The 144,179-nt window shown below is 42.0% G+C and overlaps 1 protein-coding gene across 1 annotated transcript; it reads left to right on the forward strand.

The window, feature by feature from the left end:
* Positions 1-9,362: 9,362 nt before the first annotated feature.
* Positions 9,363-111,766, forward strand: LOC124553286 (ankyrin-2-like). The gene is made up of 5 exons (XM_047127168.1): positions 9,363-9,442; positions 27,614-27,783; positions 80,567-81,143; positions 100,227-100,376; positions 111,280-111,766. The coding sequence occupies exons 2-5, from the start codon at positions 27,696-27,698 to the stop codon at positions 111,764-111,766; spliced, it is 1,302 nt and encodes a 433-aa protein (XP_046983124.1). The 5' UTR covers positions 9,363-9,442; positions 27,614-27,695.
* Positions 111,767-144,179: the final 32,413 nt, after the last annotated feature.

Below are 144,179 nucleotides of genomic sequence, written 5' to 3' on the forward strand. Positions count from 1 at the left end.
TGTGTCGGATGCCTCCCTGAAGTCAAGGAAAACGCCACCAACCTGGCCACCGGTGTATACACCGTCTTGGGCCTTACAGAAGAACACTGCAAGCTATCGCAAGATGTATATTTGCAGAATCCATGTTGATTTTTACACAGCAGGCTTATGTGAGTGTAACACATGTATAATTCTTGGTTGATGTCAACGATATAGGCGTTTTATTATGTGCATTTCTCCTATAATCAGTAAGTTTCCTTTGATTTACGCCTACGGTCACAAACATTTTGTTAACAGATTCCCGGTTTCGGTCTATAATGAGCATCATCAGGTCTGTTTACAAAAACAAAGTGTCCTATAATCCTTACTGGAAATAAAAATGACCTGCGCCTCTTTGCAGTCGCTAGCTACTCTCGGTTGCTCCAGGGACCGACGATAAACAGGTCGCTCTTGTTCAGGTGTCTGCGATGTTCTTCAGCTTCCTGATATTGGAATTTTCAACCGGACACCACTGACAGTATGAATACTCTTTTGCTCCGTGTTATCTTCAATAGATAACAAGAGGTAAGATAACGTTGAGATTACCGGTTCTGATTCAATGAACAAAATTCGAATGTAAGGGCGGAGAAGAGCAGATCTAAAACCAGAACATGAACACATGTAGAACATCATCCACAAACCCTATCAATGACGACGTCGTTTAAAATAATCAAGGCCTCATAAAACTCGTTAATTCACATGACTAAAATAATCAAGGCCTCATAAAACTCGTTAATTCACATGACTATGAACGACCTAACGCGAAAATTATCAACATATACTTCGCTCACCTGAGGACGGCGCGATGAGAAAAGCACAGGACTGGATTTAGGGGGGAGGGGGGGGGGGGAGGGCAGACGAGAGTTTCCGCCCAGAGCGGCAATTTCACGGGGTGGCACGTTCATATTCTTGAAGAATAAAACCCTGTTTCACATGTCGCATTAGCATCCATTGCATGTGTCTATCAATAATTCATATGATTTTGCTATCCTTATCAGTGGTTTTCTGACCATTTTTGAACACATTCTAAGTTGATTTTCGAAAGAATCACAAGTTGTTTTCGCATGTATACATAGTATAAGTGATATCTCTACCAGGGACTTCCCTCTCGTCTGGAAACAAAAACAGAGGAACGTGCTATACGAGCTGAGCTGAAAACCCGAACGGATGAATACTACCAAAGTGGAGTGCGAATTATCAGCGTTGTTATTTTATTAGTGAAATCCGTAAATTGAGACAGTCAGAGTGTAAATAACTGGTAAGACAGATTACATATTATCTTCTGTGCGTATCCAACAAAAGTAAATTTTGCCAGAAAATTTTTGCCAGATCGCTATGTTACCAGTTGTACTCCCTCCGGTTAGCAGTCTCATTAAGTTCTCTTCACGGTAGAGAGCAGAAAACGCGTCCTATGAACACGTAATGACGCCTGAACGGAGAATAAACGCAGGATAACTGAACCTGTGGTGCTGGCAGCGGTACTGAAATTAAACAGAGAATAAGTTTTCACAATGGCAGGAATAGTTACAGAATTCGTGATGAAAAGATTCTTTGTGAGAACGAGAAAGCAGAAGAAACGGGGACACCACACAAATTATATGGAAGAATATGACGATTCAAAATTAATATAAAAGCTTTGGTACAACTACTTTTCGATCTCATGCTTGAGAAAGTGTAGCGTATGAACGAAACGTGATACTTGTTCTTAATATAACACTTTCTGCTTCTAGTAGGCGTAATAGGCTCTCAACATTCTGCGTGGTGTTTGTTTATTCTATATCGTGTCTCCCTACCACTTTCACGCAACGACGCTCTGAGCGTGCTTTTTAGGTTGGTAGGTTAGTTTTGGGGAAACAGACCAAACAGCGAGGTCATCGGTCTCATCGGATTAGGGAAGGAAGTCGGCCGTGCCCCTTAAGAGGAACCATCCCGGCATTTGCCTCGAGCGATTTAGGGAAATCACGGAAAACCTAAATCAGGATGGCCGGACGCGGGATTGAACCGTCGTCCTCTCGAATGCGAGTCCAGTGTGCTAACCACTGGGCCACCGCGCTCGGTGTTTTTTTTAGGGAATTGACTAGTTTGAACCTGGGACCTGTTGCTGGTAAGGAGACGCCAGATCACACATGACATGTAGAGCTCAGAAGAGTTCAGTGAGACTAGCGATGATATAACCAAATACTTAATGATTTCAGCGTCAGCTCCACTGCGCTCCCTGTAAAAGAATCTTAATACTAACTAAATCTAGTCGAAGGGGTTCAAGGCTTTCCTATTTTTAGTTAGCTGGTAAAAGAACGTCGAAAAAGCAGTTAAGTTTACCATTGGAAATTTTATTCTACTCACAAAACATTGTTTATAAATTGCACTACTGATAAAAGGAAATGTTTTAATACAGGATGGTAAAAACCAACTGCGTTCAACAAAAATGTGAACGAATATTCCCTGAATGGGTTTCCAAGTTCTACAATGGATCGAAGGATGACCTATGCCATATCACATCTATAATCTAGGTTTAAATTAAGTTTCACAAAAGAGAAAACTATCAAAATGGTCTACAGTGACCCTCAATTATCTTTAATTACTTATCGAACTTGTCGTAAATTACAGTGGATTCTCAATAACTATATAACAGAAAAATTATCGCGTTTCAGATTTTAACTTCAAGTGGCAAATGTGAACACCATGAGCTTTAATTGACGATCGAAACAAGTATTACGTAAAAAGGGGATGTAACAGATGAGACTTCTGCAGTTCTGAGTGAAGCCTTATGCGCTCAAAAATGCGGCATCGCGTGCGTTCATTACCTTGTCGGTGTTTGTCAGGGGGCGGCGGCCAGCACAGTTCTGCTCACCTCGCCGTCTCCGAAGCAACTCTCGTCCTAACTTCTCCTTACTACAATTTACCGAAGTTGGTTTAAAAAAAACTGTCTGGCTGTATTTTCATCTGACCAATCAGGGTCTCAATGTTAAGCTTAAGCTCCGCCTACAAAAATTCTGTCCATCCAATGAGAAACGTTATACTTTTCGTGGTGGGGCAATGTTTTTAAAGTTTGCAACGTAACAGAGATGCAAAAAAGTCTCACGCTAAAACTTGCAGCTGGTGTGGTCCTTTTAGCGTTATCGTAAGATCTATACTGTTCATCTGGAGGGCTCTATCTTTTAACATGGGCTGGGGGGGGGGGGGGGGGGGGGGTGGTCCTAACGTAACAGAGACGCGAAAAAGTCTCACGCTAAAACTTGCGTGTGGTGTAGCCCTTTTTGTGTTATCGTAAGATGCATACTGTTCTTCTGGAGGGCTCTAGCTTTCAACATGGGCTGGGGGGTGGTCCTATCGTAACAGAGACGCGAAAAAGTCTCACGCTAAAAACTTGCGGGTGGTGTGGTCCTAACGGTTAGCTGGCGACGTGGTTGTCCGTCCGTCCCTTACCGTAGGGCCTTCCAGCTTAACACGGCTCTGCTCTCGGCTTCTGTTCTCGTTTCTCCCCTCGGAACTGCGTCTGTCCCACGGTGGGAAGGTATGACATGCATTTAGGCATTCTTGTGTTAGTCTGTGGTATTTCATTTGCTCACTCGTTACTCGTATTACTTTGGTTCATTTAATGTCACAATTTATTCGGAGCTATGTGAAATAGTACTGGATTTGCTTATCATTTCAGGGTTTTCATGGAAAGTGTTGAATTTTCCTGACACCTTACAAGGCATTTGATATTGATACTTCGTGAATTATGCTCTGCCATGTTACTTACGTAAATGAGGTAAATAAAAATGATCATTTGTGCCAACACAGTCTTCCTTATTTAGTGTGTGTTTTCAATTGCAGCAATATTGGGAAGGCCAGTTCAAATTATCTAGCAGACACTGGCAAAGTAGACATAATGAAATCGAAAAACCACACCAGTCTTGGATACTACGCGTTTTAACAGCTTTTACAGTATTAGAAGACGACCTCTTGATTTTAGATATAGGAGACCGTTTGGCGGACTTTGATGAGGTAATAGATTCTTTCACAGGAATGAAACCACAGCATGTAAATCTGTAGCATGACTAGAAACAAAAATGCTGGGACCTAAGGATTGAACAAATGTGTATTGTTTTGATGGTCTCTTGTTTTTACTGTTTTTTTTTCCTTCTTCTTTAGGAGGGGGCAGGATGTGGAACCGAATGACTAGAAGCAAGAAAGGCACTAGAGGACATTTTGTTTTCCACTGTCCTGAATATACGTTGATGGCTTCCACTGCAAAATATACACAATCGAATTCCACAGAGCAAAATACAGTGACGTGTGATAGATGAATGCTTTGTGAAGAAGCGTGGCACTCCAGTTTGGGATACTTAAGACCGAATAAGTTGTCTTACATATCCTCGAACATATATATTTTATACATCAAACCCTCGAGAAAGATGCGCAGTACAAAATGCACGCATGTTTGAATAATCTAACCTTCTTTACATTTTTTACTTCATATCACAAACACTCGAGGTGGTGGGGGGGAGGATGGGTTCCACTACGATCCTGCCTCGCTCGCCATGTTGCAACTCTGCGAACTGAAACAGCCTCTCGAGTGCACCGCGCTCTGTCAGTGTGACGTAGGGAGCCGCCGACTTAGCGAAGGCGAGGCGCCGCATATCGCTTGTGAACCAGTGACCTCGACCGCCAGCAGTCGCTATCAAGGTTTATTTTTTTCTTTTCTGAGAAGTAATTATCACCATTGTAGCTGAGCAACAGACAAACTGCGAAGAAGGGCGCTGCACATGAGGAAAAAGACGTAAAGGCACTCTCTCAAAAATGGCTCTGAGCACTATGGGACTTAACATCTTAGGTCATCAGTCCCCTAGAACTTAGAACTACTTAAACCTAACTAACCTAAGGACATCACACACTTCCATGCCCTAGGCAGGATTCGAACCAGCGACCGTTGCAGTCCCGCGGTGACGGACTGCAGCGCTAGAACTGCACGACCACCGCGGCCGGCAAAGGCACTCTCTGTCTGCACATTTTATGATATGTTTAATATACAGGTTCACGTCAGATTATATCGCCGTTTTCATTATACAGGGTGTATGAAAAAGAATCATCCGATTTGGCACGTCTACATTTTTGAAACTAACAAAGATATAGGAGGTTGGTCCATTAAGTAATACCCCGCATTTCTTCCTCAGAACGTATATATTGTTAAGACTCAGAATTTTGTGACAATATACATCAACATGTCTTGTTCATGTCCTATTTTTCTATGTAGTCTCCATCACGCTCTTTGGCTGTACCCCAATGTTGTGGAAGAGCATGTACTCCCCGCTGGTAGAAGCTCTTGTCCTGCGGGCGTAGCCATGTTTTCACTGCATAACTGGACCTTTCGTCATCACAAGTGTTCCCCGTAGAGAATCTTCAAGCGGCCCAAAGAGATGGAAGTGGGGGGGGGGGGGGGGATGAGGTCTGGACGGTAGGATGGATGCCGCAATGATGTACAACCCAGTTTGGCGATGTGTTCCCGGGTACTCATACTTACGTGCGGGCGTGCATTATCGTGTTGGATCAAGATTTCTGCTGGTTTCTTGTCCGATCGGACATGTCAAAAACGGTTCTTGAGTTTATTCGGAGTCTTCACGTATGCCAATGAATTTATGGTTGACTCGTTGAGTCCCATGGCACCACATCTACCAGAATGACGCCATCACAATCCCAGAATACTGTCGTCATGACTTTTCTGGCAGAGGGGGTTGTAATGAATTTCTTCTTTTGTGGTGAATGAGGATGATGCCACTCCATCGACGTCCTGTTTGTTTCCGGCACATAGTGGCGCACCCAGCGTTCGTCACCGGTAACGATCCGTGACAGAAAGGTCCCTCTGTGAGTCTCAAGACTCCAGATGAAATGGCTTTTCTTTGAAAGTTGCCGTCCGCTGTGAGCATTCGTGCAACCAGTCGTGAGCACCTCTTTGCATATCCGAGAGTCTCGATCATTGCAGACGCATTTCCACTGCTGACCGACAACTGTAGAAATAATTATCGATTTGTGTTGCTCCAGTCGGCACGAATAATTGCTTCCGCACGACTCAGAATGTCTGGAGCAGTGGCTGAGACAGGACGTACCGAGCGTGACTGATCACGGGGTTCTCTTTCTGGATTTCCTGAGGCGGTAACTTTCTTCTCGCATCGACCACCTGTACTCCTATCAACTGCAACATCGCCATACACGGTATACAAACGTTTATGGATATCCACCACGGCTCGTTTTTCTGCACACAAGAATTCAATAACAGCACGCTGCTTGTAACGTGAGTCGTATGTAGATGCCATTTTGACGCTGTACTACGGATTTGCCATCTGCCAGAACGGTTCGAAACTTCACCGGGCACAAAAAAAACATAAAATGTGAAGCATCAACAGGGACATTTGTCTTTGTACATTAACGGACTTTTCAAAATAATGTGGGGCATTACTTACTTAATGACCCTAGTACAATGAATTATCTTTTATCATTCAAGAAATCAAATGGCTCTGAGCACTATGGGACTTAAGTGCTGTGGTCATCAGTCCCCTAGAACTTAGAACTACTTAAACCCAACTAACCTAAGGACATCACACACATCCATGCCCTAGGCAGGATTCGAACCTGCGACCGTAGCGCTTTTATCATTAATGGGAAACTCAAAAAGGTTTTTTCATACCTTTTCGTAGGTGTTAAATATGCTTCCCTTGACATGAATGGCAAATGTCAATCCGATATTCAAACTGTTCCTCACTATAGCTAGCATGTCCTGAGTTACAGCCTCCACAGCTGCTGTTATGCGATGTCTCAGTTCACTCATTGTTGTTGGTAATGGAGGCAAATAAACAGAGTCTTTTATAAACCCCCATAAGAAATAATCACTTACAGTAAGGACCGTAGACCTGGAAGCCAGTAATGTAAGGGAGAATCATTTGGTCCATTGCGATCGATCCATCGTTCAGTAATCCTTTGATTTAAAAATTCCCGCACTTCCAATTGCAAGTGTGGCGGTGCCCCATCCTGTTGGTAAATGAAGTTGTTCGAATCAGTCTCCAACTGTGGGATAGGAACGTTCACAAGCATATGGAGAAATGTACTTCCTGGAACAGAGTTCTCGGAAAAGAAACACGGACTGTACACCTTTTTGTGTGAAACTGCACAAAACACATTCAATTTTGGAGAATCCCTTTCATGTTGTACAACTTCATATGGTTCTTCCGTACCCCATACTCTCGCAGCATTACGGTCCACCTCTGCATTAAGTGGAATGTTGCCTCGTCACTTAACACTAAGGGTGGGAGAAAACTGTCACCCTCCATCTGGCTGAGAAGAAATGACAGAACTCCACACGTTGCTGCCTGTCACCTTCACGAAGGGTTTGCATTAGCTGAATTTTGTATTGCATCGAGCACACACGTCGACGCAACACACACCAGACGGAAATCGGGGGCATGTTGAGTTGTCGAGCTGCATGGCGAACGGATTTCTGCGGACTCCTTGTGAAACTATGGCGGATGCTTTCGTCGTCTGTGTCACACACTCGGGCACGGCCCGGCGATTCGCCTTTACACAAACAACCTGTTTCTCGCAATAGTTCGTGCCATCGTCTAATGCCCTGTGCTGCTGGAGCATCCACACCATACCGAGTACGGTGAACAGCTATTACCGTCCCGCACTGCACAAAACGTACAACACAAAACGCTCTCTGTTGCCTTTACTAGTACTGAAGTGGGCGTACATGACTGCTACCTCGCGGAAACCATGTAAAACTTGAGTGTTTTCTCTTTCCATCGGTACATTATTCACGCACATATCTCAAGTAACGGAATAGGTGCATTTTTATCGGGTCATCGTATTTTACACTTAGTTGATTGGAATCGAAAGAAGGTCGGAAAACTAGGAAAGTAATGCTGCCAGCGCAAAACGAAGCGTATGAGGAAGGGGAAGGGTTATTATATGCTGCTGGAATTGCAGATTGATCGGAAAGAATTTTACATTATTGTTAACTTCCTGGAATTTCTAGTTTGCGAGAATTTATTTTTCAAACGCGTTTATCTCGAAATGACTTTTTCTGTATTTGCATGCAGTCTAACTCAAAAAGTACAAAACCGATCATTATGAAATTTGATAGTATGATTATTTATAAAATTACGAAATATTTGAACCATCGTGTCAGATGATATCATGGTTTTAAGGGTATTTTTATTTGCTTAATTAGAGAAAAACAATCCTGAAAATCAAGGTAAATTGTTCCAACGCCTGCAGACATTTTAATATTCATTATTTTCATCTGCACTGAGCTTCATATTCTTAGAAAATAAGCTATTAATGTAAAATCAAAAACTTTTTATTTCAGATGAAAATCGGAATGGCTGCACTGCACGCAATTGGAGAACTATACTCAAGACCTTCAGCGGACATCACAGCCTAACTTTGTTAATTTTGGCTGAAATTATTGAAAAAAATTCACAAAAAGTGTTCGAAATATGAATTGAGTGGTATAAAAATTGCTTAAAATTCTAATTAAATCTTCCTACCCCAAAAAGAATCTCGAAAATTCGGTGTCAAACAGCTTCCTCGTGTGGTTCCCCCATCAATCACACATTATCGACAGTTTTGTACACTTTCAGGTGCGAACCCCTTCTCGTCCAACAGGAAGGATATAGAAAAGGCCAAGGACCGTTAGGAAGAGCGAGTGAAAATAAGCAGTCAAGATCTTCTCAATTTTGTAGCTCTACAAATCTAGTCATCAATTGTAGGGCGCATCGCTGGAACGAGACCACTGTCATGGCTGGACGCAGTGTTGACAGCATGTGAGAGGCGCCTCCAGAGGGCGAATAATGGTCTGTCCGGGGTGCGTATCTCGGAGAAGGAGAGGGAAAGGCGACTGAAATGAACACCTCGTGGTGGGCAAGTACGTCGCTGTGAGAATGCAGTGGGCTGAGGCTGGGAATAAACAGCGTCTGATGTGGCCCACGTAGCTTTCTGCTAGTCAGAAGTTCCAGCCACTCTGTTCCACGATCGCTCATCTCAGTATCTGCAGTTTCGGTGTTCGTGCGATGATTGAAAGGAGGGACCGCATTTCGCGCTGAAACATTTTAGAAATACCGAATGCATCACTTTGCATTACGATGCCAGTATGGCCACTGGATGACACAATACGCGACTTGAATTCACTTACTGGGTTTGCGTAAGAGCAAGATTTCTTAGTGCTTCGACTAAGATGAGACGGGAAAAATACTTCGAATGTCAGACCTATGCAAGGGTTATCGTTGGTGGTGCGGAGGGGGGAGGGGGGAAGGAGTGGGAGGAGGGAGGGGGTCTCGAGGAAAACTGCGGACAGAGTGGGTGGGAGGCGGCAGACCAGTCCATGACAAGAGGCGAGTCTCGCTGCCGACCACCACTGCACTGGCTGCCGCGGCGCCCGACGTGTCTGGTGAGTCTCCACGTACTCCTTCCATCAACGTGAAGTATATACTGTGCGTGTATCTTCCGTCAATCTCCTGTTCTCAGTGTTGTCCACACTTAAAAGCGGCGGGTATGAAAACGGGGAAAAAGTAAAGTGAGACCGAGCTGTTTTTCTCTTTTCCCAACTATTTTCCTCTGCCTGTAGCGTGACAGCTCTTATTATGAACTCCTGCATTGTCTCCTGTCAGCTATGATCTTTGGTAAATACTGATTCTTACAGCACAATGGAAATAATGGTGCTACTAGCAGTAGTTATTATTGTCCCGAGTTGCATGGTTTTGAAAGTGGTTTCAGAACGAATGTTGCTTTTGATGTATACTTGTCGGATCTAAATGACAACTGAAGCAGGTGAGGCATCCGCAATGAAGTGGGACAAGCATGTAACGGCAGTTGTGGGGAAGGCGGATAGTCGTCTTCGGTTCATTGGTAGAATTTTGGGAAGATGTGGTTCATCTGTAAACGAGACCGCTTATAAAACACTAATACGACCTATTCTTGAGTACTGTTCGAGCGTTTGGGATCCCTGTCAGGTCGGACATAGAAGCAATTCAGAGACGGGTTGCTATATTTGTTACCGGTGGGTTTGATCATCACGCGAGTGTTACGGAAATGCTTCAGGAACACGAGTAGGAGTCTCTAGAGGGAAGGAAGCGTTCTTTTCGCGAATCGCTACTGAGGAAATTTAGAGAACCAGCATTTGAGGCTTACTGCAGTACAATTTTACTGCCGCCAACTTACATTTCGCGGAAAGACCACAAAGATAAGATAAGAGCGATTAGGGCTCGTACAGAGGCATATAGGCAGTCATTTTTCCCTCGTTCTGTTTGGGAGTGAATCAGGGAGAGAAGATGCTAGTTGTGGTACGAGGTACCCTCCACCACGCACCGTATGGGGGATTGCGGAGTATGTATGTAGATGTAGATGTAGAGGCTTTCACTCCGCACCAGAGTGTGCCTAAGATGAAACTTCCTGCCAGAACACTTTCCCGCGAAAGGCAAAGTTCCCGAGTTCGAGTCTTGGTCCGACACATAGTTTTGATCTGCCAGGACGTTTTAGGCGACAGTTGCTGGAACACTTCTACAGAGCGGTAATGTACGTAACATCTGTTTGCCAGCAGGAAGGAATTCAGATGCTCTGGGTTCATATATGTTTTCACTAAACTAAGTAACAACATGGAGGAAAGCTGGATGTTCAGTTTATGTGCAGGTTGATTCCAGAAGTTTACTCAACAACGTTGTGCACAACTGTAGCTGTTCGAAACGACGACTATTTGGGACGCCTGCAGCCTTACGTGTGCAAGTACGTGACGTACACGGTGCCACATATCCCAGTCACTAGATCGAATGGGGAGACCAATTTGCATGTCTCCTGCGCTCCCCTCATCGGACGCCTCTTAATGTTTTTTATCTCTTCTCATATCAACAACATCGTCTACATGACACGGTGTCTGTAGAAGTTCAGTTTCGTTAACACATGTTGCCGTAAATTTTACGGTCCGTCACTCAAGTTGGATGGCGTCACGTTATTTGATGTCACACTTTTGAGAACGTGTGTTTTGGTCCTGACATTAAATAATTTGTGCAATACTTAATCAGTTTATTACTTCCCATTCGCTCAGCCACCAAGTCGGTACACACTCAAGTTTTATATCAAAGTCTGCACCATTGCTGTAGTTCACTCTATTTCTCAGACGAAATAACTCTTTTATTTCGTACACATTCTCTCTTAGTGTAACGTATACCCGTGTTCTGTAATAACTATTGGTTCCTTCTCGTACTTCCCTTGTCTTCTTGATAACCTTATATCGTTTCCGTCGATACACACACAGGTGAAATTTGAGTTCTTGGACCTTTTTTCTTTCCTTCTGTCTTCTTACCTGTCTGTCAATAATTTCGAAACGAATAATGGTCTCTCCACACATTTTTGTATTTTAATGCGACAGTGCTGCTGTGTTACTTTGCTGGCTACTTTACCTTTTCCTTAGTCCCTGGGTGCTCAAACTACTTCCACTGCCTACGTGCTATAGTTCTTTTCCTCCGACTATTACTAAACTCTTCTGAGTAAAATCATTACTTTCCCTACTAATAAAACAAGACTCTCCTTCGGCCCACCTTTACATAACCACATCCCTGGTTCAGCTAACTCGCTTTCGTCTTTAAAAAATTTGCACATTTTAAAATTCTCATATAGGACTAAAGTATTCTCTTTGACGCACGAAGCAATAGGAATTTTATACACACTGCGTTTAATTTAGTTTAAGATGTGAAATGCATACTTCTGTTGGCAGCAGGTAATTATTGCTCGTCTGAGACCTCACTTTAAAGTCGCTGGAAGGCGACATAGTTTTATGAGGATTAACAACAAGAATGTGCCTTTTACCGATGTTTTTATGGGACCTCGCACGATATTTTCCCCCATTCCGAGGTCAGTTTCATTCCGGCGGCACCCTACGGTTTCTGTTATGTAGGTCAGACTCCACCAATGGAGAAAGGATGCCATTTAATACTACATCTAATTGATTTCTCTGTAGAACTTTGTGGCCCTCACAGTCAAAGACTTTGTCAACTTCACAATATATACAGCGAGATCTTTAATTCTGCTTACCTCGGCAATCGTTCAGTTTCTGAGATTCAGTAGTGTTTTCTCTATACAGAAATTTTTGCGAAAGGCAAACTGAGCGGCTGTTAAGAAGTTGTGGTCAGTCACACAAATCAGTATTGTATCCGAGCCACACTCTCATAGAGTTTTGAAAAGAATCGAAGGACCCTAATAGGTCTGTAACTAATTTCGATTATCTGCATTTTTCAAAATGGTTCAAATGGTTCTGAGGACTTAACATCTGAGGTCATCAGTCCCCTAGAACTTAGAACTACTTATACCTAACTAACCTAAGGACATCACACACATCCATTCCCGAGGCAGGATTCGAACCTGGGACCGTAGCGGTCACGGGGTTCCAGACTGAAGCGCCTAGAACCGCACGGCCACACCGGCCGGCATCTGCATTTTTGCAGATCTCTGTTTCCACACTTCATTGAAGTGTGTCAGGAAGTATGGCCCCAGCCATTAAATTATTAGATATGGACTTAATAACTCAGGACCAGATTAAAATAGAAATAAATCTATTGCGCCTGTACCGGGTTTGTTCCCACTTTGAAGAAGTAACCATAATCGCTATATCAGAGATTGACACGGCACTGTGGCACTGATAAACGGTTTTTCATAATTTTTTAGTTTCTTGTCTAATAAATTGTGCTTCGCTTTCTCCACACATTCCCCATCCACAAATTTAGTAGCAATTGCCTCTTAGCTCAGATACTGGGTATGATTTTGGTAACAGTAGTTATAGCTGTATGGCGTGCTACGTAGCGACTACGATAGGTCGACCATTATCTGTAGAAGGCAAGGAAGGACTGAAAAGTGTACCTCTGAATGTTGATAAACTGAGGAACGAATGAGGTAATAAGCCCAGACGAATATGTTACACTGTGTCCAGAACACTCGTGATCACTCTGCCATGCATGTATTGTCCAGGTATGTAAGAGTACTTTAGCATTTGTGTGTTATTGTTGTAGTAGTAATGCTAGTAGCAGTAGTAGTAGTTTTTTTTACTAGTAGATCACTTTTTACAGGCATATCGGACATGTCTTGGTATTACAATTTAAGAAGTACAGGTGAACGAAATTCACTGATAGAGACATTAGAGGCTTATAGACATAGAACGGAAAAAGTGTGACAAGTAGTTAGCCGTGGCCTCATAGTAGGAACAAACCTAGCATTTACCTAAAATGATTTACGGATACCACGAAAATCTAAATTAGGGTGGGAGAATGAAGAGCGGACCATCCACCCTCCCGAATATCAGGCCGGTCGGTTACAGACAGTGCTACCTCATTCGGTTTATCCCTTGCATACAATACTTCAGGCAGCAGGGAACTCGGTTGGATGGGTAAGGAGTGGGTGGCCAAATAAAACAATCTAGCACACAATACGAATTCATCAAACAAAGTCGACCTCTAGAAAAATTACAGAAGTCGGTCATTAAAGAATTATGCATATTACATGATCACAAAATTTAAAGATACTTATTACTCTGAGGTCATCTAGCAAGATTACTCATACTTCACAGAGCAACAGCAGAGGTTGCTTCAAACTTTACACCGAGACAGGCATTTAGTTAAATTCAAACAGAATGAAATTTTTAGTCAGAAAACGAAGGAATCGTTAAGTGAAATTAAATGTATATGAAAACAGGGGAACTACAACCATAATTCTTCCCAAGGGCATGCAGCATTATTGTACGGTTAAATGATGATGGCGTCCTCTTGGGTAAAATATTACGGAGGTAAAATAGTCCCCCATTTGGATCTCCAGATTGGCACAACTTATGAGGCCATCGTTATCAAGAGAATGAAAACTGCCGTTCTACGGATCGGAGCATGGAGTGTCACATCGCTTAATTGGGCAGGTAGGTTAGAAAATTTAAGACGGGAAATGGATAGGTTAAAGTTAGATGTAGTGGGAATGAGTGAAGTTCGGTAACAGGAGGAACAAGCCTTCTGGTCAAGTGACTACAGGGTTATCAAAACAAAATCAAATAGGCGTAATGCAGAATTAGATTTAATAATGACTAAAAAATTTTAAACACGGGTAAGTTACTTCAAACATTATAGTGAACGCATTATTGTGGCCAAGATAGACACGAAGCCCACGCCTACCACAGTAGTATAAGTTTTTATGCCAACTAGCTCCGCAGAGGTTGAAGAGATTGATGAAATGTATGATGAGATAAAAGAAATTATTTAGATAGTGAAGGAAGACGAAAATTTGATAGTCATGGGTGATTGGAATTCGATAGTACGAAAAGGAAGAGAAGGAAGAGTAGTAGGTGAATATGGAATGGTGGAAAGGAATGAAAGAGGAAGCCACCTGGTAGAATTTTACACAGAGCATAACTTAATCATAGCTAACACTTGGTTCAAGAATCATGAAAGAAGTTCGTATACAAGGAAGAGGCGTGGAGATACTGGAAGGTCTCAGATAGATTATATAATGGTAAGACAGAGATTTACGAACGAGGTTTTAAATTGTAAGACATTTCCAGGGGCAGATGTGGACTCTGACCACAATCTATTGGCTATGAACTGTAGATTTAAACTGCAGAGACTGCAAAAAGGTCGGAATTTAAGGAGATGGGACCTGGGTAAACTGACAGAACCAGAGGTTGTAGAGAGTTTCAGGTAGAGCATTAGGGAACGACTGACATGAATAGGGGAACGAAATACAGTATATGAAGAGTGGGTAGCTTTCAGAGATGAAATAGTAAAGGCAGCACAGGATCGAGTAGGTAAAAAGACGAGGGCTCGAAGAAATCCTTGGGTAACAGAAAAAATATTGAATTTAACTGATGAAAGGAGAAAATATAAAAATGCAGTAAGGAAGCAGGCAAAAAGGAATATAATGTCTCAAAAATGATATCGGCAAGAAGTGCAAAATGGCTAAGCAAGGGTACCTAGAGGAGAAATGTAAGGATGTAGAGACATATATCACTAGGCATAAGATAGATGCTGCCTACAGGATAATTAAAGAGACCTTTGGAGAAAAGAGAACCAGTTGTATGAATATCAAGACTTCAGATGGAAAGCCAGTTTGAAGCAAAGAACGGAAAGTAGAAAGGAGGAAGGACTATGTACAGGGTCTATACAAGGGCGATCACTTGAGGACAATATTCAGGAAATGGAAGAGCATGTAGATGAAGATAATATGGGAGATATGATACTACGTGAAGAGTCTGAAAGAGCACTGAAAGATCTACGTCGAAACAAGGCCCCATGTGTAGACAACCTTCAAATAGAACAACTGATAACCTTGGGAGAGACAACCCTGACAAGGCTCTACCATCTGCTGAGCAAGATGTATGAGACAGGCGAAGTACCCTCAGACTTCAAGAAGAATTCAATAATTCCAATCACCCAGAAATAAGTTGTTGACAGATGTGATAATTACCGACCTAACAGTTTAATAAGTCACGGCTGCAAAATATTAACAAGAATTCTTTACAAGCGAATGGAAACACAACTACTAGCCGACCTCGGGGAAAATAAGTATGGATTCCTTCGATATGTTGGAACACGTGAGGCAATACTAACCCTACAACTTATCTTAGAAGATAGATTAAGGAAAGGAAAGCTTACGACAATGTTGACTGGAATACTCTCTTTCAAATTCTGAAGGTGGAAGGGATAGAATAGCGAAAGGCTATTTACAATTTGTGCAGATACCCGGTGGCAGCTATATGAATTGACAGACATGAAAGGGAAGCAATGGTTCGGAAAGGAGTGGAACAGGGTTGTAGCCTATCCCCGATGTTATTCAATCTGTATATTGAGCAAGCAGTAAGGGAAACAAAAGAAAAATTCGGAGTAGGAATTAAAATCCATGGACTAGAAATACAAATTTTGAGGATCGTCGATGTCATTGTAATTCTGTCAGAGGCAGCAAAGGGCCTGCTACTGGAGTCGAACGGAATGCACAGTGTCTTGAAACGAGGATATAATATGAACAACAACAAAAGCAAAACGACGATAATGAAATGTAGTTGAATTAAATATGGTGATTCTGAGGGAATAAGATTAGGAAAAGAGCAAAATAACAGTTGATGGTCGAAGTAGAGAGCTCTCCATGTTACTCTATCCTGTGCAAGCTTCTTCATCTGCCAGTACCTACTGCAACCTACATCCTTCTGAATCTGCTTAGTGTATTCATCTCTTGGTCTCCCTCTGCAATTTTTACCCTCCACGCTGCCCTCCAATAATAAATTGGTGATCCCTTGATGTCTCAGAACATGTCCTGCCAACCGGTCCTTTCTAGTCAAACTGTGCCACAAATTTCTCGTCTCCCCAATTCTGTTCAATACCTTGTCATTAGTTATGTGGTCTACCCATCTAATCTTCAGCATTCTCCTGTAGCAACACATTAGAAAGCTTCTATTCCCTTCTTGTCTAAACTATTTTTCGTCCATGTTTCACTTCCAGGCATGGCTACACTCCACACAAATACTTTCAGAAACGACTTCCTCACATTTAAATCTATACTCAATGTTAACAAATTTCTCTTCTGCCGAAACGCTTTCCTTGCCATCACCAGTCTACTTTTTATATCCCCTCTACTTCGACCTGCATCAATTATTTTGTTCCCCAAATAGCAAAACTCCTTTACTACTATAAGTCTCTCATTTACTTATCTATTTCCCTCAGAATCACCCGATTTAATTCAATTACATTCCATTATCCTCGTTTTGCTTTCATTGATATCATTGATATCATACCCTCCTTTCACGACACTGCCCATTCAGTTCAACTCCTCTTCCAGGTCCTTTGCTGTCTCTGACTGAATTACAATGTCATTAGCAAGCATTTAGTATTTATATCTTCGCCATGGATTTTAATTCCTACTCCGAATTTTTCTTTTGTTTCCTTTACTGCTTGCTTAGTGTTCTTACAACTGTCATCTGAGTTCTGTAAAATTGCATATAGCCTTTCGCTATTCTAACCTTGCCACCATCAGAATTTGAAAGAGATTATCCCAGTCAACATTGGCAAAATCTTTCTTTAAGTCTACAGATGCTAGAAACGTATGTTAGCCTTTCCTTAATCTATCTTCTAAGATAAGTCGTAATGTCTGTATTGGCTCTTGTGTTCCAACATTTGTACAGAATCCAAACCTATTTTCCAAGAGGTCGCCTTCTACCTGTATTTCCATTCGTTTGTAATGAATTAGTGTTAGCATATTGCAGCTGCGATTTATTAAACTGATACTTCGGTAATTTTCACACCTGTCAACACCTACTTTTTTCGGGATTACATTCTTCTTGAAGTCTGAGGGCGTTTAGCCTGTCTCAAACATCTTGCTCATCAGATGGCAGAGTTTTTCCAGGGCTCGCTCACGCAAGGCTATCAGTAGTTCTAATGGTATGTTGTCTACTCATGGAGCCTTGTTTCCACTTAGGTCTTTATATGCTCTGCCAAAATCTTCACGCAGTGTCATATCCCCAATTTTTGAGAGGTTTGTATTCTTTTTTGCCAACTTCATTTACTATATTTTATATTTTCTCCTGTCATCAATCAAATTCAATATCTCTTGTTACCCAAGGATTTCTACTAGCCCTCGTCATTTTATCTACTTGATCCTCTCCTGCCTTTACTATTTCGTCTCTGAAAGTTACCCATTCTTCTCCTACTATATTTCTTTCCCCCATTGTAATCAGTTGTTCCCCAATGCGCTCTCGGAAACTCTCTGCAACCTCTCCCATCTCCTTGAATTCCTACCGTTTTGCCATTTCTTCAGTTTTAAGCTACAGTTCATAAGCAATAGATTGTGGTCAGAGTCCACATCAGCCCATGGAAATGGCTGGCAATTTAAAACCTGGTTCTTAAATCTCTGTCTTCTGAAACCTTTCAGTGTCTCCAGGCCTCTTCCAAGTATATAATCTCCTTTCATGATTCATAAAGCAAGTGTTAGCTACGATTAAGTTACGCTCTGTGCAAAATTCTACGTGGCGTTTCCTGTTTCTTTCCTTACCCTCATTCCATGTTCACCTATTACTTTTCCTAATCTTCCTTTTTCTAATGACGAATTCCAGTCTCCCATGACTATTGCATTTTCGTCTCCCTTCACTATCTGAATAAATTCTTTTATCTCATCATAGATTTCTTCAATCACTTCGTCGTCTGGGGAGCTAGTTGGCATATAAACTTGCACTACTGTGGTAGGCGTGGGCTTCGTGTATATCGTGGCTACAATAATGTGTTGACTAAGCTGTTAAAAGTAGCTTACCGCGCTCCTGTTTTTTGTTCATCAATAAACCTACTCCTGCACTACCCCCAATTGTTTTTTGTTTATAATCCAGTATTCACCTCACCAGAAGTGTAGTTCCTCCTGCCACCGAACTTCATTAATTCCCACTGTGTATAGCTTTAAGCTATCCATTTCCCTTTTTTAATTTTCTAACCCACCTGCCCGATTAAGGGATCTGACATTCCACGCTCCGATCCGTAGAACGTCAGTTTTCTTTCTCCCGATAACAACGTCCTCTTTAGTAGTCCCTGCCACGAAATCCGAATGGGGGACTATTTTGCCTCTGGAATATTTTACCCAAGAGGACGTCGTCATCATTTAACCATACAGTAAAGCTGCAAGCCCTCTGGAAAAAATTCCGCTGGAGTTTCCCATTTCCCCTTGCTTTCAGCCATTCGCAGTACCAGCACAGCAAGGCCGTTTTGGATAGTGCTACAAGGCCAGGTCAGTCAATCATCTAGACTCTTGCAACAACTCAAAAGGCTGCTGCCCCTCTTCAGGAACCTCACGTTTGGCTGGCCTTTCCACAGATACCCCTCCATTAAGGTTGCACCTATGGTACCACTATCTGTATCACTGAGGCATGCAAGCCTCCACACCAACGATAAGGTCCGTGGTTCATGGTGGGGGGCGGGTGAGGGGGTCTGTAATCATACTACTTCGAAATACAGCAATGATTCACTTAAATCTTGTATTTATTCATGTAACTCATTAATCTGTCTTTTGTAAGAGTTTATATTATTTTCGAGAATGGTTACAACAGAGAAATGGGCCACTAATTTTCTGCATACATATACATTCTGCTTACCTCTCTTTAGTAAGCGTACACCTCTTACCCGGTTTAAGCATTCTGGATATTTCCCTGATGTGAAGAAATTCGTCTGCCATGTTTATTAAGGGAGATTGTATATTCTCTGTGCAGTGTTTCAGTATACACATTGTTACTTCACCTAATCCTACTGACCTTTTATATTTTACTTATGCATAGTTTTACTAGCTTCTTGCTCTGATGATGTAGCAATAAAATTGCACTTATGACTTTTTGCAGCAGTTAGCAACGTTTTGTAAATCTTTTAGCAACTGCGTTAAAGATTTAATAATTCTGGTTCATTATGATTGTTTATAATGTAACCGAGGTACACAAGATTTGGAAGTACTTCTTAACAACTGCTGTTATCCATTGGTTTTTGTGAGACATTTTTTACTGATTTAGATGTTTTTCAAAAGGTCTTTTGAAACTCCAATTTAAGTGTTGAGAATTTAGACGATTTTACATTTACATTCGTTTCTCAATACACTTCATCCCAAGTTTGGTTTGTTGGTTCTTTTGGAAAATCTTGTATTATGATTTCCATGTTCCATAAACTTGCAATTTAGAGAATTCTCCATACCCGTTTTTACTGTTATTTGACAGAAACGCTCTGATAGACCAAGATCTTGTACAGCTATGTCACACTTTTCCCTGTCCATACTTTTAGCCACATGATCAATCACTGATGCTGTTATTGTAGTAACCATTGCTGTATTATTGACCAACAGGGATATCCCAAAATTCTGAACGATATTTGTGAGGATGCTACTAGTTTCATTTATGATACCTGTGTATATGTTTATGTCTTTACACAACAACATGTAGACTATTGTACTTGCGATTTTTGCAGGTACTTCTGCTAATTTATTGAGAAAAATGTCCACACTCTCTCCAGGAGATTGAGACAAACCCACGCTGATTAATTTCTTGGCGTTATGTGGTCCTGTCCATGCAATAGTCAATAGACCAGAGAGTTTTTCTTCACTTACCGTACTAAGGTCATTCTTGCTTCAAACTATGATCCTTTTCTGAAATATATACGTGACTCTCCGCCATTTGAAGTAGTCATACAGTAAGAGTGTCCTTTCATGCACCGACAATACTGCATATTCGATTTTTGTGTCTCTTGACAAACGCTCAGTAATGCGCAGTTCAACGACTAAACTCAGATTCAAATTTTTACATTTTATTTTGTATCTAATGCATGTTTATATGAATGATTGTTAAGTTTGTGATGTGTCCTGTATTGCTTTTATCAATGGTCTCTTTTTCCTTATGGCATGTAGAAGATGTGTTAGAATCTGTCTTAAGTGTCATTGATTGAGAATTTTTTAAATTGTTGCAGATAGTACTTAGGCAGGGAAACCTGTTGTATTGATTTATCCTAGCAAAGACCTATTTCTGCTGCCAGTGTCATGAGGTGTTTCACAACGCATCTTATTGCCCGAGGTCCACCTGCTCTATGTTCATGCATCAGCTGTACCAATCTTCTCGTCCCAGTTCTGTTTAGGTGTAGGGCACGCCTAGCGAAGCCCAATCTGTTGATAATGCTGGCAGCCACCAGAGGCAACATGTGCAAGGTCGTCTGATATCAGTGCTGTCTCTAAACCCACATTAATCTACTTCACAGCATCATTGAGCTGTAGCCATGGTCGTTAGTCCGAATACTGACTGCTTCGATGCTGCTCTCCACGCTTATATCTCCTGTGCAAAACTCTCGGGATAACTTCTCTTACCTACATTTGTTTAGGTCTGCTTACAGTATTCAGTATTAGATTTCCTTCCGAAACTCTTACCTCTCCCACTTTCCTATGTTATGTATCATGATATGTCCTATCAACGGATTTCTTCTTTCTTTCAAGTTGTGACGTAAATTTCTTTTTCTTGCAGTTTGATTCAGTAACTCATTATCTGTTATTCTATCTACCCATCTAACCTCCAACGTTCTCCGTTGCACCACATTTCAAAATCTACTATTATATTCTTGTCTGAACTATTTATCATCCACGTTTCACTTCCACTCACGGCTGCACTCGTAGCAGATACCATTAACTAACACTTAAACTGATATCGGATCTTAATAGATTCCTCCTTTTTAGCAATTCCTTTCATGATGTTCCAATCTGCATTTTATATTGCATCTACATGGGGAATCAACAGTCCTTTTCCTGTCCGAATAACAAAGTTTTGCAACTATTCTTAGTGACTCATTTCCTAACTTAATTCTCTACTCGTCACTTCATCTAATTCGACGAAATTTCAGAATTATTGTCACACTTTTATTGATGTTCATTTTACAGCCTCTTCCCAATCCTATATCCATTATGTTCAACTGATCTTTCAAATCATTTGCTGTCTCTGACATGATTAATATTTCGTCTGATAGCCTTAAATTTTACATTTCTTCTACATTAGTTTTTTTTTTTCCTTTATCAATTTGTCCTTGGTTTCTTCACAGGACTATCAATGTGTAGATTTAATTACGTACGCTGTAGGCTTCAAAGCTATCGTTTCATGTTCTTTGACACTTATAATTGCAGTCCAGTTTCTGTACAAGTTGTAGATAACGTTACATTTCCTTATCTATCCCTAATACAACTAGAAACTGTAAAGAGAGAATTCCAAATCTACAACGCTTCGCCCCTCAAATGGTACACGATACATTGCTTCTAGAAGAGGAGAAAATTCTTTTGCATACTCTACATAGAAATGTACTGACATTCTGTCAGGTCCAGTGGCTATTCCTCTGTAGAGTGATTTCAGTTATATCTCTGTCCAGTGGACATTTATTTGGAAACAAGGTTTACTATGTCAGCTGTTATACCTCGTTTCGACGCCATTCTAGTCCGTAGTGCCAGGACATATGGCTTTAGTACTTTAGCTGATTTAACAGAAGGAAAAAACTACTCAGGATTTTGTGTGAAGTCAGCATATAGATTTTAACTTTCAAATTCGTTGAATCATGCAGGTTATTGTCTTTTGTTTACAGGACTTGCAAAAAGTAGAATAGAATGGCTTCGTTAAATAATTTATTTTTCCAATTATTAAGTTCTGTGCTGAGAATAAAAATCTTTATATTTCCTGACTTTCTAAAGAATTCGTGAATTTACGTGTAAAAAAATTTCTTGTTCGATGTCCAAATTGTAAACTGTACATTTTATTTACAAATGAGTCTCCTCCGTATCTTCTGGCAGCGGTGTCTGGAATCCGCAAGGCCAGAATATCAGACCTGCACTACGGGCTGGTTTGCCTATATGTGTCACAGAGGTTGATCGCACACTGACGTTTTAATGCGTTGGGGTGCAGATGAGAAATGATTTATTTTTCTAACAATTTATGGGCTGTTTGGTGAAGTACTGATAAATGACTGGTACAAATAAATCAGTATGGGTAATAACGTTAACTAACGCAATAGCATTACAGTTCAACGTTCATGAATGTTTATTGATATTAATGAAATATCAGTGAATGGTGATCTCACTTGAGTGTGTATTCAAAGCAATGCCATTAACAAATAATCATAAATAAAGTGCAGAAGTGCAGCATAGACGCAAAACATGTGCATGCAGATCTTTTTTTATCAAACCAGTATAAGATTTGCATACAACATAGTTGTGGGGGCAGAGAGTGCAAGAGAGATGGAAGAAATGTTAGATGACCTAAACACAAAATTAGAAGGATACGGAATGAAGATTAATAAGAAGAAAACGAAAAGCGTGGTAACTGAAGGAAAGGGGAGAAAATGCCATATGAAGATAGGGGATGAGGAAATTGAGCAAGTGAATGAGTTCAATTACTTGGGAAGTCTAATTATGGATGATATGTATGGAAATTAGGAAAATAATTGTAATGACAAAAGAAGGATTCAAGAGGAAACAGAAATTACTTTGCGGACCACTGAACAAAGATCTGAGGAAAAGACTTTCCAAATGTTACATCTGGAGCATTTCACTGTGGAGTGTGGAGACCTGGACATCGAGGAAGGAAGATGAGAGATGGAGGCACTAGTGAAGTGGATATGGAGAAGAATGGAAAAAGTGAAATTGGAAGGCCGAGTAAGGAATGAAGAAGTATTGAGGAGAGCTGGAGAAGAAAGAAACATGCTGAAAGTCATAAGAAAGAGAAAACTGAACTGGATTGGACATTGTTTGAGGAGGGACTGTTTATTGAAGGAAGTAATAGAAGGAATGGTGGAGGGAAAAAGGGAAAGATGAACAAAATTATATCAAATGCAGGACAATATCAAAGGAGACAAATATCCAGAAATGAAAAGATTGGCAATGGACAGACAAAAGTGGAAGAGAAATAATTCAAAAGCCAAGACCGCTTAATTACTATTTACTGGATAACCGGTTTCAACACACTACAGGTGCCATCATCGGATCTGAATGTAGCTTAACATTTATAAACCATTTGGATATAACGATAAATGAGGCAGACCAGCTGATATAAAATCATTGTCACAAAAAATAAAATAAAAAACCAACTGCTCTCATGGTCATTCTTTTCCATCAGATATGTAGTTTTATCTTGTGACTTCGGTGTTACATATCTGATGGAAAAGAATGACCATGAGAGCAGATGGTTTTAATTTTTTTTGTGACAATGATTTTATATCAGCTGGTCTGCCTCATGTATCGTTAAATAAAAATGGATTATAAATGTCAAGCTACATTCAGATTCAATGATGGCACCTTTACTGTGTTGAAACAGGTTACCCAGTAAACAGTATTTATGTGATCTTGGCTTTTGAATTATTTATGCAACAGAGTGATCGCCCGACTACGCACTGTGTGTTCACTGCAGAAAAGTGAAAGAGGCTTAACCAACAAGAAGACCTTCTTTAAGGCAGAATACCATACTACTTTGTACAAACATTTCAAGGAACTTTGTTCCTTTACAGAACACGATACCAAACATCGATCACTGCTCATCATCACATACGACCAATAACATCAGCTGTAGCAAAATAATCTAGAAGGTGACGATTATTGAACCATATGAGAAAAATCATAAATTGGTCACAAACTACCAGGCGTGCACACACTTTACTAGACACGTAAACGCCACTACAAATATTCGAATTTAGCTCATTACATGTTCGATACGCCTGGTATCATTGGCGATGATGTGGTGCAAACGAATAGCGAAATTCTGCAGGACACGCTGAAGTGTCGCAACATCGATGCTGTCGATGACCTCCTGAATGGCTATTTTCAGCTAAGGAATGATCTTGTCGTTCTTGATGTACATCTTATCTTTCATATAGCCCCACAAAAAGGAATCGCATGTGTTCAGATCCGTACAATATGGCTGTCAGTCGAGGTCCATGCCAGGGGCCCCTGGGTATCCCAGAGCCAGCATGCGGTCCCCAAAATGCTCCTCCAGGACATCAGACACTCTCCTGCTTCGATGGTGTCGAGCTCCATCTTGCATGAACCACATCTTGTCGAAATCAGGGTCACTTTGGATATTGGGGATGATATCATTTTTCAAAACCTTCACGTACCTTTTGATAGTCACCAAAGGAGTGTCGCACCGACTGCTACGTGACCCGTTGAGGGTTGAGAGATTTCTCGATCGCTGAATGCGGATTCTCAGTCCACCAAATGCGCCAGGTTTGCTTATCGACGAACCCATGAAAATTAAAGTGTGCTTCATGGCTAGGTCAAACCAAACGCATGCACGTACTAATCCCCATCACGCTCATCTGCCAACCCTGCACTTTTAACGCAAACCGTTGATAAGTTATGGCGATTTCATTTCATATACTTGAATAATTGTCAACCTATAAGTTCACTTCTGTCTTCATTCTCACAAGTACGAAGCTAAAGTTCCAACAAGTGTTCCAAAATAAATTATCTGACTGTGTTTAGGGTTCTTCAAATCCTGCACGAAGTGAAAGAGTGGGGCAGAGCTCAGTAAATTAAGGGAAACCCACACTCCACACCCAGAAATAGTTCGCACCAAATCGCACGGCTATATTGCAGAGCAGATCACTCTTCAGATTTACCGGAACGACCTTCCAAGCCAGCAAGCTGCCGAAACTCGAACGACGAAACACCATAGAACGAAAGAAACGAAAGAAGCAAAGACAACACGCGCAGTGATTCACGCTCACTCTGTGGCGTCACGTATCACGGACACGACGTTTAACTCTGAGCAATATTCACATTTAAGGCTGTCCTACGTATGTACTTTACATTAAATTCAAAATAATTAAATTAAAAATATCCTTACATATCACGGTCATTTTGTGCCCACTCAAAACATGAGAACTGCAATATTGCGTAAGATATTAACAAAAATGTAAATCATATTCAAGTAAGTTGTTCTGTACACACAAGCATTATGCTACTTAAAGAAATAGGATTATGTATCGCTCATGTAAGAGGAGCGCCCATCTGCCATTTGTTCATTTATTCTCTAAGACGTTACATAAAATGCATCTTTTACTTTTTTATTTAGTATTTTCACTAACGCCCATTTTCATCAATCAGTAAACATAGACTGAAATAGCATTCAACATTAATTACGGTATCACCATCAATTATGATTACGCATGCAACTAAATAACTCAAACTAACTCTTTATTACGTGCAGCTGCGGCAAGTTCAGAGTATTGGCACATTTATACAACCGTACTGCTACAAAATAGAGCAAGTTAAATACGTGTAATATTACTTTTGTAGTGTTTACGAACGTCTATAGCTTTCATTTGACACATCAGCCCGAAGAGCATGTTAGTTATTAATTATCAATGGCCTGTCACAATATTCGTCATGAAAAGTATTCCTACGTTTTGTAATAACTATCATAACATTTTGATCGATCTTGCGGTGGGCTCGTTTTTCCACCAACATCTCTGTGCTATCTTTGTTTTCATGATATCGTGTTTAGGAGATCGCCCCTATTCGAGTCAGCACTCAGTTGCCAACGTTATACAGGGTATTTCATAAACAATCATTATATCTGGCACGTCTATATTTCTGAAACTAATAAACATATACCACGAATTTTGTTTTTTGAGGATCGGGAACGGGAAACAGAAAAAACTTTTTTTTCATGCTTTTACATAGGTGTGTAATATACCCGTCTTGAGCAGTACAGCATATGTCAAAGCGATATTAAAATTTTTCCCACACTACAGCGAGCATGTCTTGAGTTACAGCTTCCACAGCTGCTGTTATGTGATGTCTAAGTTGATTCATTGTTGTTCGTAATGGAGGCACACAAACAGAATCTTTCATAAACCCCCACAAGAAATAATCACATACAGTCAGGTCCTGTTAGCTTGAAGGTCAGTAATGTAAGGCTGAATCATTTGGTTCAGTGCGACCGATCCATCGTTCGGTAATAATTTGATTTCAAAATTCCCGGTCCTTCAGATGCCAGTGTGGCGGTGCCCCAAGTTGTCGGGAAATGAAGTCGTTCGAATCAGTCTCGAATTGTGGAAAAAGAAAGTTGTGAAGCATATCATGGTATGAGCTTTCCGTAGCAGTGTTCTCGGAAAAGAAACGTGGACCTTACACCTTTTCCTGTGAAACTACACAAAATACATTAAATTTTGGTGAATCTCTCTCATGTCGTAAAACATCGTGTGGTTCTTCCGTACCCCATATTCTCACATTATAACGGTTCACATTTCCATTTAAACAGAATGTTGCCTCGCCACTAAACACGAAACGTGGAAGAGAACTGTCATCCTCCATCTTCCTGAGAACGAAATCACAGAACTCAACACGTTGTAGTTTGTCACCTTCACGAAGAGCTTGCAGTAGCTGAATTTTGTATGGTTTCGTGCGTAAACGTCGACGCAACACACGCCAGATGGACATTTGGGGCATGTTGAGCTGTCATACGGACTTCTGCGGACTGCTTGTGAAACTATGGCGGATAGGTTCGACGTCTGTGTCAGACACTCGGGGACGGCCCGGCGATTTTTGATACACCCTGTGTTTCTTAGAGCGCAGTTGTCTGGAATTTTTTTTTTTTTGAAAAAAAAGGCGAAGTAGTAAATAAATAAAAATTTTTACGTAATTACGTCTTTGCTTCTCAGGATCTTCTGGAAAACTACTGCAGATACACGTTGGGACATGTTTTATTAGATTCACCAGACCAAGAACAACAAAATAAATGGAAATCGGGCTTTACTTAAACCTCATACTGATATTCGATGGCTTCATATTGATGAAGTTGCTTCATTTCAGGCAAAATCTTTGATTAGCCGTAACTCCGTAACTAAACATTTGCGGATCTATGTTTATATGAACTTTTTACTTTAGTTTTAGTTGTGAAATAACAAATTAAAATATTTGCATACCTTCGTGAATCACCCTGTATATTCGGAACAACGGAGTGGCATCCATCTTGTAAAATGGTGTAATCCTTATTACTTTACGCTACTTTATTTACTATAGAGGTAGTGGTAAAAAATGTGTTTTGTGGTTACACTTGTTCGTAAAATTTCAGGTTGTTCAGCAGACTACAAGTTTGGTGAAGTTATTCTGAGGGAAAAGTTCTTTACTTGGCTCGACACCTGAGACCTTCTGCCATGTTCTGCAGAGGCTTTAGTTGGTTCGTCCGCATTTTTGTGGCGGTAGTCGTATCTACTGGCTGCAGTCACCCAGTTTCTGTTACAGGTAAAAAATTTTACTTTCTTCGATTCATAGGAGTCTGGTTATGATAACGGATAACGATTTTTGTGAAGTAATTAACAATATGTTTAACTTTTTCATTGAGATTTTTACGAATTTCTGTTTCCGAATCCTATACAGAAGCCACCGTACATAGTTTAACAACCGGCAACTCAGGTGTTTGATCCATTACTACTACAGACACCTCATGGTCCACGTGGATCATTTGGTGCTATTATATTTAATCACGGCAGTCTTATCTGGTGGTCTGAGAAGTTCACGCCGGCACCGTGGGGTGGCGGTCGTATTCAAACACACTAGATTGCTACTTGAAAATATCGAGCTTTTGTTTTTAAAACAGCGATACACGATGTAAAATAACTGTCTCGTCCAAGGTCACACAAACTTGTATCAGTACTGTACATTGCTCCTCGATGATAGGCAATACGTACGTCACACGCTACTTTCTTCCCAGTAGTATAACTGGCAGAGTCGGGCGTGACCTACCCGTGGTACACGCCGGAATGAACTTGTTGGGATAACTGCTTTGGGTAACGGTGCAGTCACACGACTACTGAGAGCGAACTATGCAACGTCATTTCGTATCGCTGTATCATTGCTTTTAGTTTTGTAGAAAGCTCTAGTTGGAATGCCATTTGGTCATCATGTTGCGTATACAGGATGGTTTTTACCACCGCGTACAGACTCTAGGGACTGATCGATGAGAGGATACGGAACAAGAAAAGCCTAATGAATTTGTGTCGGCAAACGCATGGTTTCCACGTTAGAAACCATTCACTCAATCGTACACTGTTACAAAGACTGCGGCCTAATACTCGCTGTACCACGCAGTGACAGTTCCAGTATGTACTGAAAATGCTTTCCATGTGCCTCAACGCATGCGTGCATACGCGCCGTAGCGTGCTCTGTCTCACACCGGCCAGGCTGCACCATAACAGCGCCATAGCCAGGATGAATACGGTGCTCCAGTGTCTCCACATCTGGAATAGGCTACGCGTCCACGGTACTTCTGAGGTGGCTCCATAACCAGAAATCGCACGGGTTGAGATGCGGTGAACGAGCAGGCCATGCAACTGGACCACCGTCTCCAATCCATCAACCAGGGATGACACCATTGAGATGCGTCTGGACGTTAACGGCAAAGTGTAGCAGCCACATAACCATTTGAATCATCAATAGCACTTCATCCAGAAAGACACCCGCAAGAAATGCCGATAGTTCGGGCCTATTAGGCGATGCGGATGGAAGACTGGTCCCAAAATACGGCCGCCAATTATCCCGGCCCACACATTCCGGCTCCACCGATGCTGATGATTCGTTGTCACCATACCATGGGCGTTCTGCATACCATCCCACAGATGGCTGTTATGAGAGTTGAAGATACCACTCCACGTAAAGTTGCCGTCATCTGTGAACAGGATGGATAACACAGATCCCGGAATCGTGGTTGCCTGGTGAACAAATCAATGACAGAACCGTTCCCTATGTGGACAGTCTGTCGCTAGTACGCCCTGCACACGCTGTAAGTGATAAGGGTAGTAACAATCGTCATGGGGACTGTCCCACACGGTCGTCTGGCTTACCCTGTACAGGCCGGTCCACTGCCTGCTACTGAGATGGCGGTCGCCTTCCACAGTGCTGATTACATTTTTTTGCTACTCTAGTGTCTGATCATTTCGGGTACGTCCTTCACGACTTCCTGCATCCTAGGTCATGATGTGCGATAAACAGTACCACCCTCTATGAGGATATCATGCATACTGTAACTGTAGCTGCATGATATTACACTGCAGCTTCTGTAACAAAGTATGATTGAATAAATGGTCTCTGGCACACGGATCATGCATTTCTGGGCAACATCAGACATTTTTTGTCCCTTATCCTCTCATTGATCAATCACTAGAGTTTGTACATAGTTGAAAAAATCATCTTGAATATTCCATAGACCCTTAAAGTGATAAAACTAATCTGTCTGTGTAACGTATCGGTAAAATTTTCGCAATGGTTTACTTAGCTGTGTTATGTTCCACGCCGTAACTTTTTTTTTTTAGAGACATACTGATGTTACAGATTTCATCTTGGACATGCAAGTTCAAAATGTGACACTAAGCCAGCTCAATTGGAGAATCCCGCAGTTCCCATGGCTATTTACTCATAATTTCGTATACAAACTGACTTCCACTATTTCCTTCGTGTCCAAGTAAAATCAGATATGACAGATAACTTCTCCTCTAAGAGTCACGTCCTAAAACTTCACATCAATTTTAAACATATTTCATGTTAACTGTATTTAAATCCTGCTTGAGTTGTAATATATTCCGTTTTCGTGCGCCATGTACCATAAGATACGTATTTTGTGCTGTAACATCAGCTGCGATCAACATTTATCCTCCATAAAAATTATCGGAGTAGCAGCCTCATTCAAAGAAACATTTATCCAATCTTTAATTGTGTATCAAAGTGAATAGACGTAACTTTTTTAAAATTTTCATAAGTTACCAGTGATGTGTAGTACGTCTGTCGCATAAAATCAGTGTTTGTGTAGCGCTTGTTGTAAGTAACATGTATCCCATTGTCTGCATTTACTGTAAACTAACGATAATTTTAATTTGGTTTTCGACTACAACCTCCAAAAATTTCACGAGATTAGTAGCGTTTATAGAAGATGCTACTGCACTGTAAAGGAAACATCCATTTGCGTACGGACTGCTTCAGATCTTAACGGTAACTTGCTGTACTTGGAGCTGAACTGGCCCAGAACATAAGAAAGGATCTGCAGGCTTACTTCAATGATACTTGTTTACTGTTCTGTAAAACATTACACCAGCCACACTGCAGCCCTACAGTGAACACCGTCCTCGAACGTGGGAAGAGTTAGCTGACGTTCGTAAGTTAAGATCAGTCGCCTGGAAGCTGCTGTATAGGGGTGTTTCTGGAGAGTTACCAGCAGTCATGTATCAGATATACCACAGATACCTGTTACTATCTCCTGCTGTCACTTCTACACGGAGAACATGATCTGTCCCCACTGATCCACTTGGCTGTCATCAGCTTCTACAGGAAGTACATGATGTGTCACTACTCATCCACTTGGCTGTCAGCAGCTTGTTCAGGAAGTACATGATCTGCACTGTTCAGCCACTTGGCTGTCAGTAGCTTCTACAGGAAGTACATGATCTATCACCGCTCAGCCACTTGGCTGTCAGCAGCTTCTACAGGAAGTACATGATCCACTTGGCTGTCAGCAGTTTCTGCAGGATATACATGATCTGTCACCGCCCATCCACTTGGCTGTAAGCGGTCTGTCAGTGGTATGACTAGGCTGCATGGACAGTGGAGCAGGGACCAGGGAGGACCCAGCACGCGGTACCTATCACCCTAACCAACAAATAGGAGGTGCAGGCTTCCACTGAAATCGAAACTGAGTCACTGAGACTAACTTCAGCTTTTGAGTAATATGGTATGTGCAGTGTCAAGAAGAGGCAAACACGAAAGGATAGCATCTGTTAACACTAGGGAGTTCAAATGTACAGCAAGTGAATGTATCCGTTAGGGAAATGCAAGAAACGATGCGAGGGAAGACTAAGTGTACTCACTGTCCATGGCTGGAAGCCTTATTCAGCCTGCTGAAGAGGCCATTCCCTCAACTGCTGAGGGAACGTGGTGCTACCGGCAGCTGACCGCGCTCTGCGGCCACACTTGGATCATTCAACTGTCAGAGAAGGTTGAGAATGGTGGTCTCACTCATCTAATTTCAGTGAGTAAATTTGCTGCAGTGCAAAACTGGTCGTGCCCCCCACGTTCTGAATCGAATGTAACTTCTGACTCAGAGTTCGAAGGTTCTGTGACAAAGCAGCCTGAAATTTCTTGGACTTGCGTCAAGGGGTTGAGAACTCTATGGAGACCCTAAATGGGTCAGGTGTTTGGTACACATCAGACGCTGCTGCTCAGGTAGCTGTTTGGATGCGGAGTGGACACAACGGTTTTCAGATTAGACTACTCTTCATCCAGTCCAGGTAACGATAGGGACCAGAAAGTGTCAGTAATAGTTCCAAAGAAGAGTCACATACTGGCGATAGTATTACAATTCAAGTGATTAACTTCTGAAGCACTGATAACAACGTGCCAGGTTTGAAGCTGGCCCAGTAGAGCTCACATAATACCCGGTACAGAAGGCTGGTGGAAACGCGGAACTGACAGCAGTGAGATACTGATAAAAATTTCAGCGTGTATCGAAAATATACATGGAGATAGTAGGGCATTTGTCCCAGGTCACAAACAAATTGTACCAACCAAAACAGAAACATAAACTGTGTGTGAGGCTGTCTGGGAAAGACTCAGTATCATCGGTGGGCATTAATTTGGAATCAGGTCCCTCTGTCAACTTCTAGATATACTCCAGATGCAACTAAAAATTATAGAGAAAACCGAAGCACTGTTACATAAGTTTCCAAGTCACACTCTCATTGTTGAAGTAGATGTTAATTGTGCAACAATCGACTGCGAAAATGACAGTTTAGTAAGAGGTGGGGGTGTCAAGATGTCTGGTGAAACACCTCTAAATGAGTTGTCTGAGAATTAACTAAAAGAGACTGTTTGGAAGCCCACTAGTGATATTGCTTCTGATAGTTTCAAAATGACCATAACTCTTTGAGGAAGCTCACACAGAAACTAATATCAATGACCATGAAGCAACAATGATTTACAACATACAAATGGCAACTAAAACAAGTAGCAGAATACATATATGTTCAGCAAACCAGATATAGAAGCAGTTGTGACCTATTTGAATACAAATCTCGAAATATTTAGCTCTGGAGAAAAACATGTAGAAAAATTGTGGTTCAGGTATATAAGAACATTCAGCTGTACACTTTGTACATATGTAGAGCAGTTCATGATAAGAGGGACACTCCACAGTCTGCAGTCATTTTAAAGAAACATCTAAAGAAAAAGAGATAACTGGTCAATGAATGCTAGGCAAAACGTGGGGCTACATGTAGGAAGATGCTAAATGAGATGTATTTGGCTGATGAAAGAGAATTTCGTCTAACCTACTAAGATTACCGAGTCGCGGATAGGCACAACAAAAGGACTCATAATTAAAGCTTTTGGTCATTAAGGCTGTAGTCAACAATAGACAACAAGCACACACACACACACACACACGTACTCACGCAAACGAAACTCACACACACGACTGCACTCTCAGGCAATTGAAACCACACTGCAGGCAGCAGCAACACTGCATGATGGGAGTGGCGACAGGGTGGGGGTGAAGAGGCGGTTGGGGTGGGGAGGGGTAGGGGTAGTATGTGTGGGTGGCCGACAGTGAAGTGCTGCATGTTAGATGGTGGGAATGGGAATGGTGGGGAGGGGGAGGGAAGTAGCAGAAAAGGAGGGAAATAGAGAGACTGTCTTTGGTGGTGGAATTACTGTTATGTTGTGATAGAATGAGAATAGGGTAGGAGCTGGATGGGTGAGGGCAGTGACTGACAAAGGTTCCCACAACCCGCCTGGCATCCTCCTTTGCTAGTCACTGTCCTCACGCATCCAGTAAGGATCCATATTACCACCCCAGCACTACGCAGCTGTCATTCCACCACCACCCCCAGTCTTTTTATTTCTCTGCGTTTCTGCTACTTCCCCTCCCTCCCCACCTCTCTGCTGCCCTCTGTCTAACCTGTAGCACTTCACTGTCCACCACCCCACCATACTGTCGCTCCCCTCCCTGCCACAGCCTCCTCCTCTCTCCACACCCAGTCGCCACTCCCATCATGCACTCATGCTGCTGCTCACAATGTGGTTTCAGTTGCCTGAGACTTCAGTCATGTGTGTGAGTTGCGTGTGTGTTTGTGTGTGTCTGTGTGTGTGTGTAGGTGTGTGTGCGTGTGTGTGTATATGCATGTCTACTGTTGATGAAGGCCTCATTGGCCAAAAGTTTTAACTCTGAGACTTTTTTGTTGTGCCTATCTGCAACTCAGCATTTCTGCTCTATGGTGAGTTGCAACTTTCGTTTTTGTAATATTGTTACATTCCATCCTGGATTTTTCATAATTTGACTCCTACTAAGAATACTGTAACAGAATAGCAATGATCTCTCACAAAACCAAGAAAATGCCGGTATTATGTAAATCTGGTACCAAATTTAGTGTTCAGACACTAGCAGACCAGGTAATGACAGCAATTAAGAATAGCAAAGTAAAATCAGAAACTCTGAATTAGTATCCCGAAATGGTTCTTTAGAGGTGGTATTTTGGGGTACTGCTCTAATTTGTGACGATGACAGATATAGATGTACCATTAGTGTCACTAGTGTAGAGAAACAACTGAGATTTAACAAGGCTCCAGAGGGTGATGGAATCTCTATCAGACCCTACACCGAATTTGAGTCTGATTTAGCCCCTCTCTTAACCAATATCTATTGTAAATCTGCAGTACAAATAACAGTGCCCTGTAGTTGGAAGAAATTCGAGGAGATACCCATCTAGTAGAAGAGCAGCAGGAGTCATTCACAAAACTACCATGCAATATCCTTGCCATCCATTTCTTATAGGATTTTTCAGCATATTCTCACCTCAAACGTAATGAGGTTCCTTGAATAGAAGGAGCTCATTGCCAATCAGTATGGATTTCTAAAACTGTCACATCTCACATTTCCGTCATGACATCCTTAAAGCCATAATCAAGGCAGTAAGGTAAATGCAGTAATTTCGGATTTTCGATAAAATCATTTGACTCACTGCCATAACCACACTTATTACCAAAAGTAAGATTATATGGGGTATGATGCGAAATTTGTGACTTAACTGAGGATTTATTTGGTAGGGAGGACTCAACGTGTTGCTTCAATGCAGATAAATTAGTGTGTACAATGTAAGTGTATTGCTACTCGAATTTGATGTAATTCTAGAATTAATAGTCTGTGAAAGAATTGAAACGTTAGAACTTCACTTGAAACACTGGTTCATGCAAGCGGGAAGTAGGTGTGTAATCGTCTGAAACTTGAAAGAAAGGCTCCTTTCCATGAACAGTTAATAGGTGGCTAGCACGCAAAGTGTTCACACAATATGAACTGAACGACGCAATAAGAGCGGCAAAATTATTTTATGTAGCCTCGGATGTCGAAAAACGTAGGCTCATTTTTCAAGGTATTCACTGGTTAGCACTGAAATACCGTACCAAGAAGAGAATATACAGCAAGAGCCATGGAAATTTTTGGCACATTTTTTGAATAGCCACATGAGATCGACACTGCCACCACCTGCATCTCACAGAATCATTTGAGTACTGACTGATTGCATAGACCAGTTATCTGTTCTATTAATGAATAATAAGTTTTTGTTCCCTAAACAATGGGTTTGGCACTCTTATTTCATGCGCAATCATTTACTTAAACAAGGTCCTATTCCAAGTGCTGCTATAATCTCAGCATAGAACTGAAAACTAATTACCTCCCATAAAAAACCAATAACTTGTGTGGAGTAGTTGACACTATAAGTATTCAGTCAGGTCAAGTTTTGACGTACTCCACGTATTTTTCGTACAAGGATAGTTTATTTTTTATTAAAGTGTAATTGCCAAGAATAGACTTCAATTATCGAACTTAAAGATTGTTCGTCTTAAAATATTAGTACAGTGTAACAGTTATCTGTTCTAAATTCATAACAGTGACTGGTTAGGCTTGAAGGGCAAGCTTAATGATGATTGTGCAGGTCTGAAGTTAAAGAGTTTATGATGTCATGTATACGTAGTTAATAGTGTGTCTCATATCGTGTTATGACTAAAATGTACAGCCTTCATCTGAGTCTACTGATGGACTAGTCTCAGGGTCCTCATGCTAACAGCTGAAGCAAATTTAAGTTTCATGTAACAGTTACAGCATTAGTGATGTGCACGTGCAAGCTTTCTAATATTTGTGTGCTATAATAAGCAACTGTCTACAACTATTGAAATTACATTACATCCAGGCACGACATATCCCATTTGTGATAAATAGTATAAAGAAGCAAATGCTATTTAAAATAAGGGTAAGGTTGTTGTTATTATGGTCTTCAGTACAAAGACTGATTTCACGCAGCTCTCCACGATACTCTATGCTGTGCGGGCCTCTTCGTCTCCAAGTAACTGCTGCAACCTAAATCCCTCTCAACCTGTTTACTTTATTCATTACTTGGGCTCCTTCTATGACTCTAACACCCTCCCCCCTCCCGTCCCCTACCGCGCTTCCCTCCAGTACTAAATTAGTGTTCTCCTGATGTCTCAGTAGTTGCAGGGGCAACAGTCTGGATGATTGACTGATCTGGCCTTGTAACACTAACCAAAACGGCCTTCGTGTGCTGGTACTGCGAACGGCTGAAAGCAAGGGGAAACTACGGCTGTAATTTTTCCCGAGGAAATGCACCTTTACTATATGGATAAATGATGATGGCGTCCTCTTGGGTAAAATATTCCGGGGGTAAAATAGTCCCCCATTCGGATCTCTGGGCGGGGACTACTCAGGAGGACGTCGTCATCAGGAGAATCGGAGTGTGGAATGTCAGATACCTTAATCGGGCAGGTAGGTTAGGAAATTTAAAAAGGTAAATGGATAGATTAAAGTTGGATATAGTGGGAATTAGTGAAGTTCGGTGGCAGGAGGAACAAGACTTTTGGTCAGGTGAATACAGGGTTATAAATACAAAATCAAATAGAGGTGATGCAGGAGTAGGTTTAATAATGAATAAAGCAATAGGAATGCGGGTAAGCTACTACAAACAGCACACCGAACGCATTGTTGTGGCCAAGATAGACACGAAGCCCACGCCTACTACAGTAGTACAAGTACATATGCGTACTAGCTCTGCAGATGACGAAGAAATTGAAGAAATGTATGATGAGATAAAAGAAATTATTCAGATAGTGAAGGGAGACGAAAATTTAATAGTCATGGGTGACTGGAATTCGATATTAGGAAAAGGAAGAGAAGGAAACGTAGTAGGTGAATATGGATTGGGGTTAAGAAATGAAAGAGGAAGCCGCGTGGTGGAATTTTCCACAGAGCACAATTTAATCATAGCTAACACTTGGTTCAAGAATCATAAAAGAAGGTTGTATACATGGAAGAAGCCTGGAGATAGTGACAGGTTTCAGATAGATTATATAATTGTAAGACAGAGGTTTAGGAACCAGGTTTCAAATTAAAAGACATTTCCAGGGGCAGATGTGGACTCTGACCACAATCTATTGGTTATGAACTGCAGATTAAAACTGAATAATCTGCAAAAAAGTGGGAATCTAAGGAGAAAATATAAAATGCAGTAAATGAAACAGGCAAAAAGAATACAAACGTCTCAAAAATGAGATCGACAGGAAGTGTAAAATGGCTAAGCAGGCATGGCTAGAGGACAAATGTAAGGATGTAGAGGCTTATCTCACTAGGGGTAAGATAGATATTGCTTACAGGAAAATTGAAAAGGCCTTTGGAGAAAAGAGAAGCACTTGTATGAATATCAAGAGCTCAGATGGAAACCCAGTTCTATGCAAAGAAGGGAAAGCAGAAAGGTGGAAGGGCTATATAGAGGGTCTATACAGGGGCGACGTACTTGAGGGCAATGTTATAGATACGGAAGAGGATGTAGATGAAGATGAAATGGGAGATATCATACTCCGTGAAGAGTAATGCGAATTCTTTATAGACGAATGGAAAAACTGGTAGAAGCCGACCTCGGCGAAGATCAGTTTGGATTCCGTAGAAATATGGGAACACGTGAGGCAATACTGACCCTACGACTTATTTTAGAAGCTAGATTAAGAAAAGGCAAACCTACGTTTCTAGCATTTGTAGACTTAAAGAAAGCTTTTGACAATGTTGACTGGTATACTCTCTTTCAAATCCTGAAGGTGGCAGGTGTAAAATACAGGGAGTGAAAGGCTATTTAAAATTTGTACAGGAACCAGATGGCAGTTTTAAGAGTCGAGGAACATGAAAGGGAAGCAGTGGTTGGGAAGGGAATGAGACAGGGTTGTAGCCGCTCCCCAATGCTATTCAATCTGTGTATTGAGCAAGCAGTAAAAGAATCAAAAGAAAAATTCGGAGTAGGTATTAAAATCCATGGAGAAGAAATAAAAACTTTAAGGTTCGCCGATGGCATTGTAATTCTGTCAGATACAGCAAAGGACGTGAAAGAGCAGTTGAACGGAATGGACAATGTTTTGAAAGGAGGATGTAGGATGAACATCAACAAAAGCCATGTATAGAAGTGAAATATGGACGATAAATAGCCTGGGCAAGAAGCGAATAGAAGCTTTCGAAATGTGGTGCTACAGAAGAATGCTGAAGATTAGATGGATACATCACATAACTAATGAGGAGGTACAGAATAGAATTTGGGAGAAGAGGAGTTTGTGGCACAACTTGACTAGCAGAAGGGATCGGTTGGTAGGACATGTCATGGTCATCAGTCCCCTAGAACTTAGAACTACTTAAACCTAACTGACGTAAGGACATCACACAACGCCCAGTCATCACGAGGCAGAGAAAATCCCTGACCCCGCCGGGAATCGAACCCGACGGTAGGACATGTTCTGAGGCATAAAGGGATCACCAATTTAGTATTGGAGGCCAGAGTGGAGGGTAAAAATCGTATCGGGAGACCAAGAGATGAATAAACCAAGCAGATTCAGAAGGATGTTGGCTGCAGTACGTACTGGGAGATGAAGAAGCGTGCACAGGATAGAGTGGCATGGAGAGCTGCATCAAACCAGTCTCAGGACTGAGGACCACAACAACAACAATGATGTCTCAGTGTATGTCCTATCAACAGATCCCTTCTTCTAATTAGGTTGTGCCACCAGTATCTGTTCTCTCCATTTCTGTTCGTACTTCCTCATTGATTATGTGTTGTGGAACAGTGTGGCTCTGTGCGAGCGATGTGCGGTAGGAGAAGTAAAGTTTGCTAAGAAATTCCCGGACGTCACTCGCACTGAAAATGTACCTAAGGGCCACTTTAAAACTGAGTTTGAGGAAGATTAAAAGGGGAGAATATAAGCAGTATGTTAACGTCGGCCTCGACTGTTCTGTCCGCGCAATGACACGTCAGACAGTAAAATATACTTGGCACATAGAAAGTAAATGATTAAGCAAACACAAATGTAGAGTAATTGACACTGTATTTACGAACTTGGACTTAACGTACATATAACATGTTAACACTTACGTCAATAACAATGACAGAACTTGAGTGGTTTGAAAAGTTTACAAATCACGTAGAAATGTCCATTCATTAACCAATCTGCGTTTTTCACATATGCTAGTCCCACATGCAACAAAATGACAGTATTTATCTGTAGGATTTAACAAATGACAAGTCTAATAATGACCCCTATGTAATGGTGCGTCCGTATTATACAGGAGATAAAAAGAGACTGATATCGTCCAGCAGTGGACGATGGGTGCGCGCTTGTTTTTTTTTTAGTATTCAACTGTCTTCAGAGTCTGTCTTTAATATCGATGTTTTTAGATGCGCGCTGAATTTGTCTATAGTTTCTTAGGCGCGTCAGTGGTGCTGGATTCATTGGTCCTTGTATATCGTCAAAATACAACATTACAATGCGTAGTTATATATTATACATTGGCAAATAAATGGCTCTTGGACTCTTTCATACTCAAATCAGTGTTTTGTATGACGAGATGTGGCAGTGTGAAAATACATCTCATCGCCTCCCATGTGGAGAATGTACATAATTCCAGTGATGTTGTAGTTGCACACAGTACATCCAATCATCTAAATTGTCAAAATCACACTCTTAAATTAATTAACATAGCATATATATCATAATATCCACAATATTTATCAAATAAGTGCATAGAAGTGTTCATGCCTTGAACTTAAAGTCCATTGTTTTCGCACTATCATGCTTCAGTTCATTGTGGTCGGTGCCACACTTATTTGTGTTCCTCTGTCTATGCACAGGCGGTTACCTTCACTCTTGAAAAGTAACTGTACAACACTTTGATCTAGCTTCCATATTATTTAATAAATTCAGTCCTGCTGAAAAGAGAGAAACTTATAACCTAACATTAAAATCATAGGTAGATTGCTTATACACTAATCATTGTCTGTACATTTGTACGATGTTTTAGTTAGTTCAGGGGTTTTGTCTCTTCTGTAGAGTTTTTTTGTGTGAATTGCGCGGTATTTACTTATCGCTTAAATTTACACTAATAAATTTGCATGTTGCACACGAACACAAAACACTCTGACGTTCAACGCCATGGGTTGACGATGGTAGTTTGTGGTCTTGTCTCACCGCATCTTGACTTGGTTATGTAGTGGTTAATACAAAAGAAGAAAAAGAAGAGAAGAAAAGAAAAGAAAAGGTTGAAAATTGAACGACCCTGTATGCCTTGCGGCAAACGGGACAGGGCATCGGCTACTACGCTTGATTTACCATTAATGTAAATAATTTCGAAGCTGTATTCTTGAAGTGAAAGGCACCACCGGAGGAGTCGTGAATGAAGCAATTTGCATGATAGCAAGAAAGATTGGTTGGTTTGTGGGATTAAAGGGACCAGACTGCTACGGTCATCGGTCCCTTTTTCCAAATACTAAAAAACACCCACAGAGCATAAAAACGATTAACAGAATAGATCACAGACGACACAGAACAAAAGAAACTTAGACAAAGACCGGACAAGACGAACTAAAATCACACAGAGTGTGACGGTGGTTGGCCGCCCATAGAAATAAAAAAGGAAAAGCCAACCACCGAGAAACACATTAAAAACTCACACTAAAATCGTAGGCCAAAGGCCAGAATCAACACAAATGGACATAACAAACGCTCAGATTAAACGATAAAAACCCCCTGCCCGAATAAAACGTAAAACTAAGCCAGCCATAGCTGGGTCACCAGTTAAAAGGGCAGGGAGCGTATCAGGCAGCGCAAATGTCTGCCTGACAACAACTAAAAGGGGGCAGACCAACAAAATGTGGGCCACTGTCAAAGTAGCTAGAAAGAGAGGGCTTGATGGTCTGTGTATATGCGAGTATGTTTACCCCAAAGAAAGAAGCGAAACTTACGGAATGCCCAAATAATGGCAAGAGCCTCCCGCTCCCGCATAGAGTACGACCTCTCGCACTCCGTGAGCGTGCGGCTCGCAGAACTCATCGGTTTGACGATTGTCTGGCGTTACTAGACAATCTGTCCTGTCACGGTCGCCAGTTGTAGCGGTTAATACAAAAGAAGAAAAAGAAGAGAAGAAAATAAAAGGTTGAAAATGTGGGAAGAAATGGTGATTGAAAAGGGGTTTTAAAATCGTAAATGACCGTGAGAAAGGGAAAGAATGAAATGCAAATCGGACTTCGTATTAGAGAAAAAGCTATCAGACTTTGTGATTCGGAAAAGCTATTGTTGGGTTGGTCCTTGTGGCGTTTTTGAGCAAAAGTTCAACCAATTTCCACTACAAAAATTATTGCAAAAGAACAGAGAATAACAAAATGTAACTGACAGGGGGAAATGGTGTAGATAAGAGTTCATCCTTTACCATGTTAACACGTCTTCTTTCGTGTGGCTTCCAGGTCTTCAAGAATCTCCTACTTCATTTCTGCGTAAAAAGTCTGCTTCGAAATTTTGCAATCGTCCAGGAATCCCTAATTTATACCAATTAAAATCATCTTGATACTGAATGCAATTTAATTTACTTTGCTACTTCCATCCTCCGAATTTCATAACTTCCTCAATATGTCTACACATTAAAATCAGATCAGGACTAGCTAATAAGTTTTTTACGTCTGCATTAAGCTTCCACTCTCGAGAGACAATAGACGGATAGAAAACACAAAAAGAGTTACAATTTTGGTATTTTCTCTGCCGTCGAGCGCTCATACCGCTGCGACGGTATAATTTATGTCTGAGGGAACGAGTGTAGCGCGGCGAAATTCAAAGTCCCGCTACAGTAACGTGGGCAAGACCAGGACACTGAGAAGCTGGAGTCTCATTATGTTAATTGTTCAACCACGTAGATAAATGTCCGTGACTTCTGTTCCTTTTGGTGCCTATTTTCTATCATGAAGCAATAAAAAAATCGTGGTTTAGGTTATGCTTAACACTAAGCTTACACCACTAATAGGGCAAGGGATAAGGATGTGAACATCAGATTTACAAACGTAGCGTGAGTACTCGCTTACTTCATTTATACATTGTTCAGTAATATCTTACTTCCGCTCCGAAATCACTATACCAGCCGACCGTTGTGGCCGAGCGGTTCTAGGTGCTTCAGAGCGGAGCAGCCTGAATTCTGCCTCGGCATGGATGAGGTTAGTTAGGTTTAAATGGTTCTAAGTCTAGGGGACTGATGACCTCAGATGTTAAGTCCCATAATACTCAGAGCCATTTTTTTGACCGTACCACTGTTACGAAATAAATCTCGGGTGCATCAGCGCACCTGATGATGGCAACGTGGTGGATTGCCGAAATATTGTGTCCTATGCACACTCATACGAGGGTGTTCACCAGAGATTTATTTCGTCATAAAATACGAGTGGAGAAATAGAAGAACCAAATACCACTGTTCGTGTTTAGTGTACACTTGCTACTTGACATAAGTCTTTAGTTCGGATGCATTTATTGTTATATAGGTCTCTATATTCGGGGAAATGTCCCTGTATATATTTTGAATTGCCACTGTTAAGGTCAATGAACTAGCATTCTCAGAGGGGTATATCTTTAAATGTGGAAACTTTCATTTTGAATAGGCGTGGTCGCATTAACCCGTCTTCCTGCGCTCTGTAGTATTCACTTTGCGCGGTGATCGGCAAATATTTAAGCTGGGCGTGTCAAGGGACAAATGACTGATAAATTCTGTGAATGTTTCTGTCAGGGTCACGTCGTACATTGCCTTGTTTTCCTTCTTATCGCTCAGTCCACGTGGTTCATTATCTCACTTGCCGCTGGAGTTTCTTTTATCATCCGCACGTCTATATCTGTCGATACATGCGGTGGTTAGGAATAATTGTTCTCTCTCTATCGTGTCGCGCCGTCTGTTCCTTCGTCTTACATCCTACAAAATTCATCATGTAGAATGTCTGAAGTCGGCTCAACGGCTACGTCCTTTCTTTGTATTCAAATAAAACCTCAATATAAATCGTCATCCACGGCCAGCAGTCGCGTAGGACTTCATCTTCTTAATAACAAACTTAAAACTAATTCCATAATGTCCTGTAAATGTGGTCGGCGACTTTCCTTAGTTATTTTCTTTTCTTCTTTCCTGTTTTCTGTGCGGCAGTGTCTTGACTCTTGGAGTCATTCTTCTTCTTGTCTTTCAGCGGTCTTTTTGTAGATATGATGGGCAAACACTTCTACAATGGTCATTATTATTTTCTTGGCTCGAAGCATACATCTTAATGTACTAATGGTGGTATAGACCCTTTATTCTTCCAGACAGGGGATCGAATATGAGATAGCAACCATTGTGTCGTTTGGGCAAAATTATGTACGTACCCTCGTACAAGTACCTCCACTTTTTATTTAGACGGTACAGTAATGAAGGTTTGCAATGCGTCCTCACTAGTACTTTTTGATTAAGTTTGTAGTCTACCACTTCCCGTTCTTCTTATCGTGTGCTCTCTTTCTGATATTCGCATGGACAGTATGTGAAATCATAGCCTGTTTTACATCGAGTTCTTCTTCATCGCTCTGAAGTTTAGGTATAGGATCGATCCACTCGTTGCGTTCCCTTTGATTCGACATTAGTTCTGGTGGCGAGTAACCAGTTGACATGTGGGGCCGGTTGTTGACTATCTGCTCCAACGGGGTTACAAATTCCACCCATTTTGTTTGGCGTGTCGAAATTTATGTGCAGATGAATCGGTTGAATTCCTTAAATACGCGTTCTGTCAAATTTGACTGTGGTATGAATTTCGAGATCAAAATTTTCTTGATGTTGTTCCTCTCCATTGTTTGCCGATAAAGTTCGAGGCATTTTCTGGAAGTATGGCCTCCGGTTTGCCGAAACATGGGAAGTAATCCTGCTGTATTCTTCTTATAATCGGCTGCGCGTCTGACGATTTCGTCGCGTACGTATACGTTTTGTAAACAGATCTAGAAGTGCCACAAGCTATTTCGCACCTATTCTTACTGTCGGGAGTGGTCTTCGAGATCAATACTTATTACGTGCCCTGGTTTCTGGGTTAATGTGGGGTTTAATGGAAAACCATTAGACAGATTAAATGGCTTGGCTTTCTGGCATTCTAGACAACTTTTTAGGAGTTTGTGTACCCTTTTTCCATGCATATTAGGAACGTAGCAATACATCGATATTTTCTTCTTGCATTTTATAGGATCGAAGTGTCCCCAAGACAGGTGGGTATACCATAACAAATGTTCCACATTGGCATGGGGTATGCACACGCACCTTCTTCCGGTTTCTGTTGTCCGATGAACTAATACCCCTTCAAGTAATTTGTAAAATTTCGCTAACCGGTGTTGAGGTTCAAATGGTTCAAATGGCTCTGAGCACTATGGGACTTAACATCTGAGGTCATTAGTCCCCTAGAACTTAGAACTACTTAAACCTAACCAACCTAAGGACATCACACACATCCATGCCCGAGGCAGGATTCGAACCTGCGACCGTAGCGGTCACGCGGTTCCAGACTGAAGCGCCTAGAACCGCTCGGCTACTACAGCCGGCTAACCGATGTTGAGGATTTATCTTAAGTATTCTCTTTACTTTATTCCATTTTCTATCGGCGTCATGCAAGGTCTTCATTTGTCTGCACAGCTGTAGGTAGTAGTCTCAGTGAATCGGGTCTTCCATTAACAATATCTGTCTGTTCCGTAATTTTCCCTCAAATTCACAGTTTTCGGGCATTCCCTCCGGCATGCGTGATAGGACATGGACTATGACGTTGTCGGAATAAACTTTTATTTTTCGACCATAAATATAATAATTGAATCTCCGAAACGCCTATACGGCGGTTAAACCTTCCAATTTCGTTACTCAGTAGTTTCGCTCACACTCCGTCAATAGGCGACTCGCGAAACTGATAATTCTGATTTTCTTCTCTCCGTTTACTTATTCTTCTTGGAAGAGACAAGCGCCTACACCCTGAAAGGAAGCGTCGCAAGATATACAGAAGTCTTCATCTAAATTTGGATGGTTCAAGATATCACTAGGGAGTAATGCTTCTTTTATCTCCTCGAAAACTCGTTTACACTCTTCCGTCCAATTCCACGGAACGTTCTTTTTCAACATGTTGTGTAATGACGGGTGGTTAGGGCATTGTCCGGATAGAAAACGCCGAAAGAATGACACCATGCCAATGAACCCTTTAAGCTGACGTTTCGTGGTGGGCGTAGGAAAGTTTTCTATACCTGAAAGTTTCTTGGGATCCGGTCGAATTCCTTCGGAAGATAACACGTGGCCTAAGAATTTGATCTCTTGTTTACCGAATTTTGACTTACGGGGGTTGGCAGTAACTCCGTTGTCCGTGAACCTTCTGAACACTTTCTCGATCAGCTGGATGTGGTTTTCCCATGAAGTGGTGGCAATTAGCAAGTCATCGGCGTACTCCGTACTACGTCTAAAATTTCTGGTCCCAGAACGTAATCCAAAGCCGCAATAAATATTCTAGAACTGACATTCAAACCAAACGGAACTACTTTGAACTGATACGACCGGTCGGCGAAAATAAATGCTGTATACTTCCTCGATTGTTGTGACAGCCAGACCTGACAGTAGCTACGTCTTGGGTCAAAACTAGACAGATACCTTACACCTCTAAATTTCTGGTATTGCTCTTCGAGCGGTTGAGGCCTCCTGCAAACCGGTGAAATTATTTTACTAATGTTGCTAGCGTCCAGTACCAACCTTACACTGACATCTTCCTTCATAACAGGAACTAAGGGGCTGCAATAGGGTGAATCAGAGTTTTCGATAATGTTACACTTGATCATTTATCTTATCCCGTCTCTAACGACTGCCTTCTTGGATTGCCAAACCGCATAGGTGGTTCAAATGGTGCAAACGGCTCTGAGCACTATGAGACTTAACATCTGAGGTCATCGGTCCCCTAGAACTACTTAAACCTAACTAACCTAAGGACAGCACACACATCCATGCCCAAGGCAGGATTCGAACCTGCGACTGTAGTGGTCGCGCGGTTCCAGACTGAAGCGCCTAGAACCGCTCGGCCACACTGGCAGGCGCTCAGGTGGTCTTGCAGTACGTGCCTTGGGGAATGATCATGTCGAAGCCTCTTATTATCGCTGGCTTGGTAGAAAATACGGGCGAATATCTCATTAAAAGATGGAGTAAATCCTGCTGCTGGGCGTCTATTAGTTCAAGCGATTCCATGGTTTTGCGAATTATTTCTTCTTGAGCCAGTATTTGCTCGTATTCGATCAGCAACGTGTTAGCTGAAATGCAACAGGTGATCGCTGCGTGCTTTACCCCTCCGGTACAGTCGGTGCATCAAAACATTGCATTGTCCATCCGCTACTCTTATCTTGTCACGCGTAAGTTGAACCGTAATTGCTATCTCGTTGACTGTCAGCTTGTATGTACCGTTATAGGCTGGTTCTGAGCACTATGGGACTTAACATCTATGTTCATCAGTCCCCTAGAACTTAGAACTACTTAAACCTAACTAACCTAAGGACAGCACACAACACCCAGTCATGACGAGGCAGAGAAATTCCCTGACACCGCCGGAAATCGAACCCGGGTACCCGTGTACCGTTATAAATACCAATTACTGCTCTTGTCTTGCGGAGAAACTCCACACCGAGTATGCAAGGAATGGATAGATTTTTCACGACTAAGCACACACACACAATTGTCACTGATTCTGTTCGGACGGGTTTACTCTTTGAATCATGGAACCGACAGCACCCGTGACTGTACAGCCTTGAACAGGTAAAGTGGGTACTTTGATTATGGCAGATACTTTTCTGAAAACACACAACGACATTGCATTCACGTTCGTACCTGTGTCTATAATTGTTATGATGGGTAAATGAGCGATATATAGATCAGCGCAGAAGCTTGTACTCGGTCTTGCCATACGTCTTCTGTTGGTTTAGTCACCTTTTCTCCGATTAATTGTTCACATATACCTGAGTTCTGTGCATGAGATTTATTGACTCCGACATGAAGCCGCCCCCTGCGCATTCCGCAGCCAACCCACGGAGGCCTGGACCAGCTGCTTCCAGTTCTCCGCTTTCCTTTGTGCTGAGCTGCTACCGTTTGACGTAGCGCTCCTGCTATTGTCTTCAGTTATCGTCACGGTAGAGCTTGGATACCATGTTGCCGTTGGCACGAATTCCGGTTGGTTGCAAAAATTGTAGTTCGGCGGCGGCCTGACTTGGGTGTAGAATATGGTCGGACTGTATGTTCCACGCAGCTTCTGATTTTGTTTAAACTGCTGCTGATATTTTGCATTCGTTGCTTCTGTGGTGGTGCATTTTGTTGGTATTGCATGACTTGGTTCTGCTGCTGAAAACTGTTATGATTTCGCGACCCATTTTGGTAGCTTTCATTGTTTTGTTCACCGTATCGGCTCCCACCGTAGTTCTTACGTTGGTAACCATTGCCGTATCTACTTCGTTTGTAGCCATTGCCATAATTTTCGGATTGTCGTTACAAATGGGGTCGAGTCTGTAATTATTGTTACGTCTGTTCCGCTGGTTGCCATTCCCATTGTTGCCATTGTTCTTTCCGCCACTTGACTGCCAGTTAGCGTTTACCTGTTGGCTGCCGTGTATTTCGGCGGCCGGTGCGCGTGGCGTCTGATATCCGTAGCTGTGGTTGTCCTGAACACGCGCGTCTTTATAGATGAGGTCTAAACTGTCCAACACGGATAAGAACATCTCCTGGTCTCCCTTATCGATATGGGCAATTTCGGCTTGAGAATCATCATTACATCTTTAGTGGTGATTGGTGTATCCCAAGAGCGAATCTTCCTCAAATACTTCTCAAAATACCTCCTTAGCCTCACAAATTTGGCATGAAAAGCTTCAGAATTACTCACTTCTTTCCGAAGTCTCTGCCATACTCCTGAGCTCCAAAACTAATGCAAAAATTGGTGTTCGAATTCGGCATAGGTATGATATCTATCGACCATCTCTGTTCCCCATAACGCATTTTCTCCTTGAATGAATCCGATAACAAACTGTATGCTTTGGCTGTGTGACCTACTTTCTGGAACAAGCCAGAAAATCCTTTTAAAAATACGAGATGGTGAATGTTTCTTTTCTCTGGTATGAATATTTGAAAGACTCTATGCTTCAATACGCTCTCTTCTTTCAATAGATTCCCGAAGCGATACTTGAGCTATTTGTTCCGGCTGTAAAGGTCGGTAGTCCTGCTTCAGTACTGATCGTGCGGAAGTTTGTTGCTGGCGGTCGAAATATTCCGTCGAGTTGTTTACGGTTGGTAATTCGCTTTTGGTTTCCCCATGCGCGTCATCGTTTTGGAGGTCATTTAAGCGGTGTAGCATTGTCTCAATTTGACCCTCAAGTTTGCGTTTCCACTCTTGTAAATCTCTCATCAAGACACGTCGAATGTGTCTTAACTCGCTACAGACTGCGTCTCCTGAACTTCCGAGAGCAGCTAAGACTTATAAGGTGGCTGGTTTTACGGTGTCTTTGAGCTCGGTCGTTACTTTGTCGGAAATTTCTCTGTCTTTGGTCTCCACCCAATCTTCGTATCTGTTATTCAGTTCCGTGGTGTACGTGTCTAAGCCATGCTTTATTTTACTTTCAATTATTCAACTTAGACATGTCATCTGACAATTCTATCATTTTATCGCCTATTTTCTTGATATTATCTTCAAGCTGGTTGACCTTTCCTGACACTTCCTCGTAGTTTTTCAGCGTCTTCGCCACCTCAGACTGGCAAGCGGTTACTTGAAGCTGAAGTTGCTTGGCGATTGATTTCATGCCATTTTCCAACTTCACAATTTGATCTGCCACCGTGGAAATCTTACTATCTATTTTTGCACGTAAGTCGGTTTTAATCGCATCTACTTCACCTTTGAGACCTTCTTTTAGTTCGTCCTTTACCGAATCTATCTTGTTTTTGACTGTTCCAAATTTGTTTCTTATAATACCCTTTACTGAGTCAATTTCTTCCCTTACTGTAACCATTTGTAATCCGAGTTTACCAGTAACCGATTTTAATTGGGCCTTCAAATTACTATTCATTGAGTCAAGTTTAGTCCGTACATTTGCCTTTAAGTTACCTCCCATAGAATCAAATTCAGTTTCCATGTCCGATTTTAAGTTGGAGAACAACAAGGCTGGTTCCTCACCCCTATCCTTCTCTTTGCGTTGCCTTTCCTTCTCATCACGTTCCCGTTTTTCTCTCTGGCACATTTCAGTACACATGTCAAGTTTATCCGATTGACTCATCTGTGATGTTTGTCCGAATCTTAGCTCACGCTCCTTGTCCTCAATATTTAACAGGCCTTGCCGAGATTCCAGGCGATTAGAAATTACACGCGAGCGGACGTGGTATGCACCCGCGTTTGTTTCGGGAAGTTCATCTGCGGAATTATCCACTCGCTTTTCTTCTGCCATGTTTGCAACCAAAGATTTCGCGATAGACCAATTGGTAATATTTTTAGATACACTACTGTACTGCTCACACGGGTTGTCTATCTCTGAGTTACCTAAACAGTCAATTGTCACTGGCGGCAATGAAAACTGAATAGCGCGACACAAAAGAGACGATTTGGATTCCACTAAATGTAAACAATTGAAGACAACGGTGCCGTCCCCCACCAACGCTATATTTCCACATCTTGGATTTGAATGACAAGAATGACAACAAGTGAACATATACAGACAACTACAAACAATAAAAATTTTGTAATTCAACAAAATTGACTTCAAAAATTTCAAAGAAAGTTTTTAAGATAACTAATCTGAATAAATTTTCGAAATGAAGCGGGGTTTGGCGGGAAAGCTGGATTTTAAATGAGTGCAGCACTTGAATGTCAGAAAATGCACTACCGAAGCAGGGTTTTCACAAACCCAAAGGATTCTACTCACTTTGCGTTGTCTTGAAACAGCGACTTGCAACTTCAATTACGGGCTCCAATTGTATTTTACGGTTGTGTTGGTAGTGACCAGAATATGATCCACATCCGTCCTTTCCAGAAAAGTTCCGTCCCTGGTCCCACATGATATTAAAAACAAGAGGATCAGCTATGATTTTGATTCTTGTCGCTGTTCGGGCGCCACATTTGGCCAACGCAATTCCGTCTCACCCGTAGAAATGTGCGTGGAGGTTAGTATATAATACACTCGAGCTATAAGTTGTAAAATTGTAATATCTGTAAACTGAAACAATTGCTGCTATCGCTGTAAAGTCGAGTGATAATGTTTAAAATAAATAATAATCAACTGCCATCAATCTTTAACATACCTTAAAAATCTCAAAGAAGTCAAGTTAAAGGAATTCATTTAAAATAAAAGCTATAGAATGCAGGGCCCCACACATCAGCGTGTGAGCCCTCCAGCCCCTTGCCTAGTATCGCTCGGAAAGGACACGCTCTCTAGGTAGCGCTCTCAAGCTCCCCTCCCCAGTTATCCGTTGCGCAATTTTCATTCAGGGCTTGACATCAACTTTCATCTGGCGTTCCTAAGCAAGGAGGTAAGACGGTAAACTTTCAACATCATTACAATCCATAGTTAAATATTATACATTGGCAAATAAATGACTCTTGGGCTCTTTCATTACTCAAATCAGTGTTTTGTGTGATGAGATGTGGTGGTGTGGACATACATCTCACACCACAAGCTTCTATGCTCTTCTTGTCTAAACTCTTTATCGCCCGCGTTTCACTTCCATACATCGCTACACTCCATACAAATACTTTCAGAAAAGCTGCCCTTACACTTAAATCAATACTAGTTGTTAACAAATTTCTTTTCTTCAGAAATGCTCTTCTGGCCATTTCCAGTCTACATTTTATATCATCTCCATTTCGACCATCATCAGTTGTTTTGCTGCGCAAATAGCAAACCGCATCGACTACTTTAAGTGGCTCATTTCGGAATCTAATTTCCTCAGCATCACCTGATTTAATTCGACTAAATTCCATTACCCTCGTTTCGCGTTTGTGACTTTCATCTCATATCATTCTTTCGAGGCACAGTCCATTCTGTTCTATTGCTCTTCCTACTCCTTTGCTTCGTCTGACAGAATTACAGCGTCATAGGTAAGCCTCAAAGTTTTTATTTCTCCTTTCTTGACGTTATTTGCTCATACAAATTTCTCTTTGTTTTCATTTATTGATTGCTCAAAAATAGAGATTGAATAAAATCGGGTATAGGCTACAAACCTGTCTCACTCCCTTCTCAATCCCTGCTTCCCATTTGAGCAAGGGTAGAAAATGTTTCAAGGACACTATTTTCCAACAAGTAAGCTGATCGAGGAACCTCTTGTAGAAGTTAGTATTACTCCACAGTTAATAATTGTTCACTTGTAATAATCATTCGGTGTCTGCCTTAATATGTAAGTGTTGTTGTGGGCCACTTGTTGCAAAAATGCTTATTATCCTTCTGTGTTGTTCAAGCAAAACTTCTGTTACATTGCTTGATAAATTGTGCTACTGCTTCGTGTCTTATTTCCAAAACATAATTTCAGTACCAAGTAAAGTCAATCCCAATAGTTAGTTCCCTTTATGAACCGTGCTCGCTCTTGATACCACTTTTCCTAATTAGGCTGGCGACCGTTTCCTTGCGTGTAATTATTATTAATAGAACCGGGATTCTAGTCTCGTTTATTCTGTTATTGCCTCCTTTCAATAGGAATGCTTAAACGAAAATAGTCCCATACCTTGACCATTAGACACGGTCAGATTAAAATCCTTTGTCAGGAGGAACATTAGGGTATATTACTAATTGAGAAAGAACCGGTAGTGTTATGAACCTTAGGTTGCCTCTATAATCGCGTGTAGAAATTTCTGACGTTTTCCTCATTGGGCGAACCAGTGCATAAGCAGGTGTGGCGATTCGTGCAAGGCGACGGTTCCACCTTGCTTAAAATGCTCTGGTCAGCGCTCAGTTTCAGGTGGGCCATGTGTGGTATCTCTCCATCAACAAGAGCTACAACGTACAAGGGTCTACGCCACGTCGGGAAGGGTAACTGGTAGCTCACAGTACACACTCTCAGATCGTGTACGACAGCCCCCCATTCCACTAATATGCTCGGATATCCCGCCACTAACTCCAAGGTTTGCGGCATAACCGCCCATCGCTAAACAAAACTTCCACAAGACCGTCACTACCGCGACTGGCATCCCAGTTGGAAAGAGACAGCCACCTGCCACTTTACAAATGCGGCCCATACGACAATTCTTAGACCACATATGTGTATGGAGATAAACAGCGATTAATTTACTTATAATCAATTATTCAAAATGACAGTCACAATCGCATTATTTATTTTGCCGCCAACTGGTTTCAACTCGCGTTGGGGTCATCTTCAGGGCAATTTACACCATTTGGTCGCTTGCCGCCAACCGGGTCGAAACCGGTTGGCGACAAAATAAATAATGCGATTGTGACTATCATTTTGAATAATTGACTCTATGACAATGATTAACGCCCCTCCCAACTCCTAGCGGCTATGGCAGGATTTAGGGTACAACAATGGAATGCGCTATCTGCGCTCACCAACGAGCATGTACTCACACAAGACCTTTGGACGTGGAAAACAGCACTGGCAACCATCTCTGATACAAGTTCTCAACCTGACACCGCAGCCCCCTTTGGGGATATCAGGTATACTGAAAAGACAGAGAGGGAGACCGAGAAGGAGCTGCGCTCTTCATCAGTGGTGTACTGTGCCACACACCAGTACTGATGTTCCACGACGCTATCGCAGCTTTCAAGCGGTAGCGGTCAGGTTCTCGTCACCAGTTGGTGGAATCACCATTGTGACTGTCGGCTGTGGTATATTTCCACCGACGAGTCATATACATTGCACAGCAGCTGGAACCTCCTTTCCTACTCTGTGACGATTTTAACGAGCGCAACACATTTTGGGCAGGCGTGTTGCATGATAAACTGGGTGCTGAGATTATGAAGATTCTTGAGGAATTCAATCTTGTCGTTCTCAGTGACGATTCGACTACGTTACTCCTGTTACTGGGTCAGCGACCCTCAGCCGCCTACCTTGTTTTCTATTCCCTCGTTCCTTGCATGGACTGCTATTTTCATCCTGTGGGATCGAGTCACGACACGCTTCTTGTATCAGTGTTCACACAGATCCCTGTAACGGTCAACAGGTCACGTCTGAAATGGCTCGTCTTGAAGGCGGATTGGTCATGGTACTGTGCAGTAATGGATGCACCATTTCCCTCGTTCCCCAGCGAGAAGTCACCGCATGTAAGGTATATTATCAGATTAGAATGGTGGTTAAAAAAAACAGGAAAAGCTCCCCCAGACGCAATACGGATTTTCTAAGGGTATAAGTATTTTTGACAACTTCACATCCGGTGCAATGGACACTGAAAAAATCTTGCTCACTTGTGGGTACCTTATGACTTAATTTCTTGATTTTTCAGGAGCTTATGACTGTACTACTGCTGCACCTCGCACTTTTACGAATTATCTATGATTTACTAGCCTGTCGTACCGTTTACATCAGTGACCAGAAAGAAGTGTCATATGGGCCTCGCGTGCTGTCTTGTGGCATTCCACAGGATGCGATACCGAGTCCCTTACCATACACCCTTCATGTCGCCGACCTGAAGACTACTTATCCCCAACGCCAAAGTTCTTCAGTACGTGGATGATATTTGTATCTACACCCATTCACCATGTCACTAACAAGAACAAGTGTTCTGCGAATTCTACATCAATCGCATTTCATTCTCTTCATCGACAACTTCATGGCAACAGATTGGTTACAGTTCTCTGAACATCATCTACGGAAGTGTAAAGTGGTGTGGCGTACCTACGCTAAATTGTGTTAAAAGATAATCATCGTTTTAAACCATGGTCAAGCCAGTCTTTGCAATGTGTACTAATCGTCAGTTCAAGTTCCACGCTAACTAAGGAAAAAAAAAAAGGCTAAAAACTGCCCTCTTGCTACATTAACGTTTGATGCGTGTTTCTCAAGACCTGCGTCGTTGGTCCCTGTTTTACTGATTTGAATCTAAGTACACTCAAGTAAGTTGAGTTCCGAAGATAAGCTGCTGCCGCAAATACTGGAACACATTCCACTGAAAACAAGGCAATCAGTGTGGCACCAACACGACGGATGTCCCTCCCATTCTGGACGCACTCTGAAGAGCCAAAGAGACTGGTACACGTGGCCGTTATCGTGTAGGCCCCCCATGAGCACACAGAAGTGCCACGAGACGACATATCAGGGACGCGAATGATGTCTGAAGTAGTGCTGGAGGCAACAGACACCATGAAACCTGCAGGGCTGTCCATACGAGAGGGTGGAGATTTCTTCTGAACAGCACGTTGCAAGGAATCTCACATATGCTCTATAATGTTCATGTCTGGGGAGTTTGGTGGCCAGCGGAAGTGTTTCAACTTAGAAGAGTGTTCCTGGAGGCACTCTCTAGCAATTATGGACGTGTGGGGTGTCGCATTGACCTGCTGGAACTGCCACAGTCCGTCGGATCGCACAATGGTTGTGGATGGACGCAGGTGATGTTACGTACGTGTCACCCGTCAAAGTCGTATCTAGACGTATCGCAGGTCCCATAGAACTCCAGCTGCACACAGCACACACCATTACAGAGCGTCCACCAGCTTGTACTGTCCCCCACTGACATGCAGCGTCCATGGAGTCACGCGGTTGTACCCGTACCCGTCCGTCCACTCAATACAATTTGAAAAGAGAATCGTCCGACACGGCAACATGTTTCCGGTCATCAACACTGCAACGTCGGTGTTGACGACCCCACGAGAGGCGTAAGGTTCGTGTCAGGCAGTCATCAACGGTACACGAGTGGGCCTTCGACTCTAAACCCCCTGTCGATGATGTTTCTTTGAATGGTTCGCACACTGACACTTCTTGATGACCCAGCGTTGATCTGCAGCAACTTGCGGAAGGATTGCACTTCTGTCACGTTGAACGATTCTCTTCAGTCGTCGTTGGTTCCATTCTTGCAGGATCTTTTTTCCGGCCACATCGATGGCTTCGACGTGATGTTTTACCGGATTCCTGATATTCACGGTACACTTGTGAAATGGTCTTAAGGGAAAATCCCCACTTCATCGTTGCCTCGGAGATGCTGTGTCCCATCGCTCGTGCACCGACTATAACACCACGTTCAAACTTACTTAAATCTTGATAACCTGCCATTGTAGCAGCAGTAACCGATCTAACAACTGCGCCAGACACGTGTTGTCTTATATGAGCGCTGCCGATCGCAGTGCCGTGTTCTGCCTGTTTGCATGTCTCTGTATTTGACAGGTTTTTAAGCTCATCAGTGAATAATGACACACGTTCCTAAGAGGATATTTGGAGAGCATCGGAACGGTAGATCAGGAAACAGAGATTTATCCGTGGCGAAAATTAGAGCGAAACGTCTGTGATGAAACACCGACAACTCCCGAAAATATGAAATGCTTAATGACATGGATCCCTACTGCCGTTAACTCCAGATGAAATTCTACCTGCGGTAATGTTTCTCCAGAATCACTTTATTACGTGTAGTAGCGCTGAAGGCCTGTCTTAGCAGCTTCTCCCTGTATAGAGGAGATATTCCAGTTCATCACGCGTCGACCGACTGTCCATGCGTTCGCCTGCACGGACCACGAAACGCGAAGCTTCCTTTGATCCTTCTGTCGGTTCGCACCAAAAAGGCATATTTTGTTGCGTTTTGCTGCTAATCACGGCAGAATAAAGTTCCTAGAGACTCTCAAACCTCTCTACCAGAAGAGTTTGTCTTGCAAACTCTCCGCACAACTCCTTTGAATAAGCTGGTGGGATTGCTAAAGGTCTGTAAGAAAGAATGTGGTCTGTGGTTACCACACTGATAGGGGAGGAAGAATGGGGAAGATACCTTCAAGTCTGTCGAGAACCAGTAATTTCTGCAACTACGTAGAACTCTCTTGCTGTTGTCGCATGTGGTAGCTTAATGTGGCTCGAGTTGTGCAACCTTCGACTATTAGTGGCTGATGTGTTCCATCACGCCAAAACACCTTAAAAATAAGCAGCCGATGCATTCATAAATCTGACAGAATGGCGATTGCAAAGCACTTTCGTAATAAGCATTTGGAGGGACGAGAGTATAGGAAAGGTGATGCACATATGTGGTTATCCATCGAACTAGCTTTCCATACCCGAAAACGGCGGTTCAGCTTTACGTAACCTGATTCATGCGCATATTCAACTGCTTCTGTGGCACATATTACAAAAACAATAAGATTCCACACAAGAACTGTGATATGTATATGAATGTTTCTTTATTTGTCCCTCCTTCGATTCTATACTACTCGATCATATGCTATTAAACTTTGCTGATTTGTTATGTGTCAACAAAAGGAGATTTCTGGATTGTATTAAAGTTGTCGAAGGAAAATCTGGAAACTGGAAGTGTCGAGAAAAAAAAACACGCCAAGAAAAAACGTGAGCAATTAATGAAAAAAATTAAGCAAACATTTTAACAGCAATAACACACAATGGAAATGTAACTGAGAGGCATCTCGGAAGCTGCCTACTTTCAACTGAATGCAAGTGGCGGCAGGCGAAAACGCTATCCGTGTGTGCAGGTACGTCAACATTGAGGCGTTACCATAGACATGTACTCAAATTTTATTGTCGAATAGGTGGTGCACGTGTCCTTTTAACATATTTGATTGTGTCACATTCTTCAGCGGCAGTTCTTGCGTTTCCGTATGTATGAAGTATGTGAAGTGAGTTAAACATAGATATAGACATTTCTGTTCGTGTGTGACGTAGCAAGTGGTGTTAATTATAAACTTCAAACTACAACTCGGAATAACACAACTGACACAATTTTCTCTTCTTTTGACAAACTAATTGTAATAGTTTCCGCGAAGCAACACTTTTTCTATCAAGCGAACCAGATGAAGCAGTCGTTAGCAAATTTTCTTATTCGGGAAGATGAAGATTTCGAATCTGCACATCCAGATTTAAGTTTTCGTGATTACCTTGTCGCTTCTGGAAAATACTGGAGTGGTTCCTTTGAAAGGGAACTGCTGGATTCCTTCCTCCTCATTGAAACATTCCGACCGTGTGCTCTGTCTCTAGTGACCTAGATCTCGACGGGTTTGAGCCCCAATTTCCTCCCTTTCTCCTATAAATCAGTTACGCGCTTTCCGATTCAGACGAGCACTGCATACCGATCTATATCTTGGTGCATTACACTGTGGCGCTAATTATGATTTGAGGCATCACACAGGTGGGGTTATTGTAAAAATTGATAATTAAACTTGTAGTGCCCTCTAAAATGAAACACCAGCAATGCACTCAGCAGGTGGATAAGAGAAATAGACGAAATTACATTCATCACCCTCAACATTATCAACGTTAGTACCAGGTGACTTAAACCTATCAAATATTTGTTTGCAGAAATGGCCACTCGGGTTATTTTAACATACCCACATGCAGCCATTCATGGGATGAAGTAAAACAACTTAGGTGCACTGGAGGGTCATCAACTGAATGCCATAATATTTTCTACGCCTGACTTTATAGAAACATTAGTACAACTCACGTTTCCAAATGACATTACCCGGTGCTACATGTATAATGTGTGAAAATTCTGTCACAATATTCACAGTACAAGGGAAAATATGTCATCTTACAGGAACTCTACTAGCGTAGACAATTATAGATACAAATTATTTCGAATTTACTTCATGGCAAACATCCATGAATATGTTGGTTAACGTTCTCAGTTCAGTATAGGTGCTAAAGGAGAAATTGTCACTGCATTACAAATTTTATTCGATCTACAAACGAATTAAGACTATAGTTCATATCTGGCCTTGAATGAATACCTGCTGATGCTACAAAGTTGTAGCCACCGCGGCCGGCCACAATATAAAGCTAAGAAATTGAGAGAGTACTAAGGAAACAAATAAGGAAATTAGAGCTACGAATTACTATTCACATCGATTGATGGTTCGTGAAAAAGCTGAAAATCAGATCTTGAAATGTCAACAATTGTTCCAGTAATACATTCGATTAAATTTAACCAAATGGCGTTCCAGAGAGTTCCCTTATTTACCTCACTGCACATGAATGAAACGCGCAAGGTACAATGACATTTGTTTCCACAAATGGCCACTCAGGTTATTTTAACATATTCAAATGCAACCATTCATGTGAAGTAAAAGAACTTAGGTTCACTGGAGGGTCATCACCTGAATCTCATATTATTTTCCGCGCGTGACTTTATACAGACATTGAAATTCTGAATAACTTTCTTTGCCGATCGTCATGGTTTTGGAGAGACACGCTGCTGCATGTATTCCGTTGAACGGCAAAGTAGAGGAGTATCACACGAATACATTTTGATTTTATTGGCCACAAAATCGAAGCCACTTCAAACTCATCAGCAGAAACACAAATACCAGAAGTCGACATTGACCCATATCTAATGGAAGCCTTCAAGAAAAACATGATTTGTAGTCCATATGACTTCTGCAACACCGGTTCTCCTTACATGCCTGTCGGGAAATGCAGGAAAAGTAACGAAAGATGACTGTCGGCGAGATTGCACCTGGCAATGACGGATACCAATTTTGTCGCCGACCATTGACTGAAGATACCAGACAATCGATCACTTTAATAAAACTATGTAACAATGATACTGAAGTAGATAATCATTAGGAGAAACCAAATTCACCGTCTTCCGCGGAAACGTGCAAGTCTCACACCGAGAAGTGGAATTTGGTAAAATGGATCAAGTACATTTGCGAACCAGGCTACAAAAGGAGTGATAGGGCAGTGGAAAGCATATATCAATAAAATCGACCAATTTTAACTGGTACCCTGTAACATAGAAGCTGTATAGTGCATTTTTTTTCTCTTCGAAGCCACAATTGACATAGTTTTTCCTTTGATAGTTCATATTCAAAATGGACAGAGCGTGTGTGTCACATAGAGAAAATGCAGTGCAAGGGGATTGTCACTACCTCGAACTGTGTTACCAGCACTTTTCTCACTGTGCATGGCCATTACTTTTGATAAGACGCAATTTTACTCTCACGTGTCAACATATTACGCATGGAAAATGTTAAATCCAGCCTAGTCGTCAAATATGGGGTTTCTAGAAAACCTGCTTTCTCGGATCGCTAGGCAACACTCAGACAAATCGCATTCGTGAGTTTTATTACAAAAGGAAAAGATAACAAGACTTTGTCAATTACACAGATGTTCGCAAGCAAAGGACGACATGCAAAATAAGCAATGATCTTCAGTATAAACACCGGCCGCTGTGGCCGAGTGGTTCTAGGCGCCTCAGTCCAGAACCGCGCTGCTGCTATGGTCGGAGGTTCGAATCCTTCCTCGGGCATGGATGTGTGCGATGTCCTTAGGTTAGTTAGGTTTAAGTAGTTTTAAATCAAGGGACTGACCTGAGATGTTAAGTCCCATAGTTCTCAGAGCCATCTGAACCATTTTTATTTCAGTATAAACAATCCTAAGTTGCTGATATACAAGTGCCTAACCTCCAAGCTGCTACAGAACTCGCTGACCTTGAAGCTACAACTTAACTGGGCCGCGACCAGTCGGGCGTGGTGCTTATGTCGTCTTCGCGTAGGGGTCGCCGCTCTGGCGTTGTCATCCTGGAGAAGCGTCGGCCAGCGTGCGATTCTCACAGCCATCTCCTCTCCATCGTTCACGACTGGTATACCGGCGCTTGACTTTACGCTGTAACAGAAAACATCAGCGAACAAGTTGCAACGTCGCCAACAAAGTAGAGCAGTTGCAAGCCGTCCTAATTTGTAGTCGTCCGACGGGTTAGGCCGCTTGTATACTACTCACCCAAACAATGCAGAATGCCTTTGTTTACGATTACTGTTAATCAGCGTACGTAGGCCGATATCCTTCCAACAACTGAGAAGAGAAAACGATCAGGTAGGCTACGTTCCGCTTATTTAGGAGCCCTTAAGGAATATAATCGCCTTTAAAACGAGGCACAGAATACAGCGGGGCCTCACTGAAACTTTAAGTGATTTTCAACCTTGTGATTAAGAGAACATAAGTGATGATGGCATAAGTGACGATGAAAATACACAACAAGAAATTCGATTCAAGTAATTCATCGTCTGGAGATTTAGTAGAGAGAGTTAGCCGGTTCTCAAGTAGTTCATATTTTTGACGTAAAAATCGATTAAAGTGGTCTACTCATCCACCAGCTAGGTCCAGAGTCAGAAGCCACACCATCATCACTCACCTGCCTGGTCTCATCGATGCAGTTCGTCAAAAACGGAGCATGTCACCAATTCAGTCATGGTAGTTGCTGATATCAGATGAAATGATCGCACGCATTTCCACTCACAATAATCAGAAAATAACAGAATATTCAGATAAGTATTAAAATAATGCTACTTATACTAACCATGTGAGTATTATGGAGATGAAAGCATCCTTTGGGTTGTTACTATTATCAAGTGTATTGGAATCTGGCCATGAAGACATACAGAGTTTATGGGCAACTGATGTAACAAGCCGAGATATATTCAGAATAACGATGTCAGTAAAGCGATTTATGTTCCTGTTATCTGCTTTGAGATTTCAATATGTGAATTTCTGGGAAGAAAGAAGAACTAATGAACGCGCTACTCTCACTCTGAAATATTTGGAGATTCCATTCTGAACTGTCAAAAAAAAAAAAAATAATAATAATAATAGCTGCTCAGAATATTTGACGGTTGATGAACTGCTTCGCCGTTTTAGAGGGAAATGTTTTTTCAAGCTTTATATGAACTCAAAGTCTGCTAAATATGGCAGCAAGAGTAAGTGCCTTTGCGACGCTAAAATACACTGTCTATACAATGCTTTTATCTATACAGGCAAAGCAATTACTTATAAAACAAGCTAACTTTCAGTTCCAATAGAGAATGTACTGCAGTTTGCAGAACCTTTATTTGGAACAAATAGAAATATGACTGCCGATAATGGGTTTCCTCCTGTGGAGCTTGTTGACAAACTGATTGAAAATGGCTTGACCTTCATTGGAACGATGAGCAAAATTAAAAAGGAAATACCACCAGAACGTTTAGCCAATAAACAACAGGTAGAATGATCTACGTTATTTGGTTTCATTAAGGATAAAACGTTGACAACTTTTGTCCAGAAAGAGGATCGAAGCGCAGTGGAGATCTCATCAATGCACCATGAGAATTCAGTCAATGAAAATAGTGGAAAACCTGAGATAATTGAATTTTACAACAGAATGAAAGGTGGTGTTGATACATGAGATCAGAAATTCGCCAATTATTCAGTCTCTAGAAGAACATTGAATATTGCGAGTGCAAGTGGATTCGTATTATGGAAGGCATCAAATGGTGTAAAACATATGAAAAGTAATCATTACATAAAAGAAATTGGACTAAAGTTGATGAGGCCCTTTATCACAGAAAGAAAGATTATTCATATTCAGTAGATTTGAGAGCAGGATAGATAATTTTCTAGGGGCAGCTGATGAACCACAAAATGAACAATGAGCAGAAAATTCACAATGTAATCAATGTGGATTACGAAAAAGAGGAAAATGTTATTGATGTGGTCCTAAAACTAACAGCAAACAATCACAAAAATGCGACACTTGTTTTAAATTCATCTGTAAACGGCATGCAGTAAAAGCAGTGTTGTGTACCAAGTGCCGTTCTGCGTTCAGGTACTGATATAGATAACATTCGGACACCTCCACGTTTCGTTTTCATTATTTTTGTTTATGACTGGTGGCATGTAGAGTCGTTATTTATGTTAAGCGGAGGTTATGAGAAACCCCACAGTATATCTAGGTTTTTTGATGTAAGCAATCATGTAACATTCCAAACTAACATACAAAAATTTCTTGTAAAATATGAAACATAGGACTTAAAGTTAAACAAATAACACAATGTAAAATTTTTACTTAATAAAAGTTTATTTATATTAGAAATAAAAGTTATTTTAATACAGTCATTACGCATTTACATATGAATTATATCTTTTATGGGGATCGTGTTTAATTTATATTCAAGGGTCCATCTGGACTAGCGATTATAGTTATGTTCGTTAAAATATCGCTTCCAGTTGAGGGTTAACATACATGCATTCTAATAATCAAAACCCGAACATTCGATTCACACCAAACCTCAATAATGAGATACTGGTTTCGATGGACGACATATGCTTATCAGTCCCTAACAAACTATTGGGAGTGGCTGCCCCGAATCGAGCCTCAAACAACGTTTTCGTTCACAATAAGCAATGGGAAACACTCTGTGACGTTGACTAATTGGGCACATCTGTTCAAACGAATCTTCTGGGATTGGTTCCAGAACAACATATAGGCTATGACACAACCATGCATACAATTACAAGTCAATGTCGTGGACAGTATATCCTACATGCCCCAGAAGGCAACATCAGAACGTTGTCCATTTCATTTATTTTGAAAACATGTGGTCGGAATAAAGTAGTACCCTTGCAGCTGCACCATCTGGAACTGAGCAACTCTTTTCGATAGTGGCCAAACATTGCTTTCAGCAACTAACTTACTGTCGACTGTTCAACACCGCGATATCTCCATCCAGTACCCACAAATCTACTGTAATGGGTACAGAACTCCAATCACGTCAGTTCATTATGAGGGACGAATGCACTACAGAACGAAAAAGAGTTCATGGTATTCTCAGAGTTGAGAGAAAATGAAGAGCACTTTGGTGGCCCACTCGTCTTCTTGTCTGCTGCTTCTTGACAAAGCTCTTTCATCTGAACCTCATTCAGAAGCCACTGATGAAGTGAAAGCACTTCCAAAATTATTGGTATTATAGAAATATGTGCAAAACTGACTTTGGAGACGAATATCAGTGAGAAACAGCTACATGATGCATTTGCTGAACGTTATGCAACACAATTGTTCTATATTTGGAGGAATGACAACCAATAAATCAACACAATGCATTACATTGTCAACGAACTTCCGCAAAGCCACAGCAATCATATACAAAATGATGCTCAAATTTTTCAAAATATCCCACAGAATTACAAAAATCGTGAGAGATGGGCGATGCAGTTCTTTGTACATAACTACTCCTTTAGAGGTATTTCTTCTTGTTGAATTAGTTGGATGGAGTAGTTCAAATGAGCAAAAATCAAGAGCAGTAATAATAACCCACAAACTAATAATTAGAAAAAATGTGTTCAAATGTGTGTGAGTTCCTAAGGGACCAAACTAAGCTCAACAGTCCCTAGACTTACACACTACTTAAACTAACTTATGCTATGTACAACACACACACCCACGCCCGAGGGAGGACTCGAACCTCCAGCGAGAGAGGCCACGCAGTCCGTGACATCGCGCCTAAATATCGCGGCCACTCCGTGCCGCAATAATTAGAAAGTAAAATTTAATAATGTTATTGCCTACAAAACTGAATACAATGATGATGCTTGTGGATAGGCCAGGAGCCTCACCTGTGTGGAGTCCAGCCACTTGTTGCAAGGTTTTTCAGGTGAAGTCACCTCGGCGCCTGCGTGTCGATTGGGATAACATGATGTTGAAGTCAACACAACGCCCAGTCCCTGAGTGGAGAAAATGTCAGTTATGCCTCACTGACCACTTTTTTTCACCGTGTTTCTAACATTCTTGGCTATACCTAGGCATACAAAGGAAAAGAAGAAGTTAATGCCATCGCCACTCTTATCGTAAACGAAGCCCCCCCCCCCCCCCAAAAGAAAATGATCTCCTCAACTTCATGTGCAGCCCCAGTTGATAAGACACCATTAATGTTTACCAAAGGGGAAAGGAGAATACAACGGAGGTCTTTTTTAATTGTGTTTTTAAGCCATCTCCGCTGCACTAGCACATCCCCACAAAGACTGGCAATAGCCTTCAGCATCATTGGGAGAGCATCTGGGTGGTAGGGAAGAGTTAGTAATTCACTGACGCACATCTTTTCACAAGTGTGTATGAATAACTGTTCAGGGGATAGATTCTGTAAAATGGAGGAAAGGAAGGTATGTTGCTGTTCCTAGCATGTATGATCCATTTGCGAAGGTGGTTACAGAAAGCACCCTTGAGAATGTTCGATAAATATTGTTGGTTCGTAGAATTCTTGACAACTGCACAACAACAGTCATTAAGGTACTGCCACAAATCGAGGGACCACCACCAAACAGGTAGTAGGCAGCATGTCCGCTAATCCAAGCTCCTGATTGAGTCATAGTCCACAGGAAATAGTCCATGCCTGGGAAGAGAAGTTTGGGACTGTAGTGGTGTCAGGAGTCATGTGTGAGATGAATGCCGACATCTGCTGGACCAAAGGCCAAACATCATTCACCTCGCCTTCACAACCATCGCTGTAGGCCACATGTGGTATGTAATGGCGATGCTATGAGGTGTATCCTGCATAGAAGAGACTTTAATACCTGCTTTCCATTAATCATCATGTATCAGGTGGAGTGAACATCTGACGCAATAGTCAGGGCCTGCACTTCCCTCTATACAGCATTCCACGAGACAAGGGGCTGTTTTTCCTCAATCACATTCAGCAGAAGCTGCAATTGCAGTGAGACATACGCTACCTTGGCCGTCGGTAGATGTGGAAGGAGAAGCGGGGTCCAGATGTAGTTGTATTCATGAAAGAAATAGTTCCAGCAGGAAAAGGACGTTGGGACCTTTGTCAGCGGCACTGGGGCAGAGACTAGTCAATTGGCTAATCAGACAAGTCGAAATACGTTGCCACATCTTGGCGTCCAAGAATTTAAAGAGGACAGTTGTTTGATGTTGGAGATGATAAAAACTGAGGCCTTCTTTGCGCTTCACGAGGGCGGGGGACTCATAACGGACCTTAAACAACATGCCAGCTTGGCTAACACGTGTGTATCCATTGACGGCGTGATGTGAAAAGTCTGGGCCATGTGCAGGATTTGCGATGCAAGACAAACGTTTGCATACTGCGTCCATTATAGATGTGCAGGGTTCAGAGTCAATTGTAAAGGAGCTCTGCCGGGATCCAGCATAATGAGCGCCTATTGTTAAGGGCGACAAATCGCTCCAAGTTGGCAGTAAAAATCAATGCCTAGACATGTTATCACGTCACGGACCTACAGCAGAGTAATGCATTCAGCAGGCAGCCCACGTCCTATAGGCAACGCGCGAGATTTGCAAATGTTAATGACGCTGCCTAAAGCAATTCCCTAGTACTCCACCCGCATCGTTTCTATTGCGCAGGACAAGGACCAAGTCGCCCACAGACTCACTGAGGAGTTGACGGAGGCTGCAAAGTAACGGTTCCAGGGCGAGAACGTATGTAAAGAGCATCTGCCACACCAATCATTATACCAGGTTGGACAGCATAAGTCGACCATCACATAGGATCCAAGATGTGCACCTCAGCTGTCTGGGAATCCCATATTTGGCATCACTGCTGCCAGATAAGAGCGATGAACCCTTTCCAAGGCCTAGCTGAAATCAAGGGAAGCGAAGACTCCCATCAGACACAGTGTCTGCCTAAGCACAGTAATGTTACAGTACCGACATAAGGCAGTGCAGATGTTGTGACAACCTCCTAAAGACGCCTGATTGTCGGAGACCACAAAGCAGGCAACCCTTCTCAGGTGTGGTGTAAAAAGTCAAGTAAAGACCTTCATGTTAGAGTTCTGGAGCAACAGGGATCAATAGACACTGATGCTTCCACTCTTCAAGGAATCAGTTAGGGTGCCGGATTTCCATATTGCCTCCATGAGCTGTCGGCATTCAGGCAGATGTTGGAGATACGTTCAGTTTCCAGGGGCATCGTGAGGTGAAAGTGCCTATATAGGGTGCATGGTCTGAAAAACCAATGGACCATATTTCAGCTGCTCATGTTCCCCAAACAATTGGGCTTGAGAGAGAGATGACGTGTATATGGATGGGAATTGCTGGTATGGTGTGTGAAACCCTCCCTATCACCATGTACTTATTTCCACATGTCAACGAATCGAAAGTTCGCACCCAGTAGCTGAGTGGTCAGCGCGACGGAATGCCAGTACTAAGGACCTGGGTTCGATTTCCGGCTCGGTCGGAGATTTTCTCCTCTCAGGGACTGGCTGCTGTATTGTCCTCATCATCATCATTCCATCCCTATCGACCCGCAAGTCGCCGAAGTGGCGTCAGATTGAAAGACTTGCACCAGGCGAATGTTCTACCTGAGGGAGGCGCCAGTCACACGATATTTACATTTTAATGAATCGTGGAGAGGGCTTCATATGGTGTGTATTTGGCCGATGGTGTAGATGTTTACAGTTCTGATGCCATGTAGAGTGAGTGCCATGCCCCTTCTGTTAAGGAGAAAAGTGAAATCTTTGGCAATCAAGCCTTCAAAGAGAAGGACGTCATGCCACTGCCAATGGCAGATGCGTGGAAAACATGAGTGGTATATCTGAAATAACTGACGGAATACATGACGTAGATCTCCTCCTGTGTTCTGTGAGCCTTGTAACATTGTCAGTTTATGGTGTGCATTGATGTTATTGACATTGAGCATGGCCTGTCAGTGTTATTTAGTCCCCATGCCCAACTGGGAAGTTACATGCACTCTGTCAGTAGCTGTCCATGGTACACCAGCTGTGACGTCTGTAGCATTGTCAGTCACTGTGTTGTTGCTCTGCCCTATGCCTCCATCTGGACACTCCCTTCGGTAGCGCAAGGCGGTAGTGTGGTGTCATCCTCTACCTCATATTCCCAGAAGCTCATTATTATAGATGTTGTGTCGTCTGCCGTGCACACAAGTGGAGTCGGTACCAAAAGAGTTATGCCACCTGGATTGTACACAAAAAGGATTGGCACCACTGTGTCATTATGACATTAAGCAATCACGGGAAAAGGTGTCAGAGGACTTGGCGTCATCGGACATTTGTTTCTCATCAGGCACCATTTGTTACCGGTAGTCATCCAATGGTCATGGTGCCATTTCTGGCTTTTCCATTGAGGCTTTTGTTTGCAAACTTGCTTTTCAGGGTTATGGCAGCAATTGTCCATTGGCTCAATGGCTGACAGAAGGAAGGCAGAAGTCAGTACATCACTAGGATCCATTTCTGTGTTTGTGTCATCGGTGTTAGGCAGGTGAGTATCTCCTCCAGTTAACAGCTCTGATTCCAATGCTGTGATAAGTGCCAGATCAGTCTCTGCGATGGCAGTCATCGTTTGTAATGGGTCATGTGAGTAGTGCTGAAGATCAGCAGTTCATGCCGTGACCACAGCATCGGTGACAGGATGGACAGTGGACGTCGCAATGGGGGCAGCGTCGTTGAGCGGTGTCTCTCCAGGCCAGCGCCAGGGGCAGTTTGGCGGAATTTCCTTCCTAGTTGCAGTAGGCACAGGTAAGGGGCTGCATCTGACGATGGCCCTGCATCGTCCTATAACCAGTTAGAATGGCACATGCTTCACTAATTCAAATTTCAGTTGACAGACACTGTTGAGAACAGGATAGGTATCAAAGGTTTTCCATCTGTCGGCCTGGTGACTGCATACATTGCATATGGCTTGGAAGACGACATGAAGATGTCTGGTGGGACCTCAATCGGGAGCTCAAAGACCCTAATCGAATGGAGGCCCTTCCACGTCCGTCAGGGTCCTTGAGGTTTGGCACGTTGTGGATGTCAATGTCGGTGCACAATTCTTTGGTGTGCATATTGACACCTACAACGTTTCCAGTAATGGAAAACTGAATGCCAGTTACATCCTGTGGGTCCAGGCTAAGATCATCCCGTACAACTCAATTTCGAAAGGTCGTAGCCGTGCATATTCAACTTGAAGAGTGATCCTGGTCGCTACCCGGCGTTCAGTGTGCGCCACGGCTCGCTCGTAACAGGGAGCAGTGCCCGGAGCCGCGGTGGGGAGTAAGCAAAGAAATCGAGCTCGTGCACTCCACGATGGGCAGGACGCGAGCAGACATTGGCGCGTCATAGCTATGCGAGACGAACTATGACTCAGACCTTTGAAAACAAATCAGACTGCATATTTCTATGATTTTTTATATGCAGTCTTTTTGACACAATGGGCTGAGCGTTTTCAGTTTTATCCTAAGTATTTAGTTGGGAACCCAGGAAGTGGGAAGCACGAAGGATTAAATTATTCTCCTTGTAACCAAAGCGATTATCTGCTATCTAATTTTCCAACTGACAAGATCTAGAAATAGGAAAAACTCGCTCTTATTAAGTTTTTCGCAAAAATTAAGTCTTAACATGAGAAGGAAATATTTAGACACGAGTACTGTAGACTGAGGTGAACTAAGCCAACTAACGGAATGGCTTCTCTCTTCTATCCGACGCAGTTCGCACAGTTCTGAACTAGAGCCTGAACTTAAGTAAGAGGACATGCAACGGGACATCCTCCTCTAGCACTACTTTTCCGTAACGTTACTTGTCGATACCAGTATTATTTTCCGAATCCTGGACAGGTCAATATTCTCAGCTGCCTTTCTGAAAACTTTAATATAATTTCAAACGTAGTATGTAGTCTTTCGATCTAAAATTTATGAAATAGAATTACTTTATAATACGTTTTAGTTTCGATGTCATAAGTACTTCTTCTGAATGTATAGTTAAAATCATTTTTTTTACAAACATTTGAAATTACGAATTATTTTTAAACTTAAAATTTCTGTAATTAATTAACCGGCGATATATATATAAAAAGACAATTTAAATAAAAAGAAATAAATCAGTTTATATTTGGACATTTATTTTAACATTGATCATTGTTCAGTTAAAATTTTAGCATATTAAACTTGATTCATAACTAAACTGGTGCCTTATTTAGGATTGAGAAAATGTGAGTTTGTAATCTTACGGAACATCAAATATGGAGCCAAGATTGGGAGACTGCATACAACACTGCATTCATAAAATAACATCCGAAGAACGTTGAAACATATGCAAGAGGAAATTAATCACATCCAATCGATTCAATTTTCACCCAAAGAAGTTACATTCGTAGCGCAATCCTGTCCATCATGAAATTACCACACACTGGCATACTAAATTCATACTAACTCTCTGTGAAATCTTCCCGAAAAGAATAGCTGAGGGCTACTTTGATGATTACACTACATGCTTCATATGGTCAACTTGGTTTACACAAAGAGTGTAACTCCGCAATAATTTTGATAATTAAAATAAATAACATCGAAACACAAATTAAAAAAGAAAAACCTCGAACTGGTTACTATCGTCTTACTATTAACATGATAGGTCCAACAATTGTATAAGCACGTGGTACTGGTCTCACAAAGTACACCCCACGTGGGTTGAACATAAAGAAAAGTTGCTATATTGAAAAACATTGTCAACACGAGGCGTTATAATCTCACTCACATTCACATGTAAGATTGATGATCTAAGTTAGAGTTACGGATCATCCACACGTGGTTCCATTTTACTCACAAAGCAGTGACTAAGCAACTACTGGAAGATATTCTGAACTTCACACTCGAATTACACTGCGTTGCAATGTAAGATAACATTAGATATTTTAGATCTAAACCTGAAATAAAGGTGATTAAATTTTCAGTTAGGCTGAACTTAAGAGATCCATTGTCCTGTGGTCGTGGCAGAAACGCGCTTAGCCGGAGATCTTACCACTTCAGACGCTCACTGTGGACAAACTGCCCTGGGCCCCTACCAAGGACGCTTCCAGATACAAAACGGAGGTGACCAGAGAGGCAGCTTCCTATACCAACATGACAAGGGACGGACAGGACCATACTAAGAATAGAAACCTCTTGGCTTTTAGAAAGCGTAGCTACTTGTTCCGACGTTGCCCTACTATTGTCTAGCAGACAGGCTTGTCTGTTACCATCAAGCATGCAACTAGAAATACATTTGCTCATCCATCCTTTCACACAGAAGAGAAGGGGATCACAGTATCTTATCATATACAGTATATAAAAGAAAGCGGATGTAGGTTCCGTATGAGACTGTGTGACATGAATTACATGTAAACTGTGTTTTAAAGTGTAGTAGTGTGACAGATCGTTCTTGATTATGTGTAAAAGTAACACGTTCCACTGCTCAGTCTCCTCCCAGATAGAGACAGAAACACCACAGTAAATTTAGAAATGGAATGTATGCTGTAAATGACAACAGATTTAAGAAATTAACATGAAAGGAATCCAACAGAGACCTTTCAGTGTATAATATTCAGCGTTAGTGTGTGTAGTTAGTTATACGTACAGATCAGACACCATCCTACAAGTATACATACATGGTGTAATGGGTATAAGTGCATATATTTCTATTGGTGAGTGAGAACAGAGTACTAAACAATATTATATCAGTACTTGCGCCATTTGCAGACTAATAATTATGGCTGTTAGTGGTCGTACGTTTTAGATGGGTTATTATTTGCAAGTACATACGGAAAAACAAGCAATTGAAAATGTACCTTTCTATGGGCAACACATAAGGTAATGAAGGGTAGATGCGTAGAAGCAAAATGAAAGTCTTGTGAGAGGCGTACTCAATTTTACTTACGACGGTGAAGTACACAAGATATATAAAAACTGAAAATAGTATATATGGTTGCTACATACTGAAGTGCCTATACAATTTAAGTTAATCTTATTAATCTTTAATTTGTGTCTCAGAAATCTTTAATTTTTGTGTCAGAAAAATCTTGTAGCAAACAGATGTATTATACATACAGGAGAGACGTCTTTCGTTATTCAGGAATGAGGCCAGATATGATAGATAAACCGTAGAGTATTAACAAAATGCACACAGCAGTATAATGTTCACGGACGAAAGAAAAACACTGGAGCAATCGCCTGTTCTCTGTTGACCACACAGGGATAGAAACGAAAGTAAGAGAAGAATTGTGAAAACGTCACCAAGTTTTTGAGCATCGAGGAACAGGGTGTGTAGTCTCCAGACGGACTTGTATTTTGAGCAAAACATCTTTCCTACCCTGATTCCTTGGCCACCAAGTTGTTTTGTCCTGCAATACGGCGACCATGGTGAGGTACAGCTCTGTGTCCTCCGCAGGGAGCAGCCTGTCAGCTCTCCTGTAGGCGTGGCGGCCGCAGGGAGACATACGACGACAGCATTTAATGAGTAAGCACCGAGAGTCGTGTGTGGATGTACGTACAAAGTGACATAACCACCGAAATGTTTGACAGAACACCAAATATTAACGTTTTCCGTGTGGTTACAAATGTGTGAAAGGGAAATCCACCAGGCAATGCACGAAAGATATGTATGTGTGTATGCAGTGATTCTGTATACCTGTTTCAAAATGGTTTCTAATGGCTCTGAGCACTATGGGACTTAACACATGTGGTCATCAGTCTCCTAGAACTTAGAACTGCTTAAACCTAACTAACCTAAAGACATCACACACATCCATGCCCGAGGCAGGTTTCGAACCTGCGACCGTAGCTATACCTGTTTCAATATTTCCTATATGTGAAAGGCAAGTTCATGGTGTCAGCTGTTCTGAATCAGCAGCTTAAATGTCCAAATGCCACCTTTAGTGACCCTTTAGCGAGAGGTAGACGAGAGTGCATTTTTCGTCCAAGCAACCCCTTTCCATGGTCATAAGACTTGGCGCACGGTTCACCTCCAGAAACAGGTGTTCCTCCTGCGGCAGTGCGTGTCTGCGGCCTATCACTGGCTCTGAGGACAGTTGACAGTGAAAATGGACAGCGACAGGTCATACATAAAGCACGCCAGTGGCGAGACGCAATCAATACCTCCACTGCCCGATAACAACGGTGAACTCATTGATGACAGTGCCACCACAGCAGAGTTATTAAACACGTTTTCCGAAACTAATTCACCGAGGAAGACAAAGTAAATATTCCTGAATTCCAATTAAGAACAACTGCCAAGATGAGAAACATAGAAGTAGAAACCCACGGTGTAGCAAGCAGGTTAAATCACTTAATAAAGGTAAGGCCTCCAGTCCAGACTGTATCCCACTCAGGATCCCTTCCGATAATGCCGATGCTATAGCTCCATGTTTAGGAATTATAAACAACCACCTGTCCACAGAAAGTTCTGTACCTAAAGACTGGAAAATTGCTCGAGTCCCACCAATACTGAAAAATGGAAGTAGGAGTAATCCGCTAAATTACAGGCCCACGTCACTAACGTCGATTTGTAGTAGGGTTTTCGAATATATACTGTGTTCGACCATTATGAATTACCTCGAAGAAAACGATTTATTGACACACAGTCATCACGGATGCAGAAAACATCGTTGTTGCGAAACACAACTACTCATGAAGTAATGAGTGCTATCTACAGGGGATGTCCAATTGATTCCATGTTTTTAGATTTCCAGAAGACTTTCGACACCGTTCCTCACAAGCGTCTTCTAACCAAACTGCATGATTATGGAAAATCGCCTCAATTGTGCTGCTGGGTTCGTTATTTCCTCTCAGTAAGATCACAGTCCGTAGTAATAGACGGAAAGTCATCGATTAAAACAGAAGCAATATCCTGCGTTCCCCAAGGAAGTGTTATCGGCCATCTGTTGTTCCCCAGCCGGGTAGCAGCGCGATCTTGGGCGTCTTGTCACGCTCCGTGTGACTCCCCCCGTCGGAAGTTCGAGTCCTCCATCGGGCTTGGGTCTGTGTGTCGCCCTTAGCGTAAGTTAGTTTATGTTAGATTAAATAGCGTGTAAGCTGAGGGACGGATGACCTTAGCAGTTTGGTCCCATAAGACCTTACCACAAATTTCCAAATTTTTCTCTCCGTTTTTACAGAAGAATATTAACGACATAGGAGACAATCTGAGTAGCTCTCTCAGATTGTTTGCAAATGATGATCTCATTTACCGTCTTGTTAAGTCATCAGATGACCAAAACGAACAGCAAAATGATTTAGATAACATATGTTTGTTGCGAAAAGTGGCAATAGACCCTAAATAAAGCAAAGTGTGAAGTTATTGACATGAGTACTAAAAGAAATCCACTAAATTTCGATTATGCGATAAGTCACACAAATCTGAAGACTGTAAATTCAACTAAATACTTGGGGATTACAATTACAAATGACCTAAATTGGAACGATCACATAGATAATGTTTTGGGTAGAGCAAACCAAAGACTGCAATTCATTGGCAGAACACTTAGAAGATGCAACAGGTCTACTAAAGAGACTGCTTACACCAAGCTTGACCGTCCTATTCTGGAGTATTTCTGTGCGGTGTGGGATCCCCATCTGGAGGGACTGACGGACGACATAACAGTACTGCGCTCGTTTTCCATTCACAATTGACTCTTGCCTTCCAAAGCTGAAAAAGATATATTTGACTAACGTGAAAGATGTAACGGCAATACACTAGCGTATGTTTACCGTTATTTGGGTTATTAACGAAAGGCAAGCCTACGTTTCTAGCATTTCTAGTCTTAGAGAAAGCTTCTGACAATTCTTTCAAATTCTGAAGGTGGCAGGGGTCAAATGCAACGAGTGACAGGCTATTTACAATTTGTACAGAAACCAGATGGCAGTCATAAGAGCCGAGGGGCATGAAAGGGAAACAGTGGTTGGGAATGGATTGAGACAGGGTTGTAGCCTATCCACAATGTCATTAAGTCTATATATTGAGCAAGCAGTAAAGAAAACATAAGAAAAATTCGCAGTAGGAATTTAAATCCGAAGAAGAAATAAAAGCTCTGAGGTTTACCGACGACACTGGAATTCTCTCAGAGAGTGCAAATGACCTGGAAGAGCAGTCGAATGGAACGGACAGTGTCTTAAAAGGAGGATAAAAGATGAACATCAAAAAAGCGAAACGACGATAATGGGATATATTCGAATTAAATCAGGTGAGGCTAAGGGAATTAGATTAGCAAACGAGACACTTAAAGTAGTAAATAAGCTTTGCTATTTGGGGAGAAAAATAACTGATCATGGTGGAAGTAGAGAGGATGTAAAATGTAGATTAGCAATGACAGGGAAAGAGTTTCCAAAGAAGAGGAATTTGTTAACATCGAGTTTAGATTTAAGTGTCAGGAAGTCGTTTCTGAAAGAATTTTTATGGAGTGTAGCTATGTATGGATATGAAACACGACGATAAATAGTTTAGACAAGAAGAGAATAGAAGCTTTCGAAATGTGGTGCTACAGAAGAATGCTGAAGATTATATGGATATACCACATACCTAATGAGGAGGTGCTGAATAGAATTGGGGAGAAGAGAAATTTGTGGCACAAATTGACTAGAAGAAGGGATCTGTTGGTAGGACATGTTTTGAGGCATCAAGGGATCACTAATTCAGTATTGAAGAGCAGCGTGGAGGGAGACCAAGATATGAATATATTAAGCAGACTCAGAAGGATGTAGACTGCAGTAGGTACTTTGAGATGAAGGAGCTTACACAGGAAAGAGCTGCATCAAACCAGTCTCTGAACTGAAGACCACAACAACAACAACACCAACAACAACATGTTTACGATGGAAATCAGGAAGGAAAGTTATTCATACAGGGTGACAATTCGAGGTTGAAATTTTCACTCTGTAGCGGAGTGTGCGCTGATATGCAACTTCCTGGCAGAAGTGCTAGTGAAGTTTGGAAGGTAGCAGATGAGGTACTCGCAGAACTGAAGCCCAGAGGACGGGACGTGAGTAGTGGTTGGGTAGTCCTGTCGACAGAGCACTTGCCCGGGAAAGGCAAAGGTCCCGAGTTCGAGTCTCGGTCCGGCACACAGTTTTAATCTGTCAAGCAGTTTGAGGGTGCAATTATTGACCTACATGAAATGAAATCCTCATAGATTCTGAACGGTTTGCTTTATGACGTTCAAATTGCATGCTTGGCCGCGGGGGATGATGGTAATTAGTATGTGCATGTGCGTGCGACTTGTTGTGTCGGCCATGTGCACGAGAAAACGTCATGGTACAGTGTACCTGAACATATACGCTAGTAATAGCAGCCCAAATGCGGCTCAAAGGAAGTGGTGCGACCGAGATCAAGCTGAAGACAACCGGTCCATGTGTGCTAACAATAAAGAATATGTTTGGAAAATTTGAGAGAACGGGTAGCTTTCTTGCTGACAGTGTTCGCAATGTCTGTCGTCCAAAATGGATGAAAACGACTGAAAACATCAACATGACAAGTCTTGTGTTTCAAACCAGCCCCAGGAAATCTATCACACGAGCTGTACAACAGCTGGGAATCAACTGGGTGGCACTGCGGCATGTAGTTGTTGAAGACCTGCATCTTTTCCCATACAAAATTCAAGCTTCTCAGCCGTTAAGCCAGCAGTCATGTTTCGCCTACACTGTTGTCTGCAGAATTGATGAACAGGACTTTGATGTGAATATGGTTTCGTTTCGCGGCTAAGCCCACATCCACTTGGATGTGTTCGTCAATAAGTAAAATTGACGCATTTCGTGGACTGAGACTGGGCATTCGGTGATCGAGAAGTCTTGCACCCTCAACAGAGCACTGTGTGGTGTGCAGTCTCCAGTCACGGAATAATCAGTGCAATATTCTTTTGGTGACTTCCGAACGGTACGTTTTGGAAGATGATATCATCACGATTATCCGAAGTTAGGATCATTTCTATAAGACGTGATTCATACAACATAGTGCTCGACCCCTTCGAAGCAGGGAAGTATTTGATGTCCTGGAGGAGCATTTTGGGGACCGCATTCTGGCTCTGGTGTACCCAGGAGGCACTCGCATGGGCCTCGATTGGCCGCCATATTCTCCGGATCTCAATACATCGACTTCTTCTTGTGGGGCTGTATTAAGGTCAAGGTGTACAGCAATAGCCCCGAGACTAATGTTGAGCTGAAAACAGACATTCAGGAGGTCATCGACAGCATCTATGTTCCGACACTTAAGCGGGTCACGCAGAATTTCGCTATTCGTCTGCGCCACGTCATTGCCTATGACGGCTGTCACACCGAAGATGTCATAACCTTAATCCGAATATATGTTGTGACGTTTACATTTTGAATAAAATGTGTACACGCCGAACTCCGTAACTAATTTACGTTTTTTCTTTCTTCTTCATATACAGTCCGCCAGAAAAATGTATACACACCATAAGGAACGAAAAGTATTACTTATGTGTTTATTTTACATTTAATAATCGATCACATATGTTGCACAGCCTTTAGCTTAGCATGTGGTTACTTCAAGTGTTAAAAAGTTCACAGTCGACGGCTTTACACATAGCAGAACGACGAGCGGTCGTCGCAACTCTCTAAGCGCTATAGGACTTAACATCTAATGGCCCTAGAACCTACAACTACTTAAACCTAACTAACCTCACATACATCCATGCCAGAGGCAGGATTCTAGCCTGCGAACGTAGCAGCAGCGGGGTTCCGGACTGAAGCGTCTAGAACCTCTCGGCCACAGCGGCCGGCTCGTCGCAACTATGTCAGTCACTGTTACAGTGTAGATCGCTGCACATGTCGCTGTCATCTCCTCCAGCGTGCGTGGCTTACGTCGATAGACGTTATCTTTCACAGTTCCCCACAAGTAAAAGTCCGTAGCTGTTCGATCTGGCGACCGTGGAGGGAACTCAATGGGTCTTCTTCATCCAGTCCAATGCCACAGGCGCGGGACACGATGGGAATTAGAATGCCCATCGAACACGCCAGGTTGTTGTCGGCCACTTTTATTTGGATGGATGCTTTACTAAGTGAAATTGGCACAGTTGGGGGACTGAGAGTCAGCATTTGGCGATCGAGATGTCACTTCACCCTCAACGGGAGACTGTGTGGTGTGCAGTGTCCACTCGTGGATTAATCGGTGCGGTATTCCTTTGGTGACTACCGAACGGTATGTGAAGGTTATGGAAGATGATTTCAATCCCGTTAGCCAAATTCATCCTGGAGGAGCACTTTTGGGACTGCATTCTCGTTCTGATGCATCCAGAGGCCACTAGCAAGAGACTAGATTGGATTCACTTTCAGATAAAACAGCTGTGCCACGCATACCTGCTCTATTCTCCTGTATACTATATGTAACACTACTCTCCGTTCCTAAGTACGTGTTTGTTGAATAGATTAAAGATAATTGTTTATAGTACACTACCTTGCCGGATTCATTCATGAATATGTGTAGAACCTGTGTAGAGTGCACTCCAATAGAAGTCCTCTCCTTTTTTATACAGCTTCCACATAACATATCACTCTCTATCCATATTCCTACTCTCTTCTGTACCTCAAACTTTATTTGGCCATTTTACATCATGAAACATTTCCTGTATACCTACAAAAGCTATTTATTTACAATTTAAAATTAAGTTTAAAATATTACTCCTTCTTGAATTCTTCGGTTTTTTTCCGAATCCAAACTGACTTTATGATAATCGTGTGTCAATTGTTCGAAGACAGAGGAAGCTTTTATTTGATGTGGCATTCACGACTAAGCTAAGACTTCGGTAATTTTTGTATTTTAAGACATTCCTCCTTTAAGAATAAATATCGTATAATGTTTCTCTAGAGTCTGAGGGCAATTACCCCTGTTCCTATATGTTACACAAGGGAGTATTTAACAGATTTCTAATTTCAATCCTTCCAGGTTCGACAAATTCAGCTGGAGTGTTGTCTATCCCAGGGCTTCCTTGTTTCTCAGATTTTCAGAGCTAGCTGATAGAAAATAGCTGCAATAAATAATAGTAATTTAAAACGTCATTTAAAGGATCAACCTGGTCGTCTAATGTAGGAACTGGAACTGTGACTATTTTCAGCGCTAATTACAGCTTGTAATGAATAACTTACAACAACAAAGGTCAGTTATCAGTACCATCTGCAACAATTTGGTAGGGTGTCATCAATTACGAAATGATGGAAAGAATGTGTGTTGAAAAGATGGCATATTCTCTATGACTGGCTTTGACATATCCCCCTACAGTAATGGCTCCCAACCTTTCTGAGAGCATTATCCCAGAGTGCAAACAGACACTAGCTAGAGCTCCACTTCCCCCCTTCCCTTCCCAGCCACCCAAACACCCAAACACACACACCAAGTCATCATCCTTAGCGATTAACTAAACTCCACTAACAAGGGAACCTCCCCATCGCACCCCCCTCAGATTTAGTTATAAGTTGGCACAGTGGATAGGCCTTGAGAAACTGAACACAGATCAATCGAGAAAACAGGAAGAAGTTGTGTGGAACTATTAAAAAAACAAGCAAAATGTACAAACTGAGTAGTCCATGCTCAAGATAGGCAACTTTAAGGAGTAAACAAGCTCAGTAGAGCTGTGGTCCTGTGGTTAGCGTGAGCAGCTGTGGACCGAGAGGTCCTTGGTTCAAGTATTCCCCTGAGTGAAAATTTTTAATTTTTTATTTTCAGACAATTATCAAAGTTCAGGAACACACACACAATCAACCTCGCTCTCCAAAGTTCCAGAACATGTTCAGATTTACTTGTACACATGCAGGATTTGACGGTATACACATGGAAACATTTGAAAACGTTAAAAACATATGTTTTGACAGAGCACAGGGAAAACTGTGCGACTGTGAAACTGTTGCATTCATTTGGTGCGGTTTATGAGACAAGCTCTTGTGATTTCATCACTTTTTTGGGAGTGATTATCTCATCCACATGAAAACCTAAATCGGGCAAGGTAGAAGAATCTTTTTACCCATTCGCCAAGTTTACAAGTTAGGTGGGTCGTCAACATATTCCTGTCATGTGTTGTATAGAATATATCAGACGTGTTTTCCTGTGGAGGAATCGGTTGACCTATGACCTTGCGATCAAATGTTTTCGGTTCCCATTGGAGAGGCACGTCCATTCGTATACTAATCGCACGGTTTTGCGGTGCGGTCGCAAAACATAGACACTAAACTTATTACAGTGAACAGAAACGTCAATGAACGAACGGACAGATCATAACTTTGCGAAAATAAAGAAAGTAAACTTTTCACTTGAGGGAAGAGTTGAACCGAGGGCCTCTCATTCCACAGCTGCTCACGCTAACCACGAGACCACGGCGCTCCTGAGCTCACACTATCCTTGATGTTGCATATCTTTGGCATGGACTACTCAGTTTGCATATTTTACTTATTTTCTTCATAGTTCCACACAACTTCTTCCTGTTTTCTCGATTGATCTGTGTTCAGTTTTTCAAGGCCTATCCACTGTGCCAACTTATAACTAAATCTGAGGGGGGTGCGATGGGGAGGTTCCCTTGTAAGAAGAATATTTCCTTAGAAAATTCTTATTTTGAAAGTGATGAAAGATAAATGATACTTAGCTTTTGTAGATGCTTTATTAAACCTCAGACTAATGTGTCAATTATACAATTGGTACTTCTTATTTGTAATGATGTAGCCTTTCTCATTGCGTCTAAGACTACTCAAAAATGGAAGTTAACTAACTGTCTGCAGTGAAGTTATGCACTTGTTACAAAACTTGTTTCCTCTACACCACTTCTATCTCTATTGACACTTGCGTCACCCTCATCCTGCACCTTTACTTAAAATCAATCAAGTGAAAATTCATGCACTCTGCTTACTGTTTCTGAATCACTTGATTGCTGGACTCCTTACTTCTGCAGTGTCAGAAATCGAACGATTTTAACTTGCCAAGGCTTTGTGTCTGACTAGGTGCCACAAATAATAATAAAAATAAAGTACTGTACACATCTTACACTACAATAGTAGCCATTACATAGTAAGTGTTGAGTTGAAGTTTAATATTTTTTCATTTATTATTATGAAGTGAGTGATGACGAAATTTCTGGTCATTTGCTAGAAATTTTTATGAGATATTGAAACATATGTGATCTATATGTCTCGATTTCTCCATCATGGTACAAAGTGAAAACTGTTGTGTGCAGCAGGAGCATTATGTTTGGAAGATGAAGTTCATACATTCGTTTGACAAGCTGTAGCGTGCACCACAGTGTGTCATTCATTACTTCTATTATTTGAAAATAAAAATTTATTGATGGTAAATTATGTAATAGCTACAAATTGTTGCGAAATAGTCATGATAAACATGATCTTTTAGAAATAATTTAGTATTGTGACCAAAACGCAGTTAGGCACAGTTATTTGTACTCCAGATAAAATTTTATTTTATCCATTGGGGGGGAGGGGGGGCGTTATGCCACTACCCTACAAAATGTTGGGTGTTGTCATATTGGAATATGTCAGAAGTTGCCATCTAGCTATGCCCGCCACCTCTATGTCACGTTTCTAGAAAGTCATTCCAGACTGTGACAGCAGTTACTTGATCCCCTGTATCAATTCCTGGAAAGAAACATGCTGGTATAGCAGTTAAGGGCAGAGGGATACAGATTTCAGGCATGAAATATCATTGTTTTCTTAAATAACTGCAGAAATCGGGACTGGGTGTTGAACAATGTATGCTCTCAGTTTTGTGCTAGATATTCATTTTGATATTTTGAGCAGGTAATTGTAGAAAGAGGCCTCTATTCCTTCTGTGGCATTTTGTACAGGCAAATAGGGAAGTCTTAAGAGGAGATGCAATAGATTTTCAAAAGTATTATTTCCTTCATCTACACACTATAATCTATGTTGGGTGTAAATTTTATCCTGATAGCAGCTTTAGAAATGCCTTTAAATTGTGGCATTGATTAACTCTGCACTGACAGCCACTCCCACTTTTTCCAACATTTGGGAAACTGTGTTTCAGAATCGCTCACAGTGGGACGAGTTCAGGAGGCTGAGGAGGCCGCGGCCGTGGATCTGGGAGCCCTGCTGGACGCCGGGGACGGCGCTGTGGTGACTCTGCTGGCCGGGCACACGCGGCTTGTGGCTCACAGGGCTGTCTTGGCCGCCAGGAGTCCCGTGTTTGCGGACATGTTCCGTCGCGTCACTGTAGAGGGCAGCAGCAGCCAGCTCGTACACTCGGACACAGAGGGTCCTGTGCTGCGCCAGGTGCTGGCATACCTCTACACCCTGCAGGTGCCCCAGCTGCCCAGCATGGCCCCAAAGCTGCTGGTCGCCGCCGACGTATACGGCCTGTCGGTACTGAAAGCGCACTGTGAGCAACAGGTGGTCGCCCAGCTGTCTGTCGAGACTGCGGCAGCTGCAGGTGTTATCGCGATTAAGCATTCCGCCAACAGGCTGAAGCAGGCCGCCGTCGCCTTCATAAAGGCCCACTTGCTCCATGTGATGGCGACGCAGGGCTGGGCTGAGGCTGTAGTCAACGACCCACAAACTGTTGTGGAGTTGACTCACCTGATTGCAGAGAAACCGACAGACACCAGGTAAGCGTGAGACAAGTCACAATTCTACGTTACACAGCGATACGTGTGTGTACTGCCAGGCCTACAATGTCCACCACAAATTTTAATTAGATGTGCATGTGCAGTAAAATACACTACTACTTATATCCATTTTCTTGTATACACTGTGTGATCAAATGTATCCAGACACCTGGCTGAATATGACTTACAAATTCAATGAAGCCCTCCATCGGTAATGCTGGAATGCAGTGTGGTGTTGGTCCGCCCTTAGCCCTCATCTCAGCTTCCACTCTCGCAGCCATACGTTCAATCAGGTGCTGGATGGTTTATTGGGGAATGGCAGCTCATTCTGCACTGAAGAGAGGTATCGATGTTGGTCGGTGAGACCTGGCACGAAGCTGGTGTTCCAATATATCCCAGATGTGTTCTGTAGCGTTCTGGTCAGGACCTTGTGTGGGCCAGTCCTTCGCAAAGACGTTACTGTCATGCAACCACTCGGCCACAGCCCATGCATTATGAACAGGTGCTCGATCATGTTGAAAGATGTAATCGCCATCCCCCAACTGATCTTGAACAGTTGGAAACAAGAAGGCGCTTAAAACATGAATGTAGGACTGTGCTGTGATAGTGCCACGCAAAACAACAAGGGGTGCAAGCATCCTCCATGACAAATACGACCATATCATAAAACCACCGCCTCTGAATTTTACTGTTGGCACTACACATGCTGGCAGAGAGCGTTCACAGGGCATTCGCCATACCCACACCCTGCCATCCGATTGACACATTGTGTACCATGATTTGTCACTCCACACAACGTTTTTCCACTGCTCAACCGTCCAATGCTTTCGCTTCTTACACCAGGCAATTACCTTCGTGATGTGTGGCTTAAGAGCAGCCGTTAGACCATGAAATCCTAGTTTTGTCACCTCCCACCTAACTGTCATTGTACTTGCAGTGGATACAGTGACGAATCACGGTACAAAATGTTGCCATCCGATGGCAGGGAGTGGGTGTGGCGAATCCTTGGTGTACGTCATTTGCCAGTGTGTGTAGTGCCAACAGTAAAATTCGGAGGCGGTTATGGTGAAGAGCAATTCGTGGACGGAGATTGCATCTTTCAACCTGATCAAGCACCTGATCATAACGCACGGCCTGTGCCGGAGTGATTACTCAGCATGAACATCCCTGTAATGGACTGGCCTGCGCAGAGTTCTGACCTGAATCCTACAGAACATCTTGTGGTGTTTTGGAACACCAACTTCGTGCCCGGCCTTTCCTACTGACAGCGATACCTCTCCTCAGTGCACCACTCCATGAAATATGGGCTGCCATTCCCCAAGAAGCCTTCCAGCACCTGATTCAACGTATGCCTGCGTGAGTAGGAGCTGTCATCAAGGATAATGGTCGGCTGATTCCATATTATATTCTAGCATTACCTACACAGTGCGCCACGAACTTGTAATTCAATTTCAGCCAGTTGTCTGGATACTTTTGATCACATAGTGAACCTTAGAATGCTGCAGCACAGTTCAAGGTGGGCAGCAACGTGTTTTAAATTCCCTATTTGATTTTCTCATTCTGCAAATCTTGAAATATTCGTGGTACTGGAGTAGTCAGTCACAATAGTCGCTGCACCCAAATCAGTACAACAGTTTTGTGTGTTTTGTATCTCCCTTTTACGTTCTAGATATATATGTGGGATTCGCTGACAAGTTCTGTAACAAAATTCATTAACTCTAACGAAGTATTCGAGGGGTATTAGAAATAAGATTTTTGAAGTTTACTATGCTCTAAGGAAAATGTTGTCATTCTCAATCGGAGCATATATGAAACATCTCTCTTAAAGAAGGTGTATAAAAACACAAATCTTAAACACCACATGACCACCTCCCAAGAAAGGCGACAGGGTTTCACAACAGCTCTGCCGCTTCAGGCAGTTCCGCATAATGCTTTGTCTTCCTTCACATTTCCTTCCCACTTCTAGTCTGTTGTTTCTCGTGATATTGACATACTTCAGTCACTAGCTTGTGCAACACACAAAGGAAGGCGCTTTTTGTGTGAAAACTCCGTACTTGGCTCTTAGAGAAGGGTCTGCCAAATATCTACTGACCAGTATTTGCTTAATTTTCCCAGTGGCTTTAGTAAAGATTAGTCCTGCAGTGTTTTCTTCTGCTAGAGCTTAGGGGTTTCCTTATCTGACCTGTTCCAGTTATTGGTCCATTCCTAACAACATCAAAATGAAAGAGATCTTCAGATCCTTCTATTCTTTGTAATCAACATATCACAATATAAATACTCACTACAATGCTAGTGACAAGTAAATTTCATAAATTACTTTTATTGTTAGATATGTCTGAATATTTATGCACTACTTACCGAGCTGCTTCAAAAACTGGAATTCATATCCTTCAGATAATAATCCGTACACTCGGTGATTCATTTCTCATTTATTTTTATTGTTGCAGAAGTGTATCCCATAATTATAAACGAGAATTAATGTTTGAATGAAACTGCTTATCGCCACAGCTATGTTTTCAAGATGCCTATTATTTACACATTAACTTTAAATATGTAATTCTATCTGAATTATTTAGAAGCAAATTTGGGAAACGCATTTCTTAACTTAAATAGGGTGCATGTCACAAAACCCAACCAGTATCTTCTTCATTGCGTCAAGCTATGTACACTATTGCATTGCTTACCATGACAGCCACTTCACACAAGTATCCATCCACATTACATGCATATACATGAAGCCTCTCTTTTTATGTCAATGGTAAATTCATTGCCCAATTTCTTCATGAGAAATCACAAACGCTAACCAACACACACACACAGAACAAAACTACAACTGGCAAAACTAGAAACTGCCACATCTTCAGTAGTTCTCATTTGATACACGGATCTCCCAACAGTTACTGCCATTAAACACCACTGCCACATGTAGCATGGTTTGCACGGCTCTTGAAATACTTATCTTTTTCCATCACAGCACTTGCTTCATAAGCACCACTTGTAAATTCCACATTGTCCAAACACCAGCCACAACTTTTTCACAGATTATCACACTGCATACAAACTTCCATCAAGTAGCATATGTAGCATAGTTCCTTTGTCTGTGCATTGCACTTATATTTAAATTATTAAGCACTAATATAAGACACACACACACACACACACACTAATCACAGTCTGATAAAAATCATTACACTGAACACAGTAACGAAACAAAATTCTTAATTTCAGTGAGTGACAACCTGTGATCAGCACTTAGGCATAAATATATATTATGTAATTAATGTGTCTGCTTATTTTGCTGATCATACTCATAGATTCGTTCAGCCTCCCAGTCAGGTACTATTCAATGTTCACCTGTTTCGTGTGGGTGCTCATTGGCCAGTGTGAATAAAATAAATGTATTGGCCGAAGTTCCAACTCTGTGATAAAGGTTTTAATGGAAGTTAAATTTTTACTGCAGTAGCTTCGTAATATGACAGATATTGTGCTCCATTTTTCTCTGAATTTGCTTCTCCGGTCATTTCAGAAGTATCTGTCATCATATTTACTGTATGTTACCCCTACCGCCCAGTCTGTAGCATATGACCTACGAACACCATCTGATGGACATAGTAGCAAATTAAGTACATTTAAAAGTTTTGCCAATATAACTTCTGAGTGACTGTAACTTGGTATGTTAAACTGCTAGTATGAGGAACTCAAGAGAAGCAGCGTGTAAACTGATTGTCTCACTAGTAAGTCATTTATCTTAGTGGGTTAGTGGACCCACTGTCGCCTTTGGCTGTGTTGGTCCCATCATCTGTGGATGGACAGCTGCCCAGTGGTCCCTGTGTGAATACATGTATCGAAACAGTCTACCTCTGCACTGTGGGCCAGCCACTGGACACAGCAGGACCAACCCCCAATATACAGCCACACAGTGAGCACAGCGACTGTGGCCGGACCCTCGTCACAGCTGTGCAGACCACAGGTCCCCACTCAACCTCCGTCTGTGGCATGTCGTGAGTTCTGTCACTACACAAGCATATATTTAAACAAATTAGAGGAGGGTGGCGTTAGCGAAGTATTATGGCGAAAAAATCGAATTTTAGTTTCTAAAAAGCAGAGATGGCAATGGTTAACAGTAAACTTATTGTTTTAATCGATGTCAACATCTTTCTTTGTATTATGTTCATTCAGTGTTGTAGTATGGGGATTGTTTCCTAAGCTAAAATTCTTTTCCAAAGTTTCTGTATATATTAATGTAGTGGATGGAGTTTCTAGTTTCATTGTTGGTTATATATCTCCCAAATTAAACTGGAAGGGAATGGATCTGGAAGTAGGTTGCTGGTGCGTTGCTATATGAGTATCATACATGAACATAAATCTATGGACTTTATCAGCTGCAAAAGAGAAAGGTAGAGTCTGGAGAAAGTGAAGCATGTAAGACTGGAAAGATAACCTCCACGTAAGACTATGAACATCGTTTGATGTAGAGTTTATGTTTAAATATACATTGCATCAACAAGAACTGAAGTATTCGGAAGGCCTGACGAAACGAAATGTTACTTCACATGTTGATACAGTATGTGACATTATATCAGTCATTGAAAAATCGAGTCAAATTTACACATAACTTAGTGGTATGAACCAATTTATAGTTTGGTATTGCAACCACAATTACCTGGACACATGCGTTGGTTCTGTTGGGAAGTAAATCTTAAAGTCATTTTATCCTCTCCTGACGGAAAGTGGGCCATAACCGTTGCAACTCGTCCTTGATATCGCAGTTACTAGCACTGCAATGGATTGACCCCCGACATGTTAGATCTGGATGTCTTTCGGGACATGGGGGTATTTCAACATGAGGCAAACAATTTATGGAGATACATCCCATGTGTGGGTGAGCATTTTCGTGTTGATTGTTGATGTCACAATACTGTTACATGAGAGGTAGCAAACAGGGACATGGGATGGCAGTGGCATACCATTGTGCCGACAGCGTCCTCAGTCACTATGAGTCTTGAGCCGAGGTCATCCCCAGCGGATCCACATACCATGACCCCAGAAGTAACACTGCTGCATGTCTCCAGAAAACAGAAAGAATGCGACCAAGGTCGCCGCCATAGTGCCTGACGATACTCATCTGGGCCAGTACAAAATGTGATTCATTGCTGTAATGCCAGTAGTCTATGCATTATATTCACAGCACCACTCCAGTAGTAGCCTTTTCTGTGTTGGTAGTAATGACAGCTACACGTGGCTGAATAATTCCATAGTCCATCTGCTAGTGGCCTCTGACACCAATGCAGGGACGAAGACATGCTCTTGGTCTTAGGTACTGTGAACCAAACAATACATTACTACGATTGGCTGGTCCAATAACAAAAGTGTTAAGGGAGTTGACCACTTGTGTATCTAAGAAGATTAGAAAAATGAGTGAAATACAAGTGATACACTTTGATCGGTTGCAATGCTGTCTCGAGGCAGTAAAATATTGCCGGACATGATGGCGTGGCCAATCTGGCTCCAAACCTAGAGAGATACTTCTGTTAGTACAGTGTGGAGCAAATGAAAGTGGCCTGGGAGGTTGGATACGATTGCACGTGAATATATGCATATAGCCACACCCTGTGACATGCACGCCATGTGATCCTCCACGTGATCCACATCAGTTCAGATTGTAGTGCGGGCTGTGCCAGTGTGAGTGGAGCAGAGCAAAGGGGGCGATGGTACTCGCAGTGGAGCAGCAGGCGTTCGTTGTGAAAAGTTATGTGAGAACGAAGTCGTGGAAACGATGTGGTCAGTTGTTTTCTGCGAAATTTAGTGGTGTTAAAGTGTGAGCAACGAGTACCATGCAACGCTTAATCCGAAATTGATGTCAAACAGGATCTGTTTTGAACCAGCAAAAAAAAAATGCCTTAACTCCCCTGCACACTACAAAACATGGCTGCAGTGCGCCAGAAAATGTTTCAGAGACCTACCAAATCAATCCAACACCTGTCACAAGACACCAGGATATCACACTAATTATGCAGACCTGCATATTCAGGGTGGTCCATTGATTGACTGGGCCAAATATCTCAAGAAATAAGCGTCAAATGAAAAACTTATCTAGCTTGAAGGGGGAAACCAGATGGCGCTATGGTTGGTCCGCTAGATGGCTCTGCTATAGGTCAAACGGATATCAACTGCGTGTTTTTTAAATAGGAACCCCCATTTTTTATTACATATTCCAGTAGTACATAAAGCAATATGAACGTTTTAGTTAGGCCACTTTTTTCACTTTGTGATAGATAGCGCTGTAATGGTCACAGACATATGGCTCACAATTTTAGATGAACAGTTCGCAACAGGTAGTTTTTTTAAATTAAAATACAGAACGTAAGTACGTTTAAACATTCTATTGCGGTTGCTCCAATGCGATACATGTACCTTTGTGAACTAATCATTACTGAAAACGCATGCTGTCACAGCATGATTACCTGTAAATACCACATTAATGCAATAAATGCTCAAAATGATGTCCGTCAACCTCAATGCATTTCGCAATACGTGTAACGACATTCCTCTCAACAGCGAGTAGTTCGCCTTCCGAAATGTTTGCACATACATTGACAATGCGCTGACGCATGTTGTCAAGCGTTGTCGGTGGATCACGATAAAAAATATCCATCAACTTTTCCCACAGAAAGAAATCCCGGGACGTCACATCCGGTGAACGTGCGGGCCATGGTATAGTGCTTCGACGATCAATCCACCTGTCATGAAATATACTATTCAATACCGCTTCAACCGTACGCGAGCTATGTGCCAGACATCCATAATGTTGGAAGTACATCGCCATTCTATAATGCAGTGAAACATCTTGTAGTATCATCCCGTAATTTCTCTTGTGCCCAGTGGCAGAACTGTACAAGACGTTCAAAGTCGTCGCCATGCAATTTCTGGTGGACAGAAATATGGAAAGGGTGCAATCGATGTTGATGTAGCATTCTCAACACCGACGTTTTAGAGATCGTCTCCTACTGATTTGCGGATTAGCCGCGACAGCAGCTAAAACATCTACTTGGGCATCATCATTTGTTGCAGGTCATGGTTCACGTTTCACATGTGGCTGAACACTTTCGTTAAATAACGTAGGCTAACTATCCGGCGAACGGTCCGGACACTTGGATAATTTCGTCCAGGATACCGAGCAGGATTCATAGCACACGCCCATTTGGCATTTTGATCACAATAGCCATATATCAACAAGATATCGACCATTTCCGCAATTCGTAAACGGTCCATTTTGAGATGGGTAATGCGTGACGAAGCAAATACCGTCCGCACTGGCGGAATGTTACGTGATACCACGTACTTGTACGTTTGTGACTATTACAGCCTCATCTATCACAAAACGAAAAAAGTCGTCCACCTAAAACATTGATATTTCTTTATGTACTACACTAATATGTAATAAAAGATGTAGGTTCCTATTTAAAAATACGCAGTTGATATCCGTTTGACCTATGGCAGCACCATCTAACGGGCCAACCATAGCGCCATCTGGTTTCCCCAGTTCAAGCTAGATGAGTATCTCTCTTTGTAGTGTTTCCGTTTGATGCTTATTTCGTGAGATATTTGGCCTGATCACTATCGATGGACCACCCTGTATATCCCTATCGCATGTCTGTTGGTCATGCATTAAAACCAGCAGATGTTCCTAAGCACCTCCACATTTGTGAATGTCCATTCACTGAGATAACAATGAATGGCTTGGACATGGATCTTTCCTTTATGCCTGATGGAGACTAATTTCAGCTGAAAGTTACGTCAACTAACAGAATCACAGGTCCTGGGTAGCAGAGAGTCAGCAGAACTTCCACGAAACACCTTTGCACGATCATAAGGTTGGATTTTGGTGTGCAATGTCTGCACGCAGCATTACTGGTTTCACCTTCTTCAATCAGCTGTTGACTTTGGCCTATCACATTGCCAACATTTTGGAGCTATTTGTGGAAGCTTTAATGGAGTTACTTCCAAGAAGATGGAGCAACTGGTCATACAGCAAGCCGAACCTTTGATCACAGATACACAATTTCATGATTCACAGTTGTTAGCCTAGGTCAGCCTGGTTGGGGCCCTACCTGGCCACCTTTGTCACCTGATCTGTCAGTGTGTTATTACACTGCACGAGAGCCCTCAAGAGCAGAGACAATCACAACAACCCTCACAGTCATCAAGAACTGCAGCAGAACACTCCAGATGAGACTGCAGCAATTCAAGCATCCAACCTTCGATCCGCCTTCAGCATCCTACCGACCAGGGCCCAAAAGCATCAAGAGATGAATGGTGGTCATTTTCAACAGCTGATATAGTCATCTTAGTGCTGCATTTACTTTGTTGTATTGCTTTGTACTATAGAACTCTAATCTCTGGCTGCTTTTATTTGACCCCACCTTCTAATAAATTGTGTGTGTATGTGTGTCCACCTTAGATTACGGTACATGGAAAGAGCAAAGCTATACAAGGCAGTAAGCTAGTAACCTTTCTATCTGAGGCAGAAAATATAATGTTATCTTTTGTAACTGCAGTATAAGTATTTGTATTAGTGTTAATATTAGTAACAAATGTCAGTAGTAACATAGTAGTAACAGTAGTAGTTGTAGATTCTAGAGAAAATTCATGGTGATGCAGTATTAATAGAGGCTTTCAATAGTTGTAAGAGTTATATTGTTTATTACTGCAATTACAGTATCAGTTCTCATTGTGGTGTTAATAGCAATATGTAAAATGAAATAGCAAAATTAGGCAAGATGATTTGAAATAACGAATGCCACTATGTAGAGCACCACATCGATATCCATATGAATGTTGGAGCATACTAGTAGACAGAAATAAGGATAGTGAAAATCTTATATTGTAGACATACCATATTATAATGTTCAAAATAAGAAAGAAATAAGAGTTATTACAAGCTTGACATATTTGAGGTACCTAGTAGTTTCCCGAGAGCATGGCAGATGATGTCCTGAGGTGGTACTGTATACCAAAACCAGTAACCAGTAGACTAAATGAAAACTGCTACTAAGGACTAAAACATAAACACTCTTCGGCCAGAACATTATAATCACCTATGTAATACCTGATATGTCCACCTTTGCAACGGATAGCAGCAGTGACGCATCATGATCTGGAAGGGAATTGGCGCCACACTGCCCACACAAGGCACCTAATTCCCAATAATTCCTCACGAGGGGAATGAGCTGTTACGCCACGTCGAGGCACATCCCAGATGTGTTCGATCGCATTCCCATCTGGTGAGTTGTGGGACCAGCACATTAATTGAAACTCGCCACTCTGTTCCTCGAAATACTCCATCACTTCCATTCCTTGTGATATGGTGCATTACCTGGTTGAAAAACGCCACTGCCATCGGGAAACATGATCCTCATGAAGAGGAGTATGTGGTCTGAAACAAGTGTATATTACTTGTTGGCCATCATGGTGCCTAGAACAATCTCTACTGGACCTATGTATGTCAAGGTGAATTTCCCTAGAGCACATTGGAAAAAGCGCCAGTTTCTCTCGGTCCCACAGCATAGGTGTCCAGGAGCTGCTAATGTGCCCATTTTAGTCATAGTTGCTGATGTCATGATGTTAACATTAACAAATGTATGGGTTGTCAGCTGCAGAGGCACACTGTTAGGAGTCTTGAGGGCACTGTGTGTTCAGACACACTTGTAGCCTGCACCGTCTGTCGCGTTCTACCAGTCTGCCCGGCCTACAACATTCGAGAATGTAATGAGGGATGGCCACCCAACCCCATGACGTCTGGACATAGTTTCACCTTGGTTTCGCCATATGTCGAAGGCAATCACCACAGCGCTCCTCGAACACTCAACAAATCATGCATTCCGAAATGCTCGTGATAAGCGTTCAGGTCATCATAAAATTCCCTCCTTCAAACTGGGACATACAGCATACCTTCCCCATCTACAGATGGACAGCACATTTGCTGATCCTACATCGACTGTGCATGCGTCTGACTAGCAGTCATTCCTCGTGAAGTGACGCTGCTATTGCCAGTACACATTTAATCGATGATAGGCAGGTGATCATAATGTTCTGGCTAATGAGTCTGTTATTTATAAATTGCAATGATCGCTCTTCCACCCAACAGGGTATTGCAAAAATGACATAAATATATAAATAAACCAATAAATGAATCTCTGAACCATGGTGCAGGATAACACATTGCTGATAAAAGACCATTATTTGGTCTCAGATGGTAGGCACAGTTGTAAAGGGATCACTGTGAGCCCAGTATGCAATATGGCATTCTTCCCTTGTCTTGACCAGACGTGATAGACTGTAACCTTGACAACGATAATGCCTGCCCTCGTGGTCATGTGCAACTCAACTGTAACATCTAAATGCCCCAAAATCTTATTGCTGCACAATTATACCAGCCACGCAACTGGAGATCAAGAGTGGAGCAGCTTCCAAATTATGTCAGTTGCAGGTAACACATGCGTAGAAAGTGTCTCTGTATCCTTCACAAGTATCACACAACATCTGACACTGTTCATGGGCATTATATAAACGTGCTGTGGTGTCTGGTCTACCTGTCATGGAGATTTGAGACCCTGATCAGTTACACTGCAGCTGATGGTGCGTTTGTGTAAGAAGCCAGAATGACATCTCACCGTTTTTTCGATATGCTTCAATTTATCTGTCACACATCGCATTATTAATTCTGAAACAGTGACTTGTAACAGTACACTTGTTTCAATCGGTGTCTTCACTCTTCTTTGGATTCACAGACTGAATAGCGTTCAGTTTTGAATTTGAATGTGACACCTTTTATTTCACAGATAAGAGAGACATCAGCAACTACCGACCTGTTTCACAGCTTCTATCATTTACCTACATTTTTGAGAAGGCGATGTATTGTAGAAGATTATCACATCTTGGCAACAATAATATTGTCACCAAATCACAGTTTGCCTTTCAGAAGGGGTGCTCTACTGAGAATGCCATTTAAATGTTCACACACCAGATAGTACAAGCATTAAATAACAAAACAGCACCGGTGGGTATTTTCTGTGACCTATCCGAGGCATTTTATGGTGTAAATAATAATATACTGCTAGATAAATTTTGTAGGGTTGATGGTGTAGTCAACCAATGCATCTTATCACATCTAACCAAAAGGTTTCAAAAAGCTGTATTTAGTAGTAACTCAACCAACAGAATTCAGGGACATAATTCTGACTGGGTTGAAGTCACATATGGGGTTTCCCAAGGCTCAATCTTAGGTCTACTACTGTTTCTCATATATGTTAATGATCTACCATCTAATGTACAGCAAGCAGAATTAGTTCTTTTTGCAGATGAGAACAGTATTGTTATCACTCTCAGTACTCATACAGAACTGGAAGAAATGTAAACAAAGTTCTCAAAAGTATCATTGTTTGGTTTTCTGCAAATTGTCTCACCCTGAATTTCACAAAGACACATTATATACAGTTCTGCACCTCTGGGGGTACTGCATCTGTGATAAGTGTAACACATGGTGGTGAAGTAATACATAAGGTGGAAACTTTTAAAATTCTTAGGTGTCCATATTGATGAGAATTTTAATTGGAAAAACATAAATTTGGGAACTGCTAAAAAAACTTTGTTTCGCTACATTTTTACTTAGAATCATAGCAAATTTTGAAAAGAGATGAATCAGTAAGTTGACATATTTTGCTTCTTTTCATTCAGCAATGTCATATGGAATAATGTTCTGGGGTGATTCGTCTTTAAGAAAGAAGGTCTTCATTGCCCAAAAACGAGTTGTAACAATAATATGTGGCGCTCACGCACGATCGTCTTGTAGCCATCTGATTAAGGAGTTGGGCCTACTGACTACCGCTTCACAGTATATTTATTCCCTCATGAAACTTGTTGTAAACAATCTACTACAGTTCAAAAGGAACCATGAAGTACATGATCACAATAATAGAAGAAAAAATTACATTCATTACTGAACATTAAGGTTTTCTTTAGGTTGCCATTAAGGTTTGAACAAAAAATTTTGACCACTTACCCTGTGATATAAAATGTCTAACAGACAGTATGGTAAAATTTGGAAATAAACTGAAAAAGTTTCTGCTTGAGAACTCCTTCTACTCTGTAGAAGACTTTCTATGTTTGTAATATGTAAAAAGTTATGGATGGGAACTGATAACTCAATCTGTATTTCTTGTTACCATTTTGGGGGAAAAGAATAGTAATTGTATGGTGATGTTAAGAGTAGAAATAGATGTATAAATTAACTGGCAATTTTCATCTAAAATGACTCATTCGACCACATGACGATCTATCGTGCAATTTTATGCAAGGAACATAAAAGTAAGCAACAAGCGTTTCTTTCTATTCACCATAAGTGGGCGAAATTCACTTAAACATCTGAAAATTCGGTAACTGTCTTCTATCGTACCTCATTCGTTTCATATTATGCAACATTTATCAACGACATTGTGCCTTGTAGACATACTGTATTTGGCTATTTTGTCACCTCCTTGTGAGGCATTAAAATACCAACATACAGAAAAAACTCGCAGAGGAGCCATTACTCGGCAATGGCGTACGAGCACTCTTTTTTAAGGCTCATGGAGGTCTAACAACTTGATGGAACAGTAAAGTGACAAGAATTAATCCCTACATGTTATATGTGTACTTCTAGTATTCATAGATCAACTTTTTCATTATACCATAAATACCTTACGCCTCAGTTGTCTTTGATAGCGAGTAGCGAGCGGCGAGACGGAAATGACGTCCCTTGTGACGGTAGTCTTCTTGGCAAAGGAGCAGTTCGGCGCTGTCGAGTTTCTCTCGCTGTACACAGACATGGAGGTCGACCCCAGTTTTCGGCGCGGCATTCGCCTCACCCAGTGGTGACCCCCGATGCAGCCCCCTTGCTGTCTGCCGTTTACCCAGGGGGCGACGCGATGCCTGGGGTGGCTGGCGACTTAAGGCCGGTTCCCACTAGGGCTGCCGCGCGTCAAAACCGCGCGTCAGCGGCGTGGTTGCCATGGAAATGGCGTTAGCGGCAAGGCGCGGCAGGCTCTGCGTCGCGGTTTGACCATGTCGAACCGCTTCCGCAACCCCGTGCCGCGCTCCAGGTGCGCGCCGCCAATCATAGAACGCGCTGAGCGTGACATCAGGTACGGACCCCCGGGCCACACGAACTTTCGCCGAACCGCTGGCGCGGACGCGGCGGCAGCTATGAAATACTTATCATCCGATTCCAAGGAAACTATTCGGTAGAAAAATTTGATTCTTGGGCATGTTACAGCCTGATATCTTCTCTCGATAAAGGACCGAATTTCTTTTCGTTATTCGTCGTGGTTACTTGCTGTATCGCATTTACGTAAACCTTTACACGAAATTTGAATGAGTGTGCAGAGGTAAACACGCATTGCGTGGACTTTGCGTACAGTTCGTTTTAGGTAATACATTATTGCGTATGAAATTTAGTCAACATATCGAAATTGTTTTCAAAGCTGAGAGCAGAACGATAGCTATCACCGTTCTCGAGATATTGGATGATATGTCGGCGGACGGGCTGTGCGGTGACCGCGCGCGGGTCGCTCGCGACGCGACCGATACTTCGTCCTTCTCGTCGTAAACCATGTGGTTGTATCAACTGCAAATTTCGCAAACGGTTCAAGAAATCGAAACGTGTTTTTTTGCAAACGATAACTTGTAAAAACTCATGTATTTCGTCGCATGATAAATATCCAAAATCTGTTTAACTACCAAGATATGAAAGAAACTACAGTTTTTTCGGAAGGGATAGATTAATTTTTTTAAACAGCATTTAATAGCATGTGTAATGAGAAGTTAAACCGAGACTAATTTGCTGGTATGTCATAAGATGTAATTTGCTAATTACCTACAGCTATTGATTATTTCCTTTGGACGTAACAAACGTTTTTTTCTTTATCCAATGTACTTTATTGGTTCAAGACGCGTTTCGCCTTTTACTTTAAGGCATCTTCGGTGGAATCTAGAATGATTCAGTTTTGTTTTGATATGTGATACTTGCAGATTATAAAACAGTTCACATCTATTTTTACGTGAATAACTGATTACTCTGAACGGAATGGACAGTGTCTTGAAAGGAGGATATAAGATGAACATCAACAAAAGCAAATCGAGGATAATGGAATGTAGTCGAATTAAGTCGGGTGATGCTGATGGAATTAGATTAGGAAATGAGACACTTAAGGTAGTAAAGGAGTTTTGCTATTTGGGGAGCAAAATAACTGACGATGGTCGAAGTAGAGAGGATATAAAAGTAGACTGGCAATGGCAAGGAAACCGTTTCTAAAGAAGAAAAATTTGTTAACATCGAGTATAGATTTAAATGTCAGGAAGTCGTTTCTGAAAGTACTTGTATGGAGTGTAGCCATGTATGGAAGTGAAACTTGGACGATAAATAGTTTAGACAAGAAGAGAATAGAAGCTTTCGAAATGTGGTGCTACAGAAGAATGCTGAAGATTAGATGGGTAGATCACATAACTAATGAGGAGATATTGAATAGAATTGGGGAGAAGAGAAGTTTGTGGGACAACTTGACTAGAAGAAGGGATCGGTTGGTAGGACATGTTCTGAGACATCGAGGGATCACCAATTTAGTATTGGAGGGCAGCGTGGAGGGTAAAACTCGTAGAGGGAGACCAACAGATAAATACACTAAGCAGATTCAGAAGGATGTAGGCTGCAGTAGGTACTGAGAGATGAAGAAGCTTGCACAGGATGGAGTAGCATGGAGAGCTGCATCAAACCAGTATCAGGACTGAAGACCACAACAACAACAACTGATTACTTACAGTGAATCGAGGTTTTGGCGGACATCTACGTTTCCCCTGACCTGGTCACATGCTGGAGGTTGAACTAAAACTTAGATTATGGAACATAAGCACATTTTCATGTTCGCTCTTTTTTCTTCTGTCACTTGCTGTAGACATTTTACCGAAAACACTGATTTGAAGTCATAACTACAGTGTGTTCACCTCATGTCCCTTCCAGTTTGGTTTGTTTATGTGCATGTTGCCAATCTAAAGAATTATATGCTGAAAACTAATGTTTGTTTATTTCTGTCCTCCTTATATCTTTATGTGTGTGTGGCTAGCCAGTGATAGTTATTGAAAGTTGAAAGAGAATGCAGTAGTTGTCAGACAGTGGTTGAAAGATTTGGTGTTCAGCTGATTTCAGTTCTGGTTTAAATGTTTCGTAGAGAAGTGCATGGAATAGTAAATTCACTGCTTACATTAATCGATAAAACAGCAGAATAGCATTTCAACAGATGATTATTATCAGAATACTATCACCCAACCCCTTTGTCCTCACTCTTTGACGCCTCATGATATGTCCTGTCAACGTACCCCTCTTGTAGTCAAAGTTGTGCCGTAATTTCCTCTTCCTCTTCCTGCTCTAATTCCGTTCCTCTTCTTTAGTTACACGATCCTCATATCTAATCTTCAGCATTCTTATTGATCACCACATTTTGAAAGCGTCCATTGTCTTCTTGACAGAACTGTTCATAGCCCACGTTTCACTTACATACAAGGCTGCACTCCACACAAATACCTTTGTAAAATTGTACCCAATCATTAGAATTTATATTCGATGTGAACAAAGTTTCTTTTTCAGAACGCTTTTGTTGCTATTCACAGTCTTCATTTTATATCCTCTCTACTTCTGCCTTCTCAATTACTGCTTCCCTTGCAAGTCATTAAAGTCTTAGAAATGCAGTTTCGTTTCTGTACAAGTTGTAGATAATCTTGTGGCCCTATGTTTTAGAGCTTCAAAGAATGTTTTAATTAAGATTGTCAAAATCTTTCTCTAAACATGCAAATGCTATAAACACAGTTTCGCAGTTCTTCAGTGTGTCTACTTAACTAAGTGGTAGGATCAGTATTGCCTTGCGTGTTCAGACATTTCACAGGAATCTAACATTGTGCTTATGTTAGTTTGTACAATCCCTCCCCTCTCCTCTCTACATATTCTTTCCACTTTCTAGCCTTCTCTTATTTGCTTAGTTCTGGCTTGCCAGATGAGTCCTTGGCAGTTGCTTCTCCTTTGACCAAAGTTTTCTTTGTTCTTCCTCATTTTCATTCCCCTGTTTTCCAAGTGCAAAATCGCGTTGCAATTTTGGATTTTCTGTCAACGTCATGTTTAGACATTTCTATTTCCCATGGCCTACTTTATTTGCTGCATTTTTATATATTTCCCTCGTGTCAAATTTAATATATCACGTTTTATCTAACGATTTCTACTGTACCTTCTTCCCGTTCACATACTCTGCTGCATTCACCACTTTTTTCTCTCAAAGATATCCATTCGTATTCTAGCGGATTCCTTTCTCTGTTTCAGTCAGTTGTTGCATTACGGTAACTTTAAGATTATCGATAAACTGTGGGTCTTGACTTATTCAAGTTCCATTTCCTTAATTTGCTACCGTTTACTGTCTCTTTAGTTGTAAACCACAGCTCGTAACCAATAAATTATTGTAGGTTTGCGTCTGCACCAGGAAATATCTTATAATTTAAAATCTGGTTTCGAAAACTTTGTTCCAAGTATGTATTATTCTTTCATGATTCTTAAGCAAGGTGCTGGCGATGATTACATTATGCTCTGTGCTAAATTCTCTCAGGTGGCTTCCACTTTCATCCCTTCCCCCAAGCCTTTGTGTTTTTAGTGCTTTCCTGTACCTGCTACCGTATCACATTTTAAATTTTTGTCTTGCTTAACTATCTGAATAATCTCTTTTATCGTACATTGTTTCAATATGTTAGGGGATAGTGAACAATCATGAACGGTAGTCATGACATCTGTTTATGTTGAAATGAGAAAACACGAATAATGAAATATGTGAAAGAGTACATTGTACAGAAAATGAAAAATTGGTATGTCTTCACCCAACTTCGTCTTTCCTTCATGTAGGTGTAAGATATCGTTATTCAAACACACCGGTCGTTTCGGTGGGTCCCAGTCCGTACCTCAGTGGCTGTCCGTCATTGGCTACCGCTAGCGTCTGCCGCTTCCAGGTGGGAACGCCAATTCCGCGAGCCGCCGCGTCAACGCGGAAAACGCTTGCCGCTGCCGTTGCCGCACGCCGCGCTGCCGCGCTGTAGTGGGAACCGGCCTTTAGGCTGTCGTCATCGTGGCCCCAGGGCGGAAATGGAGCCATTCCCCATGTGCTATCGCGTTACGAGAGCGTTGCGGTCCCTGTGTTGTTTTGGGCCATCAGTAATGTTGCACAACATCATATCACTGGCATAATTCATCCCCTTCTTGATTTATATCCCATTTCTTCGTGTTCTGGGTTTATTTTCGCATCATTCTGACAGACCACAGCGACGAAAGAACCCAAAGAGATTTTTAGATACCTATCTCCTATTTCTTCCCCCTATAGTCGGATTCCTGTCTCCTAAGCGGGTAGGGAGTCAAAAATTTAAAAAAAATCGAGTTTTCGAAAATATGTCTGTTTTGTAATCTTTCTGAAAAGTTTGATGTATAAAACATATATATTTCAGTGATTATAAGGCACGCTATCTGGTCTTGTGTGTACCCAGAGTAAGCGCTACACCCCTTACCACAGACGTCTGCTGTCATACATACGTGTATTTCGCTGTGTAAAATTCGAATGTTTATATTTGCGCCAGAGATGGTCATACGTGTAACAAAAGACTATTGACATACAAGAAACGTGTTGATGGCGGCACCCAAACCCCAATGAAAGCTTTAATGAATGTGCATGGAAAAGATTGCCAAAAACCAATTTTTGTGTGGAAGAGATGTACTTGCTGTTGGTGTTTATGATGCAGTTTCCTTTTTTTATGATAGTGTGTAAAGCCGGATATGTATTTTAGAGAAAATGGGAATCAAGGGCAAAGTGAACTGCATCAAAGCTTTATATGCAATAAACACAGAACGTGTAGTGAAAGAACATAAATCATTTTTGGAAGTCATAAATTCGGAATGAGTGAATCATAGGAGTGTGGAAAAGACGAAAACTGATTTACAAACTGGAAAAAAAACCTCTTTATGGTGCTGGACAGTTCTAAAAGATGCCAAATGCAGCCAGAAGCTTTAATGGCCATTTTCTGCAAAACACAAATCTTTGTTCTCAGGTACATGTAACACCCAAAATAAATATGCCATTCCTTTTCCAACGTGGTATCCTTATTAAACACAAACTCCTTAATGCAAAACTCTAGAATTTTCCATCTCTATTAAAAACTGTGGTAAAGTTTGACATAATTAATTATAAAATTTGAGTTTTTTCTAAACATGAAGTTTAAAATGTAACAGGTCATTCATTTTCTTGAAATTGAAATAAATTCTAGAATTTCATATACCTTTATGTATGGATTGTATACTGCAAAGTTCATCGAAGAATCTCTCTTACTTATGAAGAAAAGTGTACCTATAGCAAAAAATGCAACCAAGAGTAAGTGAAAAAATTATAAAATTTCACATGTAAAAATAATTTATTTACCTATGTTTTTGAACTTCCACTGCTATGATTGTGAATCCTGGTCATGCAGACAAAAATTCTATGAATTCATTTGTAAAAATATAGACAGTAGAATTTAGTATCTTCTGGTGCCTCTTCTGCTCCAAGTCGGTCCGTTTGACGTCCAACCCCCCTTAACATACGAGCTACAAACACCATCTCATGACGGTAGTACCACATTAAGTGCATTTAAGGGTTACTGTCATTCAAATTTCTTAGTGATTTATGCTGTTGTATATTGAAATTATGTTGACCAATGGGTGTTGTAAGCACAGTTGTTGAGCTTTGTACGCATCTTATATTTATTTTGTACCAAATACTGTGTAATATGCTAGGCTACAGGTATGAGAAAATGAGGAGAAGGAAGAAGTATGATTACCTGAATGCTGTCATTCGTCTTACGTGGGCCACTACTGTCGTTGGCAGTGTGTGTTCTATTATCTGTGTGTGGACAGTACCTCAGATGTACAGTCTGTGGTAATCTGACCACTGGATTCGATGTGAAAACCCTTTTTGAGGCAGTGTTCCTCCTGTGCAGCACGCCAAGCGCTGGAGAGAGCAGGACCGGCCCCTCCTCGCAGCCGCACAGTGGCCACAGCGACGACGGCCGGAGCCCAGCCACAGCTGTGCCCCCCACCTCTCCCCAGACGACTCCGCAGCCTGATGACGTCGCCATCTCTCTCCTGCGGTGAGTTCAGTCACTTTACGTGTAGACTGTCCACAATCACAGAGAGACATGTTGGGCAATTAGCCAAGTGATAAAGTCAAGAAATCGAATGTCGCTATTTTACGTTTTTGACGAAGCAGAAGTTGTAGGTCTAGTATAAAGTTCTTCCTTTCATTAATTGTGGCGTTCGACGAGGCAAGGATATAAGGGGATCTATACACCCTTCTACAGGTTTGTTGCATGACTCGTTTTCAGTTCCTAACACAGCTGACTTGCGTAAGATAACACTAAATATTTCCCCAAAAATAACGACTTTGCTGGTGTGTTGGGAGCAATTTCAGTTTTCAGCGAAATCTCTGCCTAGTAACCTCGCAGAAAGCCCTAAGATATTCTGGTAATACATTAAGCACACTAGTGGAAAGAAGCAGTCAATAACCTTCACTGAGTGATAACAATGGTGAAGTCACTGGTGACAGTGCCACAAAAGCAGTTATTGTTCATAGTTTTCCGAAACGTCTTGACCAAATAAGAAGAAATAAATCTTGAAAGTCTTTTCGGGTTTGCTGCCGGATCCTAAAATCAACTTGACTCGATATTTCGGCGATCCAACTGTTCGCCATCTTCAGGAAATGCTGCTTCTGCTGATGAGTCCCGCTGAGAACAGTTCTCAGCGGGACTCATCAGCAGAAGCAGTGTTTTCCTAAAGATGGCGACCAGCTGGATCGCCGAAATATCGAGTCAAGTTGATTTTAGGATCCGGCAGCAAACCCGAAAAGACTTTCAAGACTTATTACGCCGGGAAAGCCTACGTAGTCACAAGAAGAAATAAATATTCCTGAATTCCTATCAAGAATAACTTCAAAGTGAGACACATAGAAGCAGATATCCTCGGTGTAGCAAAGTAGCTTAAATCACTTAATAAAGGCAGGGCCTCCAATCCAGATTGTATATCTGTCAGATTCCTATCAGAATATGCTGTCACAAAAGTTCCATATTTAGCAATTACATACATCAGCTCGCTCACAGAAAGATCCGCACCTAAAGACTGGAAAATTTTTCTTGTCACACCAATACCCAAAAGGGGAAATACGAGTAATACGCTGAATTACTGGCTCATATCACTAACGTCGATTTACAGTAGGGTTTTGGAACATATGCTGTGTCTGAACATTATGAATTACCTCGAAGAAAACGATTTATTGACACATTATCATCAAGGGCTTAAAAAAATATCGTTCGTGTGGAACATAACTAGGTCTTTATACTTGTGAAGTCATGAGTGCTATCGACAGGGGATGTCAAAATGATTCCATATTTTTAGATTTACAGAAGCCTTTCGACACATTTCCTCAAAAGCGTCTCCAAGCTAAACTGCTTGCTTATTGAATATTGCCTCAGTTGCGCGACTGGATTCGTGATTTACTGTCAGAAACACATCGAGTAAAACAGATGTAATATTCGGCGTTCCCCAAGGAATTGTTACAGGCCCTCTATCGTTCCTGGTCTATATTAGTGGCAATTGACCCTGAACAAAGAAAAGTATGAAGTTATTCACACGAGCACTAAAAGAAATCCACAAAATTTCGATTACGCGATACATGTCACGAACCTGAAGGCTGTAAATTCAATTAAATACTTAGGGACTACAATTACAAATGACCTACACTGGACCGATCACGTAGATATTGTTGTGGGTAGAGCAAACGAAAGACTGCGAATCATTGGCAGAACACTTAAAAGGTGGAACACGTCTGCTAAAGAGGCTGCTTACACCACTCTTGTCCATCCTATTTTGGAGTACTGCTGTGCGATATGGGATCCGTATCAGGTGGGACTGACGGATGACACCAAAAAAGTTTAAAAAAGCGCAGCTCATTTTTTATTACGCGAAGTAGTGGAGATAGTGCCACGGACATGATACAAGAATTGGATTGACAATCTTTAAAACAAACGCGATTTTCATTGCGACGGGATCCTATCATTAAATTCAACTACCAGTTTCCTTCCTCCGATTGCGAAAACATTCTGTTGGCACCCACCTAAATAGGGAGAAATGATCATCACGATAAAATAAGAGATCTCGCACAGAAAAATTTAAGTACTCAATGTTCCCGCACCTCGTTTAAGAGCGGAACGGTAGAGACACAGCTTGGTGGTGGTTCATTGAACCCTCCGCCAGGCGCTTTATTGTGAGTAATGTCGTAGACGTAGACGTACATGGTTTCCTATCTCATGAATTACCCATGTAGGGAAGAACCCTTCACTTGCATTTCCACGATTATTCTCCTAACGGCATAATGAGAAATTCTCTCACAGGGTGTGTGGTAACACCGTAGCTGGGGGAGTCAAATGAGCTGAGATCCGTAGCTTATCCTACTACGAGAGACGTATGTGACAACGTCTATTGGCAGTTTTTGGAAATCATTCGTGGCAACATGAGCTTCTACGAAAGTGGAAGTCGGACTTGTCTGTGTCCAAGTGATGAAGGAGGCCATTTTGGATCAATAAAAATCAGGACAATCCTATTGTGTGGGCATGGTTGAGTGGAGATGGACACAGTAGCCATATGTCGCCAGCTGTAAAACCTTCTGTAGCTCAGGGAGTTTTACAGGCGAAGTGACAGAAGTTTCAGCGTAAATTCGTCATCACTTCACTTTTCTTCTTTGAAATCATTGATCTATAGTGGTAGTCACCGATGTTTTACATTCGCTTTGTGAAATAGAAACCCTATCTGATAGTGAACTGATATTGTTGCAAGACACAGTTCAGTTGATGCCTGAATTCAACAGGCCCAAAAGTGGCAATTCAGAGTATTCAATGTGCCTTTACAATTAATCAGAGCAGAATCCAACAAGTTATTGGGCAATAGAGGAGTGTGTACCTATTCAGGAGAAAACACGGAACCCTACCAGGTATTTTAACAATGACAATGGGATCAGTAATGTTTCAGTGGACTTAAGAAAACTTATTCTCTCCCACTGATTCAAGGATTTCGGGCTTTAATTACCTATTATGGTCAGCCACAGATGTGGCCAAATCATTTACTCGAGTGGTCCACAAATTGAGCAAATACTTCTCAGAATACTTTTCCCAGTCTAAAAGCTTTATGCACACAGGCAGTCAACAAAACTTCATCCATGGGTCTGATAATATAGAAAGCTGCAGAGAATGTACGCTGAAATTTTATAAGATTGAGGGCCTGATAGGTATTTACCCAATTTGTCGTATACAAATAGCATCAGACATTTGATATAAGAAGACAACCAACGAGAAGTAAGTGTAACAGGAAAGACTAAAGATAGAGAGTACCTCGAAGAATACTTTGTAGATAAACCAGAAACTCATCAATGTAAGATGATGCAGCATAATCAAAAATAATTAATGTCTATGATCTCAGGCAAAGTCTGTAAATTACGTTACACGTACTGGATATGAAATTAGCAGAATATCAGTAGAAAAGGAGCTGAAAAAAAATTAGAAAATAAAATATTGTTGTTGAATAAGAGACAAGACATGGAACGGGAAAAATATTTCTGCATAAAAAGACTAATACAAAAAGAGGAGAAAGCTGGCTAAAATGCGACAGAGAAACATAAGCATGAGGAAATAAACTATTAAGAGCAGGAAATGAAACATATTAGGACAATACTCGATAATGGAGTGAAAAGTTTATTGAGAGTGAGTTAAGAAAACCAGCCTGGAGAGCAGATCGTGCGTAACATGGTAGTAATGTGAGTAACAATGTACAGGGCGAAAGAGAGCAAAAGCTTCCTTTTTTCTTCGGCATCAGACGTCTGTGGTGACTAGTAAGAGGTCCTACATAAATATAGGCTTTGGAAGACTAAAAGCGAGAACAGCTTTAAACAAAAATAGTTTACAGTTATAAATACACGGATTTAAAAGAATCACAAAACCGAAAATTTGTTAATATAGAACAGTGAAACGTCGGGAATAGATTTGCCAGGGTAACATATTTAACTGATTAACATTGCAGGATCGCAAGTTAATGTAAGTGCGAGATAAGCCACTGGACACGTGAAATGCTGGAGCACTGCCAAAAGGTCGAATGCAGGCATGCAAACATGTATGGATTGTGTTGCTCAAGTATCAGATATCAGTATTTATAGTGGAGTTCGATGCCTGATGCAGCTGGTTGGTCAGTACAGGGACGGTTAATGCTGTTGGTGAATGATGCTGGAGTTACTGTATGATGATGTCCCATATCTGCTCGACTGGAAGCAGACCTGATGATTGAGAATGCCCAGAGCCTTGTCAACACTCTATAGAGCATGTTGGGTTACAAGAGCGGTAAGTGAGCGAGCGTTATCCTGTTGAAAATCTACCCCTGGAATCCTGTTCGTTAATGGCAGTAGAATGCGTCGAATCACCAGATTGAAGCAGACAAGGTGTGTGGGATAACCATGAGAATGTTCCTGCTGTCATACGAAATAGCACCACAGACCATAACTCCAGGTGCAGGTCCACTGTGTTAACACACAGAAAGGCTGGTTGTAGGCCCCCAACTGGCCTAATCAAAACATGCCCATTACTGGCACCGAGGCTGGTGGTTTGGGATCAGTGAAACGCATGCTACAGGGTATCTGGTTCGCAGCTGTCTTTAAAGTAACCGATTTGTAAGAGTTCATTGTGTTACTTGGTGCCAACTGCTGCTCAAACTGCTGCTGGAGATGTATTACAATGCGCCAGAGTAATACGCAGAACAGGATGGTCTTCCCTCTCAGTAGTGCCACGTGGCCGTGTGCAACCCAGTCTTCTTGCGACCGAATATTCTTCTAATCACCGCTGCCATCAGGCATGTATAGTGGGTACATTACTGTGAAATATTTCTACATCACGGAAGGAACAACCAGAATCTCGTAGCCCTAGTACAGACTTCGCTTAGTCTCTATGAGATGTTATTAACAGCGTCTTTGTCGTCTAAAAGGCATTTTTGCCCTACATCAACTCACTGCGTCCAGACTCAAAGGTAACTAACGCTCAAGCCCGTTACAGCGTGTTTTTAAAGCAAGCGTGAATGGCTTCCTCGTAGTGGTGCTACTATCGCCATTCTTGAGCAACTGCATTGAAATTTGAAAATACATAATATTCCAGATTTAGAAACACACCTACCAACTTTCGTTTATGTCGCACTGCTTCTTCTTGGTGCTGTACTATTTCGAAAGTAAAAGACGTTGTTAACAATGTTACCAAAATCTCAAAAAGTTCTTGAACGACATACTTCACATTTCTATACGTTACTCTAATAAACGTTGGGACAGTGTCTGCTTTTATATACCAATGGCTTAGGAGTGCGCCATTGACAAGTGGTCAAAATTTTCTGTGTCCCAGGTTCCAGCACAGGCACTGCTTAACCTCTGAACGAAAATTAACAGCAGTGTCAGCAAAGACGTCCAGCATAAGAAGTCGTCATTTTCCTGACAAAGCCCTTGTCAAATAGGGTGGAGGAACGACAGAGCTTCATGGCACTCCCTTTCCCTTGGGGTGGGAAACTGCCCTTAAAAGGGTGAAGAGTCAGTAATGATCAATGACGCGAGGATGCAGAAGGCAATGGAATCGAATAAATTAAAACCACATAACGTGTATCCATAGGACGTACGTCGTTAACAGGGAAACTGTCTTGATACAATCTGCATTGAGAAAAGATTCCGGACAAGTTACCCTTTTGGATCTCTGGGAGTCGACTACCAAGGTCGAAGTGACAATGGAAAAGAGACGGAATAATTTACGAAGGGCTAACCTTCTACGACTTGGAGCTTTGAATTCAGAAGTTTGATCGTAATTAGGAAGCTAGGGAGTCTAAAAACGGAAGTGCAAAGGCCCCATTCTAGATACGGTGGGGGGTCATTGGAGTGAAACAGAAGAAGGCTAAGGATTTGTCATAAGACACATTGGGGTAAAATCAACAGCAGCAGAAAATGCTGTAATGGGAGTAGGATTCATTATGTATAAGAAGTAGGAGAGAGCGTGGGCTACTGTGAACAGCTCTATGGCAGAGTTTTTCTCACCAGATTCGAAATCAAACGAACGCCAACAACGATAGTTCAGGTACACATGGTAACGACACAAGCAAAATGAGAAAAGAGAGGAAGTATGCAACTGAAATGCAGTTGCAGCGGAAAGAAAATAAGAAAGAGTCATGGGGTATATGGGCTTGGCATAGGGATGAGAGGGGTGAAAGTCTAATTGATTTCTGCATTGAAATTGAGATGGTAATAACAAATACTCTGTTCAGCAAACATGTGAGGAAAAAATAAGCTTGGAAAAGACCCAGAGACACTGGAAGATTCCAGCTGGATTACATCATAGTGAGACAGAGATTCCGAAATCAGATATTGGGATGTAAGGTGTACCCAGATGTAAACATCGATTTAGTAATTATGAAGAGTAGAGTGAGGTTTAAGAGAGTCGACCAGAAGAATCAGGGTAGAAGGATAACATATTGCAGTACTGAGAAATGAAACTTAAAGTTTACCAACGATATGGTTATTGCGGTAAGGACATCGACAAGGCAAGCTGTGAATGATGTCATCAATCTCATGTGGAGGCAATAACACCATTTCTCCCTCAGAGCTACTCGCAAGTCTTATGGAATTGTTGGTGGATGCTTGAGTGATGCAACCCGTCTCACTACTACATATATTTCGTATGCATACTATAAACAATTTACAATAAATCCACACATTATAGAATAATTTGTCCTCTATAAAATTTTCAATATTACAATGCTAATTTATAAAATAAAATTCATGGAAACCTATATACAGTATAATAAAATTTTATACAGTCTTTGTTTCACATGTCATTCTTCCAGTAGTCCACATATGCCCTCACTACTTCGGTGCATGTCATCAGGTTTTGGGCCATGCACGCTCTTGGGTGGTTTACTAATGGACATCGTCTGGATGCTCCCACATGGACACAAAGCACTTTCACTGATTCCCCACTTGTGCAGATTTCTGTTACATCTGTCTATTCCTGAACGTAGCCTGTTCACGGTTTTCCATCTCTCCCACTCAAGTTCCGCACCTGATGGCAGCACTTCCTCAGAATCGTGTGCATGTTCTTGTTGTTCCTGCCACAGTCTTTTTCTAGAAGTTTTTGGTGAACCTGTGAGTGGTTGGGTTGAGTGGAGAAAACTACTTCTTGACGTAAGGCATTTAGGTAACATTTGGTACCCATGGAGCGGATGACGTTGATTTTGAACCTGTTTTGTTCGTTCAATTCTGCTCTGTATTGAACGTCGGACATTTGGCAGAGCAATTCCTGACAAGGATTGTAGGTGTTCTACTCTTGTTGGCTTAAGACATCCAGTAATATGTCTACACATCTGGTTCAGGACAGTGTCCTGCTTGTTTGTGTGGCATCATTGCTCCCAAGTTAGGACTTGCAAACTCAGCAGCAGAGTAACAGTGTAATGTCTCTTGCAGCGGTCTCTCGATGATATTTTCAGAAATTTTATAAATTATATAACTCAGTACATATCTCGAAATATCTCTTCTTATCTTACCGATTATCAATGCAAAGTAGTTTCAACCCCAATTATTCCTTGGAGTGTCCATTTACTCCATGGAATAGCTTCTCTGCTATCTATGTTTTCTCTTATGAAAAGAAAAGGGACTTCTTGCCGATTAGTCGTAAAAGAAGGATCTATATGTATGTATTGTTGAGCGAGTCGCCATCTTGATGAGATTCTGTATGGGAAGGAGTTTAATACATGAACTAAACTAAAGTAAGTGTCTTTGAGTATTATTTAACGGATTATTATTATTGACAGTGTCTGCTTACTACGCCGTGTTGCACGGGATCAGTGGGGAACGTCTGATTTACACTGGACGAACCTGCCGTTTTGAATGCTCAAGATATCCAGTTACTTCAAATAAATAGGCTAACACGGTCTTACCAGCAGATCTCCGGTTTTACCCATGTGATCACCGAAAAATAATTATTATTACAAATGTTTCCAGGAGATCGACTGACAATTTTCGTCGCACCGAGACTTCGAAATTGCTTCACTGCCTTACGGAATTTAAGCTTAATTTAATCAGGACAGAACAGTATTGAACTGTGTGAATGTGATAAGCCTGCTTTGTCAATGAAAATTCCCTTAATATACGCATGTTTTTACTATCCTAATCAGTGAAGTTAAATCAGGCCGGTGTGAGAGAGGTTCTTTAAATTTAAGAAATATTAAAACAGAGTGCCATTGTGGTGGTGAGTAAAACTTTTGGATTAGCTCGACATTTTGATGTTGTTAGCTTGCCAAGTAAGCTATTCCGTGATTGTATTTCTGCCTTGCTCTTCTCAATATACCTCTTGAATAACAGTGTCCTATTAAGAGTAACTCCCAAGTACACAGGGAGAGGACAGTGTTTTAATCTTGTGTCATTCCACCAAACATTCAGTTCTTGCTTCGTCTCTCTGTTGTTAAGATAGAATAGGCAAGTTTGGGTCCTACTTGGATTGGGTTTCAACTGGTTTTCTTTGTAATAGTTGGTAAGATTTTCCAGGTTCTCAGCTAGTATTTCCTCAATATCCTTGTAGTTTTATGCCTGAGCTGCTATTGCCCTATCATCAGCATAAATAAAAGATCTTGACCAGGGACTAATAGGCTGGTCATTTGTATAAATATTGAATAACCTGGGGGCAAGAACACTGCCCTGGGGAGGCCCATCTTTTTGTAGTCACCATCTGCTCTTGTTACCTTGGAACTCAACAAAATACCTTCCATTAAATAGAACTGATTTGAGTACAGAAGTGAATTGAGGGCTTTTTGTTGTTTTTTGCACTTTTGCAATGAGATTTCTGAGACTGATGGTATCATTTGCTTCCATAAAATCTATAAACACCATTCCTGTAGTTCGTCTTTTCTCAAGCCCATCTCCAGTATAGTGGGTTAGGCTGAGAGCTTGACTGGTACAAGATTTACCAGGTCAAAATCCTGCTTGCTCTTTTATTAGGGTGCCCTCAATCAGCTCATTGAATCTGTTTAGTATCAAACAGTTTGTATGTTGTGCACAACAGAGAGATTGGCCGATAACTCTTAGGATCGTCTTGGTCCTTACCAGGTTTAAGAATTGCAGTTATTTTTGCCTGTCTGCAGATTTCAAATTCATCCATTCGCCCAACAGCAGTTCATAAACTCCAACAGCCACAATTTAGAGCCGACACCAAGACGTATCATCTGTTCATTTTTAATATGCGGCCTTCCCAGTCTTTAAACTTTTGACTGCTTCTTTCAGTTCTGATATTGTAAATGTATGATCGAGTGTATCATTATTTTCTTTATGGAAAGCTTCTAGTCTACTCGCATGCCCTTTCTTCAGTCTGTGTTTTGCTTTACCGTTTTTCAGCTACTGGAAGGCTATTTGGTTTCCTGTACTGCCAACAAAGCCTGGTGTATCTGTAGGTATACCACCTAATTTTTGAGCAGTCTCCACATTCCGACTACTGTGAGTTATGTTGATGCTTTCTACAGTGTGTTACCACTTCTGTCTTCTATTTTCAATCATTGTTGTTATGACTTCTTCTCCATTGTTCATGGGGAGAATGGGTTGGCGTCATAGAGACCACAATACGTTTCGTATTTCTCTTTTGTCTCTTCGCTGTAGCCTTGAATGTACGATTTTCTACATCCTCTCGTATACTCTGCCGTGCAGAGTAAAAACAAACTCACTGAAGTTTTCTGGTAGAGGTGTGTATCCGTGACATACTCTATGGGATTCAAATTGGGAGGTCGAGCATACCATCCCAGATGTGCAATATCTTCAATTTCCAAGAAACCTTCAATCAGCTGATCTCTATGAGGCGTACCTTTATCGTCCATCAATACGAAGTGTAGGCCACAGCACCTCGCAACGACGGCATATGAGGTTCCAAGATCTCGTCACGATACCTTACAGGAGTTAAGCCTTGCCAATTCACCCATACAATGTCATGAAGAGGTGTTCAGGTAGTCCACGTAATCGCTGAGCATACCATTAAAGAACCTCCCTGATTTCAGTCTCTTTTGCACGATATTTGGGTCACGAAATTCTGTTCCACGTTCCCTCCATATGAAAATCCGTCGGGAAACACTCTCCACACCATTTTGGGACTCACGTGTGAAGATAACATTTGCCCACTGTTCGGCCATTCGGTGGGATGTTGACGACTTCACTCTACACATTTCTTTCTGTGAAGTGTCAGAGGTACATAAACAACAGGCCCCTCACAATAAGTGGCACTCTGGTGAGATCTTCTGCATAACGTTTGCCTAGATACAACACATCCACTGCATCCTGCAAGGTGAGGTGCCAGTTGCCGTGCAGTAGTAAGGCAGTACCGTGTTGCCCTTTTAACCAAATAACGGTTCTCCCTTTCTCGTATCATACGTGGTCTGCCCTCGTCTTCGAGATACAGTTTCCGTCTCTACAAACAGTCGCCACATCTGAGAAACAACAGTGCGATTCACATTAAGCCATCGGACCACATCAGGTTGTGACTGTCCTCCTCCCATTCTTCCAATGGCCCTCCACTGCAGAGAGCCTGCGATGCGTCTTCTCTGTATTATACTGCACCATCTGTGACTGTGTCTACAGCGATTGCGAATGTGGAAGTACCCAGCAAACACTAACCCATTGCTAGCTGCGCTGACTTCGTCGTGGGCGTGGTTATCCGTTGACTGGAATGCTAACTTCCATGTAGAACACGGTTGTGCAGACATCTGTTGACAGTTTGCATGATTACATCGTGAATTGGGCACAGGACGAAAAATCGCAGTTAGAAGCTTTAATTTTGGACACCAGTGCATTGCGGTAACCTTCTTGACTTTTAGGGACTCATCACAGTTCTGCTTCTGCCATAGTGTTTCGTCCTCAGACGTGCGTGTTTGGAGATATTTGTAAGTATTCTCCGTTTGTTGCAGGGATCTTTCTGGAGAAGAGAAGGGCAAGATGCTGATTGCGGCAGCTAAGGAGGGGTCAGTGAGCAATGTGCGAGCGTTGCTGACAGAGGGGGCGGACGTGGAGGCGATGGACGAGAACCAGCACAACGCACTGGTCTGGGCAGCAGCCAGGGGACACGTGGAGGTGGTGAGGCTTCTACTGGAGAAAGGAGCTGATGTCAACGCCAGAGACCGCTGGCGGAACACGCCTCTGCATCATGCTGCATGGAATAACGAGGCGGCTGTGGTGCGGCTGCTGGCGGCATCCTCTGCCGACTGCAACGCCAGGGATAGCAGTGGGAACACACCACTGCACGATGCGGCACGGCGTGGACAAGCAGACGCGGCAACTGCGCTACTGGAGGCAGGGGCCGACAGGGAAGTCAGGAATAACGGTGGGGACACGCCGCTGGCGCTAGCCGAGTGGAACAACCCCCAGCGGCTCGTAGACATCCTACGATCAAGCTAAATATAGTGCAAACGACTCTGGAGTAAAATAAAAAAAGCCTTCTATGTAATATTTGTTACTTATAAAATAAAGAATACAGAAAAGTTTATCCTCCAGTCTTGGTTTGCACCCTAATGTACGTAGTACATACAACGACGCAGGTACCATAACACCAAGAGTGTTTATGGACTACCATAAGTTCAAAGAGGGACTCTCCTTTTGGTGAAAGTTCAAAACAAACCGAATAATTCTCTATTACTAATGAACACCAGATTTCTACAATATTTTCTTACTGAAAAATAATTTTTAGACGCATGTTTGGTGCTATGTGGAATTTATATAAAACTCTTATGAATTTCCTTATATCTAGATTGCCGACACATAAGCTCTGTACTTAAAATACATCTTCATTTGAGATCTTTCACTGAATTTACTTCTGTACCTAATGTGCTGACAGTCGAGCAACTTCTGTCTGCGGTTAAAAATTGGTGTTATTACCAGTACTTACGACACATTAGTTCCGATTCCAGACTGAATTTTGTTGTATTCTGTCAAGCCGTCGAATACCGCCGGCCTAGGAAACCTCCTTCTCGGATCACTAGTCAATACTTCTAGCAAATCGTAATAAAGAGTTTTATTACGAAATGAATCAATGACATTACTTAACTCTGACAATAACACAGAAGTGCTGCAAACAAAGGGCGACATGCAAGAAAGAAATCTCTTCAGTATAAACAATTCCTAAGTCACTGGTCTTGATGTGACTAATCTCTGCTGTAGAAGTGGCCGCGACAAGTTGGGCGTGGCGCTCATGTTCTCTTCCCCTGAAGGCCGCAGCTGTCGCGTTGTGGTCCTAGATAGAGGTCGGTCAGCGTGATATTGGGTGACGTCTTCTTCACAGCCCTGTCTGCTCTATCGTTCCCGACCGGCGTGCCGGCGCTCGACTTTACGCCATAACATTCCTCCCCCCAAAACGACGGACCTTCGTCGTATAAGGAGCGCGACACCGGGAGGGAAGGCAGGAGTGTGGAGGCAGCGGTGGACTGGAAACTGTGGCTGCATTGGACGCCAGGCTTCCAGTTGTAGCCCGCCATTTGGTCTGCGCTCAGGTGCAAACGTCCCCCGGAAAACGCACAGAAGGGCAAGCATCCAACTCCTGAGACCCATAACCAGATGGAGAAGCCGCAAGCTGTTGCGGCGTTGGCGGGTCCAGCTCCTTGGGTAGGACGAGAGGAGGAGGCGACGCCTCCGTCTCCACGGGGTCGTCCTGTGGTGTCGTGACGACACCCTTTGACAGCTGTTGTGGCCACAGCGTCCTCGGGATCTGTGAATCTGGGCGAAGAGATACACAAGTATCACTGTGCACATTACAGTGGCGAATTTGATCCTGATCTCGGCGCTGCAATCCGTCTGGGCCTGAAATGGGATACACGCAAGCACCAAGTCGACGAACGATCTCGCCTCGCGCCCACCGTCTGCGTCCATACTTCGACGCCGGATATTGAGGATGGTGGAGCAGGTGGAGCAGTGTCCGCCAGCGATGGTCCATCTTGTGGATGCGAACGATAGGAGGTGAGAAATCGTTGCTATAAGCGTATACCACAAGCAACCAAAAAGATCCCACAAAATCTATGTGCACACGTTGCCATGGTGATTGCGATTTCGGCCAAGAAGAGAATTTGTATGGTGGAGCGGACCGAATTTCCCCACATGCGTGACCCTGTTCTATTTGGCTGTCCATTCCCTCCCAAGTACAGTCTCGACGCGCTGTTTCGTAATCATCCCCCAGTGTCAGTCCACTATCATTCTGAACAAGAATCACCCCTCGCTTTATAGCGAGGCTATGCCGACGTGCAAAGTATTGTCGTGCTACGGACTTCTTAATGCTATACTATGAGCGAGGCAAAATTGTGCGAATGTAGTTTAGCAGAATCTCCAAATCTGAATCAGCTTCCGTGGCCTGTGCAATTTTGCTGTTGTTCAGAGGCAAAGGTTGAAGCAATTCAGATCCTGACCATCGATGTGACAACAAAATGCTGCAGAAGCGTCGAAGTCTGTATCAGGGTCCATCGTAAGACGTGAAAGTACGTCCGCATTACCATGTTGATCTGTCTTAAGATTTACAATCTCGTACTGATATTGAGACAACAACAAAGCCCATCATTGCAATTTTTGGCCAGTAGGTACAACGACTGCAGAGGCTTGTGATACGTTACTAAGTAGAATTTCATGCCATACAAATAGTGGTGGAATTTGGTGACACCATGCACAATAGCCGGTGCCCCTCTCTCTATTCGTGAATAATTACACTGAGCTTTGGAAAACACTTTTGATGCGAATGCAACAGGCCTGTCTTTATCACCAAATCTATGTGAAAGAACTGCACCGAGTCCATAAGAGGAAGCGTCAACTGGCAATACAGTTGATTTGTCAGGATCAAAGTCAACTAAGCATCGATCACTGAGCAACGCATCTTAAAGTTCTCGAAAAGCTACTTGGCACTTATCTGTTCAAACAAAGGGGACATGCTTGCGACGCAAGCGGTCGAATAGAGTTCCAATTTCTGCAGCATTCGGTATTAACCGAGAATAATAGTTCATTTTCCCTAAAACTGACTGCAATTCTGTGACATAGCGAGGAACTGGCAGGTCTCGTATGACTAACAAATGCTATTGAAGAGGATGTAAACCTTGACTGTTTATGACATGACCAACATACTGTAACTCATGTTTAAAAAAGAATCACATTTGTCCAGTCTACACTTTAGTCCTGCATCAGGTAACACACAAAGCACGCAAATTTGCAGTGTGTTCTTCGGGTGTACGACCTGCTACAACAATATCGTCTAAATAGTTTGAACAGTTTGGCACTTGAGCAGTCAGCTGTTCCTAATAACATTGGAAAACATCATGTGTGGAAGCACTGCCACTAGGCAAACGCAAATATTTAAACAAGCGCAAATGAGTATTCACTATACACACTTTTCGAGATTCTTCATCGAGCGTTATTTGAAGACGCGCATCACACAAATCAATTTTTGAATAGTAGCGACCAGCGCCTAATCTATCAAAGAGATCCTCTGAGCGAGGTAAGGAGTAAGTATGAATCACAGTTTGTGGGTTGACCATGCACTTGAAGTCGAAGCAGAGGCGAATGCGACCTGAAAGTTTGGAAGAAAAACCAATGGGAACAATAGCTCTGATAGCTTGCAATTCTTTATTTCCAGCGGCTATTTCGTCCAGTAATGCAATAGAAACAGTTCTAGCCTGGTAAAATTTACGTTGACCATAGAAATTCATAGTAGACCAATATGTGGAACAAAACTGTTAGCCTTGCCTAAACGTTCAGAAAAGAGTTAAGGGAATTCTTTTAGCAAACTAGCTACACTGTCTTTAGCATTGAATGCGAGCACATTGTACTGAATTTGAAAGCCAAACAAATCAAATGAGTCAAGGCCAAATAAGTTCTCACAATCGCATGATTGTAGCACACTGAAAGTTAAAGTTCGCGAATGTGAGCGATACATGACAGGCAAAGTACGTGTTCTGAGAACAGGAATGTCTTGTCTGTTATAAGCCATCAGGTACGTGCTTGGTTTATACAGTATGAAACGTCCCCTTTTGAACAATTATACAAGACTGTACTTATCCTGACACACAATATTTTCAGTGCAACACAATCTGACTTTCAATAATCCCTACAAAAGAATGGCCCTGACATACAATATCCTATACCTTTCACAAATCACTTACCTCACAAAAATCTTCGTTACTCGAACTACTGCAATACAGTGAGCGCCACTACTGCCAGCTAAATAAAAGATTCAAACTACTGAAGGCACTAACTACAGATAGACATAGTTAGCAAATGAAAGATTTTGTTAGAGAACAAACAATGTATTTACCTTAATAGTGTTCAAAGGTCATAATATATATAGCAGTTCATGACATCCAGTCTTACAAATGTATTGTCTCTGTCCAGATCATCCGCTCTCAAAAATCTGCCATCTCACTTCCCCACATCCACCACTGCTGGCGGCTCACCTCCAACTGCGCAACGCTACGCGCTGTTAACATCCAGCTGCCCAACACTACAATGGCGAGTAATCCAACAATGCCAACCAGCCACAGACTTCACACAGCACAGCCAGTGATTTTCATACAGAGCGCTACGTGGCGTTACCAATAAGAAAACCTAAACAACCTACTTACAACAGGCGTGGGGAACCTAAAAGTTACGATTCAGCGATGTTACTGAGACACTTGTGTACAACTGAAATTTCACATGTTTTCCACTAATGTGCAAATGAACAATAAGTTTTCCCACAAACTTTTTGTGCCCACTGAAGAAACTGCACTGAAGAAACTGTTCGCTTGCTAGTTATGCTGATGCCTCCAGCAGGCTTTGACTAGACTGCATTGATTACATGGGCCTTGTGACTACAATTTCGTTTATGTTTGTTCTGTTGCATACATACGGATTGTACATGACCTTTCTTTCCCAAGCATAACACTGTGCTTGTCTAGACAGGCAGTCTTGGCGTTTGTGAGTAGCACCAAGGGCATGACTTAACTCTGTTTACAGCATTTCTTCATTATAAATGGACATGTTACATCGCCAGGATTCAAAAAATCGGCAGGCAAGGTAGAGTTCGCGTTATTGTGGCTATCAATTGTCTGATAACGCGCCAGACGTCCTTCGGTGAAGCGCACACAATCGTGTCTTCCTCTATGTCTATCAGGTCGCAATTCTTGCGTGTTGGCGAATTTCTCAGATGGATTTCACGCTTTGCTGTGGTTGCTACTTTCCTGTTTACCGCCCTGTGCTAGTAGTTTGCACAGTTGTTGGTACGGGAGGGCTGCTGATATTTATCCAAATGACCTTCTAACTGTAGTGCAGCTCTTTTGTACAGTCACATTTCTGCTTTTGCTTCCCAATAAATTCCACATATATGTTCCTAACTTCTACCATATTCGATGGGCGAACTCTGTTTCGAGTATACCTGAGTTCAAATGAAAATTGTGAACAATGATAAAAGCCATTGGGGATGTGCTCTACATCTAAGGTTTGATTCAAGACAGTTGGAGTAATTTCGTCTGGTAAGTGGGACATGAGGATCGTGGGTGTCTTCTTCCATAGCATCGGTGAGATTTTATCCCCCAGGTTTCCAGCGGAAATGGTCAACATGTCAAACTTTACCTTGAAAATGTTACCAAGAGTTGCAAAATGACCCAAAGCTGTGACAAATATTGCTGCTGTTTCACGTTTTACTGGTAAAACCTGTGCCACATAATTGACTTCAGAGACCATGTTCGTATCTGCAGAGTCTGGCTTTTGGATGTCGTCGAGTCTTCTCGCGCTATGTTCTCCGATGCTAGCTGGAATGCTGTGAAGGATTTTCCTAGAATTTGCTGCAGTAGCACGATTGATATCAGACCTGTAGTCAATATCCTAAATTTTCGTATGGGCAACCACATTGAGGTCTTGTCTGTTTTGCAAAAATATTCCACACCCCACTTTCATGATGCATGATTTTATGTTGATTAGCTTCGCACTTGATGCAAGTTCAAATTTGCTGATGACCTCCAATACCTTCTCCCAGTCGCTTTCGCCAGTGATCATAAGACCCACATCACCTGCTATGTAAAGGGTACAGAAAATTATGTGGCAGATGCATTGTCTCAATGCTATTGATGAGGTAGCCAAGGAATGCAATGAAGATGGAACTTTACAAAATAATTACATGAAGGAAGTTTCAGGCAAAAAAGAAAACTGAACAAATTTACAAAAACATGAGATACCATCAAAATGAGAATTCGACTTCTATGGAAGTAAATTTTGATAACATACAGTATTCCCAGATTAGGAAACATTCCAAAATTCTTAAAAATATCTGTTACAGAAGGAATGAGTTCATTACTGACGAATGGAGGGTGTGTTGGTCTAGCCAATTTGATACAGATGCCAGATTATTTTCGCTTAGTGTTGGACCACAGTGAGCCAATGTACCGTCTAGATAACCTGGCTAATGTTACAGTGTTTGCCAATAGTGCGAGTAGAAAGGTCACTGAATGTATTAGGTCTTGTGACATCTGCCAGAGAGCTAAGCTGAGCAGTGCTGCAGTTAACATCTCGCTAACAGCAGCTCATCATTATGGCTAATATTCTTTGAGTTTTGCGGCCAAAGGAGGTTAAGAGCGTTATTTATGGGCCTTGGGTGCTGTATTTGGTGATACTAATATCATGGCTTGCTTTTTGGACCTGTAAAAATCAAATTCCGACGCCAAGGTCTGCAGCAGAGTGAGGCCAACGGTACTGCTATGACTACATCGCCGCCATGTTAACAGCCGCTGCAAATTATGCCACCAGTGCCACCTGCCTTCGACGAAATTGTTATATTTGGCAGTCTGTAAATGGGCCAAGTATTTGTGAAATTTGGTTGACTCTAACAATAATCATGGTGCTGCTAAAAGCTCCACCTCACACCCATGATTATCCCAAATTAAAAACCAATTGGGTGTGTCCTAACTTATTACAGAGACTTATTTGGCAGCTGTAAAAATAGTTGTGATTGCTTTCTAATTTGTGGAGTTATGGTGTTGATAGTTCAGTTTTTTTATTTTGAGAAATATTCCATTTCCAGTGCATTTTTAAATCTATCTGCTGTCATTTCCTTAAATAATTTGCCTTCCTGACCAGCTGCCCAAAAATATTAAAGTTGTTAATTAAAAGATAAATAATATGTCTTTGAAGTCAAAAAAGATTATTAATTGTTGCATTTATGCACTTTGATCAGAATTACGAAGTTTTATCACTGTTCATTTCACGAGACAGTGTCTGAACTTGATTTTAATGTTGTGTTGGCATTTGCACAGCCAAATATATTTTGAGTATGTTAAAAGACTGCTTATCAATGCACATTTGTTATTTAGAGAGCTACGTTTTTGTTGTGCTTCACTTAATAAATATTGATGAGAATACTTACCATTTCCCATACATACATGTGAAGTTTTGTTAATAAGCATGGTCCTTCAAACCACAAAAGTTTAAGGGCCATCATGTTGTAGGCTAATTAGTTAATGAAGCAAAGTAAAGGCTCCTTTAGAGCCAATGCAGTTTGATTTGCATTCTGTTCAATTGCTTCAGACTGAGCTTAAGAAATAAATACTTTCTGTGTTAGCTGTTCTAATTCAAGTTGGTTAATGCACAGGCATATAGAGCCGGTACTAAGTAATGATGTTATAGATTATGACTTTAAGACCCCTTCATTTAAATCAGAATCATTTAGTACTGCTATTAGTTTCATGTGTGTTGGTGATTGATTCTATGAACCGCTACATCTAGTTCATTTAAGGTACATGTTGTTGAGAGGCATGTGTTACTGTTTGCTATCTTATTAGCCATTTTTTTGTCTGACTTCCAAGTTATTACTACATTTATCTGCAAGGTTTTGATTACTGTGTTGCATTGTGAACAGATATAAAGAAAGAATTTGTGTGTGTGTGTGTGTGTGTGTGTGTGTGTGTGTGTGTGTGTGTGTGTCAAGGAAGGTTGGGTTAGCCTTAGAAACAGCCTTCTGCTTTATTATATTGTTTGATACAAGAATGCCTAATTAGGCTGGTGACCAATATTAATACATAATGTTACTACTTGCTTTTGTGCTGGGAGAACGTCTGTTCCTGACCCCACCTGTTCACTGTTGGTTATACTCTACTGGTGTGTTTCTGAAAAGACTCCCAGCCTGATTGTTCTGTTCTCATTAGGTTACTTCACAGCCACAACTTTCTCAAAAATTCCTCACAGATGTTTAACGTTAGCATCGATCGCCATTTAAGGTCGTCGGTGTTACTGTTACAAGCGCTCCCTGTGGAGGAGCCGTCCTGCATCATTCCGCCACATGTTCTCGATGGTGGACTTGCTGCAAGGCTATACCTTGTATTCTGTGACATTAGCATGACTGCTTCTGTGTCTCAGCGTTTTCGGCTCTTAGGGAGGGAGGCGGAGGTATAACTGGTAAAGACGTTTCTAGCTGGAGTACATCACAACCAGACACACCTTCCGAAATCAGGTATTGAATTGTAAAGTGTACCAAGGAACAGATTTGCAGTCAGATCAAAATTTAGTTATGATGAGGAGTGAAGTGAATTTTAAGAGAATTGTCTCCGAAAATGTCAGCAACGAAAGTTTGGCAGATAAATGTAGGTACAAGGAGAGGAACTCTGAAGAAATATTTGTAACAGTATAATGAGAAGGAAAGTTGGCAGTCACCATATGGTGGAGATGCTGAGTTGTTGACAGGCACAACAAAAAGACTCTCACAATTGAAGCTTTCGTCCACAGGCCTTCATCAACAATAGATACGCGCATGCGCGCGCGCACACACACACACACACACACACACACACACACACACACACACACACGCACACACGGGCAAACGTAATTTACACACATGACTGCTGTCTCAGGCAACTGAAATCGTTTGAACTGTTTGACGAAAAGGAAAAGGACAAGGCAGGAATACAGCATTATGGGTTACTAAGAAATGAAATCAGTAGAAATTTGAGGGACGTAAAAGCAGAATGACTGCACGAAGAATTAGAAGAAATGAACGCAGGAAGCACACTTTCGGCACATGAGAAAGTCGGAACAACCTTCAGTGAAACTAAATGCACAAGTGTCAACAAGAGTTCGAAAGGAATTCCTCTGTTAAACGTGCAGGGGAAAACAGATGGCAGAAAACGAAAACTGATGGCAGAAAACGGTACGTTAGAGACCTCTATGAGTGGGAGGAACTATCTGAAGACATAAGAAAAAATGAAAGCTTAATTGGAAAACGTGGGGGACTGACCGTTAGAGTCACATTTTAACACCGCTACAGAAAAGTCGCATACAAACAAGCCAAAATGGTCAGTTAATGTTCCTTCGGAACTTACATGACCATTGGGGAACATGGCAATCAGATGAGTATTCACATTGGTCTTTATAATCCGTGAGACAGGAGTTATAACAATGGACTTGCGGAAAAGGATAATCCAAACATTCTGGAAGCGCGCAAGGCCAAATTACTGACAAGAATGGTAACAACGCACAAGAGAATGGAAGACAAAGCTGAGGACCTGTTTGAGTACGCTAAATTTGGAGCAAAGGATCCAGGGCGGCCGAGCTGACCTTCGACTTGACAGAGGAAGAAATGAATAAGAAAAATCAAGAGATCTTTATTGGATTTGTAAATCTTTAAATGACGACCGACAATGTGAAACAGTGAAAATGTACGAATTTTTTCTTTAAAAATAGATATGAGACAAAGGGAGAAGCAGGTAACATAATATGTACAAGAATCAACAAGGACTGGTACGCTGATGAAAGATGGTGAAAGACGGGGATGCAGGTAGTCTCCACAGATGTTCAGACTGAGCACTGAAGGATGGATGGTGGAATTGAAGAAACTTCCAGGAATTTCATTTAAATTGAAAGTGAATAGGACTATGTTGTTAAATGCACTGGTGAAATTCTTTGTTCACTGGAAGTGAGAAGGAGTTGGTGAATGTAATGAACAGTGCAATGTGCACCGAATTAGGATTAATGAACAGAAGAAAGAGGAAAGTATTGAGAAGTGCAAGAAATAACATTGGTGTCAAAGTTTACTTCAGAATTAAGAACCACAAAGTATATGAATTACATTTATTTTAATTCTTCTAACCATGAAGCCATTTCACGCTAAGGGACAAAGCATGGTTGTTGTATGGAGTAAAGTAGCATAGAAAAACAGGAATTTCCTCACAAAACAAAGTTACTAATACCAAAGATGCCTTAATTTGTGGAAGACAAATCTGAATGTACGATTGCAGCACAGTAGTGCATGAAAATGACTCGTGGAGTACGGGAAAAACAGGACGGGAATTGGGGAATTCTAAATGCGGTGCTTTAGGAGGAGGTTGAAATTAGGTGAACTTATAACAGAGGAACTCTGGAACGTCTGTGCTGAATAGGTGAGGACAGCGATATGCGGAAAACTGTGACAAGTACAAGCATCGGGGTAACAGGTTATATGTAAAGGCATCAGGGAATAACTGCCATGGTGCTAGAGGTAGCTGGAGAGTGTAGGAGTGTAGGAGAGTGTTGGGCAAGACAGAGACAGGAATGCGTACCACAAATGATGCGGACTTTGGCGTAACAGCCAGTCCCAGTAACCACACATATGCGAAGCAAAAGCTCTGCCCGCTGTAGATGATGTTTCTGTCAGTTTGAGCAGCAGGTTTAGAGCGCCGTGAGCACCAAAATTACAGAGGGGCCATCAAGGTGGTCCACACACTGACAAGTTGAGGCTCTGCTGACGTTTGCTTCTGTTTGGTGCTTGGCGAGTATATTTCTTTCTACTAGCAGAAATGTCATGGCAAATTATTGGGTTCTTTCTCCTCTCTCAATCCTGCCAAGCACCCGAAATGGTCTCCTAAACGTATGTTTGCCTGACCCCTACTAGACCATTCCAATACATCTCTGGTGATGCAGCGTGTTTCACATTCAGTGCACTCGTAGTCTCTCCCTGCGACTAGATTTTCTGTGTATGGCATTGTCTGAATTATTGTTGGCATCGGTTTGCTGATTTTGATCAGATTAATCACTGAACTGTTGACAATAAATCACTATTTCCCCTACCAACCTGTTCTTAATTAACCCCTCTCTCATGATACTACGACCTGATCCTGTGGATACCACCCTATTATTCATCTGACTGTACGTTCTGATTTTATTTCCACTTCACTTTGATGAAAACTAAATTTAGACTGAGAATTTACGCTTTAATGAGGGAACTCACCCCATGTGAGAGACAGCAATAAGAGACTGGCTGGATGCGCCGGCATTGGTGGTGGCGGTGGGCCTACACACACAAACACAAACACACACACAAACCCAGAACACACGCTGACAACAAGAGTAGCTGTCCAGATAGTGTAAACGACTTGGCAGTGACAATCACATCAAGTTGTGCCATGCAAGTGGGTTGTGGCTATTTGTATGTAGCCCACAGAACGTAACTGTGTTGCAGTTAGTCTGCTCCCTTTTCTATATTGTCTTTTACTATACATAGTAAACGTCCTAGGATTGGGTGGATACCAATCCATGATGTGTGGCACCTGAAACCAAATAGTATGGAGCAAACAATGTGCTTCAGGTACAGGCATTTGTATGAGTGTCTATCTTTATAACTGTTATAATAGTAACAGATAGTAAAATGGTAAGGACAAGTGACATTTCGAAACTTCGAAAAGTATCAGATTAACACATCGAACGACTAAGAAAATTTCTTATTCAACAACAAGTTTTGGAATGTATATGATCTCTGGGACATCATATCCAGGACAAATTTCAAGACATTTGGCCCAACATGTGCTGTCATTACTGAATTGTCCTCTGTGGGATTTGCTCATCAGTACAATGAAAATGGTACGCAGAGCAGCACCTTCATGAGGGAAACGAACTACTGGATGACGCCATAGGAGGAGAAATGAAAGTCGATTTGGGAAACATTAGTCATTAGGCCCAGAGAATAACAGAGGAATAACAAAGCTGTGGAAGACTAGCATAAAAACCAAGCAGAATGGTTAAATAACATTCCTTTGGAACTTATATGATGCTTGCAGAAGGTTGCAATGAAACGACTGTTCAACTTCATCTGTACTATCTCTGACATTAGAGATAAACCAGCAGCCTTCCCAAAAAATATCATCTGCACACTTGAGATGCGAGGAAGGACCGGTGAATGCAAAAGCTTTTGCACAATGAGCTAAACAGCTAATGAATTCGAATTTCGGGCAAGATTAATATGTAGAAGAACGGAAGGAAAAACTGAGGATCAGTTAGAGAACGAAAAGATTGTATTTAACAAAGGTAAAGGGTTCAGAAAGGTAGATCTGATGTTGCATTTGATAAGGGAAGCAAGGCGTAAGGAATATCAATGGAACCTTCATTGGATTAGCCCACCTTCAAAAAGATTGACAATGTAAAATAGTGTGGCACGTGAAATTCTAAAAATACAAATTTTTAGACGACAGGAAGACTATATACGTAACTGAATATACAATAATCAACAAGGAACAGTAAAAAATTTAAAAAAGTAATATGACTTAAAAGTGGAAATACAGGGATTCAGTTAGTCTCCCCAGTTATTCAAACTTAACATTAAGGAATCGTTTTTGGAACTGAATGAACTTCACAGGAATTAAATTAAAACTGAGGGAGAAGGTATTGCATTAATAAAATTCACTGGTGATATTACCACGTTCAGCAAAAGTGAAGAAGAATTACCAGAGCTGTTGAATGCAGTGAACAGTTGGATGAGCACAGAATTGTGATTTAAACAAAGAAAGATGAACCAAAGATAGACCTTGATCTGGTGACGAAATATGTGAGAATGTACATTCGGAGCACAGTATTGTATGAAAGTTAATCATGGGGTATGGGAGATACATGAAGAGAAGAGAACTGGAGCATTCAAAATGGGGATGTTGAGAATAAGGTGAACTGAATAAAGGAACTGCAGAAGTTCTCTGCAGGATCTATGATACTGGCAGGACATGGAAAACTGTGAAAAGAAGGGACTGCATAATAGGATACATGTGTAGACATCAGGAAATAAATGCCATAAAAGCAGTAGAGAGTAAAACCTGTAGAGGGGGACAATGATTGGATTACATCCAACAAATAACTGAAAACTTTGGTTGCAAATACTGCTCCGGGGTAAAGAGGCTGCCCCTGCACCCCTCTTCCCAGCAATAAATGATGTGATCTCAGCACTCTAAATGTGTTGACAGAGAGAAATGTGATCTACTGCAGGCTGAGTTTCTGTTTATCATGCCTGTTGTTACTTTTTTTACTATAGTTTTAGGGCACAAAACACCTAACGTCACAACCGCCCATTCTGTGGCTCAGTGAAGGGTAAAAACAGGAATATAAATCAGCAGCAATGGGAGAAAAACTGGAGGAGGGGCACTGAAAACGGAAAGAAATCTTAGAAAAGTGCTATTGAAGAGGGAATGTTTTCCCCGAAACGAGCTTCAAAAGAAGAATCTCATCTCACTAACACTTATAAACGCAAGGACGCCATCAGCTGAGCGTGCATCATCTTCTAAAAGGGGAGAATATCAGGCGACAGCTGTGAACAGGCGTATAGCGGATTAAAATAGGGGCGCTCAAGTAAATGGTGTCTCTTGAGAGCAGTGGGGACAGAGCAGGGGAGAGTCGCCACTTAGAAACATGTCGATGGCTAAAAAGACAGTGCTGGAGACTAGTTTTAAAATATTCTCCTCCCGACAACGAGGCCGGGATGATGATGTCCAAGACAGGGAAGAAGGTTTGTGTCCCGATATTTACTATCCAGATGTACAGAACAATGTGTGTGTGTGTGTGTGTGTGTGTGTGTGTGTGTGTGTGTGTGTGTGTGCCAGAAAAGAGCAACACGATGACATAACACGTTCTGTATATCGGCAAAGGGAACCATGCGAACAGTGGGCCGAGGAAGAGAGACAGCAGCCTTTGCTTCTGTATCGGCTCCCTCGTTTCCACACATACCAACATGCTCTAGGATCCAGAAGAATGCCACAGGCTGTAAGAATAACTTTCGTAACATGAGTGACCTGATCGTCAATGCTAGAAAATTTATGGTTATCAAATGTTGCTAGAGAGGAGAAAAGTGTCCAATGGGCTTGGGAAAACTTCCAGCGCCTTAGGCACATAGATGGCACTTGTGGCTGTCATCGAAGGACACATGGAAAATGGTCACTCAAGCATGTATCAGCAGCGAACCATTCAAGGTCAAAATGAGAGTAGGTTGACGTGGAGGCAGACAAAAATGTGGGTTCCCCAGTGCTGAGGCAAACAAGAATCGCTTGGTAGAAGAGGTCAATCAATAGGGAGCATCTCGGATAAGGACACAGAGATCCCCAAAGTGGCTGGTCAGCTTTGAAGTCCCTTACCAGTAAGTAGGGGGGTGGGGGCTGACCAAGGAGATGAAGCACATCGGGTATTGTCACTGCTGGGGACGCTGAGATGTATATTGTACAAACAGAGAAGGGAAAGATGTACAGTGCCAGCGCCAGCTTGGAAGGAAGTGTAAGTGAATTGGATGATCCTGGATAGCATCATAAGTCCCCTGTGTGCCAGAACACCAGCAACAGAGAGGAATCAAACCAGACTGATTGGAAATGAGTGAAGACATATTGCAAAAGGATAATTGACATATGGTGGAAGAAAAAAGGAAAAATCTCACTATGGTAGCCGTAAGGTCAGCGACCTCTGAGTGCTGGTGGCCAATGAGATGGAATGGCATTTAGTCAGAGGCAGAAGATCCTGACCCATATATTGTTTTGGAGTAGCTCTTGCCGCCACTAATCAGGTTGTTGATCGGCCACCAGCTTTGCATCTCTGAGAACACAGAAGATGGCAGAGGGTGGATACCGCTGGGTGGCGCTATAGAAGAGACATGCCATGGCAGAGGAACTGTGTTACTTACTAGCCTACTTTGAAGCAGGATTTTGAGATGAAGGAGTAGTAGATGATTGTGAGGTCTGGCTACATAAAAAATCTTCGAGTAGGCTCTTTTTGGTAGTCCAGGCGTCCGATTTCTGGGCCCATGATTTAGTAGGAGCCGATTAAGGTTAAGCCCTAGAGTCAGCAGACGATAGTGGGGAGGTGGGCGATCTTTGGGCTGGTCCATATGACGACCGTGGCGCTAAAGGTGAGATCGCAAGTCTGCATGGCTACCTCCTTAGTAGGTGGAGGAGAGGTGTGGACAGTGCTATATTTACCCTCTGAGAGAACAATGGGCTTACTACTGACGAATAACACTCCTTCACTCAGGTTTCCTAAATAATTCGTTCATTTTTAAAAATAGGACGGTCTCTAGAAGAAGCAGCGTGGTGGCCCATACAGATGATGCAATGAGGGGATACTGGTGGACAATCACCCTCAAGGGCATCTCTACCACAGGTAACACATTTGGCCATATTGGAACATGACTGGCTGGAACGATTAAACCTCTGATACTGACAGAAACGCGTAGGATTGGGGATGTAAGGGCGAACTGAAATTATCTCATATCCTGCTTCAATGTTCAATGGAAGATGAACTGTGTCAAACGTCAAGAAGAGAGTGAGGGTTGGTACCAATTCCTTCTCAATCCATTTCATTACTCAATGTACGGCCATTACTCCCTGATCAGACAGGTAATTTTGAATGTTCTCATTTGATAATCCATCGAGTGATCTTGTATAAACCACACTGTGGCTTGACTTTAAAGCATGGTGAGCTTCCAACAGTGTAGCAACAGAGCCTGCAACAGTGTAGTTCGAAGCAATTTTTTGCCTGTTTCTAATAACAAGGCGCCACTTCGTAACTGGAACCAAGACTACAAGATCTGCAGTTGTGTCGACACCTTTCTGAAAAATGAAAGTCTTTACTGTTAAGAAGTCTTGACCATCAGACCGAGAAACAACTAGGAACTTTGGCACTGATTGAAGAATTTTCTGTGGCTGAGAGTCATCTAGCTTTCTCTTGTGGACAGAAATCGTAGAAGTAGAAGAAACAATTGCGGAAATATCCCCCACGATTACTGGCGTCTCCGATGACGTGCTCCTTCCTAGTGGGGGCCCTCTCTGAGGGCACTTCCGCCGTAATGATTGTCCACACCTCAGTTCACAGCTCCCAAGAAACGGACGGAGGGAACAATCGGCAAGTTTGGAAGGTACCAGCTCAAATAATCACCCCTCCCTGGGTTTGGCCTTTACCAGGTGGTACGTATGTGTCTTACTTGTCTACCCGAGGTGGGGAATTACGCGTCACCCCGTCACTGGCTACGTATGAGAACGCGTGGGTTTGTCTTCAGACGCACAGGGAGGAAAGAAAGGAAAAGGGATGAACAAAGATAAGGAAAGAAAGCAAAATTTCTCAAACGCCGCAGCGGAGAAGGTAAAGGGAAGAATCATCGAAAGAGAAGGATAAAGTAAGGACAGATACTTTACATTATAGAGAAGAGAAAAGAGAAACCACTTCATTCGTTCAAAAGTGTCAGTCTCCGGATGTAGGCGCAAAACATACAACAAAGAGAGGGAGAAGGTGGAGGGTAGTGGTGAGGGGGGGGATGGGGTGGGGGGAGGAATGGGGACTGGAAGGGACATGAAAAGGGAAGGTACGCAGACTGGAAAGGAAAGAGAGGTGCACGAGCTCGGGGTCCAGTGCTTGCCACGAACGTATCCATAAAAGAGTTGTGGACCCCCTGGAGGGGCTGTGGTTGCTTGGACTACCTGTTATACAGTGGTGCAATCAACGTGGTCCAGATCCTGAAGAGGTTAGGCAGTACAGACCTTCTCCTCTGACTATTGCTTTTGTTTTGATTCTTGAATAGTTTAATTCTTGTCACTAGCACAAATTTAATCAAGAACTCTAGGATTATTTCTCCTTTCTCATTTCTACCAACGCCCCTAAATTGTCTCAAACCTACATTTACTCTTCTGCCTACTACAGCATTCCTACACCCCATAATTTTTAAATGTTTACATCCTTTTAAATACAGTGTTACAGCTCTCATACTCCCTTTGACTAGATTTTCTGCGTGTGACGTTGGCTTACACGTCTGAGTTAATGTTGGTTGCTTTACTGATTGTGATGTGAGTAAATCACTGAAATGTTCACAACAGATCACTCTTTTCCCTAGCAACGTATTACTATGTTATTTCTCTTATGATACAAGTGCCTCATTCTGTGGATACCATCCCATTATTCATCTTCCTTTACGTTTCACCTTGCTGATCCTCTTTTAATCTAGAATGAGCCCTTACATTTCATTTTTTTTGTTTTTGCACCTTTTCCACAATGTAGAGCTAATGTGTAAGGGGGGGGGGGGGTGTTACTCACCACATGATGGCAGGGACAGTGGCTTCTTCAGGCGGAGGACACGTGGGCAGTGCGGCCGCAGCAGGTGTCAGGTGTCTGGCGGGGTGCGCCGCCAGTGGTGGCAGTGGTGGTGGTGGTGGTGGTGCTGCTGGCGGTGGCGTTGGGCCTCAGCTGCGTAGCGGCTGGTGCGCTGCAATACAGAGAGAGGCAGAGTGTGAGCTGGCTGGCGTGTCCTCGTGGGGACCTGGGGGTGGCTCACTATAGCCAGCACTGCTGAGGGACCGTCCACACACTGGCAACCGGCATACGACACTTGCCGAACACGGGGATAGCGCTCTACTTAATAAAAATGAATTACCAGTAAGCTAATAACAATCAGTCGCACCATCTGAGCTCCCCACATCAGTCACTCACAGCACCATCCAACAGGTAGTTCAAACCCAGGTGCAGCCAGAAGGTACATACAACGGCCAACACTTGCACAAAACGTAATTACAGAGTTACTGGACAGGTCACTTCAGGTACCATCACCCTCAAAAGTATCCAAACGGACAGAATTCCACTGCACCTAATTTGTAGGCACACACACAGTGTTACTGTCTTGCAGTCCCTCTGATCTCTCTTTGGTACAGGCATTTCACTCTACAAAATGGTTACTATAGGCACCACTTGAAAAAACGGATCTGCAACAATGTGAGTCCACAATCAGACTATCACGATAATGTAAATATTACGGAACATTTTATAATTGGAAGAGTCTTCAACGCTTCTAAACTCTATTTATTTAAATAAATGACATTTTAGGAACTAAGTTTAAACTTGAAATAACACGACGAAAACTTTTGTACTAGTCTAGCATCCACAACAATCGAGCAACTGTTGTCTCTCTTAACTAAGTATGAAAGCTCTTAAATATTGTATCAGTCAAGGGTAAGCCTGTGTGTGCATGTTGAAATGACGTAGCATAAAGTTTTTTTTTCCTTCAGGATTGAACACATAATCTAATAGGATTGTTAACTAAGCACAATAATACGTTACATATGAAATATTTCTCTGGCAGCGAGATGACAATCTGAAATGCTGAGACAAAGAATTTTGTTCCTTTCCCGGGATTTGAATCCAACACCTATCATTGTTTTCTAGCCACAAATACACGATAAACATCTGCTTAGTTCACCAGTAGCGAGATGTGCACATGTCTAAGTGGAAATAACGTACGTAAAGTTCTGTGTGGGGTGGGAATCTAAGCCTGCACACAGCATCGTTCTTGACTGCACACAAGCAGACGTTGATTAACGAATTATTTCGCCAGTTGCTAGGAGTGACATGTTTTAATCTGAAATGATGGCTTGAAAAGTTTTGTTTGTGACGGAGTCCAAATCAACACCAACCGTCGTCGCTGACGAGACACGCAGAGGCGATAAAAATCATAATTACTTTTCTCCTTTAGTTTGACGTGCACATACTACAATTTCAAATGACACAATGAAAATCTTCGCAGCCGACCACGATTACAACAGATGGTAATTACTACGTACATACCCCTAGGAAGCATTTCTTAGCTCAAAAGACCTTCATTACACCAGATGCGTACTGTTACATTCTGAGGGCTCACATTAGCCTTTCATTGTACTTTTTTTCTCAGGACCAACATTTTCTTTTTATAAAGCTAAGGCCCAATGGTTCAAATGTCCACCCAGCCATCCTGATTTACATTTTCCTTTATTTCCTTAAATCGATCAACACAAATGCTGAGACTTTTCCTTTGAAAGGGCACTGTCGATTTCCTTCCCCGCACTTGGGATCTGTAGATTCTGCTTTGTCTCTCATGGTCTTGCAATCGATGTAAGTTTGGCCCTAAATTACTTTTCTCTTTCTTCCTCAACATTTCCTATTTAATTCAAATGTCACACGAAAGTTAATTGGTCGCTTGACAGTAATCGACTGGGCTATACTGATAAACCATCACATGAAAACAATCCTATCGAAATGGGAAAACTATTTTCCGATGTGATGTCTTCGACACACTTACCACATACATGCACAAAATATTTCGTGTAACGTTTTCGAATGCATGAACTACAATCCTTACAGCCTTCAAAAATACAATTCATCACTTGAAGAAGAATTTACAGCTTCAAATAAAAAATTACAATTGATAAATATATTGCAACCTGTATGAGAACACATCAAACAAAATCTCTACGACCTTATGCGTGGATCTCCTTGTTTCAGTTATTTATTCCTCTTTAGGCTGCATGCATCAATGTAGTACGCTACACGAGAAAAAACTTTTGCACTTTCTTACGCAATTGCATGATACCTTTTTCTAGGCCTCCTTCCACACACCTACAGTCTTTTTGATATATTTTTCAACGTGGAATCTATCTGGAGGGATCATCTGTACTATGTAAACTACATTTACTGAAGACAAGCCATGTCTTTGCTAAGATCGATGGTGTTAATAATAACAGAAGAAATTATAGTAATGAATGACATCTTCAAAAAACTAATTTATTTGATAAACGAAGCTGCTTAGTAAGTTAATACCACCTCACACCGAAAAATAAATTGCTTCTGAAAATATAATAAGGGAAAGACAGTTCCAGAAGAACAATGGACCCATTCTCAGAACACAATATTGACTGTCTGTGATTGACTTCCTTATAAACCAAATGCATCTCTTCTCTTAGTAAAATTATAAGCCTCTAGCACAAAAATTAAACACTAGACAATAATTAACTGCCCTTGACACAATTACACAGTACTGCGGTTGTAAATATGACAACAATATCTGGAGAACGTTCTGGAATTTGATTGATTCTTGTCGCTGAGTTTACTTTGTATGATCCAGTGCTGGTGTAATCATAAACTCTTATAAAGTCACAGCTGTTCAGATGGGAGACAACACTTCCTGCAGAAATTTCCGCTTCTTACGATAATGCCAGTAGTGCAGCTGACCGTTATGTTGTTTTATTTCAGCGATTACAAAATCAAGGCGAAAGCACACACTGAGTAGCTGAGGAAATTAGTGAACATCGATATGGATTAACAAGGAAAAGAATGAATGCTCATCCAATGAGGAGCATCATTTGTTAACTGCAGAGCAATGGTACAGCACTGAGAGTAGTTCAGTGGTCTGTTGAAATGACTCTAGCTTCATATGCATAAGGTGTGTGTTCGAGTCACCGATCAGCCAAACACTTAACACGTACGAACAGGCCCTCTTCAGCTCTGGTAACTTCTCTCATACGACTTAAGGTTGCACTTTTCTTCCTAACCTACAATAAACACGACGTGCCTTCACTACCTACTGGAGGAGAGTCGGTGTAGGTTGGGCCATGACAGAGGCAGAAGTCCAGCAAGTGGAAGCTCACCATTAACCTTCCTTATACCAGAAATTTTATTTCATTACTGAACCAGATGTCATGTAAAGTGACAGGGGACGTATTCCTGAGATGTTGAAAACGTTGGTACTGACCTGGGAGTCCAACTCAGACATCCCTTTACCATGTCTTACAGTTCTCGGACAAAACAGTTCCATCGTTTTGTGTTGTTCCCAACATACCAAAGTCATCCAGGTTTCAATTAAAAGCGCGGGTAAGGTTTTAAACAGTGGTCGGGTACAGAAATTGCTATTGGGTGATTTCAGGTTGTGGCATTTGCACTGAAAATCATAGGTGAAAAGCAACTATGTTTTTTAATATTTCTGCATGCAATGTCAACAACAGCGATTGATGCGGGTTTCGACTCTCAATCAGGCACAGAACTTTTTATCATATCATTTCAGATTTATAAATTACACTCCTAGTTACAGGTGAAAAACTATTTCACAGTGAACACCTCTTCGTGTGACGTCAGTTCATTCAAAATGGTTCAAATGGCTCTGAGCACTATGGGACTTAACATCTATGGTCATCAGTCCCCTAGAACTTAGAACTACTTAAATCTAACGAACCTAAGGACATCACACACATCCATGCCCGAGGCAGGATTCGAACCTTCGACCGTAGCGGTCAAGCGGTTCCAGACCGAAACGCCTAGAACCGCGCGGCCACACCGACCGGCACCTCAGTTCGTGATAGCATGTACAGTGTTAAGTGTCCCAGTCGGCGCAGAACTTTACCTCGCCTAATTTCTAGGTCAGACAGGAGCATATCTCGCTAGTGGTGAAGTAAACCGACATTGTACATCTATACGTGGCTAGGAAACAACGATGATATGTGCTGGGTTCGAAATGCAGTAAGGCAACACTTTGTTGTGTAATCATTTCAGTTTCATCATCTGTCTAGTGCCGAAAAATTTCGATTCGTACCATTTTATTGTGCTCCATTCACAATCCCTGCCCAAAAGAAAACTTCACGCAACAAAATGTTTGAACATTCACACACGCTGGTACATGTAGTTGAAATGATTGTCAAGATCTATCGCGGTTATTTAGCAGAGACAGTAGTGCCTGGACTGGAGTCCTGGATCCCAGTCCAGTACAAATGCATGTCGTTTGAAGCTGAATCTTGCCTTTTTCTAATGTCATCTATTGTGATCAACTTGAGTTTACAAGCATTGAGGACTGTCACCTCTAGTTACGGATTTCCTGTTATTTACGGTATTGTGGTATTGGTTTTCATATGGATAATAGCCGTGAAGGGCAGTTTTCTCCAGTGGCCTCTTGTAGTAATAATTTTGTATAGTGAAATGACTGTGTCGGAAAGAGAGCAGACAAACTGCAAGACAGTTATGTTATGTGGTTGTGTACAAACCAAGTGGAACGCAGTTCAGGTCATTCGGCTGCTCTGAGAATGATAAAACATCCATATCAATTGGACAGGCACGACACTCTTCTGGTTGTGAAAGAAATTTTAATGTAATTAACGTGACACTTCGATCATCAGACAGCGTTGAAAGCATGTTTTAAAGACTGGCAGATAGTGAAATGGTCGAAAAGATGTTTCAAGCTGAGTGTGAGAAGGAATTCAATACATCAGGCGGTGCAGGAGGGTGAAAATCATGATTTAACGACAGAAAGAGGCTGTGGCAGTGTGAAATTGACCTGTTATAATAGTATTATCACATAAATCTAAATGTCATCCAAGAAATACAGTTGACAGAAAAGTAAGTGTTTTTCAAGCGAGCATCCTCTCTTTGTAAGCACACATGAAAAAATGAGGCAGTTAAAGGAAGCTGTGTCATTCTCCAGTCATGGAAAAACAAACACCGTGTGTGTGATGATATTGTTGTCTGTCAGTTGTGCTGGGGACTTGCTACGGAAATAAAATGAAGTTTGTCCTCCACATACAGTAGACATGAATGGTAAATTCCATGGTAAACTGACGTCTAGAAGGCCTGCATGGAAACAAGGGGAGGAGAATGAACATGGGATAATGAGCCATGGCAAAACGAAAAATATAAAAGCACTGTATCAATACACTGGGTGAAGTAAAAATAATTCTTCCTGTATGCGGTTTGATGTATCTTATTTTAATTACTATTAAAATCGTAGGCACCTGTGGTGTATAAAATTTGAGCGTGATGCTAAGTATAATTTTTGAGGGAGAGCGGGAGGGGGAGAGGCGAGGAAGGGAATCAGACAGTAAAAGACGGTTGCAACCCGAAAACTGAACATTGTATGTGTGTCAAACTGACACCCAATAGTGTTTGAAGTATGAGGCAGTGACCTGGGTGAAGATCACGAATTACGCCAAGGACTTAATATACATCAAGATAATTTGTAAAATGTACACAAAGATTACTGTTAGTAAAAAGATTACCATTAATAAAAACTTTCTCAAACTTAAGAGCTCGTGTCATTTCCCAAAGCGTGCAGGACAAGTCTGGAGTAATGTAGAGAAATATATTTACGTGTGCTATTTTAAATTTTTTTCAAGAATGTAAACAGCAATTGTAATATGTTCGTTGTTTCAAACCAGAATTTTCATATTGATCTTTATTGAATAAAAGAGAAACACACTAAATGATTTACAATACAGGCTATAAGTTTGTTAAAATTGGTTCAGGGAATGCATATAGTGTCACCTCAGACAACGTTTCCAGTATGTCAAACAGCACATAAAACATTAAGTAAATATTAAAATTTCGTTGAAAAATAAATGACGATTTATCAGTGTATATGGCTATTACACTTATACAGACATACGTAACTGTAAGATGGTGCAGGAAAAAAAAAAAGAAATTTTGGTCTCGGAGACTTTTAATGTTCTGACTATCAAAGGTGGAATAGCAACAACAATAGGTAGGATAGATAATGCCATAGGACGTGCCACAGTAGGACGAAAGTGTGTGGTACTCATTGGGTGGCTATAGTAAAACCATAGAGCAATAGAGACAGGCAGACAAGGGTGGGATACCTGTTAATCGAAGACGCAGTAGACCATCTTATTCTGTGTGGCACAGAGGGGAATATATCCAAGTATTGCTCGAGCTTTATATAACGGGTGAGCAGAGAGGAGAACGAAATGAGGTGGGAAGACTCAGTTTTGCGGGACCAGCCGGAGCCGCCGCGAGTCCTGGCTTGTGGTGCAGTCTGGTGGTCTCAGGCTGCGAGAGGTGTGAGCAGCCATACACTGGAGCACCGATGATTCCTCCAGCTGGTTTTCATCTTCCATACAAGCCCTGACAGCGACCCATTATTCTTTCATATAACGTGCCCTTAGAGCAATTCAAAATCTTCCGTGTACTGTTTCGATTTAGTGAGAACAAAGAATTATGTTGAGAAAGTTACTGACATTAGGCTTGCACGTAGAAAAAAAAGTGACACACAACTATGCAAAAGACTGAGGTATGAATAGCGATTACTCTAACAGTCTGCTTTACTACACAAAGAAAATTCTGCAGATCAACATGAGCAATTGAAAACTGTGAAGATGTTGCCACCCTCCTCGGACGGTTCTGCAGTACGCTACCTTGCTCGTGGTGTCCGTCGTAAGTGACCTACTTGTCGTCGTCTTTATGCAGCGTGACACTATTCAAAGGTGTCTCACTGTCGTCAGCCGCAGAGGCAACTAAACAACTTTAAACGTTACTGTATGTGAACAGGCTCACAGCAACCCGTACAGGCTCCCGCCCGCAGACTACACACACCACTGTGTCTGAGCCTTTGCTGGGCAGTACAGCTTTGCGTCCACAGAAGACTGGCTCATGCTGTACTCACACAGTGGACGTACCCCTTGTTCTGACACTTTACTCCAAAACCTAAAGAACCACTTTTCATATACATGTAGTTTAACAGAGTAATGTCTACAAACTGACCGTCACCACCGAGCAGCCCTCACAGCGAACTATCGATACTTCTACGAGTGAGAGGCAGACTTGTCTCGAGCGACAGTCGATAAATGTGGTCCATCACCTGTCAGTTCCAGCACCGTCATATCCTGGCTGTGTCAGACTGATGACACTGGTGAACAGCTGCGTACCTTTAATAATCCCATTTTCAAGAGTTACCTTTTCTTTCATCACATTTTATTTTCAAGACAAGCTCCAGAAGCGATAGATGCCTCATTTCCATAACTTTTTCTACAGCGGGATCTTACTTGGTCTGGAAAGCGTTTGAAATCGAGTTCTATCAAAATACTAAAAAGGTTGTAAAGAAGTATAGTCGTACTGTATTCGACGAGATAATCTTTCTTTCTTCCGTTATTCAAGAAAACAACATTGTTTTATGACTGGAATGTGTATCATTCGTCACTTAACAAGGAGTTGTGCATGTAGCCTTGCAGAAGTTGTTTCACACAAGGGATCAACCATCTACTATAACCAGGAGGGCTTTTCTGGGAACATTGTCTTTGGGAAGCAGGCCTACTCAGCCTGCAACTCATTCTCAGCACTTCTCAAATAGTGGAAAGGGATAGCACCCAAATACCAAGCACAGCACAACATGTCAGAGCCAGCTGTAGACAATATCCTCTCCCTTCAACTAACACGTATACTGTCATTTTGTAGATGAAGTCACGGTACCTCCGCATTGCAAATGGTACTGATACCAGCAGATAACGCTCCTTGTTACAGTTTCTCAACTAACAAGTCTAATTTTCGCTGAAGATGTTCTCAGAAAATTGGTTCAAATGGCTGTAAGCACTATGGAACAACATCTGAGGTCGATGTCCCCTGGACTTAGAACTAAGTAAATCTAACTCACCTGAGAACATCACACACATCCATTCCCGAGGCAGGATTCGAACCTGCGACCATAGCAGCACTGAAGAGCCTAGAACCGCTCGGCCACCGCGGCCGCCTAAGAACTTCTCAGTTACTGCTTATATTGACTGTGTAGACTGTGTACATTAGATGCCCGGACTCGTTTGAATCAGACAGGAAATAACTTTATTGAGTTTACTTCGCTTCACTAATAACAGTCGCCGAAGAATCCGTTTTAAAAACAGCAATTCGAAACAGTTCTGTAGAAGTCACGAATTAACATGGGCCTGGTGGGAGAAATGAACGTGAAAGGTTGTCTGTATACTTTTATGTGTTATATAGGTGTGTGAGAAAACTGTCCCTCGATCTCGAAAGAAACATTTCTATTTCTATTCATAGAAAGAAGATTGACTTAAAAAAGGAAAAGTTACTGAACATTTTTGATAGTTGTCCATCAAGCGCAAATAGTAAATTTATTTCCATAAAAAGGTGTATCCACATTTTGGGAAACACACTTTGGCTAAAAAAAAATGTGCGGGACTGGTGGTGTTTACACTGACACACACACACACACACACACACGCACACACACTGCACGCTGTCGTCACACTGTTCCAGCGATAGCCGAGTCCCTCCAGACTGGAGGACAGGGGGCGCCACACATTCAGACAGACGTCGCCACTGGTGGCCACGCCCATAACACAGCCAAAAGTGTCCACACGTGACTGTTTAGACGTCGACAGACGCGTACAACGGGGGAGGAGTTACGACCAAGACTGGAACACTGCCAGACGAGCGTCACATCATTAGCGTACAACAAGGTATAAAGTTGTCAACGAGCAGATTTCAAAAATGGCTCCGAGCTCTATGGGACTTAACATCTGAAGTCATCAGTCCCCTAGAACTCAGAACTACTTAAACATAACTAACCTAAGGACATCACACACATCCATGCCCAAGGCAAGATTCGAACCTGCGACCGTAGCGGTCGCGCGGTTCCAGACTGTAGCGCCTAGAACCGCTCGGCCACTCCGGGCGGCCGAGCAGATTTGTTGAGTTACATGAGCAACTGGCAATTTGAGGCGGAATGATAAGTACCTTATGTTGGTAGTTTTGCGAACTTGAGTAGAGTAAAATTGTAAACGAACATGTGTAAATCTTACCAACGCAACCAAACGTCGACCTTGTAACCGCCTTCTACAGCTGCAGACAAAACAGAATCTGAGGAGCAAATGTTAATTCACTTGTCTGCTAAGACGTAACAGTCTCCTGAAAACAATAACAGACGAAACTTCGAATGGGAAAAGAAGCAGAGTAACAACGCAGCTGAAATACCTCATTGAATTATGAAAGATGCCAGTTGCAACTGTACAGCAGAAGTGAAGGGACCAGAGACGTGGGGACTGGAGATCCACTACCAGGCGCGATTAGAGTGCACACTAACACACACACACACACACACACACACACACACACACACACACCGTTAGCGTTGAATCAATGTTGCTTCCATCCTAACCAATTTCACTCCATGTTTACCACATGCGTAGTTTACATAACACCAAAAAGTGACAAACATAGCAAATGCTTTCTATCCCAGTGTCAGATCACTCGTTCCTCAACACACTCATACAGAACTCGCAAACCTGCGACTGATGACAGTTTTCTGACTCAGTTTCTCACAGTTTGCAGTGACGTGTTATGCCTGCTCAGGAACACTACTGCTGTAACGCAGGACTGAGTCCATCGACTGGGTGTCAAAATGTTTTGATTCGTACACTGAAGGTAAATTAGCGCGGGACCTTGCCTTTTAATGTCTTCTTGCACATATTTATAGTTCCGAATGATTTCTGTCACACAGACAACACATACAAACGAAAGTACTCCTGATAGATGACTAGCAGGTGTTATAGCAGTTTATAACTTTGTAGTCCACGTCGTGTGACTTCCTTCATAGAGCCAAAGTCATGCTGTCTGAGGAGTTTGTTTGTCTTCGACCCTTTCTTTTTTTCTCCTCTTGTACAATTAACGCTTCGATTTAGGATAGCGGTTACACCGAGACAAGCTGGTACTTGAAACACTGGAAGGTTTGCAACGGAGTAAACTGACGGACCGTGAGTACTCTTGTCGTTTTGGTCTTACGTTTGTACTGTTCTGCAGTGTGACTCATTCTGCAGTCCAGACCTATTTTGACAACGTGTGTGTAAGGCACAGCACGTAACGCGACACCCACCATCTGGTCTCTGTGCACCTGAGACACGGTCCCATAGCAACACTCCTGCGCTAACTTTTCCCAACGACAAGAGCGTAATTCGATCCTCTGCTCAAGTGGACCGAAAACCTTATAGCGATAGATTCAACAGATCACATCACAAATAAGGAAGCTATACATCTCCCTAGGTGTTACCTTGTGTGCAGCCTACACTTACGACAGATTGTCACACTGACCTCTTTCAGCTGAAGGAAACGCTTTTCCACTTTTGGAAGGTGAGACGGGTGGTTGAACACAGAGCAGACAGAAAGGAATCGCACAGTGGGTGCAGGGCAGGGGCCAGCGAGACCGCTGCAGAGGCGTCGCAGGCAGCCGGCTGGCGGGGGCGGCCGCCCCTGCTGTCTGCAGAGCTCAGCTGGCAGCCAGACACACACACACACACACACACACACACACATAGAACTCACTGACAGGGGGAGGGACCGCGGCTACCCTTCAACGCCGGCATCTGTGGTATGTGCAGGAGTCCGCCGCAAATGAAAATGAGCGACATAGCAGCTCCATACAGCCAAGCGAACTGCGGCATGGTTCGGTCGCTGCGTGAGCCACTCATGGCAACCTGGTTCCCAGGTGGCGGTTGGGGCAGGGGGAACAGTTTAGAACAATAATCTCAGGATCGTGAGTACGAGTCCCTCTACGGAAACTTATCGATTTTTTTTTAAATTTATTTCCATTTAACTTTTAAAGTGGAATTGATCTTCCTCAGTATTCTGAAACATTAACACGGAAAGCAGTGATATTCTCGGCATCTTACACATGCTGCAAACGCTGAATTTTTACAGTTACATGCTTGTTTTTAGGATTTCCGAGGAAAACAAACTTGATTTAGACACATAAGAAGTCCTCCCTCAGTGCGTAGCTTGGCAGCAAACCACACGTAACATCATTTCGCCAAATATTGCCGAAGATAGCTGGTGATGTAGAATGGAATATATTTTGACGCAGTCTTCTTTGTATGTCATTTCCTTTTCTCTCACGATGAGACAAGAATGGTTGTGAAGCTTTTTGATCAAATTCTGTGCCTGACGACGGCGGACTGCATTTCGTGAAGAATCACTTTCAACAGTGCACGACGGCGATCGTTTAGCTTGAAAAATCTCGTCGTATATTTGTGGATTTGTTTGCCTTTCCGTTTTATCAAAATGTTAACATTTACCATGTGCTGAGCCTTACTTTGGGTTTTTTGAAATGTAAGTAGCGCAGAGAGTGACAGGAAAGTTATTTATCGAATATTCCGTCGGTTCTTGCACGAACATAAATATTTATGTACGCATCTGGCACCTCTTGGAATAAAAGAGAGATCATTTTCTGCATTGAAGAGCAACCCAGCAGGCAGATGCAGGAGCTAAGTGACGAACATTTGGATCATCATTTATTTCTCATATTGCTTTTAGTGGCGGCAGTCTCTGAAGAGATGCCTGGCACACGTTTGATGCAGCTCTTTCCATCTGAGCAGAGGGGTGCGTCTTCAAGAGAACTGAATACTGTCAGGAAAGAAAGGCGTCCGGGAGCGACTGCCTGTGTCCTACAGGAAGGGACCAACTTTGGCGTTTGCCTAAACTGAAAATGAGAATCCACTGATAATCATTTTCAGCGTTGGCGGCGGATGGATTCAGACCATCTCGCCTCCCGAATCCAAGGATTGCTAGCTCAGCGATTCAACTCGCAGACCTACCAGAAGTCTGTGGAGAATGTAGGAAAACCGGTTGTTGTACACTGTTTTACAATAAAATGAAATGCATCCTGTGCAGCTACTCCCAGAGGAGGTTCGAGTCCTCCCTCGGGCATAGGTGTAAGTGTTTGTCCTTAGGATGATTTAGGTTAAGTAATGTGTAAGCTTAGGTACTGATCACCTTAGCAGTTAAGTCCCATAAGATTTCACACACATTTGAACTTTTTTTTTAAATGCATCGCAACAAACGATGGAATTTATTTTCCTTTACATTGCGTGTTTAGTCATTTGACAGTGCATAAATGAGTGCTTATTTTAACATTTAATTGTGCATGGAATTGCTGGCTTGAGGGGAGAGATGAAGGGCGCTGCCGGCTTGGAGGAATTCAAGCAGTCCGCTTTTGGAAACGAACGAACTACAGAATGTGTTGTCATCCTTCCGCTCTCCAACCCCCTCCCCCCCCCCCCCCCCCCGAAAAAAAAGTTCCACATCGGAACTCATTTTCATAACTGATACTACCCAAGTGACCAGATTCGGTGATAATTTGCCATTTCCTCTACTAATGACAGAATACTCAGTAATTTCTTTTTGAAGTAATACAGCCATCACCATTTAGGCGATATTTTTCTTTATCAGCGCGATTTTTGAGCAACATAGCTGAATCCAAATTTTTATGCACTGATTTTAATTTAATGTTATTTTCCATGATATTTAGCGCTCCTTAGCCTTGTGAAATACTGAAATATTGCAACCCCAAAGATGTACTTGCCTCCAAATAGCGACTCCATGCTAAAACTGAACTGCTATAGGCAGGTAATTAGGCTATTACGGTAGTGCGTACATACTCTCAACTTACCATAACGCTGGTGGACGAACCAAAATTGGCTTGTCTCTTCTTTCTTGTCAGTAACTTCAGCTGAAATTACCGATTGAATTGGTTAACAAAACTGAACTCAAGCCAACAATTGGTTTTGGCTAAGAGATCGATGGGCGGTAGCGGTAGCTACAAATGTGTCGACAACTGAAATCTATCTTTGATCTTACTGACTACTGATAGTGCGAATTCCCCTTTCCGTCATGAGATTTGAAAATCAAAATATCTTTCAATATCACTACATGGCAACTACGTGGTTTAGATGATAGCGGAGGGTGGGGGGGGGGGGGGGGGGGGTTGCAACATTTCGTGTAGTTAGTTTTGCTGCTGCAGGATGCGTTCCTTCTTTATTTGCTCTTAGTGCTACTGGGAGCGGCTGCCATCTCTCTCTCTCTCTCTCTCTCTCTCTCTCCCTCCCTCCCCCTCTCTCTCTCTCTGTGCGTGCGTGTGTGTGTGTGTGTGTGTGTGTGTGTGTGTGTGTGTGTGTGTGTCTATAAATTACTGTACGCATGGTCTAGGCGTAATGTATTTGACTGATAACCACGACGTCCTTCGTCTTCGGTACCAATCTCGCCACTGATTAAATTTTGAATAAAAACCATCAGCATAGGCGGCCGTAGACTTCCTGCATAGAAAGTCACCCTCGTTCGGCCAGCGGCCTTGTCAGAGAGGGCGGAGGAGGGGGCAGAGGTCCAGGGCGCCCTCTCGCTTCTGAAAGGCCGAAGAATCTGCCACGATCGACGGTATGAGGATGCAGAAGGCAATGGAAACCACTGTGTTGGTACTTAGTAGGTGATAAAACATTTTGTCACTGCAAAAATTTGTAAGAGCAAGTACGGATTTGTCGGAAAAACTTAACTACAATTCTATATCATAAGCATTCTAATCATTCAGAATGACAGAAAAACATTACAGGAAAAGGAAAAGAAAATCGTAACCATCTTTTTTGTTACTCTTTTTTTGCGAAATGGCCTTCTGGCTTGTTCTAGCGAATGTCTGAACTGAGCGGAACTCTTGATTTGTGTGTTAATGTACTCCACACTGCATCAGAGACATCGTACAGTCATGGAGTTGACTGTTGAAAAAGTAGCACAGATACAGAATACATACAGTGCCTAAAAAGCACTATTTGTGGAGACGGACTGAAGAATATTGTGCAATATGTGCAGCAATAAAATGCCATCAAAACTCGAAAACCTTCAATAAGTGAAGAAAGAAGGAGCGACAATGTAAACTGTACACTCACGTCGGACATGGTCTTGGACGGTGAACGAGATAAAGTGTTGGGCACTTTTAGAACCTGCAGTGACTGCTGTGTGGTAGAGCAGTCAGGAAGGACACCCCTGAGCTTCAGTCACTGTTTCATGAAATTTAACCAAGAGTACCAAGGTGAAGACAGACCACTCTGTACATACGTTACAGGCAGGCCTACACTTCCTCCTAAGTTTCTCTTTAAAATGTTCTACAGGTGTGATGAAGACTACTGAAACACTGGAAATACTTAACACAGGCAGTTCATTTGAACAGAAATGGACACCTATGAAAAGGGCATCGTAGAAATTGGACAAACAAAGATAGATATAAGGAGCTAACGGAAAAGAAACCTTGGGAAACAGAAAAAAACACAGCAATTGATCAGCAAATCATTGGCGATAGTGTCAACCAAGAATTATTGAAGTTGGCGTCTAGAATGTACGAGAATGGTGGATACACCATTAGACACAACCATGAAGATAAGAGCAGAAACTTGCAGGCCTATCGCACAACTAGCATAACACCTCATGTATGGAATTTGTCGACAGGACTAATATATACAGAGGAATGGAAAAGATAATAGAGAATATGATAGATGACGATCATTTTAACTGTCAGAAGGCTAATAGCATGAGAGGGCGGTACGTCTGATATTGTGACTGATAAGAGAAATAAAACTTGGAAAATAAAATGGCCACATTCATAGACCCTATAGACCTAGAAAAAGCATCCGGAAATGTAAACTTCTGCAAGATGATAGAAATATTGAGAAAAATGGGAGTGAGTTGCAAAGAAATACGGGTGATACGTACAAGAACCAAGAGGAAACAACATGGTTGCATGACCAAGAACAAAATACTGTCCCATCTTCCTACCAAAGAGTTTGGTATGTTCCATTCTTCACCGATTCTGCTGAGAACCTCATCATTTTTTCTTTTATCAGTCCATTTAATTTTCGGCATTCTTCTCTAGCACCACATCTCAAACGCTTCGGTTCTCTTCCGTCCCGGTTTTGACATTGTCCATGTTTCACTTTCACAGAATACTGTGCTCAAAACTTAAGGGGTAGATTTTGGGAAAGTCACCCAGAACTGTGGGTCAGGGGAAACTTACTGTACGAGATGAGAAGGAAGACTAATTGTTAAAGGACTGCATCGGACGAGATTTGAAAACCTAACAGCTTAAGACAAGGTGATATGCACGACAGAGGTTACTGCTAAAACATTGATCACAAGTTATTAAGATTGAGAAGGTAAGCACATTGTACATAACAGAGGTGGGATGGGGCGGTGAAAAATAGATGGGAATGACAATGAAAGA

Source organism: Schistocerca americana, chromosome 11 (genome assembly GCF_021461395.2).
Source record: "Schistocerca americana isolate TAMUIC-IGC-003095 chromosome 11, iqSchAmer2.1, whole genome shotgun sequence".
Classification (NCBI taxonomy): domain Eukaryota; kingdom Metazoa; phylum Arthropoda; class Insecta; order Orthoptera; family Acrididae; genus Schistocerca; species Schistocerca americana.

Coding starts and splice junctions, on each gene's coding strand:
- LOC124553286 (XM_047127168.1), top strand. CDS start 27,696: ATGTTCTGCAGAGGCTTTAGTTGGTTCGTCCGCATTTTTGTGGCGGTA. Junction 27,784..80,566: donor TCACCCAGTTTCTGTTACAG/GTAAAAAATTTT, acceptor ACTGTGTTTCAG/AATCGCTCACAGTGGGACGA. Junction 100,377..111,279: donor GTCGCCATCTCTCTCCTGCG/GTGAGTTCAGTC, acceptor CGTTTGTTGCAG/GGATCTTTCTGGAGAAGAGA.